The sequence below is a fragment of the Populus alba genome, chromosome 18, assembly GCF_005239225.2.
Source record: "Populus alba chromosome 18, ASM523922v2, whole genome shotgun sequence".
Taxonomy (NCBI): Eukaryota; Viridiplantae; Streptophyta; class Magnoliopsida; order Malpighiales; family Salicaceae; genus Populus; species Populus alba.
In genome coordinates this window covers 12,195,837-12,340,015 of record NC_133301.1, presented here as the reverse complement: position 1 = coordinate 12,340,015, position 144,179 = coordinate 12,195,837, and the positions used below count along the sequence as shown (strand labels likewise).

The 144,179-nt window shown below is 32.4% G+C and overlaps 12 protein-coding genes and 1 long non-coding RNA gene across 18 annotated transcripts in view; 7 read left to right on the top strand and 6 right to left on the bottom strand.

Annotated features, from left to right (window-relative positions):
- Window positions 1–5,606, top strand: part of LOC118034396 (autophagy-related protein 11) — a 7,125-nt gene extending 1,519 nt beyond the window's left edge. The window contains exons 1-5 of the mRNA XM_035039678.2: window positions 1–404; window positions 1,537–3,214; window positions 3,627–3,847; window positions 4,315–4,516; window positions 4,933–5,606. The exon at window positions 1–404 is cut by the window's left edge and continues 1,519 nt beyond it. Coding sequence (XP_034895569.1) covers window positions 1–404; window positions 1,537–3,214; window positions 3,627–3,847; window positions 4,315–4,516; window positions 4,933–5,349 — 2,922 coding nt within the window. The 3' untranslated portion in view covers window positions 5,350–5,606. The remainder of the gene's footprint in view (window positions 405–1,536; window positions 3,215–3,626; window positions 3,848–4,314; window positions 4,517–4,932) is intronic.
- Window positions 5,607–16,565: 10,959 nt separating this feature from the next.
- LOC118034397 (uncharacterized) lies at window positions 16,566–19,921 on the bottom strand. Of its 2 annotated transcripts, none has more exons than XM_035039679.2 (6): window positions 19,611–19,921; window positions 19,098–19,382; window positions 18,819–18,992; window positions 18,617–18,723; window positions 17,891–18,225; window positions 16,566–17,397 (listed from the first exon to the last, which is right to left on the bottom strand). In XM_035039679.2, the coding sequence occupies exons 1-6, from the start codon at window positions 19,776–19,778 to the stop codon at window positions 16,781–16,783; spliced, it is 1,686 nt and encodes a 561-aa protein (XP_034895570.1). In that variant the 5' UTR covers window positions 19,779–19,921; the 3' UTR covers window positions 16,566–16,780. The 2 variants fall into 2 exon arrangements, with proteins under 2 accessions (XP_034895570.1, XP_073262499.1); XM_073406398.1 differs by having other exon boundaries at window positions 19,098–19,360; window positions 19,611–19,753.
- Window positions 19,922–26,018: 6,097 nt separating this feature from the next.
- On the bottom strand, window positions 26,019–29,371 carry LOC118034280 (large ribosomal subunit protein bL35c). Its single transcript, XM_035039521.2, has 3 exons — window positions 29,047–29,371; window positions 28,728–28,844; window positions 26,019–26,340 (listed from the first exon to the last, which is right to left on the bottom strand). The coding sequence occupies exons 1-3, from the start codon at window positions 29,302–29,304 to the stop codon at window positions 26,263–26,265; spliced, it is 453 nt and encodes a 150-aa protein (XP_034895412.1). The 5' UTR covers window positions 29,305–29,371; the 3' UTR covers window positions 26,019–26,262.
- Window positions 29,372–36,864: 7,493 nt separating this feature from the next.
- Window positions 36,865–52,986, top strand: LOC118034214 (protein REDUCED CHLOROPLAST COVERAGE 2). The gene is made up of 23 exons (XM_035039450.2): window positions 36,865–37,593; window positions 38,092–38,153; window positions 38,539–38,631; window positions 42,659–42,731; window positions 42,869–43,189; window positions 43,293–43,357; window positions 43,452–43,583; window positions 43,678–43,719; window positions 43,809–44,333; window positions 44,419–44,576; window positions 44,857–45,379; window positions 45,582–45,644; window positions 45,734–45,835; window positions 45,981–46,301; window positions 46,393–46,485; window positions 46,560–46,661; window positions 46,752–46,856; window positions 48,040–48,173; window positions 48,771–48,954; window positions 49,744–49,875; window positions 49,964–50,076; window positions 50,218–50,296; window positions 50,398–52,986. The coding sequence occupies exons 1-23, from the start codon at window positions 37,524–37,526 to the stop codon at window positions 52,531–52,533; spliced, it is 5,628 nt and encodes a 1,875-aa protein (XP_034895341.1). The 5' UTR covers window positions 36,865–37,523; the 3' UTR covers window positions 52,534–52,986.
- Window positions 52,987–55,001: 2,015 nt separating this feature from the next.
- Window positions 55,002–57,746, bottom strand: LOC118034261 (heptahelical transmembrane protein 2). Its single transcript, XM_035039504.2, has 4 exons — window positions 57,366–57,746; window positions 57,165–57,263; window positions 56,977–57,061; window positions 55,002–55,827 (listed from the first exon to the last, which is right to left on the bottom strand). The coding sequence occupies exons 1-4, from the start codon at window positions 57,614–57,616 to the stop codon at window positions 55,150–55,152; spliced, it is 1,113 nt and encodes a 370-aa protein (XP_034895395.1). The 5' UTR covers window positions 57,617–57,746; the 3' UTR covers window positions 55,002–55,149.
- A 5,147-nt stretch (window positions 57,747–62,893) lies between these two features.
- On the top strand, window positions 62,894–65,133 carry LOC118034231 (AP2-like ethylene-responsive transcription factor At1g16060). Its single transcript, XM_035039466.2, has 2 exons — window positions 62,894–62,906; window positions 64,325–65,133. The coding sequence occupies exons 1-2, from the start codon at window positions 62,894–62,896 to the stop codon at window positions 64,861–64,863; spliced, it is 552 nt and encodes a 183-aa protein (XP_034895357.1). The 3' UTR covers window positions 64,864–65,133.
- A 6,309-nt stretch (window positions 65,134–71,442) lies between these two features.
- On the top strand, window positions 71,443–81,804 carry LOC118034262 (histone-lysine N-methyltransferase ASHR3). Its single transcript, XM_035039505.2, has 11 exons — window positions 71,443–71,962; window positions 73,563–73,709; window positions 74,044–74,208; window positions 75,652–75,678; window positions 77,039–77,156; window positions 77,379–77,472; window positions 78,387–78,480; window positions 78,662–78,740; window positions 79,873–80,044; window positions 80,639–80,719; window positions 81,337–81,804. The coding sequence occupies exons 1-11, from the start codon at window positions 71,546–71,548 to the stop codon at window positions 81,491–81,493; spliced, it is 1,551 nt and encodes a 516-aa protein (XP_034895396.1). The 5' UTR covers window positions 71,443–71,545; the 3' UTR covers window positions 81,494–81,804.
- Window positions 81,805–86,887: 5,083 nt separating this feature from the next.
- On the bottom strand, window positions 86,888–88,435 carry LOC118034263 (gamma-glutamyl peptidase 3). Its single transcript, XM_035039506.2, has 3 exons — window positions 87,919–88,435; window positions 87,405–87,737; window positions 86,888–87,291 (listed from the first exon to the last, which is right to left on the bottom strand). Exons 1-3 carry the CDS (start codon window positions 88,234–88,236, stop codon window positions 87,193–87,195), a joined length of 750 nt encoding a protein of 249 aa, XP_034895397.1. The 5' UTR covers window positions 88,237–88,435; the 3' UTR covers window positions 86,888–87,192.
- A 12,259-nt stretch (window positions 88,436–100,694) lies between these two features.
- On the top strand, window positions 100,695–106,242 carry LOC118034264 (uncharacterized). 3 transcript variants are annotated; one of them, XR_004684996.2, is made up of 4 exons: window positions 100,738–101,239; window positions 101,797–101,865; window positions 105,009–105,626; window positions 105,751–106,242. It is a non-coding gene; the product is annotated as an uncharacterized lncRNA (long non-coding RNA). The 3 variants fall into 3 exon arrangements; XR_004684995.2 differs by lacking the exon at window positions 105,751–106,242 and having other exon boundaries at window positions 100,695–101,239; window positions 104,950–105,510; XR_012168642.1 differs by lacking the exon at window positions 105,751–106,242 and having other exon boundaries at window positions 100,698–101,239; window positions 105,009–105,510.
- Window positions 106,243–109,666: 3,424 nt separating this feature from the next.
- Window positions 109,667–111,071, bottom strand: LOC118034265 (putative GDP-L-fucose synthase 2). Its single transcript, XM_035039508.2, has 2 exons — window positions 110,911–111,071; window positions 109,667–110,795 (listed from the first exon to the last, which is right to left on the bottom strand). Exons 1-2 carry the CDS (start codon window positions 110,927–110,929, stop codon window positions 109,843–109,845), a joined length of 972 nt encoding a protein of 323 aa, XP_034895399.1. The 5' UTR covers window positions 110,930–111,071; the 3' UTR covers window positions 109,667–109,842.
- Window positions 111,072–116,409: 5,338 nt separating this feature from the next.
- LOC118034266 (S-adenosylmethionine decarboxylase proenzyme) lies at window positions 116,410–119,139 on the bottom strand. Its single transcript, XM_035039509.2, has 3 exons — window positions 118,945–119,139; window positions 118,610–118,766; window positions 116,410–118,494 (listed from the first exon to the last, which is right to left on the bottom strand). Exon 3 carries the CDS (start codon window positions 118,302–118,304, stop codon window positions 117,102–117,104), a length of 1,203 nt encoding a protein of 400 aa, XP_034895400.1. The 5' UTR covers window positions 118,305–118,494; window positions 118,610–118,766; window positions 118,945–119,139; the 3' UTR covers window positions 116,410–117,101.
- Window positions 119,140–135,424: 16,285 nt separating this feature from the next.
- LOC118034268 (probable LRR receptor-like serine/threonine-protein kinase At4g30520) lies at window positions 135,425–135,787 on the top strand. Its single transcript, XM_035039510.2, has one exon. It carries the CDS (start codon window positions 135,425–135,427, stop codon window positions 135,785–135,787), a length of 363 nt encoding a protein of 120 aa, XP_034895401.2.
- A 3,524-nt stretch (window positions 135,788–139,311) lies between these two features.
- LOC118034269 (autophagy-related protein 18b) overlaps window positions 139,312–144,179 on the top strand; it is a 5,499-nt gene continuing 631 nt past the window's right edge. For 2 of the 3 annotated variants that reach the window (XR_004684998.2, XM_035039511.2), the window contains exons 1-10: window positions 139,319–139,711; window positions 139,802–139,875; window positions 139,973–140,046; window positions 140,128–140,237; window positions 140,325–140,416; window positions 140,755–140,867; window positions 141,237–141,356; window positions 141,943–142,088; window positions 142,891–143,004; window positions 143,484–143,549. Coding sequence is in view for 1 of the 3 variants with exons in the window: in XM_035039511.2 (XP_034895402.1) it covers window positions 139,632–139,711; window positions 139,802–139,875; window positions 139,973–140,046; window positions 140,128–140,237; window positions 140,325–140,416; window positions 140,755–140,867; window positions 141,237–141,356; window positions 141,943–142,088; window positions 142,891–143,004; window positions 143,484–143,549 (989 nt within the window). In the remaining 2 variants the exon portion in view is untranslated. Of the gene's footprint in view, window positions 139,712–139,801; window positions 139,876–139,972; window positions 140,047–140,127; window positions 140,238–140,324; window positions 140,417–140,754; window positions 140,868–141,236; window positions 141,357–141,942; window positions 142,089–142,890; window positions 143,005–143,469; window positions 143,550–144,179 lie in introns of all 3 variants that reach the window. The other variant, XR_004684999.2, reaches the window with a different exon arrangement.

The following is a 144,179-nucleotide window of genomic DNA, read 5'->3' as shown; positions in this document are numbered from 1 at the left end:
GTGCAACAATTCTATAGAGCAATTCTTCAGAATTACTCAGAGTTCATGAAGCGTTATACACAACAACACAGGATACATTTAGATCTTTTAACTAATTTTGAGAGAGATTTAGAGAAACTGAGGTCGATCAAGCTTCATCCATCATTGCAGTCTGATTCACGCAAATGCTTAGTGGATTTTGTGAAGGAAGATAACTTGAGGAAGGCCGTGGAGAATTGTAGCAATTCACATAGGCAGTTTGAGAAGAAGGTATCGCAGTTCAAGCAAAAATTTAGCGATGCAAAGCGCAAGGTGGAAGAGTTATTTTCTTGTGGAGCAGCATCTTCTATTAGGAATCTAGATCTTACCATCAAGGAGCATCAGCGATTCATCAATGAACAGAATAGCATAATGCAGTCTTTGAGGTTGGTTGATTTCGTTTTCAATAATTTGAACCGCCTTCCCCATTTACAATTATTCTGTATGATTTTTGAGCTTGTTAGAATTTTCTTGATTGATTTAGTATGTTGATTCTTATAAAGCATTGCTGTGATTTATCACTTTCAAGTATTGAGCTTATAGCTTTTCCTATAATTTTTATAATACAGCTGGGTCATTGTTATGCCGAACTTGTATAATTGTTGCACTCGAGGGTGTTTTTTTTTTTTTTTTTTTTTTTTGCATTTGATAAGCGTAGAGGAACGAATGGTGCAATGGCTGCTCAGTGGTGGTTGCATTTGATATGACTCACTCGTCTGTCTTTTTGATAGATAATATTACTTATCCCCCCCCACCCTTTTCTTATGTAGTCTGTCATTTAGATCATCAGACTCTTCTCTCGTAGTCCCTCTACAGCATCCAGGGAATTTAATTGTTTTTCCATTTGATGCATGTGCTGTTGAATATTTTGTTAAAGACGACCTATGACAATATTGTTATCTTAAGGGACCATGAGAGTAGAAGTACAAAATTATGCTTTGGCTCAATGCCACTGGTCTGATAATTTTTGCTGGAAGTAGGAGCTGGACCTGAATGAATAAGAATTCCTGGTCCCAATTCACTTATAGATTTCAGCTTCAGCTTGGTGTGTGTGGTTTGGATATTTTAAAACATTCAAGGGCGTGCAATAACTTGATTAATACCCTGTTTTTTTTTTACTACAAACATTGGGAATTAGGAAAATATACAAAACCTATAACTCACTAAGCTGACCCCTGAAAATCCAAAAGATGTGTTTCATGAATCCATGAGAAACTAGGTTCCTGAAATCCACTAAAACAGAATTCCGAATTCAATTTGTATTCGTGAAGCAGCCATTTAATGCATGAACCCTTAAGATCCCTGATACATTTAAAGAAGCAAACTTCCTACTAAAGTAAAATACCAAATGATATTAATATTTAAGTTCTCAAACTATACAACTATATTCGATAACAATTTACAAGTAAAACCTATATTTTCTATTTTCTTGTCTCATATTAAAAACTCTAGTAGTTAGGCTGTAGGAGGATAATGTACATTCCACTGATTAATGGATGTGAGCTTGTTATTATGCAGCAAAGATGTAAGCACGGTAAAGAACCTTGTGGATGATTGTCTTTCATGCCAATTGTCTTCCTCAATTCGACCTCATGATGCAGTTTCAGCCCTGGGCCCTATGTATGATGTCCATGACAAGAATCATTTGCCCAGGATGCTGGCTTGTGAACATTCAATTTCCAAGCTGCTTGATTTTTGCAATGATAAGAAGAATGAGATGAATGTCTTTGTGCATGATTACCTACAAAAGATCCCCTATGTTACTTACCTCATGAAAGATGTGAAGTTACAGTTTCCTGCTTTTAGAGAGGCAATGTTGCGTCAGGATAATATTTTTAGGGAGCTAAAGCTATTTCGTGGGATCGGTCCTGCATATAGAGCCTGCCTTGCTGAAGTTGTGAGAAGAAAGGCTTCCATGAAACTTTACATGGGTATGGCTGGACAACTGGCTGAGCGGCTTGCTACAAGGAGGGAGGTTGAGGTTAGGAGACGGGAGGAGTTTCTGAAGACAAACAATTTATATATACCAAGAGATATATTAACATCAATGGGGCTATATGATACTCCTAATCAGTGTGATGTCAATATAGCTCCATTTGACACTAATTTGCTTGATATTGACATCTCAGACCTGGACCGTTATGCTCCTGATTATTTGGCTGGGCTTCCTTCAAAAGGTGATAAGACTGCAAGCTTGAAAGGTTCATTTTCTACATCTAATGACTGCTCTCACTCAGCTGAGATGGAAGAGATTGGTGAGGAAGCAGTTGAGAAAGATGGCTCTGAGGAGCCCCTTGAGGACTGTGAGCTGTTAGAGATTGCTGGAACTAGCAAGATGGAAGTTGAGAATGCAAAACTGAAAGCTGAACTAGCTTCTGCAATAGCCCTGATATGTTCCATTTGCCCAGAAATTGAATACGAGTCAATGGATGATAGCACAGTGGATAGTCTATTGAAGAATGCAGATAAGACAAATGAAGCCTTGCGGCTGAAAGATGAGTATGGAAAGCATCTTCAATCTTTGCTTAGGGCAAAGCATGTGCAATGTATGTCGTATGAGAAGCGCATTCAAGAACTAGAGCAGAGATTGTCTGAACAGTATTTACAGGGGCAGAAACTTTCAAATAGTAAAGATGCATCAGACTTTGCTCTTTTAGCTGCAAAGACCAAAGACTGTAAACCAGAAATTTCCTGCGGTGGTGAAGCACACATGCCTTATGCATTGACCTCAGAGCCCATGGACGAGGTTTCTTGCATTTCTAGTTTGAATGTGAAACTGGGGCTTTTCACCAGGCAAACAAGCAAAGGTGGAGAAGGTTTTGATGAAAATATGATGGACTCCTCTGGGATGTTGAATACTCAGTTGGATTCATCAATGGCGGAGCCTCATCGCGAAGAGCTGCAAGTTTGTGATAAAGATGGGAAGGACAAGATGGTGGGACAACTGGGCATGTCACTGACTAACAGTTCCACAGCTGAGAGCATGCCTGAGCCTCTTGATGTTGCACCATCTGATGCAGACGATGAGCCTAAAGTCAGTAGTGACCATGACATTGTGTTAGACCTTCAAACTGCACTTGCTGAAAATTCAAACCAATTGAGTGAAACTGATGCAAAGCTCAAAGCTGCTGTGGAGGAGGTTGCCGTGCTCACAAGGGAGTTAGAAATGAGTCGGAAGCTCCTTGATGAATCTCAGGTACTGGCACATGAACTGCCTTTTGTCCTCTGTGGTTTTCTTGGTGTTTATGTTGCTCTTTTTCGCTCAATTATATTGCTGAGTTGTTCTGGGTGATGTTCCCATTTATCGATATTTAGTATTTGTACCGTATTGCTCAACATTATTGAAATGCTTAGATAATCATTTTTGTTTATGGTTTGATGTGTTGTTTTTTGGTAGATCCCGTGATGGACAAGGCGTATTAGTTATTAGTGGACAACAAATTCCTAGAATTCCTATGAACTAATAATTTTCCCAAATAATCAGCTTCCTTCTGTTACTAAATTATGCCTGGCTTCAATGTTTTTTTCCATGCATAAAAATGTTCAAAATGCATTAATTAACTGTTCTCAACATAGACTGACAATTTCAACTTCTTGCTGTGCAAAAGATGAATTGTGCTCACTTGGAGAACTGCTTGCATGAAGCAAGAGAGGAAGCTCAAACTCATCTTTGCGCGGCTGAGCGAAGGGCTTCGGAATACAATAAACTGCGTGCATCTGCTGTGAAACTCCGTGGCCTTTTTGAAAGGCTTAGGTGCTGTGTACATGCTCCAGGTGGAGTTGCTGGTTTTGCTGATTCTTTGCGTGCTTTAGCTCAATCTTTGGCCAAGTAATTTTCCAGAATCCTCTCTACTTTTTTCTCTCCATACAAACTTCAACTCAGTTGCAAGGCTCAGCTCTGTCTTAGTCCGTTGCTTGTTTTGAATTTGTTCATATCAAATTATCAATGGAACTTTTTCATCATGTTGTTTGTAATTTATTGTCTGTCAATGTCTAGAATGTCAGCTTGAGGCCCTGATCACATTTTTTGTCTAATAGCTTGTCCTACACTATTTTAACGATTAATTTTTCTACACTCAAATATTGTTTGCCATTAGGAGGAATCTTAAATTTAAGGGTTGCAGGAATTTTTAGGGGCTTCTTTCATAATTTCTTTTAGAGTTTATCAGTGGCATTCGAATTTCTTATGGTGATTGCTGATGGAATGAATTGCTATCTTTTTTCTGTAAAACTTCAGTTTTAAGATTTGAAAATGACAATGGCCATGGTTTAATTTTTTAATTTGATCATTTTCAGTTCCAGCATTGACAATGAGGATGAGGGTGCTGCTGAGTTCCAGAAATGCGTACGCGTCCTTGCTGATAAAGTTGGTTTCTTGTCCACACACCTTGATAAGTACCCCAAGCTCGAAGCTGCAAATGAACAACTTGGAAAAGAATTGGAAACGAAGAAGGAGCTGGTTGCAACTTTGTACAAAAAGCATCAACTTGAGAAGCAGGTAGTCTGAACTTGCTAATGGTGTTCATGCTTTATCTATAGAGTAACATTTAATCAGTACTCTTCGTTGCCAAGGATGTTCAATCTCTCTGATTTACTGTTTACAAGCACTGATCCATGCTTTCCTTCTAATTACTATACGTGATCATTTTTTCTCTCATCAATTGCTTGTGATCATTGGTTTTAAACTCAACTCTAATCAGTTCTTGACTTGGTAACTGGCCTTTGTTTCCAGTGGAGCCTTCAAGCAGTGGCTGGTTATCTGGTGCTTTTTTTGGCATGTTAAACTTCGACTGTTTCTGGCCCTGCCAGATTTTAAGTTCTGCCCCTTGACGTGCAGGGATCCCTTTTGCATGGTGCTCTGTGCTTGTCTTCTCACTGCAAAAGCTTGATATCTTTGTTGATGTTTTTCTGCAGGCAAACAAAGAAAGGATATCTTTTAGCCGTTTGGAAGTTCATGAGATCGCTGCATTTGTTCTCAACTCAGCCGGACATTATGAGGCTATCAACCGGAACTCCTCTAACTACTACCTGTCTGCTGAATCTGTGGCCCTGTTCACAGACCATCTCCCAAGCCGACCCAGCTACATTGTTGGGCAGATTGTGCATATTGAACGCCAAGCTGTAAAGCCATCGCATCCTGCCTCAACTAGGCCCGAGCATGGTAGGGCAGATCAACTGGATCTTCTGACCACTGACCAAGGGACTGACCTGTTGAACTTCAATTTGGGATCGACTTCCAACCCATACAATCTTCCTGTGGGGTGTGAATACTTTGTAGTGACAGTAGCCATGTTACCTGATACAACCATTCATTCAGCGCCTCCTTCCTGATCTCCTGCTTCAGGCAGACAAGACGTGATGGAAGAAACTAAGTGTACATATATAATAATATATATATATAAAAAAGATGAGCCTTCATCTGGGAGTTGAACTTCTTTTTTTTCTCTCTGTACAGCTGATTATCCAAATTAAGTTGATTTCCCCTTTGTACATAAATCTTCTGTTTTTAAGCATGTACAGAAACTGTGAATATTCATCCATCTTTCGCGAACTTTAATTGAAATTCCCCATTTATTCTTCTTCCAAAATATGGTTTTGGTTTGTTTTTAGGATCGAGGACCAATCATTTAAACCGAGGGGTATCATTTAGACCAAATGGTTTGACTTGATGCTTAAGGTAGCATGCTTCTCTTTTAGCTTTCTGGGTTTCAGCCTAGGTAAGGCTGCAGAAGTGTAATCGTCATAAATCCATTCATAAAGGCATGGATGCCTACCTAAGACGGAATTGAAGAAGTGTATTTAGCCTCGGTTTTAAGATGTCCTTGGCTGAATGCTACCTCTAAATGGGTGCTGGAGAAATCAACTCTGGTTTATTTTTTTCTTAAAATAATATTATTTTTTTCTTTTAAAATTCTCTGAAATTATCCCATTAACCCGGCAGGTTAATATCAAAACTAGATCAAATTAGAAACTAACTTAAATAAGGTTTCAGGATGTGGGCTTGCCGAGTCAATTGTTTTGCCAAACCAAACTTAATTACTATGCTTGGAAGCCAGATTTCCAAATCCAAAGAGCTAGTAATTTGACAGAGATGTGCAAAACCCCAGATTCTGTCATTGATGATTGTTTAGGAGACCCACCTAATTGAAAATATATACAAAGGCTCGGATGAATTGCATATCGTCCACTCCTTTGTTTCAGAATGTAGAAATCTCATAAAGAAATTTCAATTTTTATTTAGGATGCCTTTATTTCATGAAAAATATTTTCAGAAAAATGATTTATTTTTCATTATTTGGACGTGATAAGAAAAATATTTGAATATAAAATAAATGATTTGATAGTAATAAAATGAGAAAAGTTGCAATATTTGTGATTAAAACAGTGATGGTGGTTGTTATAGTTATGATATTTGTTGTATGTTTGTGGTGTTAGGACAATCATCTTTTTGGACTAGGATCTTTATAGGTGATGAGTGGAAAAAAAATAAGAAGTTCTTGATTTTTATAATGAAAAGGAATTGGAGTCGCCACCTAGTATTTTAATCACTAAAAACACTAAGAAGTCTCAGAGTCTAAATAAAAAGATTCATTATGTAAAGAAAAAAACATATCACTCTTAATACACCATACCTAAGAGAAATTGTATTGTTTATTTGTTTGATATAATTTAAGGTAGTTTTGTATTTTATAACCGTTGATCTGTCTAATAGCTAAAGTTGGCATCGAACCACCTTAGTAGAATGATTCATAGCTTTGTAGGTAAACCATAGCTATGCTAAAGACAAGCAAAATAAATGTACCTTAATATTTGTCGCGTGTGCACGGCTCGGCTGAACGTCGAGGTCAAGGAGCTGTTATCTAATTGTTTGGTTTAGGGTCATTAGAATACCTGGGTGGACTGGTCTTATATGAAATTCTAGCGTAAGGGATTAGTTGTGGTTAGGAAAAGTATTAGCATTCCTAGCATACTTTACATGAGGTAAATTGCATTGTACAATTTAGATGCGACTTAGAGTATGTTTGGTAGTGTGGTAGCGGTTGCTTTTCAAATAACTTTTCGTGTCGAAATACATACCAATGATTTTTTTTATTTTTTAAAAATTATTTTTAACATCAGCACATCAAAACAATCCAAAACATACAAACCATATTAAATTTTAGCAAAAAAAATAAAATAAAATTTTTGGGACCCAAACGGTGTCTTAAAGGTATTGATAGGTTCTTAACCAATGGTCCGTTTATGGCTTAAAATAAAGATTTATGTTCATGAATAAATATCATATTTTGAATTTATTATGGGTTTGTATACTCAAATAAATTCTTGTAGGAAACAAATCTATGTAGGTGCCATGAAATAATTCAACTATCCTGGAAGGCAAAAGGGTTTTCCACAACTCGTATATCATAATGAAAAATATCCTAATTAAAATTGGTGAGTATCCAAAAACATTATGAGAATTTTCTAATCAACTCATGTTATTTAAATATTAACCTACTTGTAGGTCCAATATTTATATCAGAACATTGAGCATTAATTCTCATAAATTATTTTTTAGGGTTTTTGAAATATTGACCAAGTTCTCATGAATTCAATAAACTGATTATTAATTATAAGAAATGCATTTTTTATATTTTTTAAACCAAAATATGACTTATTTTTTTAAGAGACTTGACCATATACACACAAAATAAAATATATTTTTTATTTTATGAAATGAAAAAATATTTAGAAATTTTTGAGATTTCGACGAAAAGCAAGAATTTTAATACCAGACTAACATCTTATAGTATAAGTCTATAACCCGAATATTAAATAAAATTACTGAAAAAAATGTGAAGGACCCATAAATAATTTTAAATTGATCCTTGAATTTTTTGGAATTTATTTAGGGCTTGTTTGCTTAAAAAACCATTTTTATTCAAAATAACATTGTCAAAATAGGTCTAAGGGTGTGTTTGCCGAACAACCCCTTAGGCCAAAAATTCCTCAACCTAAAAAGTAATTAACCAAACAAAGCCTTAGTACTTGACCTAGAACAAAACCAATTGGGTTGACTTGAAAACACTTGTTTAACCCTAAATCGAACCAAAAACCATGGTTTGACCCAAGTCAAAAGCAAAACAAACAATTAAACCAAATACAGATTAAAACTATAAAAACACAAAACATAAAATTTTCTAAAAATAAAACAGATTAAACACCAAGAACACGATGAACATCTAAACCAAAACCCAAAAAACACAAATTACAAACCAAACAAGTTTTCACGCAATCAAGCACAATGTTTTGTTTGTAATCATGTATAGATCAATAATTAAGCATCCATCTTCTTCAACTAACACTCAAAAGCAAAGATTTGATAAAAATATGCTTTGGAAGTTGAAAGAACCCTAGAATCTAAATGTATGATTACATGTTATTGTTGCGTTTTAACCCTAAATTATTTGATATAGGTAAAAAGCTAATATGTATACGCCAACAATTAACCCAAAACAACTAAACAACAAGAGGCTTAAGATAAAGTTCATGCAAAGAACATGAACCTTGAATCTGAAAAATTTCGAGAAATTAAAAAACTAATGCCAAAACCCAAATTTGGCCTTCTAGACCTCTTAACACACTGTTTTTAGTTCTCACAAACCACATTAAGCATAGTTGAATCTATATAACTAACAAATATAACATGCATGGAGTTTCAAAGTTCAAAACTACAAAACTTAAACAACAAACATATTCATACTATTTAAATTCAAAACTTGATATTTTGTAACATTTAAATGCCAAAACATACTTGTATGAATCATTAACTTGCATTAAAAAAAATCAAATTGATCAATATGCTTCCAAAATCTTTAACTTATAAACAAAAGCAACTTACCATTTTATTACAAAATAAATTCAAACACCAATCAAAATATCCCAAATACATCATTAACATGCTATTGGGATAAAAACACAGAATAAAATAAGCATCAAAACCTAGAATCATGCCTTTAGTGCAAGTCTCACAAGCACATTATTAACCAAAATTAGAACAAACTATCATAAAGAAAAATTTAGCAATATAAAACATGCTTAAAACAAGAAAAAGAACAAAACAAACTCTGTTGAAAAACATTAGATTATTCCAACACCAAAATCAATCCAAAAATATAAGATGAGCTCAAACAACATCATAAGAGGTTTAAACATTAAGAAAGCATGAATAGACAGGCCACATGGACTTTACCCTGTGTCTTTTACATGATTATACCTTCTCAAAGCTTGCTGGATATGGACTGATGTTTTCCTTCTCTCTTTTTGTCCCTTCTTTCCTTTTATTATGTTTTATTCCAAACCTTTTTAGACCCTTGATATTAGGCTCTTGAACCTTCACATTAGGGTCTTTGCATTGTGTGTTTCTTCATGTTTTTCATTTATTTTTTCATTATTTTATTTTATTTTTCAAGGGGTATTTATAGGGTTTTGCAAGGGCTTTTGATGGGTTCCAACTTAGATTAATCAAAGCTTAGCTCTTTGATCAAAATGAGAGGGTTCTGGAGTACATTTCACAGTTATGAGCTTAATACCTATTTATCACCCTAGATGAATTGGAAAAAATATTCCACATGTTCTCAAATAATATTGATTGTAAATCATTGCATAAGGTGGAATGAGATTTGAAAAGAATTTCAAATCTTATTCCAAAAATCAATGACTATGGTATTGAGAACAAATATAATTTGACATAGTAGACACACTCCATGTTATATATATATATATATATATATATATATATTGAAATATTATTGATAAAATAATAATAATTACACTGAGAAACTAGTCATTAAAATGATAAGTCAAACCACCTATGAGTTTCCTAATATTTAGGGGATTATGACAAGTTGCTAAAAATTATACTTAATCTTAATATATAAGTCAATTAATTGTTGAATTGATAATAAATTAATTTATTTAATCCTATTTTATTTAGGATTATGATTTATATTTGAACCAACTTATTAAGGAACCTAATGCGTGACACATATAAAGAACCATTGATTAGAAATTAAAATGTGATGATTAATCAAGTATGATTTGATTGTAAATAAATTTTATAAATTGAGTACTATAATGTAATTAAAACAGTGGATTGCAATTCTAAACTATAATGTAATTTTTCCCTTAAATTATATAACATATATTATTTTAGGTTATCCTGATATAATATAAATATAGTAAAAACCTGACCCATTTCCATCCTTTAGTATCAATGGTTGTGTAGTTATGGTGTGGTGGCAATAAATATCAAAAGTTATAAGTTTGGTAGTATTATGAAAAACATTTTTCTTTTTTATTCAGGATTGGCTGGCATATTATTAATTAGAAAAACCCTAATTATTTAGGATTGTTTGCAATAAATATCAAAAGTTATAAGTTTGGTAGTATTAAGTAATTATTATAATTTTTTAGTTTATCTCCAACTCTATCTCTAGAGAAACCCTAATTTCTAGTGGTAACCACTCCGACTCCGAATATATTAAGATAAGCCTTGTAAGTTAACCAAGTCTACGTTTTTAAACTTCAAACGACAACAGAAATCTGATGTTGGTTGTTAACTAGCTAGTACTTCTCTCTTTAAATTTAATTGTTCTCTTCTGCTCCACCAACACAGTTTTTCCTGATCATGAATACTGATATGACTGAGGTGCAGAAGAAACAAAGGGTAAGTTTCTTTGGATTTTCATGTAGTAGCAGTGCGTGAAAATTTAGGGCAAATTACCATAACATCTCATGTTCCTTCAAGTGCTTCTTAATTAACCTATAATCTTGCTATCATTTGTACTTGAATTTAATCTGATTATTTTTCTTCCTTTTAATGTTATGCGCAAGCTAGTTGGTATAGGAAAAGAGGTTGTTCAAACAAAGATCAGACGAATACAATTATGAACAAAAGAAAGCTTACAGAGAATAAGAGAATAGCCGACCAGAGAGACAATAAAATTGGTTTGGTCTTAAGCATCCACCATGCAGAGGGCATAGACGACCCTAGCAACCATCCTTCAGTATTCAACATGAATTATTGTGTGTTGTTTTGGGTTTACCCCGATGATCAACTTATCCATATTCAAATTGAAATAAAGTTGTATTTTTGAAAGAAATATTTTGTTTTTGTTTTTGTTTTTTATGGACGGAAACTAATTTATTTAATACCAAAAAAGCACCTTACATGGAGTTCCCAATTCAAAATTAAATACGAAAGGATACAAAATGTGGGGAACTCAAAATTAATTAGAAAATGATCTTCTAAAAATTTGAAAATTTATGAAAACTCGACTAAGGCCATGTATTACAAAACATAATAATGTGTTTTAATAAAACTATTTTAATCAAGGTATTAACTCCATGCAAATTACTCACCAACTTAATAATCCGACAAACCAACAATCAAACATCAAATCTTATAAGTTTCACTAGTTATATTCAAATCACATACTAATTCAAGCAAATCAACACAAATCTAAACATAATTTATGCATAAACATTTAATGTCCAAATAGCAATCACAACCTAAGAAAAATAAATTAACAATTCAACATAAATTATCAAATCATCTCAAATCCCAACATACATCAAACAAAATAAATAGTGACCAAATAAGTTCAAAATTAAACACAACAACAACATTTTAAGAACTTATCCAATAAATAATTTAAGATTATGAATTAACCTTCTAAGGTGTTTAGTGTCTAAAAGCTACTAGAATTAAGCCAAAGGATCATGGAAAAATGGTGGCGTGTGAATCCACATGCCACAACCACTGCTGAAGGAGCATGAGTTGTAGGATCTGAAGCTATTATGTGTTCTCCTTGCTCCTACACTGGCGTTGAGACAAACAAATGTATGAGGAATGAGATCTTCTTAGTTAAATGTTCGATCCTTTTTTTTTCTTCTCTCTTTCAGTTCTCTCTCTCTATTAGTTCTCAACAGCTTCTTTCACTATTGTTGTTGGTTTTAAGTATGGTTGTTGGCGTTATCTTGTGGGATAAAATGAGTTCATGGTGGCAATGTGGTTATGATGTTGCCACAATCATCCTTGGCTGGTTTTCTTAAAGCTAAAAAGGCCACTGGTTGCTATATATTGTGGATGCTTTTGTTGTATCTATTAGTTGGAAAATAAGTGTTGCTCACCGTGGTTGGTTCCAATGGTGGCTATCGTAGTGGGGAAAGGGAGCTGCTGGTAGGTCAATGAGCGATAATAAAGAAAAATAAAATGAAAAGAGATGAGAGGGATTGTCCACTTGAAAATGAGAGAAAAGGGGATGGGCTATTGATTGTGGTGGAGAGGTTGAAGATGAAGCTTGGATTCTTTTAAAGGAGATGGTGCTTGTTTTAGGAATGAAGGCCATGGTAGGAAGAGATGCAGATTGATGGAGCCAGTGGGATTTCTTTTGTTTACTTTGTATATATGGCTGACAGTTATGAATAAAAATGGGTTTTGGGTTTTTTTGTGTTATATTTTTATGCTCTAACTAATTCTCTCCTCCTTTTGTGTGTGAGATTCTCTTATTACTTATAGACAAAAAAAAATTATATTTTTCCTCCTAATTTCTTGGTCTTGAAGCAAACTTGGTAACCAAGCAACCTAATTATGAAAACATTTTCCTTCATTATTCAGGATTGGCTGAAATATTATTAATTAGAAAAACTCTAATTATTCAGGGTTGGTTGCAATAAATATCAAAAGTTATAAGTTTAGTAGTATTAAGTAATTATTATAACTTTTTAGTTTATCTCCAACTCTATCTCTAGAGAAACCCTAATTTCTAGTGATAACCGTTCCGATTCCGAATATATTAAGATAAGCCTTGTAAGTTAACCAAGTCTATGTTTTTAAACTTCGAACGACAACAGAAATCTGATGTCGGTTGTTAACTAGCTAGAGCTTCTCTCTTTAAATTTAACTGTTCTCTTCTTCTCCACCAACACAGTTTTTCTTGATCATGAATACTGATATGACTGAGGTGCAGAAGAAACAAAGGGTAAGTTTCTTTGGATTTTCATGTAGTAGCAGTGCGTGAAAATTTAGGGCAAACTACCATAACATCTCATGTTTCTTCAAGTGCTTCTTAATTAACCTATAATCTTGCTATCATTTGTACTTTGAATTTAATCTGATTATTTTTCTTCCTTTTAATGTTGTGCGCAGGCTAGTTGGTATAGGAAAAGAGGCCGTTCAAACAAAGATCTGACGAATACAATTATGAACATAAGAAAGCTTATAGAGAACAAGAGAATAGCCGACGAGAGAGACAATAGAATTGGTTTGGTCTTAAGCATCCACCATGCAGAGGGCATAGACGACCCTAGCAACTATCCTTCAATATTCAACATGAATTACTGTGTGTTGTTTTGGGTTTACTCCGATGATCAACTTGCAACAGAATTCGTCTCAGGGTCACCAGATCTTGAATGGAACCAGAAGTATTGTATCGGATTAGACGAGTCCAGGGATTGCAGGTTTTTGCATGTTGAGGTGCTTAGGTGTGGATCCTCGTCCGAGAGCAGCCCAGGAACCTCTAATGGCACGAGACTGGTGGGTAGGGCTAAGATACCTCTACCAGATTTCTCAGGTAAAGCAGAAGGCCGCTATGGACTTGTGAGGCTTGAAGAGGACGGGTATAAAGCTCAAGGACACATTACTCTGTCAATGAAGTTGATCAAGATAGATCAAAGTTAGCTAGGGAAGATTACGTGGTAGAGGTTTCTATGATGAATTTATTTTTTCAAGGATCTTTTTCATTATTACGTACAAGACTAAATCTGATGAGTTCAATCAGTTTTAGATCTAATTTCTAATATAGATTTGTATAGTTTTGCAGCATGGTATTTGTTAATTTATTTATTGTTACTTGATGCATGGATTTTGTTTTTTTCTCTTGTCTAATCAAAGACAAATATACATGTTTAAGATGAAAATTTTTGTAGTAATCAAATTATAACTGTTATTTTTGGGCAACCCTCTCAACAATTAGAATATCCATTCAAAGAACACGGGGACTAGTTGAAGCAATGAGCCCCTCAATCTATGGAGACTCGCTATTTTAATTTAAAATAATGAAATTTTTTTTTTTTTAGTTGGAACTTTAATTAGGTGGTTCTCGAAAAAGATAACAAATCGTTTTTTCCTAGAGTTGATACTAAAAAGAATATATAATTAATGCCGATTCAATCATGGTTTAATTACGATTATAGCTTCCATATTTGTATATTTAGAGGATAAAAAGAAAAGAAGAGAGTCAAAGCAAAGAAAAAGCAGGGATTCAAATCAAGATGTCCCCAGTATCCTTAGTCAAATTACAAAAAGAAAGTAGAGATGAAAAATAAGAAATTAATGTTGTATCTTATTACCTGTAGTTGGATTTTCAAGTCTTTGAGAAATGCTTCAAATTTCACATGAACGTGGATAGAGATATGAGAATAAACAAATTATATCACTTTTCATGAGAATAAAAGTAATAATAATAAAAAAAAGATTTCTTTTTACTAAGAGCATTATAAAAACTCTGTATAAGACTTGTATAAATAAAAGGATATAAATACCAATTGAGATACAAATTCAATAATGCATTCATAAAAACTTTATATCTTAATGATCTATTCCCGTATAAAAAAAAAAAAAAAAGTAAAAAAAACCTTGATAAAGGAGTATTACTTCCTTAATCAATTTTTAAATTCTTAAGTAATAGAAAAATATAGAAATTCATAAATAAAATAATTGAGGTATTATTATTTTCGTGGGGAAGTTATCGTGTGTAGGGAGAGAAAATAAAAAAAAAATAAAATAAAAAAAAGGGCGTAAAAAATAAATGGTAATGGAGAAAGGGAAATATTCATCATCTTTTTAAGGAACCATGTGTAAGACTAAATCACAGGAATTGCAACTAATTGCATTGAAATTTGACTTAAAATAAATCTCTGCCAACCTCTGGTCAACTCAATTTTGTTATCAATAGATATTGTTTTTTATTTTTTTTAATAACTTGGCAATTTTTTATGGGTACTTAATTAGCAATTTTACTGTGTTAAATAAAGCAAAAGGATCAATTGTCCCTGGTTAATTGCATGATGACTACTTGACCATTGAAAAAGATTGAAAACCAATTATTTTTTTTTAAGAAAAGCAAAATAGTAATTATATTGCAGGGATGAATAGTAAATTAAATCTAAGTTCTCACTGAATTTGTCTTCCTATTTAGCCTTTTGTTTTGTTATTATCCATCTTTTCAATCACTTGTGCCGTCATTAGAGGTGATTCTTTGGTGAAAACTTTTACTTTGATATTTTAAAAATATAGTCGTATTTTTTTAAAAAAAATATTTTTTATATTAAAATACATTAAAATAATTATTTTTATTTTTTAAAATTACCGGTACAAATTAATTCACGGTCCCTCAACAGTCAAGATTTTATGAGTTCAAACTTCAAGATTTTGTGGTTCATTAATACATTCTTCCACACACAAAATCCGTTGCTATGGCTTCCATAGCAACGAATTTTATATCCATCACTCTTTTAAATTGTTCTTTGTCGGAATGGTTTCGTTTCGTATAAATATAAATATCTTATAAACTTTGATTTCATATAAATATGATGTCATATGAACATGCAGGGAATTGATCAGGAACCAAAATGTCTGCGTCAAAATTCATTGAGACAGGTATATCTAATTCAAGAAGAGTTGTCCACGTAAGGGATGATAATGGTTACTCGTGGGTTGATTTTTTTAATATTTATATCTTATTTATTATTTTTTGAGTAAAAAATTTAGATATTCATAAGTGTTATATTATTATTTATTAATTAATAAAAAATAAAATAATTAATATATATATTTGAAGTATCTAAATGTATTAATAATTAGGTGAAGAAAAGGACATCCGCTTTGTCTTCAAGAACAAGTCCATCCCGTGCCAAACGGCGGCGCCATCGCCGAAGAAGTTTCTCCCTGGAACATCATATCAAGTGGAAATGGTCTTTCCGAAGGATTTCTTTTGATTTTCTTCACTTGTTGTTTTGGAAATGTACTATGCTGTAAACATCACTTATTTTATCACTTTATTTTACCGAACCCACCAGCATATGCAACAAAAATAAAATATGAATTTATATGAATTTTAAGTAGTATAACTCAATTATTTAAGTTTTAGATTTTTTTTTAAAAAAATTACCAGTTAAAATCCCACAAATATATGGTCTTTAATTTTAGGATCCGTAAAATTAATCGAGATAAATACAAGTTGACTTGAACACCCGTATTAATAAAAAAATAACCGGGTTACAAAGCTCTAGTAGCAAACGCAATGGCATGAAAATCAGCAAGATTCCTACCCTCGAAATAAATTTACCAGTTCTGAGGGCTGATAGCTCTTGCAGTCAGGGGGGATGAAAAATAGGGGAGAAGATCAACGTTATAATAATGTGATTCAAGGGAAATGAACGGTTACAGATAAAGATTATAATGTAATTCACGGGAAATGAATGGAGATGAATACAGCTAAAACTACGTAAGATTTGTACATGTGCTTTTATAATGATTCTTCATTAAACCAGGTTCTGGAACCTCAGTGCTTTCCCGAGGTTCAAACTAATGGTAACATCTGCTTGGACGCATTAGATTAATATTAAACAACACAGCAAATCTCCATTCACAAGTTGAGACAGATCAACTATCTAGCTTGATTTTTACCATTTTCTGATTATTAAACAACACAATTCACTATCTATCTTGACTGTAGCCATCTTCTTCAGAAATATTGAATAAGAACTTTGGAAGAGATGCTATTCGAGGGAGATGAAGTAGCAGGTCCCCGAATGAGTCTTTCCTTGACATTCCTGGTGTCGGCTTGCTGCCAGAAATATCCTTGCTACTGCTACCTTCAGAGCCTATGATATCACCTCTAACTTTATTCTCATGAAATGATTCATTGGTGTGGTTTAGCAGAACACCCTTCCCATTGTTAGACTCTTCAAAGAAACTTTCCCCGTTACCCTGCAAGTTCTGGGTTGAAGCAGGGTCCTTCTGCAGAAGGCAACAGAGAGAGTTGACCCTTGCCATGATCCCTTTCTCATCAGAGGATGTTGTTTGTTGGGTGTCGCTAAGAAGGTACTGTGCGATGTCCTCTAGTATGTCCTGGCATTCTGACCCATCAGCAGAAAAGGGTTGATTTCCAGAGGTCATCTGTTCTGAAATACAGTTCCCAATGTGGTTCATAAGATCAGTCATCGAAATAGAAGGGGGCAACCCTGGAACTTTAATCTGATCCCAGTCCCTTGGTGCTTTAGAATCAACAGCTTCACAAATCCCCCTCCCTTCAATTGCACGACTGTCCATCACTGGTACAAGATGATCAATCAGTGATAGTTTAGATTAGGAGGTAGATATGCACCCGTAATACTTGTAAGCTTTAGAAACAGATCCGAAAACATTCACAAGGCTTTGAACATCATTTCATAGGAAAAAGAATAATGCTAGGATCCTAGCTGCTATAGAAAAAAAAAAAAAAAAAAGAAGATAGAAACAGCAATACACATAGGGATTGGAGGTGATGTGACTGGAGACAAAACATCGTGCACCAAGGTTTTTAACTCTTAAGAGGAGATAGTGTGAAAAACTCCATACATATGAACCACATGACATCAAGCAAGAAGAGATTATGCAAAAAGTTCCAAACCTCTGAATCTTATGTGAAGTTCATTGCAGAAAGCACTTTTGCAACACTCGCACTTGGATATGGCCAGAATTTTTAAAAGGACTACGTTTAAAAAACTACCATAAATGACATCTTTCTTAAAACATATTGAAAGCAAAGTCAAGACTTCATCATACCTGAGCTGGGAGAAGGAGCTTCTCGGGACATAGGGTCTGATGTCGAAGCAGTGGGATCCCCCTTCTCAATCTCTAAGGAAGATGATTGAGCTGCAGATGGTGATGCTAGATCCTGGAAGCCAGAAACAACAGATACCTTAGCCGACTCCACTTGATTAAAATCTTGACTTTTTGAATCATCCAGATCCTCAAAAACAGATGGTCTCTGTTCAAAATATGGTGAATCCAAAATTATCTCTGGCTGTCGACTTAAGTAGTTCAAACGCATGTCACACTGGATCAACTTTTCAAAATGTTTATTTAACAGTCCTTCTGGACATTGCAGAAAATGTTGCCTACAAAACCACATCAACAAAAATTTGAGTATCAATGCCTCGTGGCTAAGAAAATCTCAAAATAAGTGCATCCTCCATGATTATATTATTTAAGAGTGATGTATTCAGAAGATTTGTACTCAATGTATGACATGTTAGCCTCAGTTTTCTGTTTGAATAACTACAAAAATGAAATATGAGGTGAAGAAAGAGAATAGATTAGTAACATTATTTTCTTCCAAATCAATTTACACAGTATGACTTTCTAAATGTGCAATGCAGAAGATTGGGCATTTTCAAAATACCAAAAACAAAAACTGGATAAAAATGGAAAAAAGAAAATCCATCACATGCAGGACACACCTACCAGTCAAAGAGTGAAAAACAGAGTAATATGGTGCAACTATCTTACTTGTGTATGCTAGCCTGTCCGTCAGTAAAATCTGCCGTTGCCTGCCACAAGGTATGTTTTCGGGGCTGTGGATTAGTTTCCCTGAAGAAGAGGGGCTGTCTGGCAAGCTGCATCATACAAAAAAAAAGAGTCCAGATTAGCACAGCCCTAGCCATAAAAACACCCATCGTTAAAAAACCAAACGAAAAAGTCAATACATTACCACAACATTCAATGTCGCAGGTTCATTATCAGGACAGTTTGCCTTGAGAGCCATAATATCAGACCACTGGATTTCAATCTTACTCTTAAGACCACCTTCAAGAACTTCCCAAACCAGCTTATGCTTTGCAAAGTAACACTTGGCCACCAAATCACCTTCATATCTCGATTTATACTGCCAAATTCAAATATATAAAAAAAAAAATCCTCAGCAACCTCTATACAATTAATTCACCACCAAAACAACAACACATACTAACAACAGAAAAACATTCATTACCTCCCAGCTCCCAATCCTCAAAATGGAGGCAGGGAAATTTGAAGCCTTAAGCTTGTCCATGGAGCCAGAAGCAGGTGCACTCTTACTCTCCTTCTTAACATCTAGATTCTGCTTCTCCGTCTCTTGAGTTTCGAGCGCGGAAGCATTATTCCCCTGAGTAAGCCTCATTTGAATCAAATCCAACAATGATGGGCTCTTCCTCAACTGCAATCCAAGCGGACTAGGCTCGTCTAACGGATTATATTCCGCAGCAGAAACCGGTACTGCATTAGCACCCGCACCCCACTGATCATCAAATTACCAACTAAACGCAATTAATAGCAATACAATCTCTATAACCATGCAAAATTAGCCCTAATTAAAACCCAAACAAAAAAAAAAAAACCTTGAATCTCCTAAAGTCTTTATAAGTTGACCCCAAAAATTAAAAAATTCCATTTCCCCTTGTTTTCTTGATTTTCTCAGAAATCAAAAACGAAAAAATAAAATGCTAAAAAAAAATCTAAAAATTACCTGCTGAATGGTTTGTGAAGCTTTGGATTGCTTGTGAAGAGGTCCATATTTTTCCTCTAATGGATCCTCTACGATCTCTAGCTTCACTGCTGCTCTTTTGCCCCGCGACGACGACGACGACGAACTCGACGTCGTTTCACGTTGTCCCTTCAAGTCCCTTGAATTCATCAACCACAAATCTTCCCCTGAGATTTCAAAGAAAAATAAAAATGATTTATTTTCTTCTCGGTTTTTTTTTTTTTTTGTTGAAGATCCCACGCAGGAAATATCGGAGAGATGATTTATAAGTGAAAACCCTAGGCCTAGAGAGAGACTTTTAACGGTGTTTTTTTTTACGGCTATCACCTGTGAGAACCCGTGTGTCACCTGCTTGTCTAGTGAAATTACGGGAGTAGGCTTGGGTTAGGAGAGCGAGTGGAGGTTGAAAGTGGAGGGTGGTTTGGGATTTTAACGTGGATTTAATACGCGCGTTGTAGCCGACACGTAAGAGTAATTGGATAAATTGTGGGGCCTGGTGATTCCTTAAAATGACGGCGGTTGTTGGTTTGGTCGGAAACGTGTCAATTGATCTGGAGGTTGCTTGTGAAGAATGTGTCCTGGAGTTGACACGTAGACTGGTGTGATGATGACAGGGGAGTAATTAGGGTATGGAAGGCTGTATAAGGTAGCTAGCTACATCTGCTCTTTCTAATTATTGTTAAGAGTGTTTAAATTAGTTGATTAAGGCTTGCAGTGTCAAAATTAGTAACCCCTAGGTAATGGGATTAAGTGTCAGAATCTATAGGAAGAGTTTGACAGCAAAGATTGAGTTTCAATGCTATAATTTTAGTAATAATATAAATATATTTAAGACGTTGTAAGGAATCTTCTTTATTTGCCAGCCTAATATGTTGTTAACATGGATGATAAATGAAAGTAAAGTTACCCATTATAGTTAGTTTAAGGGTTAGATTTTTTTTTTTAATAAAATCTCGAATTCAAATCTTATAAATGGAATATATCATTATTAAAAAAAATTTTATTTTTTGGTTAATTGGCCTTGCTCGATTGAATTAGTCAAGATCCAGGGAATTTTCAAATACTAAGATTCAAAAAAATATTAATAAAAATAAAGTTCAGAGGTGACAATGATTTTATTGAGAATTTACAGTCTTTTTAAATTGGTGATTAAGAAACTTTACGATGGGTTTATTTAAAAAAAATTTATTAATTTTTTTCTAAAACATTAAACTTGTAAAAAGTAATATTAAAAAAAAAAAAAAAGTAAAGTTATGGGGTGATAATGATTTTGTGAAGGACTACAAGTCTCTCAAATTGGTGATTAAGAAATTTTACAAGGGCTTATATATTTAGAAAAAAAATATTAATTATTTTTAAAACATTAAACTTGTAAAAAGTAAATTAATAAATGTTGATTGATGTATAAACAAGTGGAAATTATGATGATTGAGGGCGATAAGGTTCGCAAAACTAATAATATTTAATCTGTAAGTGCGGCATAACAATTATATGTTTAGAATAATGCAATAATCTCAGTCAAGATCCCTAGAACACAGAAAGCAGGAGGGCTAGGAGGAGATGCTTTTCTGATACCCATGGAGAATTTATTTTTCCTTAATTCTGTAAGTGGATAAGGTTCGAGTGTTCTGTTTGGAGAATGGAAAAACAGGCAATTAGTGAATGATAATCGCTTGCATGCATGCATGCATGGGAATGGAAATGGGATGGCCGTGTCCAATTAGACTACACAAGTGCGTGCGTGCGTGCGAGCGAGCGAGAGAGACTAGAGAGCATCACCAAGTCATTTGCCTGCCGAAAACGACCTAAAAGGTCATGAAATGGAATCCAAACCTCCTAAGTTGCCTATAAAGTACTCTCTCTCTCTCTCGCTCACTTGTACTACCATTTGTAAGATTCAATCATATCTCTCTTTCTTGCCTAGGCTCCACCACGACTCTTTGGGTTTTTGAGGTGTTGAAGTGTCCAATTTCGATTTTTCTTTATTAATATATATATATATATATATATATATATATTAATAAAATCTAAGGGAATGGGAAAATTATTGTACATGGAAACTCGAATTTTTAGTTTTTATTTTTATTCTTGTTTTTTTTATAAAATTTTTATTTATTTTTAATTTTATTATTAGATTCTAATTTGTTATGTATTGTTTTTTTTTTAATTTGGTATTTATTTTTTTGATTTTTTATTCTTTTCCTTGACCCTTTTATGCAAATTTTATGTCTTCAATTTTATCCTTCAATCTAAATTTATGATATATTTTTTTTTCAATTTGGTTTTTATTCTTTTGATTTCTATTTTTTTTCTTTTTTTATAAACATTTTATTTATTTTCAATTTCATCCTTCAATCTTAATTTATAATCTGTTATTTTTTTTATTCAAGTTTTTTTTTTCATCATTGACATTGTTTTTTTTTAAAAAAAAAATAGGGTTTTATGATTTTCTTTGTTTCCTTTTCTATCGAGTTATCTCAATCTTATTACCTGAGCTACGAGTTTAATGAGTTAACCCAAGTTGACTTTCCCTTTATTACTCAAGTTATCAGTTTGTTATGCTAACTTGATTTGACTCGAACTGATTTTTTATCCCCAATTTATTCCACTCAAATTTAATTGTCTAATTTATGATGTATTTCTATATTTTTTTTGTCGAATTAATTTTTTCAAATTTGATTTTTAAAAAAGGATCATGATCTCTTAATTTGGACAACAAGTATAACTTAGGTTGGCCCGAACCTCTTTATTATATCACCATGTCAAAAAAAAATTAAAAGTTATTTTACATATTTTTTGTTCCTTTAATCTTCCTTTCTTTTTTTTTCAATTTCATCCTTTAGATTTTTTTTCCTGTAATTAGTTATAAAAAAATAAATTTAAAATATATATAAAAAATATAAACCTATTGGATTCCATGACTCAAATTGTATATTCAACAAATTAGGCTATGAAATTTTGGTTGATAAAAGATATTGTCGTCTTAATTTTTTTAATAAAAAAATGTGATACAGAAATATTTTTAATCATTTAATTTATTTTGAATTGATCTTCATTATATATTGTGTTTTGGTTTTTGTTGGATTATTTGGTTTTGATTTTTTTTTTTAAAATCCAACCAAAAAAAAAATCCAAATCATATTATTATTGGTCTTCTAGCTTATTAGGTTTTATAACACTAAAAAAAAAAAACTCTCACAGAACTTAATATTTTATTTATAATTTAAAAAAATAATTTAACCTGCAGCAAAAACACGACTCAACAAGTAGTCCTTGAAAAGAGAATAATAGTTTGGCTGTTATCACTGATCATGATTCAAAAAGTCTATAGCGAAAAAAAAAAAAAAGATTAAAAAAAGTCTTACCGTGTCAAATTTTATGTCAAAGGATACATTTGTAGCGAAACTATTTGGGTCCCTAAAATAAATGTTTTTCAATCGAGTCCCCTATCTATTTAGCATTACGCAATTATTCCTCACCTTACAGTTTTTTTCCTTGAAATCATAAAAGATGTGGACTCGTGTTGCATTAAAGAGATGCCGTTAAAGCCGTTATTCGGATGACAAGGGCTATTTTGGATAGTGCGTGATAGATGGGAAATTGGGAATCCAATTGGATTTTTTTTCTCTCGGGGACAGAATTGAGAATGAAGTGATAGCCAGGGGACCAAAAATGCCATTTTTCCAATAATATATTTACAATAGAACAAGCTTCATCGGTCAAAACCTTTTTCCCAGGAGATGAATTTGGTGTTGCAATATAATTGACCGATAATAATTCAACAGCTTGTTTTTCTCAAAAATAAAAATAAAAATAAAAAAAAAATCAACAACTTGATGCTTTGTACGAAAATTCCATCCACAATAAAAGGATGAATCCGGCAGCCCACGATGCAGTTGCGATTTAATTGATGAAGTCATAATTGGTGGGTTTTGGATTGAGATCGAGACCTAGAAAAGTAAAAGCTCGAGCATCGAATCTTCCACCCTCAAATAAGAAATAAGAAAGGGAATCTTTTATTATTATTATTATTATTTTTAACATTTTTAAATTAAAATGATTTAAAAATATATAAAAAATAATTTTAAGTAAAAATTCAATTTTTTTAAAAATACACTTTCAATCATATTTAATGCTGTCGAAGAATAAAAACCCTATTAATTTTACTAGTTTGTTTCCAATACAATTGCTGATTTAGTCCCACCAGTAGATTGCATTGGTTTCCATTACATCATTACTTTTTTTCTATCAATCTCTTTCACACAATGAAAGATTCTTCTCGTAACACAAGACTTCCAAGTTTACAGAGATCAGGAATGGGAATTTATTTACATAGCTCAAAATTCAATTCTTTCCAAATAAAAAAGAATAGTTAGATTAAGAATCATAGTTGTTAAACTTAGTTTAACTTGTGAGTTGACCTGAAAAATTCATGATCTTAAATCTTATTAACTCTCTAAAATCTAATTGACTTGACTAGATTTTTATTGGTCTAGTTAACTTGGTAAAATTCTATCCAAACTTGACTGGTCAACTTCAAAGAATTTATTTTTAGAAAAAAATGATAGTGTTTTATTGAAAATAATTTATATAAATTGACTCGGTAACTCAATAAATGAGATTCTTTTTTGAAAAAGCCAAGGTAACCCATTTTTTTTTTCCAAAATGAATGGAAAATCTCATAGAAAGTAGGGGGAAAAAAGCAAGAAAACTTTTGGGGTTGAAACAAAAAAGAAGCTGGAAAAAGGATAAAAAACTAAGTAAATTTTGATGAATCTCTCAAACTCGTAACCCGTTAAATTTCATACCAGAGCTCAATTAAAAAGCTTAATTTCTGACCAGTTTAAAGTTGAAGAATGAAATAATTTAATTTAATTTAGTTAAAAAAAAATTTCTTTTAAAAAAGCAAGATTAAACAAAGAAGAAAAAAACCCCTAAGGCAATACTGAATCGATTAATATTGAAGGATGAAATAAATTAATTTAATCTAATAAAAAAAATTCATTTTAAAAAAGCTAGATCTAGCAAAGACAAAAAAAAAAAAAAAAAAAAACCCCAAGAAACCTGTGTTATTCTCAAAATAACTAAAACACCTTGTAGAAAGCTAAAAAAATACTAGAAGATGAAATCGAAAAAAAAAAAACAAGATTAAAAATAAAAACCAAGCAAACCCGAATTAATATCTCAAACTAACAACCCATTAAGCTCTAGATATGGGCTCAATCAAGAAGGTCAACACCTGATAAATTTAATGTCGAATGATGAAATTACAAAAAAAAAAAAATCAAACTAAAAAAATTTTCAAGGTAAAAAACACAATAAAAATAAGGATCAAATTCAACTAGAAAAAAACTAAAAGAGAATGAAATTGAAAAAATAATAATTTAAAAACCATTTTCAATAAAATAAAAAGAATAATAATTAAATTTGATAGATGAAAAAAAAATCATGAAAGATGAAATTAAAAAATAAATTCTAATTTTATAAACTATTTTAAATTAAAAAATACTAACCAAAATAATAAAAATTAAATCTAAAAAAAAAAACTAATTGAAAGGTTGCATTGCATTGTTTTAAACTCAACTTGTTTTTCTAGAATGAAAGAAAAAAAAAGGAGAGAGAAAAAAAGAAATGATCGTTTACAGAGAACCAGAGTTGATGAAGCCACAAGTGTCGTTTGGACAGGTAGTGATCATCAAGAGGATTCTGTTGCTGTTTTGAAAGCCATCGTATGGCCATGAAAAGCCTCTGCAAGTGCCTCCACAACTTTCCTGGAGCTCCGACACATCTCCTTATAAATTATTTAAATAATATTATATCTAATTAAAAAAACACACCGGCCCCTTTGCCAAACCAATTATTAACGAAAAACAAGAAAAATACATAAATACCAATTTCCTTTTTTTTTTTTTTTTTTTTGGATGCTAGGGGCAATTTCAATAATTTACTATACAATTAAACTTGAAAAGATAAAAATACCTCCGAGTGAATGATACATGCCATCCTGCTTTTAAGAGTTAAACAACCATTATACTGTGCAAAAACATATAGATGATCTTTTTAGCTTTTTTAATGTTAGAAAAGAAAGTCACCCTCTAAGCATGTAATCTGTATTAAGTATCAATTTTGTTTGTTTTTTTTTAAGTTTCAAGGCTAAAGATGTGTTATTTCATTTAGGTGTGTAATTTCCGTGATTTCAAGGCTAATTAGATGCATGCATTCAACTTCTCTGTTGACATTTTTTATGGTGTTGTCATAGGTTCATAGCCAGGGATCAGGCCACCTATGCATGGCGAGAAAAAGGAAGCCCAAACGGTGGCTCCCATGGTTCTCTAGTTCTACTGACGATCATTCTACCTGGCAAAAAGCTCAGGATCCTCAAGCTGCATCTGTGAACCGCTCCAATGTCTGGAGCCACTTTATCCTAAGCAAGAACAGTGTAATCTTCTGCATTGATACAGAATTCTGTTTAAAGAAATAGGCATGTAAAGCTAATTTCAATTACAATGCCTTAACTGAATTAACTGGATTGGGTGAACATGGGAATCAAGAGTACTTGTCTGCTGCATAAATGCAAGAAGGAAACCAAAACCGAACCGCTGGGGAATTTCCCATAGAACATGGAGATCATCACTTATGTTGCTTTTCTGTTTACTTTAAGATACGGCAAGGCGCCAATCACATTGTCATAGTCACTCCTACTAACAGGGTGCTGCACATAAATACACCAATGTGAGTGAAAGGATTTTATATTGAAGCCCAAACAGCAATCCAGAAACAAGTACATAAATAAACCTCGACTCATTGGAACTATGATAATATATTTATATGTGCCAAAGTATCGTAGACTCTGTGAAATTGAATCAATGTTCATTCTAGCAACTAAAAGTAAGTCTTTTCCGTTTCCTAAAAACACCCAGCTTAGTAAAATCCTGGCATGTCTTAGGAAAGCTTACTGTAAAATTCTGATAATGGTTCTATTTTTGGCATTTTATTTAACTATTTTAGTGAATATAGTGATGTCTCCATGAAAAACCAACTCAGACATTCAAGAGCCGCAGTGAGCGATTACACATAAAGCAGACATGCCCGCACTTAGAAACACACAATCCCTCACTTGTTGCTAGCAGTACTATACTATTATTGTTGAAAAGCTTTAGAAAAAGAAGGAAAGCAAAAGGGTCATGGCTTTTTGAGTCTTGACAAAGAATCCAAGTATGAAAGTTCTCCCTCAATGGTTAAGTATGATGCCCCAAATCCTCAAATACTATTTTGAAGGTTTCTTTTTAACAGGATTAGAAGAGTAGAAACCACATGATTCAGCAGTAATAAAATAGCATAGCAAGGGAAATGCTACAACACTAGAGGGAAGGCATCAATGGGTCACTCAGGAGTATTAAGCTGCAAATTAGGATTTATATGCCCTTTGATTGAATTAATGCCTGAATATATATAGGACCTTGCTCTCTAATTTCCAGGAGCTTGCAAAGAAGGATGTTAACAAGGAATGAACTTTCTGAATCCCACAGAAGGACAGCTAAAAACCACAGAGAATGTGCATGCAGCTCAGCAAAAACCCTTTTATATCTGATCTCCATTCTCACATAGCCTCCTTGACTGATCTTGAATCTCTACCTCCTTAAAAACCATAAAAATGTATCTCTTGTAAAAACCAGATACATAAGGAGAATATCTTCAAGACCAAATACTTAAGACATACCAACTCTCAAAGTGGTCACCCATCTATCATTCACTGAAGTTATTGATGCTTTCTATGCAAAAAGAAAAGGTGGGGAACACCAATGAAATTCCATGCCAGAGGTAACACAAGAGACTGGAAGTGAAAACTAGATTATGGTTAAAGAGTTACAGTATTCTTCACAATACCCTATCTGGCAGCTAGACCAAGACGACAATTTCGATGTGGAGCCTGAATCCTCCTTACTTGAAACTCAAACCTTCAAGCTGGGCCACAAATAATGCCTTCTAAAACCACCATCTTGTCATAGGCTTTATACCCTCATAAGAACTTGAAAGGGGCTAAGGGAGAGTAGATTCAGAACATCAAAAGAATCAGGATAATATATTTCTCCAATTTCTTTAAGACCTGGACTTCCAGGAAAGAAGAGCCTAGTCCTAAGGTACATAATAAGACACCAAAACTGATTATCTAACAACAAGCAAATAAAGAAGGAAGGACGTCCTCAAGATACCCTCAGATGTAGCATTCTAAATCATGGTTTCTTCCCCAGTACACTTCTGTAACCTAAAGAACTTAATAAATCCATATTCATTTTCTCCAGATTTGTTTGGTCTATGTAACAAGCCTTTAGCTCACATTTTCAGTCTCCCACCAATCATGTTTAAATTAACAAAAAAACCTGCAGTAGTTCACTCCAAAATTTTTTGGAAAGAAGAATCCCTAATAGCATTCTGAAATGAGATAATTCAAAGTTTTTTTTAAAGCTTGTTCTTTCTTCTTACAAGCCCCCTGCCTTCCCTCCAAGTTTCCTTCTTGACACACAAGTGATCCAATGTTATAACAATTTTGACACCATACCAACTTCTGATATAAACATATGCATTTAATCTTCATCTTCATAATGATGACTTTGACATGAAAGATCGGTTTTTTTTTTATTAATGTATCCAGATAACCAGCCAAAATTCTCTCATTTAACTGTATTTTGAAACAATAAGTCATTTTTGATAGCTGAATGACTTTCTAACATAAAATTGAGCAGCATGTCCATAATTATCATCACTCAACTAAAACAAGACAATTATGGATAAAACGTAAACAGTAATATAAAACCCAAATTGACATTTAGAAAGAAAACTAATTTCAGGTGGAAAACGATCCTATACGAAGCTAATGACAAAAACCTATAGGCTAAAACAATTTGAAAGAAAGAGAAAGAAAACAAGAACTCTCTCTCTCTCTCTCTCTCTCTCACACACACACACACACACACACAAAGTAAAAAATAAACACTAATGCATTGCAAGAACGAAAACCAAATTGAACTAGATTATACTTTATCTATTTACACTAGCAAGCGAGGTAAAGCATGAAATAGAATGTTGAAAGAGACAAACCATTTTGGAGAGTCTTAATTTCCTCTTAGTATTCTTCTTTGCTAGTAAATGCTGCTTCCCAGCTCTCCTCCTTACTATTTTCCCTTTACCAGTCACTCTGAATCTCTTTGCCGATGCCTATGAACAACAAAAACCACACATAGTTCAAGACTTTCAAATAAGAAAATCAATTTAGCTAATCATTGCTAGACTTGAAGCATTCCAATTCTTTTCTTTTGGGCCACAAAGTTCGAAAATTTGACTTAAAAAGTAACAGACATTGAAAAACACAGAATGAAAACCACAATTCCAATCCACAGACAGATGAGGAGCGACTGACCTTGTGGGTTTTCATTTTATAGCCTTTAGCAGCGAAAACGGTGAGAGACTGAAACCTTTGAGCGAGTGAGGTGATAGAACATGGCTTTAGAGGAGAAAGTGAGCGCGATCCAGAAATGTTACTGCACGAACTGAGTCTCAACGAGCTGTTAACCTTGTTGAGGGGAGCGAGTTGAGCGGACCCATAAGAGACTCGGGTTCGGAAAGAGTGTAAAGGGCATGACTTCAAATTGAAAGACAGCACCGTTAAAGAAGCCATTGTTTTTGTTGTTGTTGTTGTTTCTTTGTTTCTGCTAACGTTTTGAAGGACGCGTGACGTGATATTGTGTGGATAACAGAAGGACTGAATCGGAGTCCTCAATCTTTTGTTCTATTTACTGCTGAGGACAGTGCCTCAACATGGACTTTGATAGACTTGCATTTGCATACCCATTTTTCTTCACGATTTTTATTTTTATTTTCTTTAAAAGGTCAGAAATGATATAGAAGGATTGATGGTGCTTATGATTTACTTAGAGGGGAATTTATTTTAATAAATTAAAAGGTAAAATTTTTATTTGATTTGCAAATACTATTCAAAATGGTGAGAGCACACAAATAAAACAATAAATAAAATAAATAATCACAGTCATTAACATATTATAATTTTTATGTTTGAAATAAAATAATTAAATTTAATTATATTATTTAAAATACATGTGGAAATTAATTGGATTAAAAATCTTGACTATTTCACCCTTAAATTATTTTTATAGTTACAAAAAATCCTCTTTTTTTTTTGTTACATGGACTTTTATATTTATCATTTTTTTAACTATTATTCTTTGTTGATGATATTTTAAAATTTAAAATATATAAATATAAGATTATTTAGTATTTAAAATAATGGTTCATCAATATATTCAAGTGCTTAGATTTTTTTCTTCTTAATCTAAGAAACTCTAGATTTATGATAATAAATGACTTAAAAGAGCTTAAATTCAAGGAGAACAAAAAATATTTGTTATTGAATTTTAAGTTAATTGATGCTTTAAAATCTATATATCTTTATTTAAGAGATAAAAAGTTCTAATTTTTTACCTAAATGGTTCAAGGGGTATTTATACCCTCTAAACCTTGTTGTTTTTAGAGAAAGGAAAGACCACAAAGTCCTCTGCATTCGGCGATATTTAATGGAAGACAAATATCTTTATATGCTTTGGTTTATATCGATTTAGGCTTGATTATTTTTTGTGATTATCTTTAAGTAGAAGCAACACCATCCATAGTTAGGTTAAATAGAATATATTATCACTCTAAAATATCCTATCTAAGGTAAGTCACATTGTTAATTAATTGTTGTCTTTTATTGCTAAAAGTTTGATGTATACTATTGTCTATTTACCAATGTAACAACGGGCTTACTCTGACAGGTTCAATCCTGGGTTGAAAGTTGAACCTAGCAATTCTATGATTTGATATTTTGCCATTTTTAGTTACCATCTTTGAATAATATTGGAGAATAGACAATTCTTTGGCCACTCTTGATCACAATATATGATTATTTGTCGATCAAGACATGTCAGTAAGTGACCAAAGTCACTTCTAATCATAACTTGTGACTTTTTATTAATAAAGTCATGTTAATAAATTGAACAATTTGATCACTCATGTTCATAACCTATGGCTTATTATCGATAAAGTCATGTTATTGAGTTGAACTAACATGACTTGATCAATAAAAAAAAAAAAGTATGTTCAACCTAACTAGTCGAGACAGACTTTGATTGATAAAAATGATTCTTATTCAAAAACTCTTGTTATTTTCAACATTATTTATTTAAAAGAAATGATTTTTGATTTTTTGGTATGTAGCCCTAAAGATCATTTTATTTGGTTAAGTTTTTAATGAGCCTAGTAAACTTGTTATCTAGCCCAAAAATACATGTAATAACAATGCATATTTTTTTTATAGAAATTCCAAAAACACAAACATTTTTTTTTTACAATGTTAAAACACAAATGATATTTTTTTTTTTGCTAAACATAGTATTTAAAAAAAAATTAAATTATTCAAAAGATATATTTTTTATGATTAAAGAAAAGCTTGGTCATGATGCAAATTTTCTAAGAAAACAAATTTTTATGGTACTTTTTATTTGTTTTTTTATGTTATTTGTTCTAACACATGCTAAATTCCAACTCTCACACACATTACCTTTCACTAATTACTCACAAACTCTACAATTACATTGTCACATGTGATTAATCATAACACATTAAGTCATCCAAGATTTGTAGTAGACCTTTCAAAAGAGGTTGGACAAGATTTGGATTGTAAGGGAAACTGCTGGGATACATTGGATGTGAGGGAACAATAGCTGCTGCTTTTGAAGGTTGGAATCTGGTAGATTTTAAACTCCTTTTCGATTCTCTGGTGTGGTAAACGGATACCTATAAAGGGAGCTTTGCTTTGTTTAAGTTTTAATCTTTTTCCTGTTTTTCAGTCCAAGTCTGCTCTTTCTTTCACTGCTGGTGGTGATGGGTAAACCTCCTACTAAGTCAGAAGGATGGCTTCTATTTTTTTTCTTCACGGCTGGTTGCTACTGCAACTACTTGTAGGGGCTGTTTTGTTATGATTTGAGGGCTGTATTGTGGTGACCTGAAACTGGATTTTTCTGGTATGGAAAGTGGTTGTTTGGACGGTGTTTTAGTAGCTGAAGCTTTTCTGGTTTGGGGGGGCTGTTTTAGGTGTTTTGGTTGGAGTTTTCATGGTTGTTTGGAGGTGGTTTTGTGGGCTGTTTCTGTGCTGATTTCGGGGTTATTACAGGTCTGTTGTGAGGCTGTTTTGTGGAGGTTTGAGGGCTGTCGTGTGGTGGCTGTCACGGGTGAAAGATGGAGCTGCTGAAAATGGTGGAGGATCAAGGAGTTGAAAGAGTTGCCGAGAGGAAGAAAAGGAGTTGAAGTGTTGGAAAAAAATGGGAGAGGCCCTGCGTGAGGGAGCTGAGAGGAGTTAGTCAGAAACATATTTTATTGCCCCTCCTGGTCTGTCCTGCTTTCCTTCCTTTTAAAATTGAATGGATCGGATGGCTTGTCAATTTTCTCCACAATTATTGCGTAAGTTCCCCACCATTGTTTTTCCTCTTCTCATTATTGCTCTGCTTTTTTCTTTTTTTTTCTCCTGTTTTTTTAACATCAATTTGTCCGTTCCTTCATAATCCTACACCTGCCTCCTGATACCTTTTCTTTTTGTCTTTAGCCAGCCACAACACTCAAAAATCTAAGTGGTAGGGTGTAATTTGGCATGGCAAGCTCACTTTCAATTCCTGCTTTTTTTTTTTCTTTGAATTTTTTTATTTACTTTTTAGAGAACTTTGTAAGTATAAAAACAAAAGGCAAAAGGGTTAAAAGTTATGAAATGACTCAAAATTGAAAAAATCATTTTCTTATTTTTTTTCAACTTTTTATATATATTTTTAGAAAAACAGGAGTCCAGTTATCATATAACTCATCCAAATTATATAAATTAGTTATACATGATTTAATTTTATAACATTAAACATATTTCAATTAGCGATAATCTTAAGTAACTCAACAAGTTATCCATTATAACACTTATAAATATTAAATAAAATCAAATTGGATAATTTTCCATACATAATAAACTTTATTTAATACAAAATTTCTTTGAAAAATAATTTTCAAGATTTAATAAGAAAATTAATCATTAAAATTCTTATTAACATCCTCAACTATTTAAAAAAAAAACTATTTTTCTAAATATTATTTAATTAAACTTTTTAGTTAAATCCTAGTCCTATTAGGACCAAAACTCAAAAAAACTTAATTAAAAATCTTAATTCAATCATAATCCTATTAGAAAAACCAATTCTATAATTAATTAAATTTAAGATTTCAATTTTAATATAAAATCAATATTTTATATGTCTAGGGATAAAATTGTAATTATGCCTAAAATACCTTTTGTAATAAGGTGTAAATTACTAGGTAAATTTGTAATTTAAACCCTAAAAACCCAAAAGATTAGGGACATAATCATAATTCTGCCTCTCTCCTTCTTTCTTCTCCATGCTGCCAGCAGTGGGCTAGCAATTGTTACTATTATTGCCATGCCAATGGCAGCCTTCAACTGCGACACCAATGTTGTCATTACACCACTTGCATCTGCAGTATGAAGCAGCTCCCAATCTTGTCTGGAAAGCTGTTGCATAACACTGCCCATGGCGCCATGGCTGTTGGCGCTGCCATGTTCAGTTGTTACTGCTTGCCAACGTTGAGCTGACCACAACCAGGAATACTAGCAGTGCTGGTGGCGTCGTTTATTGAGCTGCAACCATTAAAATAGATTTTTTTTTTTATTTCAATGGTGGATTCTGACTAGATCTAAAACATTCAACCAAATCCAACCGGAACAGTAACCGGAGATCCTTTCTTAAAAGAAATCAAGAGAAAAATTTTAGTAAAAGGACTTTGTGCATGAATTTAAAGCGTAATTAACATCAATAATAACTAAAACATGCAATAAACAACTATAATTGTCTAACAATGACTTTAATACCATTATTGGGTTCTTAAAGCATATACATGTAGTGAGAATGATAAATTAAATATTTTTTTTAGAGTTTCAGGATCATGTTAGACTAATCTAGAGTTATTTAAAATTTATATAAAGATTACCTGAAAATCATATATTTATTTTGATTTTGAATAATTGTTTCAAGACCGGGTTATCGCAAACCACAAGTTGTTCAAGTGTCTGACCTCAATCCATACAAATCACAAGTGAGAAATCTTATAACCCTTTAAGGAGAGATGTATTGTTATGCCTTTAAGTGTTAGCTCTTTTTTTTTTGTGTGTGTTTTTAGGTGTTCTGCACTATATTACATATTAAAACAAAAATAAAAGGTATAACATTTCATTTAGGGAAACTTGAAAACCCAATAAATAACAAAATATCACTTTGCCCTCTAAATAATATCACATGTATTATTTCAGGATAATTTAAAAATTTTATTTAATGAAGTCTCTACTTGATTGATATATATATATATATATATATATATATATATATATAATTGTAATTTTCTGTATAAATTACATTATAGTTTTCAATTTCTAAAACTTATTTACAATTAAGTCACACTTGATTAATCATTCCATTTTAATTTCTAACCAACAGTTCTTATATGTGTAACTCATTAAGTTTCCTATTAAGATGGTCCAAATATAAATCACAATCCTAAATAAAATATGATTAAATAAATTTAAAAAATTAATTTATTATTAATTTAACAATTGATTGATTTATATTTAAAGATCAAGTATAATGTCTAGCAACTTGTCATTATCTCTTAAATATTTGATAACTCATAAATGGTTTGACTTAATCTTTTAGTGACTAATTTCTCACTGTAATTATTATCTCTTTATCAACAATGTTTCGATTTATATATTATAGCATGAAATGTGTCGACTCTGTTAAATCATGTTTGTTCTCAACACCATAGTCATTAATTCTTTGAATAAGATTTGAAACTCTTTTCAAATTTCATTCTACCTTGCGTAAGAATTTACAATCAAAATTATTTAAAAACATACAGAGTATCTTTTCTAATTCACTTAGAGTGATCAATCTTCTCTTAATTACTTAAATACCTTAATATAATTTATATTATACCCAATCTGAAGGAAAAACTAATAAAATGAAGCAATATACATGCTTGAAAAAAAAAAAAGTTACAATCTTGGATGGAAAAGGGAAGAGAAGGAATGAGGATGATGGAGGTATTTACCCAATTTTAGGAAAAACTAATAAAAAGAATCTTCTAAAAAAATACTTTGTTTTATCCAATTTTGGATCACACTAAAACCAGGAAAGTTATGCTTTTTGGATTGAAAACCAAACAAAATGTCCTCATATTGCGAGACCACATCATACAGTTGTTCACCCAACAACACCAACGATGCCACATTCTTTTTCAACTCTACCTACAAAGAAATCATTTTTATTCTTCTTATAAAAGTGACTGGTTGCAAGAACCTACAGTGACAATCAAAAAAGGAAAGAACAAGTGCTTTTTTTCATACATAAAATAATATAATCTCAACAACTTTAATTAATAACCAATCTTAATAGAGTATTGACTAGGAACATTTAGAAACAATGTTTTGATGCAATAAAAATCTCATAATTATAACAACTTTATAATTTCTCTTGCAAAATATTTTTATCTTAAAAACTTTATATTTACTCTAGATTCATTAATCAAATATTTAATAAATATTAAAGATAATAAAGCATTTATTAAAATTAAATATGCTTACATGAATAAAGTTAATGTCACGTGTAACCAACCGATTAACTACATGATAATATTTACAGTAATAACTCAAACATAGAAAATCAACCAAACCACTAAATTTGGCCATCATTTATGATGATGTCGTGAACAAATTTCACATAAAAATTGGATTTTCCAAAGGTTGTGATCATGAACCAAGATGTGTGGGCTTGAATTGGACTTTTATTTTTGGACTTGATTTTTCTTGAAAAATAAATCTATCATGGAACAAGGGACTCTCTGATGCATAAGTCAATAAATGTATAAAAGAAAATAAAAAAAATGTAAGAATAAATTTTTAGATCTGAGAAATTATAAACCTCTTATTTACCCGGCAACTTAAGGTGTTTATGAACTTTGTTCATATTAGTTCATCTTAAGAAGTTGCATGAAAATTGATCGATAGAAATGGTTGGTGTCTATCATTAGTTATAATGTCTGGCATTATTATTGGTGAAATGGTTAATGAATGTTAATAACATAATAGTTAGAAATAACCAATAATAAAGAAATAACCAATGATCAAGAAAGGAAGCTCTTGGTTTGAATAGAACGTTGTGCATTACAACCATTGGTTAGGAATGTGATGCCAACCCTATGTACAAGTGTATGCTTGAAGAGAATTTGTCAATAAAGCATTTAAAATGTTATGGGTATGGACAATGCACGACATCATGTTTTGACTTCTTAGAACTCAAAAACATATCTAGGTGTGTAAAGTATGAGTTGGATAACCCACTACAATGGTAAGAATGTAGTTGTTTGTACCATCATCCAAACAACAACAAAGCAAAATCGTTTGTTCAAAAACCAAAATCATCATAATTTTTTTTTTATAAAAGAACCATCAACTGACTAGTGAGATTTACATCGGAAAGTCTCGTTAAGTTTCTCTGTGTAAGGATTTATAAACGAATTAATTGATATTAATTCAAACCCAAAAACCCAAGTTACTAAATTAGAGATCTGTCATCATAAATAAATTTCTTTTTTTCTGTTTTAACATCGTATACAAATAATTATCACTTATCATTTCTAGAATCCAGCTGTATGTGACAATACAGTCATAAGACCAACACACACACACAAATAATCATGGTAAAACATCTAATGCCTTTCACTAGCTAGAATAGATACGTCCCTTTTCACCTTATCTCTTGCTTGGTCGTAGATAGCTTCAACATGTAGCATACAAATGGTTCTTACACACATGAATACAGCCAATATCGTGCCAGCACGTGAAATCTAGTGCTTAGAATATGACGATATATATATAACCCTACAAAATATTGGTATTTTGTTTCAAACTTTACAGTGACAAACTTGCACATCTAGAAAGATGCAAGAAGAAGGGTAGTGATGATAGGCAGCGAGGGATAGAGGGAAAGGGAAGCGATGAGGGGAGTAATAAGGAAAGAAAAAAATGAGAGGCCTCAAATTATTTGCCTTGTGTTCTTATGTGCTTGTGTACAAGAAAGAGCTTGGCTTACCTTATCCTATCCGCCTCTCAAACACACTTCCACCGTCTCTCTCTCCCCCCCTCTCTCTCTCAATATCCTCTTCCAAAAGCAGTCTCTCTCTCTCTCTCGTTCCCTCATATTCTCCTTAACTCTTGTCTCAAGTTTTCTTTCACTTACAACTATATATTATTATGCTCAACAACAATATCACTACACGAACTTCAATTCACGAAGTCCCTCCCTTTTATCCACTCTGTCCTCACCTTTTCCTCGCCATGTAAAGGCTGTTTCTTTCTTGTACAGTTAACTGGTTACGCATACTACTCGTTATACGAGTCTTTTCTCTCTTTATCCCTCTATTAATTCCAAAAAAAAAAAAAAAAACACTTCAAATGACCTAAAAGTATTTTCATTTTGATATCAAAGATTCTTGCACTGTGCATTATTGTTTTGTTTTCTTGGTGTTTCCTGTGTCTTTGCTCCGCATATATATATTTGCTTCTTGCTTGGTTTTGTTTATAGCAATTCCACGAAAGATTCTGTAAGCTTAATCTACATGCAGAGAAAATTAGTCGATAAATTCAATCTGGGATATAGTTTTTATCGTTAATTGAAGGACTAGTTCGTGTAAACCAATATTCGCAACAGAGTTCTTATCTTTTATTTATTCACAACAATGGCTCCCAGAACTGGAAAGGCCAAGCCTCATAAAGCAAAAGGAGAGAAGAAGAAGAAGGAAGAAAAAGGTCATTTAATTTCTCTCATATTCATTGCATCAATCATTATATTATTTTCTTCTCCTTTTCTATAGTTTCCTTTATATATATAATATTACATATTCTTTTTTTTTATTATTCTTAAAAGTGAATACACAACTATTGTTTGCTTGTCTTTATCTGATTGAGTTTATTAATTGCATTATTAGACCATACAAAAGATCGAAATGTACGGTTCAAATTTTTTCTCTTCCATGTTCTTACCATCCCTGCACCCAATTGGACCCTTCAGTTTGTTTAGATAAAACAAACGTACGTACTGTACACATACTCTTTTGGGGGGGGGGGGACTATACATACAGATATAATACGGGCCCCTCTCTCTCTCTCTCTCTCTCTCTCTCTCTCTCTACGTGTGTGTGTGTGTTTATATGATATGAATGCAAGTAGTAAATTGGTGTAATTTTTTAAATTTTTTTTGCAAGAATGCTGAATTTGGGTCTTGTTGATTTTGTATGAAATGTATAGTTTTGCCTACTGTCATTGAAGCCACCGTTGAAACGCCAGACGAATCTCAAGTAACTCTCAAGGTAATATGTACTGACATAGTATTTGGTATTTGTAATAATATACAGTTATTTTTTATTTTTTTAAAATTTATTTTTTATATAACACATCAAAACAATTTAAAAATACTAAAAAAAATTAATTTAAAATCTAATGCCGCAAAGACAAACGATTAGTAGTCCCTCCGTGTCATTAACCATTTTTATCAAAAGCATAAATTTAATGTTGTTGGTAGGTATTTATTTATTTACTCCTGCATTATATTTTCTTTTTCTTTTTTTCTGTGTGGTTAATTTACTCTCTCTTTTTTCTGGGTAGAAAACTCTACTGTCAGATGATGAGCTACATTTTTATTGGCTTATGTGTGGTGTCCTTGATTTTTTTTTTTTTTTTTGCATGTATTTGTAGGGCATCTCTACGGACAGGATCTTAGATGTAAGAAAGCTTTTGGGGGTGCATGTCGAGACGTGCCATTTGACCAATTTCTCCTTATCTCACGAGGTAACTTAACTGGTCCTTTTTGAACTAGGTTTTTCAGGAATGATCAATGGGTCTCCTTTCTGCACTGGGAGCAACTCAGTGTCTGTTCTGGGCGTGGTCCATTGTACTCGGTCCAGGTTCATTTAAGAGCCTGACGCACGGGAGGTGGGGTTGATAGCTTGGGGGTATGGGAAAATAAAATAATTTTTTTTTAAAAGAAATCACTTTCAAAGTACGTCTAAGAAAATACAATATTAAAAACATTTTACTGGCTTTGTTTTTATAGTTTTGACAAAAAACATCTTGAGAAAAAAGCACCAGAAAAAGAGAAGAAAATGTGAAAGAAAAGCCCCCCACCTTGGTATTTTTGAGTGAGGTGTTCATGTAATTGCTATTTAATTACATATTCAAAATTTAACGTTTGCATTCATTCAGAAATTGTCTCGTATCGTGAGGGTAAATCCAGTTTTATTGTGCCTTTTCTGGACAAGAAAAAATCACTTATTGTCTTCTCTGTTGCTTTGCCAAGAACACAAATGACCTTGTCATTAAATTCATTTGTTTTTATATTTTATAAATATTTTTTAATAAAAGATACTTTAAAAAGTAATACAGCCGAATATTTGAGCATAAGCAGCCACATAAGAACTTCAGTCATCATTTATTCAACACATAAGATATTGCCAGATTGGGAGGCACTGCCTCCCTGAACTGTTGAACCTAACGCCCACCCAACCTGCAGCTTATCATAGTTAGAAACAAAGAGGGCAAAGAAGAAAGAACAAAGCACTTCGAACTGTCCCATTTTTCCTTTCTCAATCTGATATGATGGCAACTCTTCCTTTCCTTTTTGTTTTTGATAGGGTATGATCATTCATTTCTTTCTTTATGAATTTTGCAAGGATATATACTTTCCGTGAGAAAGAATGGGAAAGTAATCAATTAATTAACCTTTTGTTTTGCTTAATTATGAATTATACAAGTAATTAATTAATTAATTGTTGTTGTTTCTATAATTAATATCACACCACCACAAATTCACTCATCTATACTTATATAATTAGAATTATATATTGTTTTAGAGATAAACGATATAGTTAATTAGAACATTTGCATGACAACTAAATCTTAGTTATTTCTAAATATATTTATTTTTCCCATGCACGCCTTCATATATTTTTCATATATATATATATATAGGCTAACTAGCTCGATGCACACTAGACTTTCTTTTACTAGCTAGTAACTAAATAAGTTGACACAACGTACAATGATAGAATTCTTTTATTTTTAAAATTTTACAGCTTTAAATTAAAAGAAAAATATATGATTTTTAAGTTTAAATTACAGTCTGAAACTATGAAAAAACTCTGAGTTCTTAGTCCTGAAAAAAACTTGTGAAACCAATATTATTGTTCTTAATCTTTCTACTCATAAAATAATAATTATATAAAAACTTAAACTAACTCTTTCTAATCAACAAATTTAAATCAAAAAAATCTAAACAGAATAAACTTTCATTCCTAGAAAATAAATTATAATTTAACTATGAAATTCTAACTAGAAAAAAAAAAAATTTCAGACAGCTTATACTTATTATGATCAATCCTGATTTAATAGATATGATCGGTTATGATTAATGATCAAACTTATACATAATTAATTTTTTAAAAAAAAATTTTGTACATGATGAATTAATTTATAATTGAATCTAAATGTTCAAGCACAACCACCTAGATATAAAAAAAATAACTAAAATGAAAAGCAAATTCACATTTTTTTTTTTATTTACTACTGCAGTTAAATGATGCTTTTAATTACATTACATCAAAAAAATCACAAGCTTTTATTTTAGGGGAATTTTAGTCTTTTTATACGATCTATTGATCATTTAATAATTTAACGGAGGTATTTATGTATTTTTAATAATTTTTAAACAATTTAAATTACTTGATTATCTTTAATTTTAAAAAAAAAAATGATTGGCTAAGGATTTTTTTTTTTTTTGGTACAATTAAAAACCATATTTGCCATTGCACCGAAGGAGAGGGTACTTGAGAGTTGAGACCTTTCAAATAGGTTTTATGATGAATCTTAGATGCAGGAGGTAATTTGGTATTTTTTTTCTTGAAATATTATTTTTTTATTCAATAAAATTGTTAAATGTTTTTTAAATTTTATTTTTGTTAAAAAAATTATTTTTAATTTAACCCCTGATCAAGGAATTGTTCATGGCTTCTAACTTCATTTATTTTTTTTCTTACCCTTTATTCTTTTAATTGTTATATTTATTTTAAATCCTTCCATTTAATTGGTTTTTTCTCCTGATTTTACTATTTGACATTTGATTTGATAAGAGTATGACTTCTTAATTTTTTTATATACAATCCTTCCAGTGTGATAACTTGTATCACGGGTTTTTAAATTTATTTATAGCATAGCTTTCAAATTCCCAATCCGGAGGTCAACCTAAAGCAAAATACATGTCACATGTTAAGTTGGTTGACCTGAGTCAATCCTTTTTTTATAAGTATATAAAAAGGAAATCATTTAAAAAAAGATCAAAAGATTTTTAGTAGGTTTCTCCAAGACTAATTAAGTTGCAGGTCAACCCCATTTTTTAACCCCATCAGACCAAGTCAATCCTTTTTTATTTTTGTCAGAACTAGCCTGATCTGAGCCCCGAATCACCTTAATCACAAGTCAAATTATTGATTCAGGTCAAGTTGAGTTTTAAATAGATCATCTCTCAGATTATTTCAATCTCATTACCAAGGCCAAAGGTTTTGAGAGTTAACTCAAGTTTGTTCAACTTTTATTACCTAACTTGCATGCTTATCACGCAGTCTCGGGATTGCTCGAGTTGGTTTTTTTTTTTTATCTTTTTATCAAATTACATGCTTCCTGAAGTTTTTTTTTTGTAAGATTATTGTTGTCATTTTTTATATAAAAAAACTCATTTACCATCATTGTCAATTTTTTTATCACTTATTAAAATAAAACCAACTTATTCAACCCATTCAAGGCTATAATTTGGTGCTCATTATTTTTAGTTCTTTTCCTTTTGTTATTTTTATTTTATTTTATTTTCAAGTTACCCTCCGATCAAAGAATGGCTTCCAACCTCTAATTTATTTTTTTTATTTTAAATTTTCATCCTTATTCTTTTAATTGTTTTTTTAAAAAAACTTTCATGTTATTGATTTTTATTTTTCAATTTCATCATTTGACATTTGATTTGTTGAGGAATGAACTTCTCTGTTTTTTCATGTATGATGCTTCTATTTTAATGACTCGTGTCAGGGGTCTTAAAAGTTATATATCACATACTTTTCAAGCCAAACCTAAGGATCAACCCGCAGCAAGTCCTAGGTCACGAGTTAAGTTGGCTGGTTTGGATTAATCTAGATCAATCATTTTTTTTTTAATTTTATAAAATGTAAGAATAACATTGTTTTTTTCATTAAAAAAAATCAACGAGTTTTGGCTAGATTTTCTCATGGCTAATTGGTTTGTTAAGACTATAACTCGAGTTATTATATTTTTGTTCTTTCTTTAAAACAAACTTGTGGTGTCTAAACATTTTTTAAAAAAAATTAGTTCGGACTTGCAGGTAGCGCAAGCCTTTGTCTAGTTTCTAAAACTAGAAGACATTTCTCTTTCTAACATGTGATAAAATTCTATTGTGTGTTAGATAGTGAAATTGCTTTTGTTTTTAGATAATTTTTAAAAGTGTTTTTCTCTTTAAAAAAATATTAAATTAATATTTTTTAATAATTTTAATGAATTGATGTTAAAAATATAAAAAATAATTATTTTAATATATTCTCAAATAAAAACTACTTTACCAAAATAGCAAAGACACTTTGCATGTATTAGCTTCAGCCTTCATTCATGATGTTCATCACCTACATGTAGCGATAGCATTTCTGTTTCCATTAGTTATAAAATACTACTGCCACTTTTCGAAACAGTAGAGAATAGTGTCATAAGCAATAATTGGAGTGCTAACAGCAGTTTTCCTAAACTTATCGACTCCTACACACAGGTACGGGGACCCAGAGTCAAGGATTCGGTGGACATCATCTCTCTCAAACCCTGCCACCTCACCATTATCGAAGGTAAGCCCTCAAATTAACGGTCAGAAATTCAGCATTCACTCTATCTCGCTATACACCACCAACAGAGAACCTCTACCCAACAACCCCCCAATTTCTTATTTTGTTTTGCTTAACGAGAATTCAAATTTCTGTTGCAGAGGACTACACAGAAGATCTTTCCATAGCTCACATTCGCCGTCTCCTCGACATCGTCGCCTGCACCACCTCATTTGGGGCCTCCTCCACTTTTCCGACCAAACCAGCGGGTCGAATCGGAAATTCAAAGGAGTCCGGTTCAAAAGAGATCTCTTCGACCGAGACAAGAGGAGATAACAAGAAAAGCGTGAACAAGAGCGGGAATGATGATTGTACGGACCCGATGGAGAAAGCCGATACGGAGGTTTCCATGTGTCCGCCGCCGCGGCTTGGCCAGTTTTATGACTTCTTTTCTTTCTCGCACCTCACGCCGCCGGTTCAATGTCAGCTTTCATTTTCATTATAATCAAAATAACTAACTATACTTATTCTGAAAAATTCCGAGTTTTTAATATCATTTTTTTTTGAAAAACTGTTTGCTTTCAGATATCAGGAGATCAAATCGGTCTTTCGTTGAAGATAAAACGGAAGATGATTACTTCCAGATAGACGTGAGAGTTTTTTTTTTTTTTTCATGAACAATTTTATTTTTAGTGGTTTTGGTTTCTTAATCAAGGAATATATTTGGAATTGAAAAAATTGCAGGTTAGGGTTTGCAGTGGGAAGCCAATGACAATTGTGGCTTCGCGAAAAGGATTTTATCCAGCTGGAAAACGCCTTCTTCTTTGCCACTCTTTGGTTAGTTTGTTGCAACAGATTAGCAGAGTTTTTGATGCTGTAAGTTTTGAATCTAAATTGACATGTCGGTTTTTTTTTTTATATAAAAGTCAGTCTCTGGTGATGTTTGTAAAGCTATAATTTTTTGTTGTAGGCATACAAAGCTCTTATGAAAGCTTTCACTGAGCATAATAAAGTAAGCCTTAGCTTCTCTCTAGCCCTTGGCTGTTAGTCTACAAGAGTAGCATGATTGTTAATTGTATATTTTGTATTCGTTTGTTTCAGTTTGGTAATCTTCCTTATGGATTTCGAGCGAACACGTGGGTTGTTCCACCGGTTGTTGCTGATAATCCGTCTGGTTTTCCACCACTTCCTGTGGAGGATGAGAATTGGGGAGGTAATGGAGGAGGACAAGGAAGAGATGGGAAACATGATTACAGGCCATGGGCGAAGCAGTTTGCAATTCTGGCAGCAATGCCTTGTAAAACATCAGAAGAGAGGCAAATCCGGGACAGGAAAGCCTTTCTACTTCATAGTTTATTTGTCGACATTTCTGTTTTCAAAGCTGTTGCAGCAATCAAGCATATCGTTGAAAGTAATCAGTGCTTTTTAAGTGATCTTGGGAAGTCGGTTTTGCACGAGGAGAGAGTTGGAGATTTAATTATTATTATTATGAGAGATGCGTCTGATGCTAGCACCAAGTTGGATTGTAAAAATGATGGGTGTCTGGTTCTTGGAGTGTCACAGGAAGAGCTTGCTCAGAGAAATTTACTTAAGGGCATAACTGCCGATGAAAGTGCAACTGTTCATGTGAGTGAACTAATTGCTGCATTTGCTCATAATATTTTATTGAAGCAGGTGTATGAGTTGCTGAAGTGGACTTTTGATCTTGTAGGATACTCCCACTTTAGGTGTTGTGGTTGTTCAACATTGTGGCTTCACAGCTGTTGTTAAAGTTTCTTCTGAGGTGAACTGGGAGGGGAATCGTATTCCCCAGGACATTTCCATAGAGGATCAGCCTGAAGGAGGCGCCAATGCCTTAAATGTTAATAGGTAAGGTCATTTTAAATGCTTTTTAGCTGATGAGCGAATATGTAGTTATCCATGAAATAGCACTAATGAACTGCTTATTTGTTGAAATCCTCTTAAATCAGATCACATATTCTCTTAACTCTTCTCCGGTTCTTAATAACACTCGCATTTCAGCATGCAATATGCTCAAACAGACACACTATTTAGAGAAATTATCGCATCGGTGGCTTCTAATGTAATACGTTGCTTCATATGGGCATCCTCAGATGTTGATTGTCATTTTCTTTAAATTACTTTGCAGCTTGAGAATGCTATTGCATAATTCACCTACGCCTCAATCATCTAGTACCCCCCAACGACTACAGGGTGGAGATCATGAAAGTTTACGCTCTGCCAGGTCTTTGGTGCGGAAAATACTAGAGGATAGTTTGTTGAAGCTGCAGGAAGAATCCAGTAAATGCACGAAGTCTATCAGATGGGAGCTAGGAGCATGTTGGATTCAACACTTGCAAAATCAGGCTTCAGGGAAAGCTGAGGCTAAGAAAACTGAAGAAACTAAGCCTGAGCCTGCTGTCAAGGGGCTTGGAAAGCAAGGTGCATTACTACGGGAGATAAAGAAGAAAACAGATGTCAGAACCAGCAAAACTGAAGAGGCAAAAGATGTTTCTTCTGGTACCAACCCTGACACGAGCAAGAAATCTGATAGCACTAATCAGGAAGAATCGGAGAAAATGGATGAGAAAATGGAAGTCATGTGGAAAAAGCTGCTTCCTGAAGCAGCATATCTGCGACTTAAAGAATCAGAAACCGGTCTTCATCTGAAGGTTTGTTTGTTACTTTCAAAGAGTCTTGACCTCTCCACATTTTCTTGCTTATACTTGATGCTAAAGATTTCGCATTCATTATCTATAATTAATTCCAGTGATAATTGTTTACTCTATGTTGTAGAGAAGGGAACCCAAGTATACAGAATTTATTATCTGTCATCTTCAGATTCATATTTGCTGTGGTTGTGTTTTTTTGCAGACTCCTGATGAGTTGATTGAAATGGCACATAAATACTATGCTGACATTGCTCTTCCAAAACTGGTTAGTTTTTTTTAAAATCGACATTTGTTTTTTAACCCTAAGACGTTTTGGTGTTAATACATATGGTTTGTGTGACTTCAATGTTTTAGGTGGCAGATTTTGGCTCCCTAGAACTTTCCCCAGTTGATGGAAGAACATTGACAGATTTTATGCATACTCGGGGTTTGCAGATGAGCTCTTTGGGGCGTGTGGTAATTTCTCTGTTGTGAAAGTTGTCTTTCTTGTTATTTTCCAATCCAAAAAAGAGATTTTTTTGTTAATGCTATCAGAGTTAACTGGGATATATAGCTGGATTTGGAAGATTTATTTTTTTTTCCTTTCCTTCTATCACTGTAGGTTGAACTTGCAGACAAGCTCCCTCATGTCCAATCACTCTGTATACATGAAATGATTGTCCGAGCCTTCAAACACATATTACAAGCTGTTGTTGCATCAGTTAACAATGTTGCTGACCTGGCTGCTTGCATTGCATCATGTCTAAATATATTGTTAGGAACGCCTTCAACTGAAAAGGAAGACTCGGATATTATAAATGATGAGAAACTAAAGTGGAAGTGGGTGGAAACCTTCCTTGCAAAGAGGTTTGGGTGGCGGTGGAAGCATGAGAACTGCCAGGATCTAAGAAAGTTTGCCATTCTTCGTGGGCTGTCCCACAAGGTCTGAAAATCTGACCCTTCTGCTACTGCTTGAGAAGCATCACCATGTGTATAATCCATCTAAGTTTACAAGTCAAGTCATCTTTTGTCAGGTTGGCCTTGAGCTTCTTCCTAGGGACTATGATATGGACAATACATCTCCTTTCAAGAAGTCTGATATTATAAGCATGGTCCCTGTATACAAGGTAAAGATACTAGTTATTCAGTCTAAAAATTCCCAATTTTTTTTGTGGTAGCTGACCATATACTTCTCCTACAGCATGTTGCATGTTCATCTGCGGATGGACGTACACTGCTAGAATCATCCAAAACTTCCTTAGATAAGGGTAAATTGGAGGATGCTGTTAATTATGGAACTAAGGTAAAATTTTACTTTTCTTGCAGAGATGACTTCTTACTTGTCAATTTATAAAACCAGTAATGTTAACACATGTCATATTGAATTTTGAAGGCACTGTCAAAACTCGTGTCAGTCTGTGGCCCTTTCCATCGAATGACTGCAGGAGCATATAGTCTTTTGGCTGTAGTACTCTACCATACTGGGGATTTTAATCAGGTATGTGGTTTAATATGATCTAGCATTTCTATACATCTACTGCATGTCGTGCAATAAGTATAGCATGTATCTAGTTGTTTGGACTTCGGAGAAATTCGAGCTAGTGGAATTTATAGTTAATTTTGTTTTTGTGTCTATTTTGAATGATTCGAACAGCAATTTTCTCCTTTTTGAATCTGTTTGGGTTCTTTGTTTGTTGTTGTTGATATTACATGTTTAAGAATGAGCACTATTTTGCTCAAATTTGTTATATGTTGAAGATGATTATCTTGTCAATCAACTTTGCTACAGGTAGCAAGGATATTTAATTTTATTTTCATAACCAAATGGATTAAGATGACAAAAATAATAATAATAATATGAGAATACCAATGAACTCTGAAAAAGAAGAATTTGTTGATAGTTAAGTTTGTTAAGAAACTAAATACATGTTTTGTTATCATAGATGCGTCACTTCATGATGCCTGTCTTAACACAGTATTCTGAGTTCAGATTGAGAAAATGATATGAGAGTTGCTGTGAGTCCTGAAGAGATTAGATATAAAATAGTTTGGATTGTTTAAAGTACGTAAAAGAACTAGACTGCCATTCCATTCCTGAAGATTTGTTAGAATAATTTATGCTTTTTTGGGATTGATGAGTTTCCTTTTTGTTGTCATGAGGTTGGTTTATTTTGTTGTGCAATTACCAAAAACCAAGAACCTGAGTTCTGTCTCTCTGTCTTTTGGTCTGTAATTTTCTATCTATATTTATATACTGGTGTGGTTTGCCATGTTCTTTATTAGGTATTGTTTGTTTTCTGTGAGAGTCGCAATTAGATTAAGGAAGAATTTATTCCCTTTCCTTTTTGCATTGATAATCCCAGCTTCTGTGGGGTGAATTCGAAACAGTAATATAAATACAGCAGACAATTTGCCTCACGTGAATAATATCCAAAAGGAGAAAACAATTCTTGTTCGAAATTCTTTTGTGTCTTAAGTGCAATCTGAATCAGGTTAAGCAGCAGTTTCACATGTGAAGTGAAAGTTGTAAAGGGAGCAGTTCCATACCGAATAGAGCATGCTCTACTTATTTTGAAGGCTTACCTTCAATTTTGAGACGTACCATTATATGTATTCATGTATTTCTGCTTGATCTAATTTCTATAATGATTTTCAGTACTGACCTCCTCCACTTTATTTAGGCTACCATTTATCAACAAAAAGCGTTGGATATTAATGAGAGGGAGCTCGGACTTGATCATCCTGATACAATGAAAAGTTATGGGGATCTAGCTGTCTTCTACTACCGTCTTCAACACACAGAATTAGCCTTGAAGTACGTTTTTATAGTTTCCTAACTAAAATAATTTTCCTACATCATTCCGACCCCACAATGGCTTCCTCTAGTTTTTTCATAGCTTTATATGGTGCTGTGGACTACTTACTATATAGTGTTTTGCGATGAGTATAAACTTTTATGAGGTTCTTAGCTTGTCTAATTCAGGTGTCTCTCACTTTATTCGCTTAGAGGGCAATAGATAAAATACAAGTTAAAAGGCAAGAGGAACTTTTATCTATTTAAATCATGGAATGAAATAATTTTCATCAATTCCTCGATTTTGTTATTTCGGGCTTCCATAGTTCCAGACTAGTTGAAATTAACCTTCTGATTGGAGGTTTCTGAAATGCTCTCATGAAAAGCTAAAACACCACCATTGAGAGTTGAGACAAAAAGCTTAGATTTTCCTGTCCCAAAGGGCATCTTAGAAGGGAATTTTAGGAAATTTTCACAAACTGATGTGGAAAACAAAGAATCTGAAGCCACCCTTATGATAATTAAATTACGGTGCTGGAGTGCGATAGGCAGTTAGTCTATATGAATCAAATACGGCTCATTCTTTCAGGAGTCATAACCAGCATTTTACTGTTCTAGGTATGTCAATCGTGCGCTGTATCTTTTGCATCTAACATGCGGGCCATCTCATCCAAATACTGCTGCCACATATATCAATGTTGCAATGATGGAAGAAGGATTAGGGAACGTGCATGTTGCTCTTAGATATCTTCATGAGGCTCTCAAGTGTAACCAGAGACTCCTTGGAGCGGATCATATACAGGTAAGTTATTTCCTTTCCCCTTCTTTCTATAAGCTAACTTTCACAGTTAGGCTATTCCTACAACCTTCAATCAGAAGTACAAAATAGAAAACAGCAATTATAAACTACTGACTTAGAAATGCATAACCATCCTCTCCATTTTGATGGAGGATGTACTTTACGCACTAGTTTTTGTTGGCAAGTCAGCTAGTATTTATATTAGTTACTTCCTAATATTTGGCTGAATCCGAGTTTCATGGTTTGGTCAAGAAAATATTTGTTTTCTTTATACATCCGTAGATGCACAAGTGACTTCGCTCTTTCTTCGCAGATTCAGAGACAGCTTTCGCAATTTGAAATAATTAAAACCTAGAGAATGAGACAATGTTAAACTGATTCGGTAGTTGTGCTAAAAATGTTTTAAGGCTTTATTAGAGTTAACAATTCCAATAAAATTTATTACCGTAATTGAACTCATTATTCTCTCAGCTTTGATCTCCTTGGTTGATTTAGATATAGCTTTAGATGCAACCAAACTAAACAATAAAAAATTATAGGGCGGGACTACTGGAAGTGCTGATATTGGAGAGGCAGTAGTGGATCTATGACCAAAACTGGTGTACTCGTTTGAAAAACCAATAAATTTCAAAAGGTAGGATTAATTTAGGCATTAAATGTACAAATTCAGAAATCCTGCTTCATGAAGCTCACCACTCGACCTATGTGTGTCTGCATGTATGCACATGCCCACTTTTTATTGAAGGCTATAGCTTCTATCGTCATGTCCTAACACATTTCTGGCTTCTTCAGACTGCTGCCAGCTACCATGCCATAGCAATTGCTCTATCATTGATGGAAGCTTACACCTTAAGTGTTCAGCATGAGCAGACCACACTGCAAATACTGCAGGCCAAACTTGGATCTGAGGATCTACGGACACAGGTACCATGAAGTTTAATATTTCAACAGTGAAATCTCATATATTCCAGTGATTTTTGCTCCTTGGATCTGTAAACTTTGGCTTTTACAGGATGCAGCTGCGTGGCTTGAATATTTTGAGTCAAAGGCTCTGGAGCAGCAAGAAGCTGCACGCAACGGTACTCCAAAGCCAGATGCCTCAATTTCCAGTAAAGGTCATTTAAGGTAACAATCAGCAGGCAGGCATTATGTGGTTTACATTGATCCATGTTAGCAAGTTTTTCTTTACCTTGACTTTGTACCTTGAATTCATTGATATCCTGAGTTAACAATAACTAAATGAAATATTTTCTTGTATTGGGTCAGTGTATCAGACCTTTTGGATTATATAACACCAGATGCAGATATGAAAGCAAGAGAAGCTCAAAAGAAAGCTCGGGCAAAGGTCATAAACTCTTGTGCCTGAACGTTTTCACTTATGCTTCTGGTATTAATTTTTTTTCTCTTTGCTGAAATAATGGCTAAATTTTTCTTTTCATCAAGCAGGTTAAAGGCAAACCAGGCCAGAATGAGGACACGGTCTCAGATGAATACCAAAAGGATGAAATTTTGTCGCCCACTTATCCTGTTGCAGAGAACTCAAGTGATAAAGAAAACAAATCTGAAACACAACTCGTAGAGCCTAGGAATGATAAATCTGATATAGGTCTTCCAGATGAATCATTATTGAAGAGGAGTGATGATATGACACTAGAGGACAACTCAGATGAGGGATGGCAAGAAGCTGTTCCTAAAGGCCGTTCACCTACAAGTCGCAAATCTTCTGGTTCAAGGAGGCCAAGCCTGGCAAAATTAAATACTAACTTTATGAATGTACCCCAGTCATCAAGATTCCGAGGAAAACCTAGCAATTTTACATCCCCTAAAACATCGCCAAATGATCCTGCTGCTTCCACTGCAATGACAGTTCCAGTTCCTAAAAAGTTTGTTAAGAGTGCCAGCTTCGGTCCAAAAGTAAATAACTCGGGCGCCTCAACTGGTGGAGCAGAGAAATCAAGTAATGCTAAATCAGCCCAAGCTACCCCTGCATCAGCTGAGCAAGCTGCCAAAGCAGCTCCAATGGCAAGTCCGATCAGTGTTCTGGCAGCTGGAAAAATGTTTTCCTATAAAGAAGTTGCTTTGGCTCCTCCTGGGACAATTGTGAAGGCAGTAGCAGAACAGTTGCCAAAAGGAAATCCTACAAAGGAACCCAGTCCTCAGGGAAGCCATGAGACAGCTGCAACTGATGTCAAATCAGAAGGGGTGACAACATTAAAAGCTGTAGAGGTAGGAAAACTTCAGAAACCTGAAGGAGAGAGACAGCTTCCAGCTTCAGAGGGAATGAAAAGTCCTGTTGATCAAGAGAGAGAAACAGGAGGGGTTTTGGTGGCGACAGAGAAACTTGAAGAAAGAAAATCTGCTGATGAGGATCACATGGATACAGAAGATGGAGGTGCTGAAATTAAAGTAGTTACTGTTAAAGATACTACCGCAGAAGCTGAAAATATTTCAGACTTGGGTCATGAGAATTTGGATACTTCCAAGGATTCAAATACCATGTCTTCCCCAACTGAAGCGCCTGATACAAGAGCATCAGATGGTTTCCCTGCAGCTTGCCCTGATCTGAAACCTCAATCTACTTCAATTGAAAAGGCTGGTTTGTTGGAAAAAGATGCTTCCAGCACAAATGAAAAGGTAGAAGATGAGAATACTCCAGATCTTTCTAATGACAATACAAATGCTAAGCTATTGTCAACTGGAGGAGGAAAGCAAGATGATGCGGAAACTGTTAAGGAGGCGACCAAGAAACTTTCTGCAGCTGCACCACCATTCAATCCATCCACAATTCCAGTTTTCAGCTCAGTTACTGTCCCAGGATTCAAAGATCACGGAGGACTTCTTCCTCCACCTGTGAATATTCCTCCAATGCTTACTGTCAATCCTGTTCGTAGATCACCTCATCAGTCAGCTACAGCTCGGGTTCCATATGGTCCAAGGTTGTCTGGTGGCTATAACAAATCTGGAAATCGGGTTCCACGTAACAAGCCGAGCTTCCACAACGGTGAGCATACAGGGGATGGGAATCATTTCAGCCCTCCTAGAATCATGAACCCACATGCAGCTGAATTTGTGCCTTGCCAACCTTGGGTTCCCAATGGCTATCCATTGCAACACAATGGCTATATGGCGACCACAAATGGTATGCCAGTATCTCCAAATGGCTATCCCATTTCCCCAACCAGCATTCCTGTGTCACCAAATGGATATCCAGCATCGTTGAATGGTATTGAAGTGACTCAAAATGGGTTTCCAGCCTCTCTGGTCGGTTCAGAAGAAACACCCACGTCGGTTTCTGTTGATGTTGGTGGTGAAAACAAGAGTGAGGTTGCAGCAGAAAATGGTACTGAAAATTCTGAGATTGAAGTAGGATTTGAAAGCCATTCAAGTGATTATGAACATCAAAAAGATCAGGAAGAAAATGTAAATCCTGAAATAGGAGAGAAGCCTGCAGAGGTCGCGGTGACTAGTGATACTGTTGTAGCAAAAGAAACTTGTGATAGCTTGCCAACTGAGGAGAAACCAAGCAAGTGTTGGGCAGATTACAGCGACAACGAAGCCGAGATCGTTGAGGTTGCAAGTTGAAAAAAGTTGTGAACTTTTCAGAGTTGGAAAGTGATCTACTTGATAAGAGGCTGTAGCAATGAAAGAGAGAAGAGAAGCAATAAGCAAGCAACAACTGAATGCCCCTGTAATGAGTGGGAAAGAGCATTGTTGCTGAGTCTGACGTCATAGTCATCTATCTCGGGAATGTGTATATTTTCTGATACCGTTTGGTTTTATTGCAACGAGGGAGGAGAATCGGTGAACCAGCATGCAAAGGACATGCGATGATCGTTGAAGGATCCAAGTTGTTTAGAGGCGAGCTCGTGTCATTTATTTTATTTTATTTTTTGGCTAATTTCCCCGTTATATCTTTTTGTTGTTGTGAAATCCAAACACCATAACCTTGGAGGATTTATACTTTCCAAGCTGTATCCTAGGGATGATACGCTATCAAAGGTAAGCAGAAATAAAGTCAAAAGTAACTTGCATGCATTACAATATCTTATGATTGATCTTACGGTTTGTTATGGCATTATAGTACCTTGCATTTGTACTGTGTAATGTTCCTATATATCCTGCCTGGTTATGAATTGTTCTTGATGCAATGTATGTCTAAAATCTTGCAAATCTAGGCAACATCAACACCAAGTTAGTTTATGAATAAGATATTGAATCATTTGTCAAACATGTAAAGCTTATATATGTAGTTATGTAATCACCATCTTTGGTAAGTGAACATGGCAGATTAAACCTAAAGAAACAGTCCCATTATAATTATTATAATTATAAGAAACTCTAAAATGCATGTCATAACATTGTAGATTTTTAAAGGTCAATTAATTTAAATTTATTTTGATAAAGTGCAAGATGAAAAGAAAGAGGACAGAGTGGAAATTAAAAAAAAAAAAAAAAACAGAGAGAGAGGAGGGAGAAATGGTTATTTCAAAAATTGAATAAAAAATTTCTTTTTATATCTTACTTTACAAATTATAAACTTTTGGCTTCTTAATATTTCTAATTTTTAATTTTGATCTAAGATTTTATTTGTATTTATTTTCAGTTCTTGGTATGAGAAATGAGAGAGAAAATAATAGGATTTCAATAGTACAAAAAGAAACTTTTAGTTGATACCAATTTGAGTCATGAAAAAAAAAAAGATTTTGATATCAAGTGGTTTCCATTCAATAAAATAAGTTTATCCTATGTGTTTTTTTTTCCTTTCTCTTACTTGAGAATGGTAGATCTTAGCTCGAGAAGGTTTTTGAGTTTAGGTTAATTTTGAGTTTTTCAATGGATTTTTGGGTTTTTATGTCATATATGGGTTTATCAAGATGTTTATAATGTTTTTTTATGTATTTTAGATTTAAAAATAGATTTAAAATTAAAATTGTTAACAAAAAACCATAAGGCCTAGTTTTTTTATAACCCTTGATCATTGAAAACTGAGCCACTTGTATAATGTGTCATCAATATTATTTTGTATAAAAGAATTAAAGGGTTGTTAACCTTTTAATATTTTTTTTTCTTTTTAAAGTGCCCTCTAATATTAGGGAAAAAAAGGCTTGGCCCAAAGGCTAGCCCTCTTTCATGGGCCTAGCATTAGGTTTTTTATGAGCCAAACATGTAGACGGACCCAAATACTTGACTTTTTTTTTTTTAATTTATTATATTTTTAACCCTTTAAAACTAATTAAAAAAATATTGTTTTTTTTGCTTTTAAAAGGGTTTTTACTTGAATTTAGAAAAACTATTCTTGTTATCAAACTTTAACAAAATTAGATCTAAACTCAAATTGTAGATTTTACAAATTAATCTGGTTAACTTGGGTATTTTTTTTTTTTTTAGTTGAATATTTGTATTTTCAATTTCTTCATTTAACATTGAATTGATTAAGAATTGAATGTCGTAATTTATTTCAATTTACTTTATATAGAGTTATCGCAGTTTCGTAACCCAAATTTACTTAGGTTGATATAATATGTTATCATCTCAATATATTTATAAAAAAATATCATCCAATATATGTTAGATTTTAAATTCATGATTATTATTGTTATTTCTCTTACAAAACATCTTAACAATGCATGGATTTTTTGTGTTAAAAAAAAATTAATCTAACCCGCTTTCTTTGTATTTTTTTTATTATTATCATTCAATTATGAAAAATTTAATTCCAATAAGTAAAGTTATTCAACACAACCAAATTCATTATCTATAATGCAAGCTTCTATATCTTAAAAGACATTTATCTCTTAATTTTTTGATTTAATTCAATGATTTTTTTTTACCTTTATTATTATATATGATTCTTAATTTATATAATTAAATACATGGAGAGAGTTTTTGGTTTACGATTATAATTTTATCTTGGATTCCAAAAAATATATTGTAAATGATTGGATATTTTTTCTTTTTCTTTTTTTCATTGAAAAAATAATTCTGCATGAAGGAAAGCACAAGCCACATAGCTAATTACGTGCTAAAATCCATCATGATTGCGAAGAATATGAAGGAACTATTCTCTATTTTGAGTCGAACTAAAGATACTTCTTCATAATAATACAATGAAGGTACGTCTTACAACACGAGAGAGAATTCATGAACACATGCTTTCACTGCTGTCAATAAGTAGAGAGCTAAGTGCAAAATGCCTAATTAACATGCACACGCTGGAGATCTCCGGCGAAAATCCATCATAACTAGTGTGGCCGCACAGTGAGAAAGCGCTGCTAGAACAACAAACACGTGAAAAATCTGGTGGCTGTGCCCAGCAATGTCAAATGCACCAGGCTTCAAACGTTCTGGTATTCTAGTGACATAAAAACCAACTCCTGCAGTGTAGAAAATTGCCATAACAAGCTCATATCCGAGGGATACAAATATATGTGGATGCCCCCAGTGGAGGACAACTGCGTGTGCTGCCGGAATCACCCCTGAAAAACCCATGATGAGGAAGAGGGCGGCCCTGAAAGGTCTGAAACGAGGAGTGGAAAAAACAGGCGCAAGGAGGGTGATGATTGCAAGTACACCGATCACAGTTATGGAGGTTAGATAAAAGAACCGTGGATAGGGGTTGCAATAGAAGGCATAATAGATCGGAGCAAAGAATGAACAAACTATCATAAGGGAGATGCCAGCGTAATCCAGGCGCCAGAAGAACAAATTGAAGCGTCTGGAATGGCAAGCAAGGAGGTGGGAGAGGGAGCTGCAGACCAAGCACATCATCGCCCCTGATAGGAAAACAAACCATGGCCATCTAGGAATAACCTTATCAGATCCATCCTGCTTATGGAAGACTGATTGCTGTGAAACGTGCCTCGTTAAGACCGAATCCTGCGCAGAAGCAAATGATTTTTTTCTTATGTATGAAATCTCCTGATAATACATACCTATACAAGATTTATGTTACTAGTGCAAAGATTTTCCACCCCCCTTGCATCTATAATCCATATCCTTCTTAATTTTTCCAGGCAAAAATTTCGATTTTTGTCAGTTTTCGTTCACTGTTCTTGAGTGCAATAACATGACACAAAGCAATCCCTCTCTAAGACAAGCATCTCAAGTCTCAGCAACAATAAAAGCAAAAACATTTGTCATACATGCAAAGATTTGAGAAAAGAGGAGATATGCCAGGTGCTGAGCTGCTTCCCTATTCGTGGTAATGGCGGTAAAGAAATCACGGAAGGAATCTTTCATTTCCTTGTGGAAACTTTTACACGACAAGGATCACACACAGATCGACACCGCCCCCAGTGCTAACTCTTCTTTATCGTAAAGATATGATAAATATAATGTTCTTTTTGACCATTTCAATTCCATATCCCTAGACGCACAGGGATTTCACGTGGTGTACACGCCATCCAATGCACGGGGCGTGGGCGTACGAGATTGATTCTTTTTCTTTCTTTTCTAATTATTTTAATTTGAAAAAAATTAAATTATTTTTTTAATATTTTTATAATTTTAATATATCATATCAAAAATTAAAAAAATATATTTTAACATATTTTTTATAAATAAAAAAATAAAGGCTAATTATTTTTTAAAATATATTTATATTAAAATAATATTTTTTATTGTTTAAAATTTATTCATGATATAAATACATTAAAATAATTCAAAAACATAAAAAAAAATTAATTTAAAAAAAAAAAAAAAATCAAGAATTTTCTAAAACATGGTTTTTCCATAAACCATTTACTATGAAGATTGAAATCTTCAATTACTTATCTTTCAGACCAATTCAAAAAGGTAGAACAGTTCAAAGAGGATAACATCACAAAAGATTTCCTTTTTTAAAAAAGAACAGAGAAATTTAAAATACACCATCAGTGCATCATCACATGGTGTGGCCAAGAGTTATTAATGGAATAAAAAATCACAAGATGCCGTCCCTACCTATCACACAATCATTCCTTATAATCATCATCTTCAAAGAACAGTAGAAAGCTGAAAGACCAAGTGAAAATAAAAAAAACTTACAGGAAACATATGATTATCAGAGACGTTCAAGTCTTGATTCTTCTTCATCATCGTTAGTGTCATCAGCGGTCCAGAAACTTTTTCTCTGTCAGTCCCGCACCAAAAAAAAAAAAATCAACTCAAAAAACCATCCCTCATCGAACCAAAAATGAAAAAGAAAAGAAAAGAAATTACAAAGTAAAAGAAACCTGGAGAAACTGGTGATTAAACCTTCAATATTCTCCGTGCTCTCCTCCGTGAAACTCAAAACCAGCAATCCCAGAAATATTAAGAAACCCCCTAAATGGCTGCAGGCACAAGTAAATTTTCAAGTTTCATTTCACAGTAATTTATATAAAAAACACAGTATTCATGTTATTTGATCTGTAAATGAATAATTAAACACTTACGTCCAGACATTGAGAGTTTCGTTGTGCCAAGAAAATACGCTAAGAAATGCATCCTTTAAAGGCCATTCGCATCGATAGTGATCCAATATATACTCATTATCTTGCAAATAATCTGGCAACTCTTTGTAAGTCAATAATCTCGACCTCTTCTTCATTCTCTGCTTTGAATTTTTCACTTTTTCTGTTTTCTCGTCCATTGAGTACTGATCCATCTTCACTTGCTGGTTCACCTTCTTCGCGTTTTTCCTCATTCTATCCCAGACCACGAAATCTCGCCGGAAAATACCTTTTCCGGCGAGGAATTTCCCGGATATATTTTGGGTTTGTTTCAGGCGGGGATAATTTTATGACAGGACAGCTCTCTGTGGATTTAGGATTCACCATGCTTTGATGGTATAATATTTATAGACATGACTAATTAGCTGTAATGATTAGAAGCGCGTGAGCTGTTCTCGAAAGGAATAATTAGCTGTAATGATCTTAGCTTAGGTTTTACACGTTTCATTAAGTTATTGGTTGGATTTTCTGTTTGCTCATTCTTATTGACATATTATCTTTTGAATCTTGAAATTAAAGATATCATAGTACACACTTTGGTGAGCTAATCTAAAAGTATATCTATGATACTTCATCCGGTACGGTTAAAAAAATTATTGGGTTATTGGATTGGTAGATTAATAGCGAGTAATTTTAAAAAAAAATTATAATATTTTGAATTTTTAGTGTTAAATCGGTACAAGATTAATGAAATTAATTGGATCATTCAAGATTCGATCGAGTTAATTAGGTTTTTATTAAAATAAATTATTTTCCTTGCCAGGGAATCATGGACACGTCAGTGAATAAGAATGGAGTTGAGTGCGGGGGATTATTGCTTTTAGGGTACACTGCCACGTGCGAGGGTAAAGTGTTGTTCTCTCTTATTTAATGTTTGAGTGTGTGAAAAATCAAAATGGGAGGAAGGTGAGAAATGTAATTTAGGTGAGCTGAACCAGGAATTCATCAATTTGTTGTGGCTACTCCCTGATTTAGATTGGAATTAGGCTTTCTATGCTTTGAATCTTTGGTGCTTTATACTTGTTATATGTTCCATTAATGGCGTGTTTACTATTACAGTAAAGTATGTTTTTTAAGAATGTTTTTTTTTTAAAAAAATGTATATTCAAATTCTGTAGTCTAACACAAACAGTAATAGTATATTCAAAATCAATTATATCACATCAACCTAATTTATAATATATATATATATATATATATATTATTTATGTCTAATAAAAACTTGATTTAATATGTAGTCTAACACTAACAGTTATTTTATTTTTTTTAATGATATAGATGTCCGAATCAATTTGCGTATATTTTAACTAATCTTATGATTTTAAAGTTAATAATTATGTAAATTTATAATAACGCTAAAAAGATTTAAACTCATAATCATTAAGAAACAAATTCAAAAACCTTGTCACCATTATGTGTGTGTATTTCAACCAATCAATCTACGAAGAAAGTTACAAGACAGAGTTAGGCAACCAACTTGACTTGTAGAAAACAATGATAGGAGAAATATATGATTGATGGACGACAATCCTCCAAGCATTAAACTAGGTTTGGTTGCTAGATTCACTTTGTTTATTTTTAGCTGGGTTTTTTAAAAATACTGAGTGGAAATTGACCTAAATAAAGTAATATACTTGGTCAAAATTATAACTTAATTTTTTTTCAAAATGATATATTACTTTAATATTTTATATAAATAAAATAAAAATAATATTGTTTTAATTAATTTAAATTAACCCGTGTAACAAAGTAAATTTTATTGCTGAGTTTAATAAACTTATTTTTAAATAGAATCATGATTAAATAAAGTATATTTTGCCCCCTTTTCCATTGCATAAACGTGTGTGTAGGCAATTTTTGCTTTGACAACTTCATTGTGCATGATTGAAATTTAGTTTTTGTGAGTAAAACTAACTTAACATGGAAAAAGTGTTTCCGATAAAAAAACATTTTTAACGAGAGATTGATTGAAAATTAAAATGATATACTAAATTATTATTCTATGATGAGCATGATTGCTTAGATTTCCTTAATCCGGTGTCCTAAACAATGCTATCATTGACTACATCTTAATCAACCTTTAGTTCAAATTAAAAATTAAAAAGATATACTAAATTCACACCACCCAAAATGCGTAGAGACAGCCCACTTGCTAGTACATGCCATGAACACACCATCAAGGCTTTTTTAATAATTAAAATTTATAAAAATATAAACATGCTCTTAATTAACTTGATATTATAAATAACCATGGTAAAAAGATAAAAAAAGCAAGACTAGAACATTCATGATTTAAAGATAATCTATTTTTTTTAGGGTTGAATTAGTAATTTTACTGTGAAAAAAAAAAAATAACTAATATAACCTCGTATAATTTATAAAAGATAATTGTATCATGGTATAAAGATCATTTTGCTCCCAATACTTAGTATAAAGATTTTATAATTAATAAATAATATTGCCATTATATTATTATAAAAAATAGTGATTTGTTTCTACAACTACAATAAAACCCCTTACCTTTAGATTTTTGTTAATTAAACAGCAAGAGGTAAAGTTTCTTTTTCTTTTTATTATTTTATGCTCATAGTAAAGTTGACGCTCCATGCCAAAACGAAGCTTATATTTATTTCAATACTTTCTATCATGTTTAAATAAACAACTTAACAATTCATAATAGTAAAAAAAAATTCATTTTCATCTTAGTTTTTTTTTTTCAATTGTAGTTTTACGCCCAAAATAATAACTAGTTTAATAAAAAAAATTAAGGAAACAAAAATTTTAACAATAGATAACTAAAGTATAAAACAAGAAATCCAACGGAGAATCTCAAACTAACTAGAACACTTTATGTATAATCCACTTGCCTTTTATTTTCTTACTCTGTAATTATTTTAATTTTAATTTAAAATTTTATTTTATTAATATTTTAGTCTCTAGATTAGAAAAATAAAAGAAAAGGTTATTTAAAAACAATGAAGGACAAATAAAGTTGGTGAATAGGCATTTTTAATAATGAAACTCATTATTTTTTGTGTTAACATATTTTAAGTGTGATAGTTGTGATTTTTTTTTTTATAAAACATGCCTAAAAAATTGATCGAAATGCTTTTGAAAAATTATGTTCAATTGATTTTTGTGTTTTAAAGGGGGCGTCATAATAGTGGTCAGATTTCGAGCAATAACTCGATAAGGGATAAGTCGCTTATAATTAAAAGAAACTTATCATCCACTTAATAAAAAAAATAAAATCATTTATTTTTAAGGCAAAAATAAAATAAAAACTAGATCCATCAGTGTCCAACCTCTTTTTTTTTATTATTATTTTTATCCTTTTTCATTAATTATTTCTATTAAGTTAACTTTGTTTTTTAAATGGTGATTGGTTTTTTTACTTTTGTTTTAGGTGCATGATAGTTTAAAGATACTAGTTTGATTTGTTATATAAAAAAAAAAATAAAATAAAAGGATAATTAGTGTAAAACATTTGTATATGTATTTATTTTTAATTTTTACTATAAAGATTAATTTTTTATTTTAATATTTAATCAATGTTAATAATTCTTTTTATTTTTGAAATTTTCCTAAAACAAACACGCACACATATAACACACACACACACAATCACAATCACAATCACTGGCATGGGGTATAGCATCTGCATTCCTCGGCCACTAGACCCATACCTTGATGATAAATACGTAAGAATAAATGCCATGAATTTCTTTTTTCGAATAAATGCTATGACAAGTTGATGTAGCAGATGGGCTCGTTGAGAGAGAGAGAGAGAGAGAGTGCGTGTGTGTGTATTCTCAAACGCTTTGGATTTGATTATATAAGAGATTCTCTTACTTGAATAAGTAAAAGCATGAAAGACATTATAAAAAAAATATACAAGAATGAGAGTTAAATGAGAGAAAATTATAACATGATTTGATTATATAAACATGAAAGTCATGTTTATTTATATCTCGATTATATGAAAATTAACTGATAAAAATATTAATATTTTTACTATTAAAAATGTGAAATATTTTAGTGAATATTAGGCAGAACTAAAATATTCATTACATGCTTGATTGCATGGAAAACAGATAATGTTTGTATTGACGATCACCGGGCTAAAAAATATGATGAAATATTTGTACTTACAAATAATCTATCATAAAATATGTTAGTTAATTATATAAAAAAATATTATACACGTGGCATCTCAATCTAACTTCACATAACTTGAAAAAATACACCATGACTTGTTAAAAGAAAAGGAAGAAAAAAGAAAAAAAAAACAGCTATATTTTAAATGGTAGTGATAAAAGCATAGAATTAAAAGGTTTGTATTTCATGTGATTTTAATTCCGAGTTTTGTGATTATGAATATGATAATTATTGAGAATTTAAATAGTTATTAATTTTAAAATCTATAAAATTAACTAAATATATATAAATTAGCTTGAATAATTATATTAATAATAAAAATAAAAAAGATGAGGGGTGCAAACCTTTTGGGCTTTTGCAGTTCCCTTAATTGAAATGCTACGGCAGCTCAAACGAACCGTCCCTCGTTTTCTTTTAATATATATATATATATTTTCTTGTATCATGAAAAAGAAAAGTCAAAACCTGGAATCCCTAACTACCTGTGGTTTAGATGTTGACAGTCATAGCTCTACGCATGAGTAAGTTCTTACAATTCTCTTATCCGTGCAGTTTTCACTTGTTTTTTCGTGTGATTAATTGTAAAATATAAATATAAAGATTAATTGTTTTTTCGTGTGATTACTTGTTTTAACAGTATGAAGTTTTTTTTCTGTGTGCTATATAATTGTAAAATATAAAGATTGATTAATTTGGGGTAAATTAGCTAGCCAGCCGCAGTCCAGCAATGAATGAAGAGTTGGCTTTACCAACTGTAAACGTCAATTCAATATTTCCTTCTGAAAGTTACGTGAAGTTCGTCTTTTCTATTTACAAGTTGTTGGGATTATTTTTTAAAATATATTAAAATATTATTATTTTTATTTTTTAAAAAATATATTTAATATTAGCGTATTAAAATAATTTAAAAATATTAATTTAAAAAAAATTAATTTTTTTAAAAACACAATTAATCAAGCTTAATTCCATCCAATGACATTGAAGATGAGAGTTTCTTTTAGGAAATTCTATATATACACACACCATTAATTGAGACTAAGCACTTTTATTTATATTTAATTACTGGATATAATAATGCATGACCATAATTTCAATTAAAATGTAAATATGTTTTATTTGATTTTTTTTTTCGAGAAGGCAGATTGGATTCTGAATCGACTTTCGGTTTATTACCACACTATAAAAAAAAAAACATATTTTCGTCTTTTTAGAAGATGCAGGTAAAATCACCGAGAGAACGATGGTATTGATTATGAAGTAATCTATTTTCGACAAGCAAATAAATAAAAAGCATTGGCAAATTATTCCCATGGATGACGGATGATGGTACATTGAAATCTTCGTCTTCAACACTCCAGCTATTCTAATAAGTCCATACGTGTCACCATCTCCACGCGTGGAATTGATTTCTTTGTTTTTTTTAACCCGGAGGTGTCCCGGGTCAGTTTGCGCGCACCACAACTAATCTCCGGGCTCACTGAACATCCTGCAAACCCAGTGAACATGTAAGGCACCGTGAGGATGACAGACGTACACAAGTGGGACTTGAATCCTGGTGTGGAGAAAGGAAACAAGTCCCTTCAATCACTTAGGTCCATAATCCATGTGTACGTAGAATTGATTTCTTACATTTTTTAAAGTTACACTGATTTACGACATTAAGCCTTCGCTTCACCAAACATAACATGATAATGTTGCATTAAAGTGTTAATATATTATGAATAAAAAAAATAATATTTCTTTTCTTTTTTTATACAAACAAAACCCTCGAAATTAAGATATTTTACGAGGAGCAGGAAACTACAACCTCGTTGGCACGAGGGGAAAAAAACAATGTATAGGTAAAGACAAGAGAGAAGAAACCACAAGGGCCGGTTACTGCAGACGGCCTCCAAGACAGTTCACTCACTCGCCGGCCATTTCTTATTATTTGACAGCACACGCTTTTCTAACCCTATTCTTCCCTGTCATTCCTTTAAAAGCCTCCTCATTGGAGAGCTCAGTCATATCTCTCAGATTTTATCCCATTTTAATCTAGCTATTAGACGCGAGCGGCTAAGTTTTCATGGCGAAATTATCACAGCAGAACACAAAAAACACAGCAAGTAACAATAATAACACGACTAATGGCGTCACCAAGGTGAAACGAACAAGGAGAAGTGTTCCAAGAGACTCTCCTCCTCAACGCAGCTCCATTTATCGTGGCGTTACTAGGTTATAAATCATTTGCATGGCTTCATTAATTGTTACTATAAGTTCTTCTGCTTGATCAAATTTATTACTTTTATATATTCTTAATTTTTTTTCTCTTCCTTTCCTAAAAATGATAGTACCATTGTATTACTTATTGTTTCATCAGGCGCACCGGTGGACCGGCCGATATGAATCTATACCTTGGGATTCTCTTTCTGATCTCTTGGGACAAATACCTCTCGAATTAATGCTATCATGCACATTCCAGAGAAATGAACGAGTTCATTAACGACATTACATCGCATGCACAGAAATTCTCAAGCTCCCACCATCCTTTTACATGCAAAATGAATCCCAACATTGATCAACCGATTTTTTTCTTGCGAAGCCATCCACTAATTAATTAACCCTTATATATTAGTAGCCTGCGCGAAGAAAAGTTTTCAAACTGCCGATTCTGCACGCAAACGGATGATCCTAACTTCAATCAATTTATCTTTAATTTAATGGAAGGAAAACCAGCACTGATTATGTCTCATTGATTTTTGCAGCTACTCAAGAAGAAGCTGCCACCGCTTACGGTATGGCGGCTATAGAGTACCGTGGCCTGAATGCTGTTACCAGCTTCGATCTTAGCCGGTACATCAAATGGCTAAAACCCAATCAAAATAACAGTGGTAACAAAAATGATCTAGATCTCCCTAACCCTATCATAGGCACTGATAATTCAACTCATCCTAACCCTAACCAAGATCAGCTTGGAACAACCTTCCTTCAAAACCAGCAAACCTACCAGCCTAGTGAAACTACATTAACTCAACCACGGCCAGCAACGAATCCTTCATCTGCCCTAGGGCTCTTACTTCAATCATCCAAGTTCAAGGAGATGATGGAGATGACAGCAGTGACAGATTGCCCACCAACCCCACCGTCGGGCTTAGACCTGACACCATGTAGCTTCCTTGAAGACGTCCAGACATATTTTGACTGTCACGATTCAAGTAGCTACGGGGATCAAGGAGACGACATGATTTTTGGCGACCTCAACTCGTTTGTGCCACCCATGTTTCAGTGCGATTTCGAGATATAAAGATTAATTAAGGTGATTTTGTCACTACACATTAATTTATATAATTAAATTAGTTTGAAGGTTCTTCGTGAATATGAGACCTGTAATATGCATGGTCTATGGCTTTCCCTCATCAATTGGTGAAGGGTTAAAGTAGTTCCTTAGGGCTGAGATTTATTTGGAGAAGAAATGGAGAAACGAGCTGGCGGAGAAGAGATTTAGATAGCTTGGGATCTGATTTCAGACAGCGAGTTGGCTATTTATTATTCGGTTCATTTGTTTGTAGAGCGATAAGGGCAAATAAACATTGGTATTTTATCATCATTTTTTGTACGAATAAGATGTAATTTTTTTTTTCTATAAATAAAATGTCTATGAAATTGATGTAATTTTCATTTTTCAGCAATAAAATGTCTATATATATGTGTGTGCAAAAAAAGAAAAATTCTCTAAGACGGGACTAAGTTTGGCGTCACCTCCGATGATTTGACCTAAAGCGATATATTATCTCTTCATTTGTACAAATTCTTTTTCAAAAACTAATGCGTCAAAAAAGTTATAATTAAGCATATATAAAAAAAAAGAATTAGTAATTTGATGAAAAAAAACAGAAAAAAGCCAAAAAAATCCGTCTTCCCCCCCGCTCACCAGCACACGCCACACAAAAACAAAAGAAAAGAAAAACACTCATCTCTCCCATCTGTACTACTATCAAGCCTCTCACCAAAACCAGTAGCTCCGGCGAACTCCTCCATTAAAGGTTGATTTTTAAGATTCTAAACGCTAAACTTGAATTAGTTATGCCATTAATTAGTAAGCTTCAATGGCTACATATACTATAGTCCTTACCAATAGACTAATCACAAGGTTACAACAAGGAAATGGACATCATAGAAATAACTGGAGAAAAAAAAAACATATCAAAGTCTACAAAAATATCCCTCTCAGTGAAATCATTTTTGTCCTCAAGGATACTCAATAATGGAAAACAAAAAGCTACTCTTTTAATCCTAATGATATTACTAGAAATTTTATCTAATATAGCACGAATTAACAAAAAGCCATGCTTATTCAATCTATCAATTTTTACTGTCATTTAGATCATTCCCCTGTGATGTCACAAAAAAATAAGAGAGAGGTGTTTAAATCATTATATACGTAGACATATATGACTATGAATTTTCACAATACATTTTGGTTTTTTCTCTTGCTTTGTTTGTTGGAGATATGGTTGAATGCTTACAAAATAATAAATTAACCTAAAATATTAAATTATCAATCACAAACCAATTTACAATAACAATTTAATATTAATAAGAGCTAATTATGCTTTGGAAAAAACTATAGATATAAACTCCTGGATATTGTTTTTTTGAAAGAAGCTGTTATTATTAAGTAATGCAAAATTGTGCAATGCAATCATTACACAGAGAAAAAGTTTGCTGAATTAGCTAGCAAACCTATATAACATAAACCCTACAAACTCAATAAAAACCTTCCACCATCTGGTTCCTGCATAGGAGCCAAAAGAATGCCCCAATCAACATAATCTGCATTGGATTAAACAAAGTACCGATAAATTATCTATGAGGGTCATAACCAAGCCACAAAATCAGATATTCTGTGCACTCCTTGTTTAGCGAGATGATCTGCCATGTGATTGCTTTCCCGGTAAGAATGAGAGTAGGTGATTGAATCAAAACATGAAGCTAGCCTCTGAGCTGAAGAGAAGAGTTTATGATGAATCCAAGGCCTATTATAAGAATTATTCATCCAGCTAATGACATTGGCAGAATCAGATTCGATAATAATATGTTTATGATGTAAGAAGCAGTTAGAGGCTGACAATTCGATAGCTTTGACTACTGCTCTCAGCTCAGCTACATTAGAGTCTAAGATCCCAATCGGCATAGAAAAAATACCTAAAAGTATTCCATGATGATTCCGCAAAACACCACCTATTCCGGAGGGGCCAGGTTTTCCGATAGAGGATCCATCAACATTCCATTTGAATCTATTCGTCATAGGGGGAGACCATATAATACCAATCCTCAACTTTTGAGAATTAGTCCACCGAACCAGACCTTCAGCAGATCGAAGCAAATCTGAGGAGGAGTAGGGAAAATCCGATTCAATAGCCTTTAACCATAAGCAAAGCCGAGTAACAATAATGAAGAACAAAGTATCATAATCTGGGATCTTCTGCTTAAATATTACATCATTGCGAAGAAGCCACATAGACCATGTCGCAGAAAAGAACAACATCACCCATACTTTTTTCTGAAATTTGCCATAAACCAAAGAGTCCCACTGAGAGAAGAGATTTGCCAAGTTCCTTGGACAACACCAAGCTAAGCCCCACCAATTGATGATTTTGGACCAAATGAGCCAGTGCTTGTAGCAATGAATAAAAAGGTGGTCGACCATTTCTTCCTCAGCCAAGCAGATCGGACAGATTGCAGCTGAGATATCCAGTATGCCTCTTTTAACTAACATGCTGCGGGTGTTGATTTTGTTGATGATGGCCATCCAGCAAAAAACCTCTACTTTAGGTGGGACGAGACCTCTCCAAATCCCCTTAAAGGAGAAGACAGTGTTCAATGGAGAACTAGGAGATAAAAGCCCACATAGAGATTTAACCGAGTATCTTCCTGTGTTATTGGCTTTCCAGACAAGCCGATCCTCTGCTTCTTTGTCCAGAGGATATTGCTGTATACTACTCCTGGATATTGTTTAATGGAACATTAGAATGACGATATTGCCATTCTCACAAAAAATCCTTGCACTAGCTATTAGCGGAATGTAGGTTTTTTCATAAGATCTTCTAATCATTACTAAATTAATCATAAATAAATAAGTTTTTTTTTATAATTTTAAATGCAAGTAAAACAATCAAATTATCTTTAGAAATAAAAAAATTAGAACTTGTGCATGAGGAAATTTAGTATACAATGATTTATTTTATTACTATAAATTTAGCTTAGGGGAAATTGGGTATTTAACCAAGTATAAAAAAAATAAAATGCACAATAAAATTATCAAAATATCCTTAAAAATAAAAATAAAATTAAAACTAGTGTCAAAGGAATTTTCATCTTTTTGAAATGGTTTTTTTAGATATTATTAGATGAATTTAGAGGTAGTTTTATATTTTATTAAATATAAAAAATAATAATGAAAAATGTTGGGGCATGTGTGGTGCACTCTTCGACGTCCTCTTTTAGAAGTTGCGATACGTGTGTAGGTGGTAGTGGTTTGTTGTCGGTGGATTTTTTTTCTCTTTCCTCCTTTAAAAATTACATCTTGACACTTTTTTTTGTTGATCTTTCAACTTCTGTTCTTATTTTTTTTATTTTTGATTTTTAATTTTTATTTTTGGCCCTTTTATAAAATATTTGTTTATTTTAATTTCATTTTTCAATCCTAATTTGCCAAATATTATTACTTTTAATTTAGTCCTTGTTATTTTGATTATTGTTTTTGAGTCTTTTGTTAAATTGATTTGTTTTCAATTTCATCTATTAATAAAAAAAATTGTTTTTTTATTTTTTATTTCAATTTTAATCCTTATTTTTTATTTATTTTTTTGTTCCTTTTGTTCAATTAATTTTTCTTTTTCATTTCAGTACCCTTCAATAAAAAATAAAACTTATTTTGTATTTTAATTTTAATTTTATTCTTTTAATTGTTATTTTTTTTATCCTTTTATATAATTAATATTCTTTTTCCAAGTTAATTCTTCAACATCTAATTGAAATTGAACTTTGTCATTTTTCTATATAAGGTTCTTTCAATCTAATATTCAGGGTCACGAGTTCGAAAAGTTATTGCGTGTTTATATTATTTTTTTAACTTAATTTATTTTCAGCTTTATGGTTTTTATATTTTCTTTTCTATCATGTTATCTTCATCTCATGACTCGGGTCGTAAGCTTGACATATTAATTCGAGTTGGCCTATCTTTAATTTGCTCCTTGAGTTACAGATTTGTTATTCTAATTTGGATTGACCCGATGTAGGTTGAGAATTGAATTAAATTATTTGTCTCCTTTTATAAAAATATATTTTCCTATTTTATTGTTATGTATCACCTTTGTTTTAAAAAAATTTAACCCATTTGTTATCATTATCTATTTCTTTATTATCTGATTAAAATAAAACTAGCTAATTTCTCATCGAGTGGTGTGAGTTTATAAGTTTTAAATAGTATTTTAGGTTTTGATGTTTTAACTAGTGGTTTATTTTTCTTATTAAATCAACTAATATATAAAAACAAAACATAACAATTCCTAGTCAAATAATGGTTTATTACTGTGCCAATGCTCTTAATTCCTCACCCAAACTACTCTTAGGCTCCCTTTTGGAATTCTGAAGCCCAACATCCCATGCCACGCCATCTCTGCATCACTGCTACAGTAGCAGTGAATTATAATTCGCTGCTACAGTTGAAACTTCCTTTCTTTAATTTCCTTTCTCAAAGCAGTGATTCCGTTGACTTACTGTTTCAACCAAACATCGAATTCCAGGAATTCGTTTTCCTTGAAACAAACAGAGCATTAATACTCCTCCACATTGTCCTCTCATGCAACTTATCAAATTTATTCATGCCATCAATGAATTTTCTATTCTCAATTTGTGAACACAAAGTCTTAACGAACCTATCTCATCATCCTTATAAGCTAACAAACCCTAGAATCACACCTTCACCTTAATTACCACTCAGAAAACATAGCAACATATTCAAGTTATTTGACCAATATCTTGAAATACGATCCAACCCCTCATGTTTTTTTTATTTAAAGAAAGATAGTTAATTTCATGCCATGCAATTTGAAAGATAGTATTGAATTGTAAGTGCTCACCTACTTTACTCTTCAATTCTCGTGACTTGAAAGTTGCAAGACCATCATGATCTAATTTTAATAAATTTTGCAATTAGATTTAATTAGAAATAATTTATCTAAATTCTGCTTGAGAAGCTCTATTTACTCATCAATTCCTTGAAATCAAACCTTGTGTATTTCAATTGTTTCTCAATGACTAACGTTTGATTGTTTTTCATCAGTTTTCATATACCCACAGTAGTCTGAACCATTATTTTGATACCAAAATTTTAACGTATCATGGAAAATATAGAAATAAAAAGAAGGTTTATGATAGAAAATAAAAATAAAAATTGTAACTGGTTAAAAAAAACTATTCTGAAGTTCGAGTCAATAAATAATTAGTCCCTCAACTATTTGTATTATAATTTGTGGGTGTTAAACATATATTTATTTTTATTGTTCTGTTTGTTTTTAATGATGAGACCCATAACTAAAAGAAAAAAAATATAACAACAATAAATAATTAGTCCCTCAACTATTTGTGTTATAATTTGTGGGTGTAAAATATAAATTTATTGTTTTTAGTTTTATATTTTTTTATTGTGAAAAATTATAAAAAAAAAACAAAAAACATAAAAATAAAAACATCATAGATGAGCACCACTAAGATACTGCTTCTCTCTCATGGTGACATAACCATTATATTTTCTTTCATTCAACATGATGACATAATAATACAAGTCTCTCTCTCTCTTTCTATGTAAGAAATCATGGGCCTAATTTTAAAGGATATAGTTTAATTGATCAGATTCTAAATTTATTTTTTTGAAATTACTTGTTTAAGTCCTACAAATCTCAGAATTATTGAAAGTTTATATAATTATTAACTTTAAAACTCGTGAGATTAGTTGAAATTCACACAAATTAATTCAAAGATTTATATTAATAATAATAAAAAAAAGAAATCATGTGCCTATAAGTATCTCTTCTATCGTGACCGTATAAACGGCCAAACTTACCGCATAAATGAAATCCTAGATGAAAAGATGATATTATTAAACAAAAATAAGTTAAGGATTCAAATCAGAGTAAAAATAGATCAAGGACTAGTTTATAGTTGGCCGAAAGGTAATGATATTTTCTAACCAGTTGGAAATGGTAAAATTCAACAATGCCAGAAGCCACAGTAATTAATAAGGAAGACAAGTCACAGTAGTTTTTAATTTTCACAGACACGCTCCTCCACCTTTGCCGCTTGTTTTTGTGTTCCAGGCGAGTTCGGCAGTCCACTGACAATGTGTTAGTTTAAAATTATTTTTTAAAATTTATTTTGATATGATTAATTTTTAAAATAAAAAAAATATTATTTTAATATATTTTTATTTAAAAATTACTTTAAAATGTGTTATTTACTGTACTCTCAAACATTTTATTTATGTGTATATTAAAATTATGTTTAGCTTTTTAAAAAAAAATTAATATTTTTTTAATTTTTTTTATAGTTTAATGTATTAAAATAAAATATATATTTTTAAAATATTTTAATATATCTTTAAATAAAATATACTTTTAAAAATCACACTTCACTGGAATAAAAAACACGCACTTACCGAAATTGACCCCCACAGTCACGGGGCACATAAGCACGAATGCACGCTATCATTTCACTTGGGCAATCCCGTAAAATCCCGACAACATCAACCCCCGTATAGCCATTTCACAGCTCCCAACGCCACAACCTCAAAACTACAAGCGTCACCTTTTCCCGCCCAAAATACTCATATCAAAAACAAAAAAAAAAAACTCCAAATTACTGCTAGGAAGGATTTATATAAAAAAATTCTCTCCGATAGTGGAGTTGCTAGAGAGAGAATTAAAATGCCAGATCTAGGACTAGGAGGTAACCTCTCTCTCTCCTCTTCTCTTACTCTCACGCGCTGCCCTGCTCTCAAACCCAACTCTCCTCTCCCTCCTCCTCCTGATGCCATTGATCAATCAGATTCAATTACCTCAACGACGGCGACAATAACTTCTGTTTCAGTCAAAACCCTAGTTAAATGGGACCAAAGTGTTCCAGAAGGAGCGGCAGGTTTGTGCAATGGGAGTTCGATTAGGGTTTTGAAGCGGACCAGTGGTGGCCGATTGGGTTGCAAGAAGGGGTTTAATAATAATATTAGTAGTAATAATGGTAAATGCTTGGATGATTACGTTAGGGTTTGGGTTCAGAAGAAGATGGATGCGGGTGTCTCACAATCTCGCTGCCTTCTTCCTTTTCTTGTTGGTGCAAAGAAAATGGTAGATTTTTTAAACTTCTTTTTTTTTTCTTTGAAATTAGAATTTGGGGTGGAAATTTTGAATTTTTGGTTAAATGGTGTAATTAATTGAGGCATTTTTTTTATATGAAAATGCTGCTTCTTAGCTTCTATTTTTTTTTGGGCTTCTTAAAAGTAAAACTTTGGTGCTAGGATTTTCAGTTTTTGGTTACTTGGGGCAGTAAATCGATGGTTTGCGTGAATATTGGAGGCTACTCTAGTGTTTCAATTTTATGTTTTTTTTTTTTTTTTTTTTATGGTAATATCAAGACAGAATTTGTTGCCTTTCTTACTTATTTTTAAGAATCTTGTTGGACTGCATTCTGCTTTTGTGTTAGTTAATAAGTTTGCCGAGGGAGATTGTAATTTCTTGTATATTTGTGCTACTCAATGATTTGGGATGTAAGTGTTGTGATATTATTTATATGTTGGCTCTAGTATAGATTATGGGTGATCTTTGGAAAGCTATTTGTGTAGGGTCTGATGATTCCCCCCCTTTTAATTGCTTCTAAAGATAGGTTTCACAAACTGATCTATTCGGAGATAGACAGAGTTAAAGGTTTTTAATTTAGATTGCAAGAAAGAAAATTATGAATTGATTATAGATGCAATCTTGGTTAAAGTTTTGGAATGGGTCCTTAAGGTGAACATTGTCTGGTGCTTGTTGGGCGAATTATAGCTTGCTTTCATTCCGGGGGACAAATTGTAGAGATTATATAATTCAAAGCACATTATGGATAAATACTAAGTGGATAACAGCTAATCAATTTATTAAATGCTAATTGGATTCTGGGTTGTTCAACCATCTTGAGCTCCATCTTTAAGCAGGTCATAGACTTTCAACCCCTCTGTTTTCTTTGTACGAAATGATTTCTGTAGTGGCAAGCAGCCGAGCCTGCATATTGTGTTATTGGTTTTGGTATGAAGGATGGAAATAAGGTCAATAGGGATGTGAGGGAGCCTGGTGCATTTTCTCTTTAAAGCTAAATATGTCCTTTTACTCATTGTTGAGGTTTGTGGGGATCCATGTAGAGCTTTGGCGGTAGAATTTGTATTCTTTTCATATAGTCAATAAGAACCAGAGCTCAGAAGCCTATGGAAGAAGTTCATGTCTAGAGTGAACAGTTTCTTGTTTGATTCATGTCTGGCTGTGAAGATTTCCAGATTTCACTTACCTTTTTACCAAGTAATAGAGTGTAAAAGTTATCCATGCAAAGAATTTGAAATTTTGAATATTATAGGGAACGTGGTATGTATAAGCATACCAGTTTTTGAAATTAGAAATCAGTGCATGCATGGGTGGAACAAACAGTTTCTTGTTTGATTCATGGCTGGCTTTGAAGATTTTCAGATTTTGCTTATTTTATCACCAAGGAATGGAGTGTAAACATTGGTCATGCAAAAAAGTTTGAAATTTGAAATACTATACTGATTGTACTATGAATATGGGTTCCAGTTTTTGAATTGAGAAATCAGAGCATGCTTGTTCAATCCCTTTTTTGCAGATTTGTAATTGTGAAGCACATTGTGTGCAATTATGGTTTCCTGCGACTGACATCAAAGCCTTCTTGTACCCATTCCAGGTGGAATGTCTCTTTTGCTGTAGATCTATCTACCCCGGGGAGGGAATGCAATGCTCTGTTCGTAATTGTCAGGGAGTTTATCACTTGACATGTGTTGTGGAAGGGCTTGGAGTTTCAAATCTGAGAAAATTCAAGTGCCCTCAGCATGTAAGATCTAGTTAGTCATGATATCATTCTTTGATACATAAGATTTTTCACATTTATATTCAATGCTATTTTCTGTCCATGTAACAATGTTGTGCCTTTTTTACTAAAAGGAGGAAAACAAGGTGAAATAGATGTATAGGAGTTCCCAGGATGAAAGGTCAATTGTGACTGATGTCCTGTCAATTGTGCTCTACAATTGCTTATATATATATATATATATATATATATATATATATATATGAATCATGATTCTTCTTGTCACAAAATATTGCTGACTATTAGCAGCAAGCATTCGTGGTTCTATTGCACATATGTGACATGTCACTCCAAACAGGAATGTTTCACTTGCAAAGGGAAATTTCATTGGCGTTGTGTTCGATGCACAGTAGCATCACATAATCAGTGTGCACCATGGTCTGATGAAGTAGTTTATCTGAAAAACCAACCAGGACGAGCAGTTTGTTGGCGGCATCCAACTAATTGGCGGCTAGATAAGAAGGTCAATCTCTTCTTTCCTTCACTAGCAACTCATTATTGTCCTTTTTAGAATTTTGGTGCATGAAGTTTTCTAATACAGTTATTGCTTTGTCAAAAAATTAGTGAAAGGGTTGAAAAAGTTATAATGTATTCTCAGTATGATAGTTTAATGCAACTGTGTTTATTGTCTCACATGTCTAATGAGTTTTGTGGGATATCATGTGGTTCCACTGCCAAATTCTACAGCTCAAACAAAAATTTTGTTAATTGACTAGATGCGATGTGCAACTTTTGCTCAGGATCTTTCTATTGGGTTGGCAATTAAAAAATATGTTATTCTTTATCATGCTCCATGATGTTTGTTGTTTGACTCTCAAGATTTTAAACCCAGCTATAAAATGTAAAATATGGAGTTCTGGAGTCCAATTCTAGCTACAAGTGGCTAAACTTGTTAAGTAGTTTAAAGATTTGGAGAACTTCATGATGATAGGACCAGTAATTATCCCAGCCATGTAGATAGTACGTTTATATTTCATTTCAATTGCTTGAACATGTTAATTCCACTCATCTTTCTAGCATTTGGTTTATGAGACTGCAAAATACCTTGGGTTTGTCTTATGAGATTTTGAGGATCCCAAAGTTTGGTTTGTAAAGGAATGTTGGATTCCCACCCAAAAAACCTTTTACAAATCAATTTGGTTTAAGTGATTCTCTCTCCTTCTTGAAGTTCTGAACCTGGCTGTTCTTGGCATCACTTTTCCAGCAATTTCATGCTCACATTTCCTTGGCTAATTTTTTACCTAATTTCTTGACTTTGACTTGTTAAAATGGGAAGTGGTAATTGCTAACTACAGGCAATATGCTGATTCTTTTTTTCGACACTTTTGTAGTGGTTCAGGTTGATGCTGATTTGTCCAATGAGAATTAATTACTACCTAAACCTGCATCCTCCCCTATATTCATTTGGATACAATTTGTATTTTTGTCAGTTTTATGCTATTTTGATGCAAATATATTCACTTTCCTCCATTTTATAATCTTCAGGTCCTTGTCATGATCAATTATGACAATTACATGTAGTGTTTTCCACAAATATTTGAGCTTGTGAATCTCTGTAATTCAGCTATGTTACTTGTTTGGTAAATTCATTCATTTTGAGTTCTTATCCAATATGTGATTGCACACAGTACCATAGTCATTTTGTTTTACTGTTAGCGGTCCTTTTTTTGATTTGCAAAACAATCGTTTAACTTGAAATGTTAATAATGCAACACTGATCGATGGTAATCCCTGCGATAAACTGATTACTTTTGTGGTCTGGCAGTTAGAACAAAATGACTTGAGAATAACATAACCAGTTACTTTCATCTTATTGAACACTTATTTTTTGTTGAGATTTTATTTCTTCATTCCTTTTTTTATTGATTAGGCTGGCTGACAGGTCTGATATTTGTTGAATGAGCAGCATGTGGTTCCAGCAACTGATATCGAGGTCAGATTTTTTGCAGTATAATTTGTGGAATTGTTGATCATATTTTACCTTGATAGTTAACACGTCTCAACAGGAAAAAAAAACAGTAAAGACAATGAGAAGAGGCGTTGTAGGGATAAGCATGGCGAGCTTGTTTAGCAATGACCCTGATGAAAGAAACAATCTATATTACTCATACCAGGATAACCTACAACTTACTAATTTCTATCCCTCACGGATACATCCTGCACTTCACAAAACACGCCATTCATTTCAATGTTAGGGCAAAGACATAAAGGACAAGTATTTAGACATAACTGAGACACAAAGGACCAGTATTTAGACAAAACTGAAACTGACTTTTATCTTGATCCATGGGCAGCTTAATTGAACTTGTCCAAATATGCAAGGCCAAGTCAGTAGTGTAGTGTACATCAAGTTATTTAGTGTAATCACTAGTAATGGTTACCTTTTCTTTTCACCCTGGCATCTGAAGTGGAGAGGCAGTCACTAGGTCCTTATTTCATTAGTGGTTGTACTTGCAGTGTCTCTTTTTTTCTTTTCTTAATAATCCGAGATCAGCATGGAGTTGGATGTGAAGCTATACAAGACTGAATGAGAAAGTTAGCACATGCAAAAAAGAGTAGGGTTAACTACAAAATACCCTTCACCTATAGGATCATTATCAATATTTCCCTTCACCAATCAGTTCCCTCAATTTCCCCCTTAATGTTACTAAATGTTTTCAATTGTACCCCAACCTATTCCATCCAAATCAGTTGACATATTCTTTTAAATATCCATGTGGCAACTCCAGAATTTAAAGACTTGTTAAATTTAGAATGAAACAAACAGAATTGATAGTAAAAAATTGGAATACAATGAATTGAAACCTGAAGAATCGTATTTTTTTTATTTTTGATTTTAAATGGGATTCAAATTTTATTAACTTTTAACTTTAAGTTGCTTTATTTTTTAAATTTTGAGTCTACATGAGATCCAATTTTTTCAAAACTTTTAGTTTAAATTGAACTCTTCTTTTTCATCATTATTTTTTATTTATTTATAACATTAAATTTGATTAATCTTTAAATTCTGGAGTTCTCACATGGATTTTAACGATTTATGTTTACAAATTTGGCTGGAAACATAATTGAAAGGGTAGCACTGAAAACCTTTGGTAATGGTAAGGATGAGATTGATGGAAGCGATTGGTGAAAGGCAATATTGATAGCAATCATATGGGAAAGGGGTATTTTTTAGTTTACCCCAAAAAGCATCAATTCAATTTCTTGAATTAAACTACTAGGAATTCACGTGTGGGTTGATCATATGGATTTTTTTTGTAAGCTAACTAATTTTGTTCCATTTTGTATTTTAGGAAATATTTTGTCGTTTGCCTCTACCTTACATTGATGAGGAGTTCAAGACTGATTTAACATGGAAAGACGTGACAGAGAATAAACTAGAGCCACCTCCATATGTGCACATCAGGCGCAGTATCCTATATTATACAGTTACATTAGACTAATCTCATATTTTGAGTAGTTTAGTAATCAAATCACATGCTTTTGGATATGCTGACAATGCCAGCATGTGCTATGCAATCAATGATCTTTTTCCATTTTGTATGTGCTTAGGCACACACGCACACACAGGTGCATTTGGTCACTACAGTTGTGTATTTGATTTAGCATGGGAATGACCTTAATTGACATTAGATGTTTACCTGGTCAAGAAGAAGCGTGATGATTCTGATGGTGATGTTGGATGCACAAATTGCAGCTCTACATGCTGTGAGAATTGCGTGTGCAGGTACGCCTTTATTATTCCATTTTTTTTTCTGCGTACAAACAATAATCAGTTCTTTGATCATCTATATGTGTCAGATCTTATTCTCATTTTCTCCGACAATTCTCATTTTCTCCCACGAGTGCTAATTGGGTCAAGAATGGATGCTTATACAATTCATATTGATAAAGCCCATGAACTGACGTTCTTAAAACAATTTTTTCTTCTGGTATGAAAATCTGTTAAAAGATATTTTGTTGAACTTTTGGCTCTATTTTTATTTGTAAACGCAAGCTATAGAAACATAATTTGTATTTCAACAATAAACATGTAGTGATTCGTTTTTCTGCAACAAAGATGCTTTCCCTTCATATATCATTGAGCTTCCTGTAAATAAATCCAGCTCTAGTTGCTCGTGGCACTCTAAATTAAAGTAGCAGGTTCTTCTGTTTATTATTGTCTTCTCAGCATCATGTATAGCATTCTTTGAATAATGTTGTCATACCATATCCTCTATGACCAAATTTCCTCTTTCTCTTTTTTGAATTTGTCATGTTTGTACAGCTTCTTTGCAAAATTGTCCAATAAACAGAACTTCATATTTTATCTGCATTATATGGTTGAAACATATTTTGTATCAGCTGAACATACCATACATTACTAAGTTTGATTATTTCAACTTTGCAGCTTTGGTTGTTTATATATTAGGATTGTTGTGGCATGTAATAGTGTGTCACTTCAGGTGCTTTTGAAGGTGTTTCTTTAACATAGAAAGAAGTTTCTTTGCTGATTTTAAGCGAGTTGCACTTTATTATCTCAATATTGATTTCTTTTGTTCATAGTTTGGAGGTTGGCTTATTGCCCAAACTTTTGTTGATCTTATATCATCTTTAAACATATATTTAGTTGGATTGTAACCTGAATGTATTGTCTCCTAGGGTTCAATGTATAAGCTGCTCCAAGGCATGCCGCTGCCCTGAAACTTGCACCAACAGGCCATTTCGCAAGGAGAAAAAGATAAAAATTGTCAAGGTGTGAACTTTAACTCATGGAGCCATTGAGTACTTTCACCTGATTTTAGTATTCTGTAAAGAAATTACTTGGTTTTGCTTTGTTACATTTATGAGTTTAATGTATTTCCATGAAAATTAATAGAGGGATCTTGATTTTCATAATTATTCACGTGGTTTTTGTGGTTAATTTTTCTTCTTAGACTGAATTTTGTGGTTGGGGAGTGGAGGCAGCTGAACCACTAAATAAAGGCGATTTTATAATTGAGTATATTGGAGAAGGTAGTTTTTAATTTCTGCACCTTTTTTTTATACAAATAAATTCAAGCATACATTAATTCTCACTTTTCTTTTTATTTTCAAGTTAACTGTTATCATATGGCTCACATTCTTAAGCCCTGGTCCTTTTGCTGTTTTGACATTTGAACCATTGCGCTTTTGACTTTCTGTGTTATCTATGAATAGTTGGTTAGTCTGCAATTTGTTTATTGCCTACTTATATTTAGGACACATGCAAATGAACAGGATTGCAGCTTGCTGCTGTGCTGTAGTTCTTGTATTCCTTTCCTTGGTGTTATGAGGCATGATGGTTAGGGCAGCAGGTCTTGAATTGAAATAAATACATATTGAAATACAGTATCATTTTCTTTGTTTTCTTGACATTTTGGTGTAGGTTTTGAGAACATTTAAAGATTAAATGTATCACAACTAGTTTCAATTTATGAAACTTGAGGATTGCTTGTGTAATTACATAGTGGTTATAGTTTAAAAATTATTTCTGCATGCAAAGTTTGATTAATGAAAAATAACAAGGATTTACAGTCTCTTCTGTGTGCAAATTGATATCTTAAAGGTTTTAAAAGCTAATTGCAGTCTTGAGAGCTCTGCATTGCAGTATTGCTAAGTGGATGCTTTTGTATTTTTTGATTCAGTTACTGGCAATCTGCCGCACAGCTGTGTAGCTTAGTTTTTTGTTGTTTGCTGGGCCTTTGGCCCAGGTTTCTACTGAAAACAAAAAAAATAGAAAAAACAAGAAGAGAAACGGAAAGAAATAAAAGCTCTTCCATGCTAAGTATTTTTCTTCGTCCTGTTTTGCTGTCACAAAATGCCATCACTGGTGATCAATATTTTGCCTTGTACTTGTCTAAATTATGGTCATAAAGTCATGGTATTCTGAATCTGAGAACGCGTCTCTTTACCATTCTATGATGCAATCTGCAAATATGGTGTCTCTTTACCATTCATTGAAGCATGTAATTCATTTTCAAAACTTAACAGTTTACCTTTTTAAAGCTGCAGTATATTGTGTTTTGGTTTAATTATTTTCCCTTTCCTCAGTCTATATTGTAATAAGTTGTGTGCATGTATTTCCCAAGAAATAGAATGAGCTAAATTATTTATCCTTCTGTTTCAGTTATTGATGATAAATTATGCGAACAAAGGCTCTGGGACATGAAATACAAAGGTGTGCAGAACTTCTACATGTGTGAAATTCGAAAGGACTTCACAATTGATGCAACTTTCAAGGGAAATTCATCTCGTTTTTTAAATCATAGTTGCAAACCCAACTGTATCCTAGAAAAGTGGTTAGTACTATTGATATGCTGCTTTTCTGTTATGATCCTGGCAACTTCTCTTCTCTTCTCACACACACACACTTGTCACATGTGCAATACTTCCTCTAGATCTTGTTTATTCTGTCTCAATGAAGTTTGGGAAATGTAACTGTTATTTCATCTAATATGAATTAAATAGCATTCTCCAAAAAATTGCAGGTTGCTTTGCAACCTTAACAATGACGGCCTGCTGGCTTCTGCTATCCTTATTTTCTTTTTAGTTGAAGTCAGTTCCAATCTTGGATTTGTATTTTCTATTCTGTATTATGGTTGGAAGAAAACATTTTTTGCAATTGCTAGTTTAATAAAGGAATGCCCGTCAGTGATAGTCTGTCTAAACTATGGTACATGTGGTAAATATGACTTGAGATGCAAATGTTATAATTCACTGGAGTTTTCTAGGAAAGAGTTTTTGAAGGGCATTGATTTATCACTATTTATTAATAGTAGCTATCTAATGCAGTTATTGAGTAATAAATTGAACGTGTTTCTGTTGAAGAAGGTGGGGATTTTTCAGTTGGGACATGGTCTTAACTTTTAACCTTTGTATATGGGTTTATTTAGGGATGTCGAGGGGGAGACTCGGGTGGGAGTGTTTGCTGCTGGTTCAATAAGAGTTGGAGAACCATTAACATATGACTACAGGTACATATCGAAATCGCATTTTCATTCCTGCCTTCATAGTGTTATTAACTAAGTACTTTTTGCAATAGTCAGTGTTGGAACCTGTGATGTTATAAGATTTCTTTTATAAATGATAATTTATCTTTTTCGTTCTGGTGGTTTAAACTGTCATTCTTGAATTAATTTAAGCTAATCTTGCCAGGCATTTTAAAGGTGCTAGGTTTCTTGTGATAATTATCTTATCTGTTGTAGAACTCTAGTATAAGAACAAACTTGGTATCTATCCTTTTACTTTTCGCCTCATTTGCTGCTGTTTGCCTGTCACAAAAACAACAATTCAACATTTGTAATCAACTTCTAGTGAGTCATCTTTCACATGCGAGCAATCTAGTGAAATCAAGGTTCACTTTGTCACCATCTAGATTGGTAAGCTTATAGTATGCAGTTGCAATTAGCGGACAGGTTACTGGACTATCAAAGTTGATAAAAAATGCAAAGCTAAAGTGGCTGAAATGTCTCAGACATTCACATGGCCTGTTTCTGCATTTTCTTGTCATTTCCTGCCACCTGTAGCATTGATGCCTACCACTGGGAGCAAGAGTAGCATGTAAATTGAAATTATATTTTGACCTTTGTAGGTTTGTTCGATTTGGACCTGAGGTGAAGTGCTATTGTGGGGCTCCAAATTGTCAGGGATATCTTGGAACCAAAAGAAAGATTGCTAAGTTGAACATTGGCTGGGGTGCAAAACGAAAGAGAACATCAACTGCATGTGTAGCCATTATAACCATGTGATTCACTTTTTACACCAGCATCCCATTCCAGCTGGAGGATTGCTGTACATTTCTCCTCGATGAATGGAAACTGAAAGTAAAACTACTCTCTTTATCCTTGCTGTTGTACCATTCAATCTTTGGCATGATTTTTTCCTCTTTAACTTTTTCGTAGCATCCCCTTTCTCGACACACCCTGCAGGACTGCAAGAAAGCATGTAAATTTATTTCCCTTATTGGGATTACCGTGTTGTAATTCTGGACAGATTTCAACTTTTAACCACAAATACACGATTTGGAGGATAAACAGATTCATCTGAGATGCTGATGCTCATCCAGGTTTCTGCTCACATTATTTTCTTTTTGCTTCTTAATCCTTTTAACTTCATAGCTTTCTATTTATATCGTATTTCAAGCAATGCAAGTCCATAGATCTTAAAGATTGTTCCACAGCTTGCTTGTAGCTGCAATCCCTCGTTGAATCATCCTGTAAAATTACATGCCATTGGAGCATTCCGAAGTATTTAAATATCAAATGCAAATCAACTCCATTGTTAATGACCACTCTTTATCATTATCCTATTTATTTTTTCATTGTCTGTTTCCCCTGCTATTAAATTTCATTTCTTCTTTTCCCTTTTTTTTTTCAAAGCTTATTTATTCCATAAATCATGGCTGCCCATTGTTTTTAGTCTTAAAAAAGAAACCCTCACTTGCAAAAAAAAGATCCAGAGAAACAAAATAAAATTATATTGAGTTGTGTTTAAAATCAACGTTACCTTTGCCCTTCTTTAGGCCCATCATCAACCAACAAACTTGATCGATGACATCCTTGAATACCCTCTCCCCGTCCATCGCTTTGTTCTTGCTTTACTTTTTTCCCGTCTCTATTTTCCCTTCTTTCTAAAACTAGATGTCCCTTGCTTTCTAAAACTAAATAGAAGAACCCAGATTGATTTCAAAGGACAAGGAGATAAACCATGAGGATATTAAGAAAGAGAAATCAGAGATACAGAGAAAGAAGGAAAGAGAGCTAGCAAGGGTTTATTTAATCCAAACGTTTTTTTTTTTTTTTAATGAAGATGACTAGAATTCAATTTCCTTTTCTGCCATGTACCGTATTTTCTTCAAGAACATCATAATTTGATCATCTCTCTACTGGATGCAAATTATTCAATATTAATGTTTGTACCGTTACAGTACAAACGGCTAGACTATATATATATATATATATATATATATATATATATATATATATATATATATATATATATATAGATGAACTAAGGGATATTATTAAAACATTATGTGGCAATGCTCATTGCAACATGGATTATTAAAATACAATGATGTTTTTATTCTTTACAGTACAAGTTAAGAAAGTATAAATTAGAATAAAAAGATCCATGAGGTTCAATTAAATTACCAAATTAAATAGAAATAAATCTGTTTTTTTTTATACATATTTTTGACCTTTAAAATAAAAAAATAACAACTAAGAGGCAAAGATATTTTTGACTTTTTGTCTTTTTTGCACAATATACTTCAAAATTTTATTTTATTGAACTTGGATTAAGAGTGTTTTAGTCATTTTATTATGGTTTTTTGTAATTATCAATTAGACTCCAGAGTAATTAAATATTTTAACATATATAAAAAAATATATATATTTTTTTAAAAAATAGATGGCGTGTGTAAAATATGTGCTAACGAATAAAAGGAGTCTGCATCTTTTAGGCAGCTCATGCTCCTCTAGCGGTCAACCACTGCCTTCCATGGCGGCATTAGGAGCGGTACACAAAGATCTTATTGGAGGTGCGGTGCATTTCAACGATGGATTGACAATGTGGCTCCAACAAACTGTTTTCTTCTTCTTTTTTCTTCTTTCTTCTCCTTGATAAAATACACAAAGTTACATTTCATTTATTTTTTTTTATATACAATTTAGTCCTTATTCTTTTGATTGCTACTTATTTTGTTTTGTTTTGTTTTATTTTTTGTAGATTAATTTTTCTCTTCAATTTAATCCCTTATCATTTGATTTTATGTACTTTTTATATCAAATTTGATCATAATTATTTTAATTGATATATATATATATATATATTTTTATCATTTTCTTAATTGAATTTTGTTTTCAATTTCTTTCCTCAAGATTTGATTTTGGATTTTTTTATGTCAAATTTGACCTTATTTCTTTTTATTGCTACTTGTTTTGTTTTTCATCCTTCCCCCCTCCAATGTTAACCTTTGTTATTTGATGATTGAGAATTTTAATTAGTTATTTTTTAGGGTTTATGTTCTATAGGGTTAGTCCTGGGCTCATGACTAGGGTCATGGGTCTTGAATATTAACACATGTTGACTTCAATTTTTTTTAGGTTCTTTACTATTTTTTCCTCCTTTCCAATCTCATATTTCAAAGTTTGATTTATTATAAATTGATTTTTATATTTTTTTTTCTATGAGGTTATCTCAATCTTATGCTTACGATCACGAAGTCAACGAGTTAATTAACTTAGGTTAAGTCAGATTTTTTTTCTATTTCTATTTTTTAAAATTATTTTTAATTTTATCCTTTAACATTAAGTTGTTTGATGATTAAATTTTATTAATTTATTCAATTTTCTTTTCGATGAGGTTATTCGTTACATCAAAGAGAGAGTTTCTTATCATTGTGGCTACATGCTTGATTCAAGTCCATACCTAATGTTATCTAGAGGTTTTGATGGTTGATGTGTGTGTCATTTGGTCATGATTGGCTCGGTTCTACTACATTTAGGGTGTTGAGGACTGGTCGGCCGATCAATTAAGGTTAATTGATAAGTTTAGGGTGTTTTATATTGTATTTGTATTTAGAAATATTCTTTTTAATCCAAAATAGTTACCCAGGGGAAGAGAAAGTGATGTATTTATTGATAAGTTTTGAAGGCAACCATTATTTGGGTATGCTTCGTTTGGAAATTAGAAAAATCCTTGTGTGGAATTAGGATATTAAAATATGGATATTCTAACCCTTACATTTTATTTGTTTCTCTCTCTTTAATTTTCATTTTTTTTTTTTTTTTAAATTCACAACTTTTTTCTCTCTCCACTCTTAGTTAACATATTTTTTATTTATTTACTAACTCAAGCACCAAAATAATAACATGAAAAGTTTGATATATATTTACTTGATAATGACTTCAAAGCTAATGAAAGTGACAAGCATATATACAATTTATTTATTTATTTTTGAATTTATCTTGGATATTATTGGTAGTACTCAATAATATGATTCTTGGTATGAGAATTACTAGACCTTCCAATGATATATTTACTGATCAATCTCACTTCACTTTAGATGGGGATCAGCAGCATGTAAAAATAATAATAAAAAAAGATCAATTATTGCTAAATCCACTCATAAATAGCCTCCTACTTAAAAGAAGAAGAAGAAGAAGAAGAAGAAGAAGAAGAAGAAGAAGAAAAGAAATCTTCTCATTTGTTTTCTTTCTCGATTTGTAACGTTGCTTGAAGTGTTGACTACTTCATCTTATCCTCTACATAATTCTCCTTTTCCCATTCATCTTCCAATACCGACACATTAATTATAATTGCTGATTGTCGTCTGTCTACCTAACCATGGATGAACTCCTGTGCTGTCTAGAGAGAATATATCATTGATCAATCATGTCATTAAGAACTACTTAACCCTATCCCATCAGAGAGAGAGAGAGAGCCTTTTAAGTTCTAGCTCAAATCCTTGTAGATTAATTTATAAACAGATTCTATCTTACCAAGTATATATTGCAACCTTAGGTTAATATGGATTAATATAATAGTCAACCCATTCTATTTAGATGTATGCACATGTTTTTTTTATAGTAAAAAATGCTATTTGTGTAATGTTTCCAACAACGCGGTGGAAATGTATTTTTAACCTCCATGAAAAGATGTATGTGTTACTTGAATAAGATGGATGCTTCCAACATACTGTATAGAGGGCATGAGCGCCTCCAATGCACTGGAAGTGTCGTGCATGCACTTAAGCTTTTTTTATTTAGTAAAATATTAAGTTGCCTCTAAGTTGACCTATAATAATAAAAATCCCACTATGAAATGACGAAAAAGCCTCTCGACTTTAGTTTTAATTTTTTAAGGGTAATTTGGTTATTTTTTTTAATTTTTGTAATTTTTAATATTTAGTTAAATATTAAATTACCCATCAGCTGGCATTTTAATAATAAAAAAAAATATATATTATACAAATACAAAAATACCCTTTGATACTAGTTTAAGGTTTTTTTTTGGCTTTCGATGATATATGGGTCCAATTAAAATAAAAAATTACTTATTTATCCCTAATCAATTTAATAATCATTAATAAGCTCTATAAAAATACTTCAAAGCCTCTCGAAGCTGATATTAAATTTTTTAGATGAAAGAGCAAAATAACCCTTATATTATTACAATGAACAATATTTTTAAATGTATAGCTACTTGGGAAGCATTTGACTTCTTTTAACATTGCAAGCTGAGGGAGAAGAATATTAATAAATACGAAAAGCAGGAGTAACCATGCATTCTGCTTTCGAAATATTCCAAGGTTCCTCTCTGGAATATGTGTCCATTTTAGTTCCTTGAGAACCTGGTTCGTATATTATCTTCGCAATTTGCATCAATCTTGACATTAATACAGTTCTATTGAAAGCACGAGTTTTAACTAATTAGTTGACAAAATTAAGTGGTGTTATATTCACAAAACTTCAGATAATAGATAATCCAAGTATTATTCAAAATCTTTGTATATATAGATTTAGGTAATATTGACAAAAATTCGGATCGTTTGAATAACTGAAATTGTAATTTTTTCTTTTAATTTTTTAATTTATAAAACGAACGAGTCTGCGATTTCTTCCTAGCCTAATCCAGGCTAGTCAAAACTTTTTTTATATATATATATTTATGCGTCTATTTATTTCTCTATTTAAAAATATTTTTATTTTTATTTTATTTTTTTTAAATTAATATTTGTTTGGTGTTTTTAAATCATTTTAATTTGATGATGTTAGAAATAATTTTGATAAAATAAAAAAAAATATTTTGATACATTTCTAAACAAAAACTACTTTAAAAAATAATCACTACTATAATCTCAAATATCTTTAATCTAAGTAGTAGATACTCAGTTCGAAAGGCATCACTTGTGTGCTAGCTAACAACCCTTAAAAAAAAGGAGGAGGAGGAGGAGGAGGAGGAGGAGGAGAGGAGGTGGTCAAGTTGTTTCATGATATACTGGAGCATTTTACTTTTGTATACACTTCAACTATCATTTCTTGACGGTGCATTTTGCTATTAGAGGATATTTTGGATAGTAGGAATGGCCATGGTCCCCTTTGTTAACATAGCTTGGTTTGCCTGATATACATTAAAAAATAAAATTGCCAGACACCCTCCAAGAGAAATTGGCAGCCATAGATGCGAATAAGTATGAATCTTAAACTGCAGCAGACAAATATCTGAAGTTAATCAACTCAAATTTAGTCTTTCCTCACCAAGTTATCTGATTCATTAAAATTATCAAGAGGAGGACATACATTCGACACGCACGTTGATTCACGAGCTAGCTAATCGCTCTCTTTTTAGCTAGTCTTGTGAAAACGATGATAGAACACAAAAAAGCAGAAGAAGAAGAAGAAGAAGAAGAAGAAGTTCACATCAATATACAAAGTTAACCTTTTTATCTACCCTTAAGAAAGTTCTTGCAGATCTTTTCCCAGCATTTTCTGTCTGGTTCAGCTTTCTCCAATCCAAACTTGGCCTTTTCGGCAAAAGCACTCTGCAGTCACCAAATTTTGGAAAACTTTATTTTTTTTTGTCAACTAATTAGAAACAAAAGTTTGTCGATGAAACTGGTTAACAATTAAATCAAGTGATTGATTTCTTAGTTACCTCTATGCAGTTGTTACTCAGAAGGCGATCGATGAGATTATAAAGAATATCCTTGGTGTACTCGGGATGGCCTTGAATGCCCAGAATGTGATCTCCAATGGTGAACATCTCCACACCAGTTTTGTCTGAGAAAGCAACCACTTCAGCTCCTAATGGCACCTCCCACACCTCATCTTGGTGGCACTCGATTATTGACAGCGATGGAGGGATTTCTGTCAGGTCACCGGGGAAGCTGCATGGCGACAGATCCTTCACTATGCTCACTCTCCTTAACCCAATATCCCACCCAGAATATGCTTTTCCAACCTTTCCACCCAGCGCTCTGCACAAAACCTGTAAGCAACTCCGTAACAACAGAAGACACCATTCAGCAAGTACTCAAGTCATAATTATGCATATATTTATCCTGTTAGTTTGGATTTTCTTTTCTTTCCCCTTTTTTTGGGGCTAGTTTGGAGTTAATTTGAGGCTTATAGTTCAAATTAATGACATGGTCAAAAACTAAATCAAGTACCTGATGACCAAAGCAAATTCCAAGGACTTTCTTCCCCATGGCATCTAGAGCTTGCAAGATGAAGCAAAGCTTGAGAACCCAGCAGTCATTTCCGTAGGCATCATAAGGGCTGCCAGTAACTACAAAGCCGTCGTATTTGTGAAGCTCATTCATGTCAGGAAACTCCCCCTCGACAACTCTAAACAGGTCCCATGCTTCTCCCTCTTCAGCAAAAGCTGCAACAAACACATTAAAGTACCCTCCGTACACTTTCTTTACATAGTCAGAGTCCCTTGCTGCTTGCAAAAGAGCATATCTCTTCTCGGATGTAACCTTCATATCTTCAAGCTATCAAGAAATTAAACTCGGATCAAGAAATTAAGACCAAATCGTTTCAAAGTCAACAATTCTGGCAAGCTATGTGGACTTTTGAAGAAGCAGTAAGAAAACGAAGATGGTGATGTGAATTATGAGCAGTTATTAGCGGGAGCGGATGGCTTTTAGAATGAGAAGCTGAAGATGGAATGAGCTGTATATATAGAAGAGACGATAGCTTAGGGACCCAAACGAGTAACCATTTTATATTAAAAAGCAACATGAATAATTTTAGAACGTTTTGGATCAATTAGAAACGTTTTTACACTGTGCATGAGAGAGTGAGAGACAGAGACAACATTTGACATTTTTTATTTTAATTTAAATTACTATATACGACGCGGTTTACTAATTTTCTTGGATAGAAAATGTTCATCGTGAATATAAACGTGCTTGTGAACAGTGGCCGGACAGTGGGGGGAAAATAAAAAGAAAATAAGTTAGTGCTAGATATAATTATGCTAGTTTCAATTTGATTTTTGAAAGTCAAAGTCCAAATTTAAGCACTGCGTAGTGTGTATCATCAAACAATAAATATTTCTCAATTTAATCTATCCATTTCAAGCCTAATTTTAGCTAATATTCAAAGAAATTTCCTCTTAAAAACTATTTTCTGGCACTTTTATCTATTCTTATAAAAAATATATATAAAAAATAAAAATGGTTGGATTCAAGAATCTCTCATATGCATTGTTATACGATAAAGAGTTTAGTTCTGGGAGAAGAACAGGGATTTCATGATTACTTTATGTTACATGCTATAAATACTTTCTAATTATTAAGTAAATAATTCTCAACTAAATTAGTTTCAGCTCTGAATAATTAGAAAGTTTTGGCCTGAGCTGGAAAGGGAAAGCTCCTATCTTGCCTAACTTTCTTTACGCGGCCTGTCACGCTTATATGGCAGATGTTCTGATGACAGTTTCTGTATAGGAAACAAGATCCAATATTACGAGAGCAGATCTCTAAATCAGGACAAATATAAATCAGAAAAGGACAATAGTTTTTTCACACAAAAAAAAAATTAAAAAATTGGTAATGACCATCACAAGCATCTATATTTTAATCATCGATTGCGGGTTTTTTACCCCCTTTTTTTTTTTTTTTTTAATAAACATGCTAGTCTTTTTGGTTTTGAAGTATTGATCCAATTACCTAAACAGATACTCTTATGTGTACATATACTAATCATTTCCACCAAAAAAAAAAAGAAGAAGAAGATGAAGAAGAAGAAAATAAATACATGAAACTAGTTTAATTTACTGCACATGTTTAGGTCATGGGTTGTACACAGATTTTTTAAAATGTAAAAATAATAATCTAAATCTTTGTAAACTTTTTGGTATTATCAATAAATTTGGTTTAATGATTCAAACTTAAAAATTTATAACCCAACTCTTTAATGAATATTCAGTCAGTTTGTTAATCCTGTGATTAGGGTTATAAACTCTATTAGTTCGAATCAATCTTTTTATTTTTTTCATATGAGAAAAAAAAATACAAAAGTTGATTTCTCATCAACGAATACTAAAAGATAAAATCAAATAAAAAACTTGAACTAAATGATAATTTTTTTTTAAAAAAAAACCCACAAAAAAAAATGCCAAAGCTTAGCTGTGTTGGGTTGGGATTGTCCAGAAAAGCCAAGCGTGTTGGCCTATCACCTTGCCCATTAATTTTCTTTTTTTTATAAGATTTTTCTGCCTCTTTTTTTTTTTAAAAAAAGAAAATAATAGAAAACAGGTCGATTGTGTTTGTTTTTAAAAAAATATATGTCTAATAAGCACTCGAAACCTCAAGAATTCCTTGCATGCTTTAACAAATTGAGCTACTACACGAATTTCATACACAATATCTAAAATAATATGTTAACCTACTTCACTTTTCATATAAACAATCAAACTAACCCCATACCTTTTAGTTGGTTTAGTAATTGCTAAGCTCTAATACATTCCATATTAACAAGGTATTGATTGCAATAGCTCTTAATGGTTGCATTTATATATGATTTTGAGTTTTAGGATAGCTAGTGCTAGATAAGTGGTTCGTGCAATACCTCAAAAATTAAGATCGATTTATTGATCCAAATAGGATCAATAAGCTTGATTAGTTTGATGATATGACTATAACAAAAGCCAATGCTAATTAAAAGAAATGAAAATGACTAATAAAAAACAATTGAATACTTATCAATATTATAAAAAGATATTCTCTAAATATTCTTAAAAGGTCTTAACGATTTTATTTGATAACAAATGAAGGAAATGGTTAAAAAAAAATAGCAATAAAAAGAATGAGGACCAACTATAATAAATGAAAAAATTAAAGAAATATGAGATTGAAAAGACATCTAATTTATAAATTATTTTAAATAAAATAAATAGTAATCAAAATAACAAGGACCAAATCCAAAGAAAAACCAAATTGAAGAGTTGGTTTTGCCCTTTAATTTTCACTTCATTGACTGTCAAGTGAACCTTATGAAAGATCATTTTACCACTTAATTTTAACTTCATTGATTGCTATTATGAAGGGCTAAAACATCATTACATTGTAACAATCCACAGTGTAATGAGTCTTGATCCATAGTAAAACACTAATCCATTTTAGTGTTTTTTTTTAATATTTAGAATAACCATGTGAATTTCAAGACCTAATCTTTCAAAAACAATTTAGTGATTGAGATTCAGATTTCACTTAGAAGGTTTTAATTCAGTTTAAATTAGAAGGGTTTAATTAAGTTTAAATTTTAAAGGGACAAAAGTTACTTAGAAAGTGTAGAACATAGCTTTAAAACCCCAACTGATACATGTTGAAGAAAAACTAGAACAAAAAAATACGGCTACAAAAAAAAAATCCAAGAAAATATATTTTGGTTAAAACAACATTATTTTGACTCTTTTTTTTAAAATCTTTTTTGGTCAAAATAATATCATTTTGACTCTTTTAAAAAATATATAATTTTAAGATCAACCGTCTTGACGGACTTGGGTCTTATCTCAAATCAATGAAAACATTATAATAAAAGTGAACCAGTAAATTTTCTATGGACCTACAACCAACATTGTTTGAGTTTTGATGGAGCTTGTCGCATGCCTAAAAGGTAAGGCAACACCAATGATGTTTCATTGTATTTTATAACCCCAACATTAACAAAAGTTAATTGATAGAGATTTTCACTATAACTTGTGAGTGAAATTATTGTTCATTAGAACAATTATTTCACAATTTTCCCTTCTGTCAAAAAAAAAACCTTACATTGGTTATTAGGGGTATTTAGATCATTTGATAAGGTCCATGAGTCATTATCAAATTGACTGGGTATAAATAAGTTTTTTTTCATTTCAAATGCAGAGTAAAGACACCAAAATACATTTGGAAGTAAAAAAAAAAAAAAATGACATTAAGGGGACATTTTATATTTTTATAATGATTTTTATTATTATTATCATATTAGTTCAGCTGAGAGGTAATTTAGTATTTAACAAAATACAAAATACAAAAAATATTGTAAAACAACCAAAATGCCCTTAAAAGAAAAAAAGTTTAAAACTAGTGTCAAAGAGCTTTTTCTTCTTTTTGTAATGGTTTTTTTCATTATTAAAAAATTAGCTAAGGAGCAATTTGATAATTTACCAAATATAAGAAATAAAATAAACAAAAACATTGGGGACCATGTGGCACACCCTCAGCACGTGGGAGGTGTCCTCGCTATTTGTGCGACTCCTCTTGGCATTTAAAACTACCCTTCAATTGTGTCATTTGAAGCACCATCGTGTCCTCTTCCTGGTAGTGTGGTGCATGTCAGTGATCTTGGTCTGGTTTATAGCCGGTGGGCTTTCTTCTTCTTTTCTCTCTCATCTCTTGAAGATTATAGTTTGATCATATTTATAGTTGGTATTTTAATTTTAGTCCTTATTCTTTTGATTTTTAATTTTTATTCTTGGCCCATTTATAGAAGTTTTATTTTTTTTCAATTTCATTCTTTAACCTCAATTTACCATATATATATTTTTTTTCATTTTGACTCTCATTCTTTTGATTATTTTATTTGGGCTTTTTAAAAATGATTTTTCTTTTCAATTTCATCCTTCAATAAAAAATAAGATTTATTTTGTATTTCAATTTTAATCCTTATTCTTTTAATTTTCATCTTTTGTTTTGGATCCTTTTGTGGTATTGATATTCTTTTTACAAGTTAATCCTTCAACATTTAATTGGTTCAGAATTGAGTTTCGTGATTTTTCTAGATATGGTGTTTTTGATCTAATATTCTGGATCACGGGTTGAAAAGTTAATGTATATTGATATTTTTTAAAACTTATTTTCTTTTCCCTTTCACTTTTCAATAAAAAATAGAATTTATTTTGAATTTCAATTTGAATCCTCTTACTTTTAATTGTCATCTTTTGTTTTGGACCCTTTGTGGTATTGATAATTTTTTCAAGTTAATCCTTTAATATTTAATTGGTTAAGAATTAAACCTCGTGGTTTTTGTAAATTGATTGTTGCTGGTCTAATGCCCCATATCAACTTTTTTTTTAACTTATTTTCTAAATTGAGTTTGAAAAGTTAACTTGGATTAACATTTTTTAACTTATTTTCTTTTCAACTTTGTGGTTGTTTTATGTTTTATTTTCTAACAAATTATCATAATCTGATGACTTGGCCTACGGGTTTGACAGACTAACTCGGGTTGGTTCACCAATTTTCTTTTACAATTTTTTTTTCCAAGTTATCATTATTACTTTTTTATTTAAAAAAAAAAAATTGGTCCATTTATTGTCGCTACTAACTTAAGCATCCGAGAGTCTCCAAATCTACCAAAAAAAAAAAATTTAGGTCCCAAGAGTCTTTCGTATAGATATCATCTTCCTTAGTTATGAAGAGTGAATTTAATTGAATTATGAACACTTAATCAACTCATAATCTAACTAGGAAAAAACTATATTTCTAATGTCTTGGATTTTAAAACATCATTATTTTTCTTCTTCTTCTATTTTTTTAGAGAAATATTATATTGCATAGGAATGTTATTTAAGTGAAGACAATGAATATTTGAACTTATTTTGTTAGTACAAAATATCAAAATTTCTCCGCAGACTAATAGAAAGTCTAAAAGTAAATGGAATCCGAAACCAAGGGCTCTTTGGTATCTTCCTTGAGAGTTCTTAAATACAAAGGTTGCTTATAACATCGAACAATATTGAAAGCAATATTGATATTTTGCGTATTCTTCCATGTGAATGGCATTTTCTCAAATTCTTGTTCTCTGATTTAAAAACTATTTGATGGAATATAATAAACTATTTCACCCATCACAAACAGCTGCTTAATAAAAGGATGATAATCACGACAAAGAAGGTGGCTGAAGGTGCAAGGCTGGATGATTAATGAAGAAATATTATAATAATTGTGAGAAAGTAAGAGGCAGAGAGGGTGAAAAGCTAGATGTAGAAGGCTATTGAGGTGAGTGTTTAATTATGAATATATTACACAATAAAAGGATTAAAAAAAAAACGGATAGATATGAAATGAAAGGCAGTAACATATTTTCATTTTTATTTCACTTAAGTCCTTTTTCTCTTACCATTACAATCTAAATACATAAATTTCAAAAAATATATTCCAAAATTTGGTGCAGTTAAATCGAAGACTACATTGGATATGATATAGATAACTCATCTTCAAATTTCTTTCCGCTTAAGCTCTTTGTAGCTTTACTATTATAATATAATCCATAAATTCAACCATTTTAATATATATATATATATATATATAACATAAAAATAATTATAACTTTTGGGATCTGATACCAATTACAAGATCATTAGCTAAGGTGATATTTGTATCTTGGAAATGGTGCATGCATTTTGGTGGAATTGGGTTGCATAAACAGAAGATGAACTTGCAAAGGTAGATCAACATGTTTTTAGGCATACTTGCTCCCAATGATCATCCAAGATTTCTTGAAGCATGAAAATTCCATGTCTCCTTCATCCACCACAGCCATGGCGACACATCAAGTTGTGATTAATTTCTCCCCAAAATCCCACTGGATATATACTTATAGAAGTCTTAATTTTACTCGCCATCCAAAAGGGTGACAAGTCATCGCTCTCTTGACAATGGAGATTTAATGGCGTGGTCCCGTCGCCGGATCAGCAATGAGTCATGACGTCTTAGCCTGCACAGTAGGATTTGTGTTTTCAACCTAGTTGGAAACGGATTCTGTTATTCTCTCCTCCTCCATGCCATAAAATGGAAGATGAAATCCATTTCTTGTCATGATCCTAAGCGACCAATGAAGATGGTAATATTGCTTTTGCACCAAATTTGAAATTCTCGAAGTATAAGGTTCTGATTCTTTTTTAAATTTGGGGTGCATCATCGCATCTTCTAGACTTGTATCATATGAAGAAAATTGATCCTTCTTGCAAATTGATTCATTTGATATTTATTTCTTTTATTGATCTAGATTTAAAGGATTGTTATACCTATACAAAAAGTATTCTTTGTAAGATAATTTTAATATGCCAAATATGTAACACGACAGAAAATTAATAGGATACATATTTTCTACTATAATTAATTAAGTGTTAATGTAATTATTCAAAAATCTTTGTATTATCAAAAATAAAGAGTCTTCTAATCCATACCAAACTTTATAATTATTTTATGTGGATGGAAGATGCATAACTTTTTTGACTTAGATCAGAGCTCCTTTATATATTATCTAACTTTTACCTATTCATTTATTATAGATATGCTTGGCCCATTACTAGAGTCCTAGTAGACTCCAAGTCTTAATTATCACTTAATTTAAAATCTACATGACATATGGGCTATCTTAAGAATATCTTTCTAAGATTCTCTCACTTGGATATATAACATCACCTGTAAAATGATAATATCTTTATAGAGTTTAAAATATCTAGTAAATGAAAACACTCACACTTAAATCAAGAATAGCATAGCGGTCATACTTTATAATCAAGTACTTTCTTGCATATATAAGAATATATTGCATCCTAAAAAAATAAGTACTTAATAAACAAATAAACTTTATGAATGAGCTTCCAATAAGTCATTTGAATCCACCTTTATATATCCTAATAGATATAGAAAATATTACTTTATATACATATAACATCACTTTAGTATGTAAGAATAACATAAAGAAAAATATCTAAACTATAAACTAGAAGTAAGTGAAGTCAAGCATCAAATGGGTTAGCTTTGTGCTAATATGCTCAATAAGAACTTCATGTTCATTCATTTCTCTCTCACAATGAGATATTTTATGTCGATATGCTTGTTTTGGCTTCCATTCTTGTTATTCCTTAGAGGGGGGAAAAAAAAAACATAGTTGAACTATCACAATATATCTTTTTTTGTGTTGATATAGAATCGACAACTTTAAGACCAAGATCGATTGTGTCGTTGCTTCATAGCATGCAATGAATAATGCTTCCATAGTAGATGAAGCAACAATAATTTTCTTAGTACTTCTCCAAGATATAACTCCTCCAGCAAGAAGCAAAATGTATTATGAAGTAGACTTTCTTGTGTCTACACAACAAGCAAAATCCAAGTTTACATAACCAATCACCTCAAGATGGTTAGTGTGTCTGTAAGTTAACTTGTAATCCTTGATTCATTGTAGGTACCTAATGATTTTTTTAGTAGCTTTCCAATAGTCCATTCCTAGATTACTTTGGAGCATTCCCAACATTCCTATTGCAAAGGTCAAGTCAGGTCTTGTATAGACTTATGCTTAAATCAAACTGCCAACTACAAATGTATTGGGAATGTTACACGTCTACTTCTTTTCTAATGTATTTTATAGGCATTGATTCTAATTGAATTTATCCCATTTGATAATAAGTTTTACTAAAGGTGCACAACTTGACATCCATAATCTTTCCAAAATCTTTGAGATCTCTCTATATGAATATTTGTGCCAATGACATAAAGAACTACACCTAAATCCTTCATATCAATATTGTGAGAAAGAAATTGTTTTGTATCATATAGCAAACCCAAGTCACTACTTGTAAACAGAATATCATTTATATATAGGTTAAGAAAGATATATTTGTTCCCACAAACCGCAAGGTATATATATTGATTAACAATATTCTCAATAAAATCATATAAGACTATAACATTGTGAAATTTAATACACCACTATCGGGAGACTTGTTTTAATATATATTTCTTTACCTTATAAACTAATTAGCTATTTTTGTCATCGCAAAAGCCTTCAAGCTGATTTATATATACATCTTCATCCAAATTTTCATATAAAAATTTTATTTTCACATATGATGTAGCTCTAAATCAAAATGAGTTATTAATGTCATTATTATTCCAAATGAATCATTCTTAGAAACTAGAGAGAAGGTTTTATTATAGTATATGCCTTCCTTTTTTTTTTTTCTTTTTTTAATAACCCTTAGCTACAAGTTTAGCTTTATATTGCTCCATATTACCATAAACATCTTTTTGGTTTTATAAACCCTTTTTACAACCAATGACTTTAAACTCTATTTATAATTTTACTCAAAATCCTTATTCATTTTAAGCCGGTTTTGTTGCATCGCTTCAACAAATATTGCCTTCATTGAATTAATCACCATCATGTTCTCCTATGTTTACCATCATATTCTTCTATGTGCATAAACTGATTTAAAAAAAAAAAAAAAACACTTTAGGGAAATACTCATCAAAACTCCTCGATAATTGAATATTGAAATTCTCAGCAAAGAGGGACATGTTTAGTGTTTATAAAATCAAATTAACATTAATCAATATAGAAAGAAATGAGCTATAATACCATATATATAAGATAATTTTACTATGCCAAGCATATAAATACATAAAAAAATTAATATGATACATACATATTTTTCTAGATTGATTAAGTATTGAAATAATTGTCTAGAATCATTAAGTGTTGAAACATGTAGGAAATATATTTTTCTAACATTCTTGGCTTAGGATTCATGTTCATTTCTGGTTACAACTAAATTCCTAATGTAAAGCATTCTGCTTTCGAAGACCAACTAAATTCTTTGTTATAAAGCTCAATAATGGTTCCCTTCTTGGCATGATCTCGTGGGATTCCTTGCGATCGGATTCCAAGGTGGCGCCGAGAAACATATATATTGTTGTGTCTCCCATTGGTCAAGTCATGGAATGAAAGGTAAATGGAATTCAATCTTGATAGCTCATTGAGATGATTATTAGTCGTTTCAAGTTATTCTAATTAATTAATGTTTATCTTAAAAGTTGCTGATTCCTAAGTGAATTTACTTCTTATCCCGTGAACCATGATATGCGTGAGTGTGTGTATAACTCTAAGTTTGGATATTAAGATTGTAATTTTTCATGAATTCCAAATCTCCTTTTCTCTAGCGGACAAGGGCTCAAGTGTGAACAATTGCTGGATAATAAAACTTGAAGGGTATAACTCAATTGATCAGATTTTAGATTTGCTTTTTAGAGATCACCAGTTTGAATTTTACAAACTTTAGAACCACCAGAGGCTTACATGATCGTTAACTTCAAGATCCGTGGGAATAATCAAGATACGCGTAAACTAATCCGGACACCTACGTTAATCTAATAAAAAAATTGCTAAATAATGCTATATGTGATGATTTTTTTGACAACTTAGAAAATTAAATTAAACAGGTTACAGTTTCACGACAAGTAAATAAACTCGAGAGTGAATTTTAGAAAATGAGATCCACCGTTCAATTTGCTGCCTAAAGTTTCTAACCAAGCACAACATTTGGATGAATGGAGTATTATTTGATCAGTGTATAGCACCAAAGTTGGGAAGAATCATATCCCGAACTCAGTGTTCTTCCACAGCAAATATGGACCCCGGATAAAAAGATACGGGCATAAGAACGCTGGCCATTAAAGGATGCTAAAGACTTGGACGGGAATGGTGTTCGAATAAGATTCAAAACGAGCAGAATTTTACACAGATCATGTGAAGATGAAATGATCTCAGCAAAGATGACTCCCCCCCAAGTTTTAATGGATGACATCATGTTGTTATTTCATAGGTTGTTTTTGGTGTGGAATGCTTTGATAGAAAACATTAACTGATATTCTTGGTGTTTTTTTTTATTTTTGTTTTCTTGACAATTAATGGAAATTGCAAGCCTGCTGAATTATAAATCTACTGATTATCAACCTCCTATTTAGAAGCCTAGGAATTAATAGGCAGTGCTATCAACTTTATATTTTCCAAGATAATTTTACATCATCTCTCCGTGTCGAATTCATCTTCTTATCAAATAATAATTTTAATTTAATAACTTAAACTGTTTGATAAAATTTCAGGATATGATTTATATTATTTTTAATACATCCTCTTAAATAAAAGCCTTTAGAGTTTGAAACTTGCACAGATCCATATTACATTGTGCTTAATTTTTATTAAATAAATGGAGATGGTGAGATTCAAATTTGAGACCACTTGATCATCAAGGTTATGATACATGTTAAAGAATCATCTCAATCCAATAACTTAAGCTGTTATGTGAGATTTCAGGATATAATTTATTATTATTCTCTAATTTTTTGTGTTAATTTTAATTTTAAACACTCTTTTTTTCCTCTTTATTACCTAGTAGAAGTTTCCTCAATTTATTTATGAGATGAGCTTTTTAGTGAGTTTTCATCAATTTATTTTAAAAAAAATAGTTTAAAAGTTTAATCAATTATAAAATAGCATAAGAAAAAACCTAAATATCAAAGTCAAATAATACAATAAATAAATACAAACAATCAAATTTAGCAATCAAGTTAAGAAAAAAAAAGGAAAAATAATTGAAGGATTTAACTAATAGGGTGTAGTTTTATATATGATGTTTAGTGTTAGGTTACATATATGTACTAATATCATTATATATTAAATTGTGTAAATAATATTTATCTTATTTTGGTTGAATTTTAAATACTAATTCAAATCACAAAATTAAATTAAATTTGGTTTGATTTTTATAATTAAAAAAAAAATTAAACTAAAATCTTCAATTTAGTTTGGTTATTCAGCTCCGTAACTCCGCTATTAATTTTAAATCATGTTTCTAATATTATTTTTTTTAAATAATTTATGTTCAAAATAAGATCATCTATAATTAGCAATTTAAACTTTAAAAAATCCAAGTTTTATTTGTAGTAAAGTTTTGAATCAATGGTAAAAAAATAACTTAACTTCTTATTGAAGTTAAAAACTATTTTTAATCAAATATAATTAATAAGAGGATTAAATGGAAAATAAAATTAATTTACAAAAACTATCAGTCAAATCTTATTCTTGACAGTCTCCATGCAGCCTTTAAACAGAAATCCTGATCGATCTGTGGCTATTGAGCACTTTGAGAATTTGGAGACAAGAACGGCCAAATGCCATTGGCTCACAAATTTAGGCATCACCGTCACAAGACTTGGTCAAATAGGAAACTGACACGTCAATGAAAAATTGTAAAGGTTGCCTCTGCCATTCGAGTAAGCACTGTGGAGGTTGCAAGGTGGTCCAACTAGCTAGGGCTTTCTCCTAAGCTTTTAACGCTGTCCCCTTTTCTCTTTCTCCTCTTTCTGGTCCCTTCCCTCGGCTTTCTTTTCTTTTTTTCTTACTTTAATGCATTGTGATCATCCTGCAGCTTGAACTTTGAAGAACAGATCATAACACAGCCCCAAACTTGAAAAGAAATTGCCCAGAAACATGACCGCGCAACCTGATGGAGGGAAGCCAGTCCTTAATAATTAACAATCCAGTTCGAGAAAGAACAGCTGTCCAGAAACATATCGCTAAATTTATCAGAGGGCTAAGAATTTAGCTCAGACATTGCTGTCAAATTAGAAACAACAGTTGACAGTGGAAAAAAAAATCAAGAAGAAAAGGAAGAACGAGCTCATTTTATTCTTATAATCTAGCCTTCGTTTGTACTCCTTTGAGACAGGTTTTATTACTTTATATCTCAGGGGATCATTCTCAAATCCAAGATATCTTATAAAAAAACAAGTTGTCATGTGGAGTCAAATTTCATTTTTTTTTATATTTAATCTTCTTAATAATTCTGATCTGGGTTTGAGCTTTTTTCACATGAAGGCATTTCCATCATAACAATATGTGGAGAACCACCTTTTGTATTTAGGGACAAATTGAGAGAAGAGTGTTTTTATTTTTTTTTTTGTTTTAAAATTAATTTTTAAATATAAAAAAATATTAAATTAATATATTTATTATAAAAAACACTTCAAAAATTTTTTTACTAGTAAAACAATAGTGGGCCTGAAAGCCCATCACTCAAAATGATGAGAAAAAAAAGCTTAGCCGAGTTCAATTAAAACGAATTAATGAAGTGTCTTCACGATCATCTCTCAGATGAAGCAATCATAATGTATGATTCAGAATTACATACAGCAACAGACATGTTGGCACTCTTTATGGTTAGAGCCTGAAAAAGGGTCCTGGATTTTTCTTGCAATCAAGTCTTAGTGTGTTTTGTCTCAAAAATCATGGGTAGCTAGAAAAAAGGATAGCGGCACCTGCTGCTTTTCTCATTTAAAGGCTATAAAACTTGCCCCATTGATGATTCTGCATTTTATAATCATCACCTGCAGTACTCCATCGCTTTATTAGAGGCAGGAAAAGGAAGAATGCTGATATCAAAAAGCTTCTCTTGAGATTTTAAGAAATGGGGTTGCTACTGTAAAGAGCAGACCTTTTGCTTTTGTAGGACTGCATGTAGCCTCTCATTTTATTGCTGTCAATTTTCTTTACCACGAAAAAGAAACATTACTGTTCTTTTGTATGACTAAAACACACTCTTGAAACCTTTTTCTGGCTAAACTTCATCTCTGGTTTGTTTCAGCGGTAATAGATCAAGAATCTGGTCTCTTGAAGCACAATTTGCTCGCATTCATCAGCAAACAACAGGTACTAAATCACCCCTCTCTCTCTCTCTCTCTCAAAAGAGAGCAAGGATGTGTCGTATGTTGTCATTACCAAGCTACTGAAACAATTTGGTAAATTTAAGCTGTTTCGGTTTCTGTAAAGCTTGGATACAGTAGTAAGGCCAGGAAAAGAAGTACTAGCATGATGTGTGAATATCTTGGTTGAAAACGATTGATATCTTAGCTCCTCTTTTATCTTCTTGACCAGCAGATCAGAACTGGGATATTTCTAATTCTTGTGTTCTTTTTCAAGCCTTTTTCCTTAGTGCTGGCACAGAAAAGCTTCAAAACATACAGTACCTTCTTTGGAAAGAGACAACCCAAAAACTAAATCACCATTTTTGCATGAGAGATCTCACTCGCACCGTTTTGAATTATCAGACCCTTCATTTATATTCCTATTCTTGCTTTACCTTCCTTCTTTTATCTGCTTTTGCTTTTCTTTTTTTTTGTTTGTGTTGTGACAATTTCTAATTGCTAAAAAAAGGGTTATATTTTCAGATTTGTTGTTCTCATTTGGTTGTATTTTTCTTTAATCAGGACCGTATGATCATAGATTCCTGATCAAGCCCTGTCTTGGTTTAAGAGCTGCCCCTCCTTTCTCTTGAGGTACCACTCTCTCAATTTTCCTTGAAAAATCCGTTCCTCTTTCTCTGATGCCTGACTTTACCTCAGGCATTCTGTCTCTTGCTGCTGATCCTGTAATATGATAGTTTAGAGCCTGGATTTGGACACCAAAGCACTCAATGTTCCATTAGAAGGTGTGCATTGGACTTCTGGTGCACCCTAATCCCATCACCATACACGTATTCAAATCCAACATTTTGATCGATCCTCGACAGCCCAGATTCCTATGCTGTACTGTCGTGTATGAACTGTGTCCTACGATTCTCCCATCATTCAACAGTTGACAGGCTTGAAGGGGAATCTTGTCCCTCCAAATTCTACTTGAATTATAGTTATAAGGCTTAACATGACCCAGTAGGTCCATCCAATGATCCATTAATTTAGGATTTGGCTTGGACCAAACTAATAGAAAAACCCTGTTTTTTTTTTTTTTTTTTTTTAATGTAGAAGGTTAAGTTGACTCTGATAAATTTAGGATGAACATTTTAACTTGTCATCCAGATCTTGAATCCAGTAGGTTTTTAACAATGATTATAATTATTAAAACAGCACTAAAGTTTCTTTTAAAAAAAAAAAAACTGTGTCATAGTTTATATAGTTGGTTGTGGTGCCGATTCTTAGAATGCACCAAAACAAGCTTGGTTGAGGTTTCTTACTATTCTTTCCTGCTATTCTCTGCTAAATTAGCTTAGCAGGTTAACTCAATTTATTTTTGAATTAGGTTATGTATTTAATTGGGTTGAAAATTAACCTAATTAAACTTAAACAAGACTAATTTGAATATATTTTTTTTCAAAATCATAATTGTTTAAATTAATTTAGATTGATTTGGACGTAGATTAATTCGCTAAATCGAGGACACAAAACTTAAACAAAAGTTATAGGCGACCAGGCTAGATTTTATAACTATTCTAGAAAGCGAACTCCATAAAGGGCAATTCGCATCACATGACACTTTCTTTCTGATAGCATGGATACGTAAAGTCAGGGGTATTTTTACCCTTCTTGGACAGATTGACCATAGCACCCCCATCTGGTTTTCGCAAGATAGCTACAAGGGGGAGAGGGTTGGCAAGGGCCACCTGCTCTGTCTTCTCTTCCACCATGAAAAACGGACCTCACGACGGAGTTCTTGAGGAGGAGCGGTACTTGACCAGTGGGTCAAAGCTGAAAGCCCCATTCATCTGTAAATTGATTGGATATGGCCCCATCTATCTAGGCACTAGAGAAGAGAAGCTGCTTAAGGTATACAAACTCCTCAGTCCCTTGAATCCACAAACGAATGTTAGGCCACGAAGCACCGTTGTGTAGGGTTTTGGTGGCTGTTTCGAGAAATTTAACCTCGACCCCGATGCCCGTTTTGTCAGGAGAGCCAGACCTCTTAGTTTTAAAAAGAAATCACACAGCACCAAGATTATTTTTTAAAAAAAAAATAGCATTATTTAAAACAAAATTTACAGATTAACACAGTTTATAATTTTTTTTTCTTGAAATAATATAGGTTGTATATGTTGTGATTGAGAAGTTCTAAATTTAAAGTTGTCAGCTAGTTAGAAACAATACATTGCAAAAGGTAAAAATCAAATGACAAATTACAATAAAGAAAAATAAGAGAAAAAAACTAAAAAAAAAACTATGAAGAAGTACCAAAACTCTAGTTATTACACTATTAATATCTTTAAAAAAATCTCAACAAGAAAAAAATATAACACCATCAAAGTCATTATCAGTGACGGAAATGGATCATACTCTCCGTTCAAAGATAAATAAGCAATTACAATGAAAAGAGAAAAGTCAAAAATTAAAAAAATTAAAAAAAAAACTATAAAAATACACCAAAGTTCCAAGTATAGCACCTTCTATATCTTCACAAGGATCTTCGCAAGAAGATCACAAAGAAAATATAACAATATCAAGGAAATGTCACTAATTATTATCAAAATGAATCATACATGTTGCTTTAATAAAAAATGAGCCACTCGGGGAGTATAAGGCTACTTTGATTATTGTTAGTTATTTTTTTTATATAATTAAATTTATCTCGTTAAGATTTTTTTTGATAATATTAATATTATCTTAGTTAAAGCTTTGTATCATTAAATTTATCTTTTCAAAATCAAGATTTTTCAAATAATACTAGAATTATCTTAGTTAAAGTTTCAATGTATGTCCATAATTTTTTCAATCTTTCTCTTCTCTTCATTATTATTTGTGCCATATCTTTTGAAACTTTTTTTGAAATGTCGCATTTTCAAGTAACAACGACTTTAAAACTTGTGTTTTTCTGTGTAGAAGCTTTGTCATTTCTTCAAAAAAATAATTTGAATTATGTTATTTTATTTTATTTATTTATTGAAATGGTGCTGGTAAAAAAATAAAACCCAGCATCAATAATAAACCAGAGGGGGGGGGGCGTTAAAAAATAATTACTTTGCTCAAGTCGTGAATACCAACATGGAGAAAGGGTAATAGTGGAATCTTGGAAAATAATAAAGAGGAGGCTTGGAAAAGGAAGAGAGAGGACAGAGATTTCTTGCGCAAATCTAGCTCATCTGGGCTCCTGGTACAAGCAAGTGAAGTGAAGTAAATGGGAGCTTGAAGGCAAACGAGTGCATACCGCATCCTACAATCAAGAATCCCATGTTCATTGCCGTATAAAAAACACACCACTCTCTTCCCTTCTTGCCCACATTTAGCTTGGCCTCATTATGTTTTAGGCAAGGCTCTCACCATTGCAGCCTGTAAGTGGATGTGCTCACAAGCCAAAGCCCCCATGTCCTCTGCTTCTTTGCACCATCGTTTCCACCCCCTCCCCATGTCCTCTGCTTCTTTGCATCATCGTTTCCACCCTCTCCATCTTCTTAAGATAGGACAAGGGAACCCATCAAGGGCTTATCTCAGAGGAAATAAGAAATCAGCAGAGAAAACGTACAGACATCCAATCCCAAGTCTATGTTCACTCTTCTCTGATTTCATCTTCATTTTGGCCGTTTTCACCCACTCACTTATTGTTTTTCTTGCTTTACTCTCTTTGTTTGATTTCTTTTCTTTCTTTCTATTTTGTAGTGGTGGAGTTTTAAGTATCAAACCTTCGCTCATTGGTTTTGCGCTTCATGTAATGATAGGGTTCTCCGGCCGCTGCTGCTGCTGCTGGAACATGGTGAGACATGTGGGTGCTGTTACTTGGGGCATTGAGGCATGTGTGGCCTTTGTCATGAGAATATTTGTCAAGCAAATCGGAGTTTTAGGCTTGAGTGGCGGCATGTCTGGATACACAAGAAACCACATTTCTTTTATCCAATCATTGCAAAAAGCTCACTTCTTCTTCTTCCTCTTCTTCTGCTTCCCTGGCTTCTGGTAAATGGTGGTGGGGCATGGTGGTGATATTGGCTAGACGGCTCAATCTCTTTATTATGATATAGGACTACTTACTAATCTTTTGCTTTACTTTTGTTACTAGCTTTCCTATTTTTTCCCTTTCGTTTCCTTTTTTTTTGGCTGATAGTTTTGTTGATATGTAATTGGCATCCAAATGTTCATGTGGAAGTGCAACAAAAGGTTGGCATGGCACCTTTGATTCTTGTTTCTTTCACTGTAATACTAATTAACTTGCTGTTTGGTGTTCTAGTTTTGTGCCTTGACTCCTGTTCAAGCATAGAACAAATTTACCCCTTAGAGGAAGTCAGAAAGAGGTAGAGGATTTAATTGCAGCAAATGGGGGCACCTACCTTCCATGTAGTTCGGTGAGTAAAAGCTTTAAAATATTGGGGTCCCCTAAAGCGTACAGACTTCAATGTTTCAGCTCTGTTTCGCTGTCAGTCTTTGCTTCTGTCCCTTTTGTTAATTAATTTTTCTTGGGAAATGTAGGGGCTTGATAGTTGATAGTATGTGCTCAAATCCTCAAGGAATTATTATGTCACCTTCATCCATATCAATTATGTTTTGAGATTTTTTCTTGAAATTTCCCCTTGTATGATACGCGGCCTGTTTAATTTACTTCGAATGGTGTGTTTTTAAGGGTGTGCATTATGAAGTGACAATGCATCATTTCTAGGGCCAGGGAAACACTGAAACTGCTTGTCTAAGGCCTCTAGAGCTAGGCCTTGCTCTAGAGGCCTGTGTGTGTGACTGTATGAATAAAAAACTGAGCAAGAAAAACAAAGGCAAGGACAAAAAAGTGTGAGATGTGATCTACGACAGATCAGAGAGGCCCTCTTATTTCGTGGAAATGTCACTTTGTGTTTCCTTTCTTTAGGTTTTGGTTTGCATGTGGAAGGAGCTTTGTTTAATAGCCCCGCAGTTTATTTTACAGGATTTTATGTCTTGAATAAAGGGGAGGGAATGATGGTGGGTTTCCTGGAAAGAAGAGTTTGAATAGAAAAAAAAACAAGTGAATTAGCCCTCGGCATTTCTCATAAACGACGCAATTTTTCTCCTCTTTTTTATACAAGACCCTTGATTTCTTGTTTTATCCCTTCTCAACAATCTCCAGTGAGGGGGGCGGTTTCTGGGCTGGAATCAACTTTACTTGAAGATTAAAAATAAATAGAGGGAAAAAACAAGACTGGGAGACAGAAGTTTTTTACTCCCATCTGCCCCGTGTATAGTTCCTTTTACTGTTTCTGATTAACCCGTGAACATTTGTTGCCAAGGTAAGACAACAAATTTCAACAGTAATTTATTTCAGAGATTTACTTTAGTAGTAATAGAACATGATCATAATCGATACCGACTAAATCAGAGTTCAGTGTTATGAACATCAACAACGACAACAATAATAACTGAATTGTAGTTATCTGAATGTTGTCTTGAACCTCATGGAGAAGAACAGTCAGTTTCCTGTAGAGGGGTCACCGCTCCGCTGTGGGTGGGTCGTCCACTTCAAGTATATTTTCCTAAAACCGGTAGCATCCAGCGTTCTCTGGTTTGTTTGCAAAGCCTAAACAAAGATCAAACATTACCACTTTTACAAGGCAAAACGTTTCCTTGCCTGCCTTGAAATGGATATCTTGTTCTCTTGTTTGGCCAACAGAGACTCCAAATAACTCTCCGAGCTAGCTAGATACCAGCAAACAAGGGCAATCAAGACTGGCCCCGTCCCATCCAATGGATGATGCAGCATCGGGTGCCTTTGTTTTCCTCGTACCTTCAAATCTTTCAAATCACAGGGACCGGATAAAGTGCACGGCAGCTAGCTAGCATCCGTGCTCTTTAGATGCATGTTACACGTTAAATTAGTTCTCGAAGTTTAAAAAAAAAAAGGTTAAATAATAGGTTCAACTTCATTTAAGTATTATGGTGTTAAACCAAAGTCTAGGCCAACGAGGACAGACTTGACAAGGGGCTGAACTAAGTGGATAAAGAAAATTGGATTAAGAAGAGGCAAGATATAAAATAGATAAAGACGTGATACAGAACTGTAATGACTTGAATTGTGTTCAAATTTTAAGCTCAAGAAGAAGCTTAGAGCACATAAGATGAACAATCTTATAAAAAGATTCACATTTTTTATTTGATGTTTGAATCATGTTTAAATTTTTTATAAGATTATCTATTAATTTTTTATTAGTTATAACTAGTCAAGGTCTAGAAGACCTCCAAGTTAGGCCTGGAAGATATTGTTATGGCTAGTTTTGTTAAAAAAAATTATTTTTTGAATTTCATAATTGGTTTAGATTAATTTTTAAATTTATTTCAAAAAGCTGTAAAACCGATTCAAATTACTTAAATGAGAAAATATTTAGTAATAAATTTCAAAATAAAGTTGTGTTTTTTATGCATGCGTCACATGGTGTACCCCAATCATTCCTGCCCTCATCATCCCGGTCCTCGTTTTTAAGCCATGAAACTTGGTCATCAAAATTTAGAACTGCTGTGACTCCATTGAGGTTTCTTCATTCTCACGACCAGCTGACTAACAGCAGGAGGTATTTGACGAGCATCTAAACCTCTCGTTAACATTAATTTCTATATTATCTTAATGAAATAATGCCCACGAGTGGAAAATCATGATCATGAATTCCAGATTCAGCAATGGGGTATGGCTTTAGCTTAGGGCGACTGCAACAATGATTTGAAGTCATGGTTGTTTGTTTACCAGTGGTCTCCTCTGTTAACCAGAAAAATCAACACACTGCTACCCTTTCCTCAGTCCTTCTACAGGTCAACTAGGCTCCTCTCAAGGAAACAAAAATAATTCTCGATTTCTTTTCTCAATTATGCATTATTGCACCTAACCATGTCCTCTGGGAGTAAATGTTTGAGTGGAGTTATTACAAACATCCTCCCCCTGTTATCCAAGCAGGCTGGAATTCCACAAAATCCTTCAAACTGTCGTTCTTTTGTGCATCTAACAGCATGATATGGTATGGGAACAGTCCATAAATACCCAAAACAGAACAAGAGCTAAACTCTTCCTGACATTGGATGAAACCTCGTAGCTGCTGTCACCTGTCCACAGGTTTCCATTATGTCTGCACGGATACCGGTCATACACAAACCACGGTTATGTTTTCCAGCGCGAGAGGTTTCTCACTCTATCTAAAAATTATGCTTCAATCATGTCATGTGAATAAGAAAAATAATGCATTTGGATATCTAAACGAAATCTACAAACTTGTTTTTTCTGTCATTTTCTACTTGCAGATGCCAATGTCCAAACTCCATCAGCAAAAAACATTTTAGATCGCCAAGGATTGAGTACTTGTGGATCCTGATCCCGCAATTCAAAACATATCTTGAACCATAGTAGAAAGAGAGAATCTGTGCATCTGATTGTATCTACCATTTTCTTCATCATGCCTGAAGGTTACAATTCAGAAATTGATGCATGATCACATTGTTACATGAACATAAATGCTTACACCCGACTTCTGATAACCAGCATGACCAATTAAAATAGCATAATTTCATCCATGGTTCATGTAATTGACTTTTGAGAAGGTAACCACACCAACCCTAGCACTCTAGGTTCCAGATTCTAAAAGATAAAGATCCCATATCATTGTCTTCATTTTTGGTCCTGAAGAATGCAAAATCAAGAAGAATTTGAACACGAACTAAGCAAGATCAAGAATGTCGTTTAGTGTCCCTTTGTTACCTTAGGCTCAAATATGTTCCATACTGTCATATTGGTCTCCCCTGTCCTATGATTCTACTACCTCTACTGCCTACTATTTGCGGAGTAATCCTATTGGAACTGACAGCAAAAGTTTTGCTTGAAGTGATCAACCTTCAGATGATATAAAGACAATGAACTCGTCGTTAATACCAGGGCTTAGATGCTCCTGATGTTGGATGAAATAATTTTGCACGAGAACTCATAACTAACAAGTATATGTAATGAAGAAACTGTGTGGCCATTGGGCAACGAGGCTAAACGAGAATGGGATGATTCTAGCTTCTAAACCAATTGAGACCATCATCCATTTCGCAAGGTTGTGTACAGAAAAACAGCGGGAAATATAAATGTATAATGCGGGGAAACCACAATAAAGATCAGTGAAAAAAATGGAAGAGCATAAAACTCAGGCAGGAGAGGTGTCTATAACAAAATAATCACAAAATAAACCTAATCTGAACACCAGATTTCTAAAAAAAGCTGGGTAATTAATGGTAGGAACTATCACCAATTGAGGCAGGCATTAGAAACAAGAAAGCATATAGCATGTTGCCTAAACAGTTGCCCATTGCTTGCTGCACTATCTATAATCGCCTATATTGCAATCGAAAGAAAAATCAATGGCGAATCAAATAACGCTTGTGATAGAGCTGGGACAAAATATCAAGACAAGCAAGAGTTTTGATTATTGATGTTATGCATACACTCCAGTCCAGTGTAACGAGTACACGATGATTACTGGAATTATTGAAATGAAAGCATAAAATATAAAGCAATAATTCAAATGATTACCAAAAATATCCACTGAAACAGATTAGAATTAGTAGCAATGAACTGCATCATTGCTTTACCACATTCTCCACATACCACTTATAAGTATCAACTAGCCCATCCTTCAGCGAAATCTTTGGCATCCAACCCAATCCCAACAACTTAGAACTATCCATTAGCTTCCTTGGAGTCCCATCGGGCTTTGATGTATCCCAAACAAGCTCCCCTTCAAAGCCAACAGCCTCCTTCACCAACTCTGCCAACTCCTTTATAGTAACCTCCTTCCCACTCCCCACATTTAAATGCTCCAATCCACTATACTTGTCCATCAAAAACACCACCGCATCCGCCAAATCATCAACGTGCAAAAACTCCCTCAACGGACTCCCAGTTCCCCAAACAACCACTTCTTTGGCCTTATTCACCTTCGCCTCATGAAACCTCCTCATCAATGCCGGCAAAACATGAGAATTTTCTGGATGAAAATTATCATTCGGCCCGTATAAATTCGTGGGCATTCCAGAAATAGCATCCCAATTATACTGAATCCTGTAAGCCTGACACATTTTAATCCCAGATATCTTCGCAATCGCGTACCACTCATTCGTTGGCTCTAAAGGCCCAGTAAGCAGTGCATTTTCAGGAATCGGCTGCGGTGCTAGCTTAGGGTAAATACAAGAGGATCCCAAAAACAACAGTTTCTTAACTCCATGTCGAAAAGAGGAGTCGATTACATTAGTTTGGATCTGGAGATTTATTGCAATGAAATCGGCAGGATATGTATTGTTAGCGTGTATTCCGCCAACTTTAGCGGCGGCTAGGATAACATATTGGGGCTTTTCAGCGGCGAAGAAGGAGTCCACATCGGATTGGCGCGTGAGGTCGAGCTCGGAGTGGGAACGCAGAACGAGATTGGTCAAGCCGAGGGATTGGAGCTTGCGGACAATTGCGGAGCCGACTAGACCACGGTGTCCAGCCACGAAGATTTTTGCAGATTTGTCGGTGAGGAAATCGGAGGAATCTGCAGAGAAATGTTAGAGATTAGTATTTGATTCATAAAAAAAAAAAAGCGGAGAGAAGATCTGAGAGAAGAGTGATTGGCAGAAGAGAAATGTGTGAGAATTGAGATGGTTTACCGTGGGTGGGGCCGCCCATTTGGAGGAGGTGGTTCTGGGGATTAGAGCGGAGGGAGATGGAGCTTCGCTTGCCGACAGGAAACCAGTTCAGAAGGAAGAAGTCTTCCAGTATCAACCGCAATACTTGAAAATTGAAATAGATAGGAGGTAAATGCGGGTTGGGCTACTCTATATTATGGGGTATAACCTATATTCATGGGCCGGGTTGCTTGGCATTTTTCAATATCTGCGCCTAAAAAGCATATCTATAATGGTCGGTGAGTTAAAATAATCAATGGAATCGGGTCAACTTTTAAAATACTCAGAAGAAAAAAAAAAAAAAAAAAAACCAGCTTTAAATAAAATAAGGCTTCAAATCAATTAGTTAGGCTAGATATGGATTTTTTTAAAAATATTTTTCATGTTAAAATATATTAAAATGATATATTTTTTTATTTTTTAAAAATTATTTTTGAAATTAGTATATCAAAACAATCTAAAATATAAAAAAAAAATTAATTTTTTTAAAAACACATATTCCGAGCATTTTCTTAATCATTGACACTAATTTTAGTTTAAAAACCATGCAAAAAAAAACACTTAAATTTAGTTATAAATTCTTGGACTATAGGAAATTGCTTTTGTCAATTAAGGGGAATGGAAACTTCATAGGAAATTGCTTTTGATTCCATATTTGTCTGATTTTTGGACCTAAGCACATAGATATGAAGATTATGTGGTTAGGTCCAACTCAATGAATAAGCCTTTGAAAAAGGGTGAAATATAAATAATAATATATCAAAATCAAGGTTAGTGCCAGAGGAGAGAACTAGTACAAATCAAGAAACTCGACCCCGTTTTCCAAGAAGGAAAGCAAGATTTTATTTTTCAAAAAAGAAAAACAAGAGGGTATCAAACACTCAAAGCAAAACGAGTAAAAAAGAATTGTTGAGATATTGTCAAGGATTCGTGCTCATAATAAGTGGGCTAGCCATGTCGAGTAGCAAAATGATAAAACATGTCAAGATATTATTGACAAGTGTTCAGATGACGGAATAGAAACTCAGAGATGAGATACAATCCAATTTGTGTTGAAGGAATCAATTTGTTCAGCAATTTGTTGCTAACATAACCTAGGCTAATTCATTCTTGTTTTCAGAAGCCATCTTGTATTTTATGGATCACATGTTTCGGAGAGATTCTATCATATTAAAATATAATATAAATAAAATCTTGAGATTTTATCTAATAATTTAAATTATTAAAATGAAATGATTTTTTGTTATAGTATCAAAGGCTTGATTATCAAGTGATCACAAGTTCGAATCTCTCATTCCTATTTATTTGATAAAAACTAAGTGTATGATAGCGTGGGTCTATTTAAGTTTTAAATCTAAAAAGCTTTCACTTGAGAGAGGTGTTAAAGAATAATATAAATTATATCTTATGATATAACCTAACAGTTTAAATTATTGAGTTGAAATGGTTTTTGTCACAACCCATTAATTCTAACATAAATTCAATTGTTGAAAATATTGTCCAAAAATCACAAGATAAATGATTAAACAATTATATTTAGTTTATAACATGTAAACTTATAATTCAAAAAATATTTAAGATTACTAGGCTATCATGTGGAGTTGTTGACTGAATCCATTTCTTAATCAATATATTTTTTTATAAAACAATCTTAAGGCCTAAGGTTTCACTCGGATCATGGTTAAAAACATAATTTATTAAATGTTAAAGAGAGGTACTGAAAGCCAGTGGGAAACCAGTAAAACGCAAAAAACTATCAAGGCGCCTTTTTCTTTCCTTCCACCTCTTTCCATGAACATTTCAGCATAGACTTGTTAGGTGAAGTCAATTAATCAAAGAATTTGCGAAAGGCAATGGCGACTGAAAGTAAGTAAAAGCTCGCTTCTTTACGCTCTGATTGGAGGGAACTGTTCTTGACAGCGATCTTCTTCTATAAATGGGGACCTAGAAAGATCTTGTTTTGCACCACAGAATTAAGACCTTAAAGGAGGAAGAAATGGGGTTTAACATTGGATCAGCTCTTATAATGGTAGGCATTGTATCGTGCCTTGTATCTGTTGCAGATGCTGCTGAAGGAATCGCCGTTTTCTACAAACTTCCTTATGCTCATAAGCTATAAATTTCATGACTCCCTGAATCTCTGAACTCTGTTTTCATCTATTTAACGTCATATATTCATATCTGAGGTGCTAATTAATACAAGAGTTAATCTGTCTTCGTTTATCACTGCTAGTTATTTTCTTCACAGTACAGTATATGTTTCTTACACAAGTCCTCGATGATGAGCTAGCTGGTCTGGTGGCAAAAATTGTGGTCTTGGTTCGACCATTTACAAATCAATTTTCTACGTGCGTAATCTTTGAATATTTGTAGCCTCCAAATGCAATGGAAACAGCAATGATGGAGTTATGATTGCTGGGGTGAGTGATGCCCTGTGGAATGGTGGAGCAGCATGTGGGACAAAATACAGAGTGTCATACGTACGAGGAGCAAATCAAGCTCCAAGACCTTGCAGAGAAGGTAGTGTAGTTGTCACAGTGGTCGATTTTTGTAGCAAAGGATGTAATGGAATCATCAATCTCTCTCTAGATGCTTTCTCCCGAATTGCTGATCCTGATGCTGGCAAAGTTGTAGTTCGATACGATCAGTAAGTGTAACTATATATACTTGTTCATAGCTATCTATACCATAACATATCTTGTTCTTTAACAGTAGCTAAAAACTATTATTTGTTGACTTTCCCCCCTCGATTTGCAGGGCTTGAGGGTTGAATCATGGGAGAAAGCTGATCTTGTTGGTGTTCAATAAAATGGCTCGCTATGGAACGAACTAGTCTGTTTCATCGATGATGTACGCCTTATGTAGAATCAATCAATCAAGTTTTTTATGTGAAATATATGAACTGAACTGCAGTTTGTGCTCCGGCCGGGGAATTCCGTATCAGAAAAATGGATGAACGCGCGCCCACTGTATTAATTTACCATTAAATTAACTAAGTTATCCATCTAACACGAGCATGACAGTGCGTTAATCCTCTTAACTGTTTGGTTAATTAGTTTACAACAATTATTCCTTCTTAAAATGAAAATCCCTTTTGGATTATCTCGAAGTCGGAGAGGAGTTGTGTCTGTGTTAAGCAGGCAGATTCACTGTAAATTCTCTTTTCTTAGCTACAAAAACGAAAAAACACAGTATTTTCGTTGACCAAGGGAGCATCCAAAGAATACAATAAAAATGCAAGATTTAGAGCAATGAAAGCTGTATTAATCAAGTATTTTCTATACGAGGACGTGAGAAAACATGATTCAAGATTGTATAAACCTTAATTTTGTTTGAAAGTATAATTATGGTTATTTTTTAAAATATTTTTTATTTAGAAATATATTTAAATAATATTTTTTTATTTTTAAAAAATTATTTTTTATATTAGTATATCAAAATATTCTGAAAACACTAAAAAATTATTTATTTAAAAAAATAATACTTTTTAAAATAATATTTTTAAAATATAAAAACAACTAAAACTTCAGTAAGTTTCCATGCTAGAAATGACGTGGTTGCTTCTCCCGTATATTCCCAGTCTACATAAAAGCGTAGAAGTTAAGAGTACAAGAACTCAACCTAATTGGGCCCAGACTCTTGAATTTGGGCCAACCTGCATCAAAAAAGGAAAACGAGGCCGAGCCCAGTTGACTTGCAAACGAAGGCAAACTTCCAACGAGTCCTTCTCCAAGATTCTTAACAACGATGTCCGTCTCCAATCCTTTTGAATTTGATTTAAAAGTTGCAGAAATTCTTCAATTAATCTATACATTAAATGAAACTAAATTGTTTTTTTTTTTAGTAAGTCTTTTTACTTTTTGTTCTCAATATTAGGTTATTGGATCTTTAATTTCAAGAGTTCTAAGATTATTTTTTTATATAAATTTATCTTGATCTTATATTTTAGATATAGCTTCTTTTTTTTATAGAATTATTTTAATTTTATATTCTAAATCATGAGTTAGTTAAATTATCCTAGGTTATTTTGAGATTTTTTTTTAGTTTATCTTTTAACATTTAGTTTGCTTGAGAGTTTATCTCCATTGTTTTATTTAATTTTTTTTATATAAGATTATCATGATCTCATAATCGAGTTATGAATTTAACATGTTAACTCGAGTCAAGCTTTTTAGTCCTTTTTAAATAAATTTAATTTGCCCTCCAACATTTGATTTACTAGTAATTAAGCTTCAAATCTTTTTATATATATATAAAGTTATCCAATTATCATTTAATTTTTATTTATTATCAAATAAGGTTGAGCTTTTAAGAATATTTAAATAGTATCTTTTCATAATCAAGTTTATTTTTTATTATTATAAATTTTTTATATAATCATATTATAAAATCAACAAAACTTATAAACCAATTCAAATACCCTCACAATATTTTTCTCTTCTAGAAACACTGCCATCAACTAAATATTTTTTTTATATTAGACAAAACTTAACCAGAACAGCGAAGCAGCGCGAGCAGCGCATCAGTTAAATTCTACTTCCGATAAACCTCTTCGGCTATATCCCATTGACCAGCCTTTTGACAACTATCTATTCCCTCCTCATACGATGACGATGACGATGACGATGACGATGACCTCGTAATCTTTGCAGCTTTTGTCTGTTCAAGTTCCTAGCGGTCTCAACGCTGCTTCTTTAAACCTTCTGCTTCCTAGTTACACTCTCCAAACTTCCGATTAACGGTGTCCATGGCTGGTTACACAATCTGTATAATTAAAAACTAATTTATCGATGATCTTTTTATTTGGTTTCTCCTTCCTATTTGCAGGGTTTGAAGATATATACATGATCATAGAAGGATCTGTCAAGTCTAAGCTTGTGTTCGTGTTAAAATAAAACTGCAGAAGATGAAAAGTTTTTTCATAAATTTACTCTACAACGACCCTCATCCAGCCCAAGGAACTTCTCTTTCGTGTATTTTATTCGCAGTTCGGCTCTATCTCTTCGGATTAATTCAGCCCAGCATATATGAAACAATTTGCTGACTGGCATGGTCTCCTCTCGTAATTGATTTTTCTCCATGGAAATAATTTGCTGGTTGATTGAATTGGAATCTTATTTAGGACTGCTTAAAATCATGATTAGTGTTTTTGTTAAAGAGACTAGAGTTGCATGGATAAAGTGCGAAATCTCGGGATATTTGACAGTTAAATCTTTTTTTTTCAATTGTTATATATAATTATTTTAATATATTTTCAAAAAAATATATATCTTAAAGCATAACCTCTGCTACTCTAAACAAATTTAGAAATCTAGTGTTAAAAACTTAAGATAATTCGAAATTATTTATTTTTATATTTCAAAAATATTTTAAAAATATTTTATTTTATTTTATTTTTATTTTTTAAAATTATTTTTTTCTTAATTTTAGATTGTTACGTAAATTCATATCAAAAATAAATTTAAAAAAAAAAAACTCAACTACAATACAAAAACAACTATCAGTCTATCAACGGCAACGGCAACGGCGAAAGAACCTAACAGAATCAAGGAATCCTGGCCTCGTGCCACAATCTACGACCATACATTCGTGTCTTTTACTGCATAAAAGCCTCTATTATTTTAAGACTTTATGACCTGATACTTGTCTTTTCTTGTACAAAAGCACCTGTTACTGGCCCATCAATCAATCATGTCAAAACAGTTTTGATCTTCCGGTAGTAAAAGAGTGGCCAATCGCATCTCAGGACGCCACCATTCATCATTGTGATCCACAGTTGCCGGTGCCCTCCACCCAGAAATATGAAATTGAAACTTGGAATGCAAGTCTTCAGCAATATTGCAGGTACTGGGCAAAGGCAAATGTTTTATAGGAGAGATTAGACTTCAGCAATAAATCTTCAGGGATTATCAAGAATTAAATGGCCAAAGGTAGCAGACATAGTTCAATCCATGGTTATAACTCAGAAATCCGAATCATACAAGGAGAAATAAAAACAGCTTCAATTCAACGCCAAACAGGTTTGGGAGCCAGGTAAAGAAAGACCTCCACGGCCGAGCAAGCCCCTTTATTCCAAAGTCACCAGAGACTAAAGACTTGTTCGTAAGAGTAACAAAGACAGACCCGTACAAACATCAAAACAGAGAATAAATAATCGTCCACCCACAAGTTAATCAGTCTACGGCGTGGAATGACGAAATATAAGGCCAGGTCATCATGCCACCACCACCACCACCACCACAAAGCCCCAACACCACCTCCTCCTCCTCCGCCACATCCTTCCAGCACGGCATGTTCATCATCTTAGCAGGTGTGCACCCTTTGGACTCTTTCACCTCATGATAAGTCATGTAAACCAAACACCCACCACCTGGCAACTCCTGCCTCACCACACTGTCACACAAGTACCCCTCCACGTCAGCACACTCAGTTGCCCACCACTGGATCCCAACACCACCACCACCATGGCACGTGACAGCAACAGAGAAGTCACGTGGTCCAAAACACTTGAGCACCCTCTGCACCAAACCCCTCAACTTCACCTCACCGCAGTCGAACCCCGTAGCCTCGTAGCTAGCATAACTGAACCCATCCTCTGGGGTCACATGCACTGTAGACAATGCTGTACCATCAATCCCATTCATAGAATACCCACAGGGGTCAAAGTCAAAGTCACAAATCACGTGACTAGGCATGATCTCATTAATCCCGGAGATTTTAGTCATCTCAGCAGCCGCATAATCAGCCGATTTTTTATAAAATACAGCCGCTTTCATCCTATCCAAGCCAGTCATGCACATCTCTAGAGTAACTGCAGACGTGTGATCTTTGCTCAACGGCAGTGATTTAGAATCCTTAGATGCCACATAGATATGCCAATTACGGTTAGCAGAGGTGGGATGGCCAATAACATAGGCATTAGCATTCAAATTCACAAAATACCCATTCAGAGCAGTGACTTCTTCTGCAAAGCTACGGTGAGGGGCAGGCTGGTAATCAGGGAAGATGAAGCTGCCACGTGAGTAAGTCACGTGACATACATCAAGAGAGAGTGACTCAGCTAGTTTCAGAATGGGGTCTACAGATAAAAGCAGCTTCGTGGTACCGCAGGTTTTGAGGATAATTTTTAGTGGGTAAATGAACAAGCTAGACTCGGAGAGAACGTAAGAGTCGAACTCAGTGTTGGAGAGCTGAGATACTATAGTACAACAAGCAGGTTCGAGGATTGAATCGATTTGAGATCGAGTTAGGGCACGTAGTCCCAGCCCATTTGGGTCATTGAACAAGGATGGCTCAGAGAAAGTGATTTCGAGGCGCTTTTCAAAGCCTTCGAACCCGATAGGAGAAGGAGGTGGTGGTGGTGAATCAAAGAACATGGTTTCGAGACTAAATTTTGAAAGCTCAAATATTGCTGAAAGAAGAAACTGATGTGCTTTTCTTGGTATTCTTTTTGTTTATTGGAAATTTAAAGGAGAGGAAAAACAGAAAATGAGAAAGTTTACTCTACTGAAGGTGCCATATATATGTTTTTGTGCTCGGGTCGTATCAGGATGGCATCCTCACGCACTGCAACAAACCCACAAAAGAAGAAAACGAATTACAAATTTATCAAAAGAAAAAAACTTCAAACAAAATATTTAAGTGCGTGATATTTAGGTTGAGAGTTGTGAATGATACATACGTTGGAGTAAGCAGCAGATCGGAACTTTTCAATGCCACCGTTTGGACGAACGTCTTCAATGCTGTAACCAAGAGGGACTTCGTATTGAACTGAAGTACTGCTACTACTACTAGACTTCTTTTTGCCTCCTTTTGTCTCCATCACAACATTCACGCCTCTGCAAAAACCCAGAATTATAATTCCAAATTCAGATCACAAAATATATCTACAAATAACAGAAAAAACCTTCACGTATTACGAAATCAAAAACCCAGTACGTAAAATAAGAGAACAGCAGGAGTTACATGTATAACAAGCAAAGAGAAATATTAGAAACCCTAGATTCAGAGACTTACGTATCTTATATTTGATATTAAACTTTGAGTATTCTAGAGGGTGGGTACGTATTGCCTTAGCAAAATACCAAAACAGAGACTTAAATTTGGGAAGGGAATGAGAGATGCGAGCAAACTGAAAGAGAGCCGGAAAGGCGTTTTTTTGTGATATAGAGACGCACCAGAGGGTTTTGTGTGAGAGCAAGATGAAAAGAGAGAATTTATAGAGGAACCACAGAAGAAACTAGAGGACTCCACGCGGCGGATTTGAATTAAACCCTAGGCACGCTGGCCTCTTACTTGCCTCTAATTTACTGGGGAATAACATTGTTGTTTAATTTCACTTTCAAACATAGAAAGTGTCTTGCACGCTCCAATGAGATAAAGATAAATCCTCTTTTTTTGCGAGTTCCGGAATCATGCCCAGGATAATGGCAATTTGGCCTCTCACTGTGCGTAGCAATTAGCATGTGCATGGGAGGTTGAGTACACTATATACAAAGCGCGTGGGAATATTTTATTAGACTGAGTTAAGTTAATATCCATTATAGACGCATATATTTTACGTGCAACTGCGCTGCTGTGTAGCTCATTGGATAACATGTGGCAACTGTTGAACACATGTACCAAGATTATCAAAAAAATCCTTTTTTGACACGACATAAAAGGTAAATACAGGAAAATCAGTTGAATAATGTTTTGGAAGGAAATCAATACAAATCATGGCTTAAATGACTGTCATTAGAAATGAATTTGAAGATGGATCTCACAATCAAAGGAATAATGAAACGAACATGAAGCCAATAAAAAGTTATATATAATTAGACCCACAACAATCTTAACATGTCCAATAAATTATTCTATTGATTTTAAGGTCTCTTAAAATAAAAAAAATAAAAAAATAAAAAACAGAAGAAGAAGAAGGGCAAAAAAAGAAATAGCCCATGCTTTTTGGTTTTTGTATTGGCTGTTTAGGTTTTTTAGAATTTTTTATGTTTTGCTAATTTTTCAAAATTTACCCTTTAATATGATATTTTTATTTTTTTGGGTTTTTGGCTCTTTTTATTATATATTTTTTAATTTTATTTTTTAATATGATTTTTTTTTAATTCTATCTTTAGTATTTGATTGATAGTAAATTGATTTTTATATTTTTTATTATATAATAAAAATTTTTGATTATTTTTAATTTTATCATTTAATATGTATTTAATTTTATTTCTATCGGGTCTTTTGACCCTATTTTTTTATCTTTTTTTTTTTAGTTATATATTTTAATATGATATTTTTGTTTAATTTTAATTTTTAGTATTGAGTTGATTTTTTTAAAACTTACCTGATAAACAATATCTTGTTAAAATAATTTTTATATAATTTAATTTAAAATTTAGATTTAAAAAATACTTTGCTCGACAGTTTATCATTTAATATGTATTTAATTTTATTTCTATCGGGTCTTTAGACCCTATTTTTTTATCTTTTTTTTTGTTTTAGTTATATATTTTAATATGATATTTTTATTTAATTTTAATTTTTAGTATTGAGTTGATTTTTTTAAAACTTACCTGATAAACAATATCTTGTTAAAATAATTTTTATATAATTTAATTTAAAATTTAGGTTTAAAAAATACTTTGCTCGACAGTCGATACTTTTTAAGTTTGAATGGTTATTACTGGTTTTATAACAATATCAAAAAATTTATAACATTCTAGATATTATTTTTTTTACATTAAAAATTTATTTAATCCAAATTGCAGCGAAAATGAGGTTAATAAACTAGTGGTAATGTGGTAGCGCGGGACATTTTTAATAGTAAACCCCTTCCTGGATTCTTAACCCCCCAATGTTCCTGATCAATGCCACTAATTGGGCTGGCAACGTTGGTTTGTCAATTGTTTTGATATGTAAATTATCAGGCGATATTTATTTGCAGTGTGAGAACATTTAAAACAACCAGGTTGGTGGCTAGCGAGATACCGGGGTTGAATTAAAAGAAAATTAAGAGATTCCATAGCTGGATTAAATCTTGATAAACTTAATAATATAAAAAAAAAAAATAATAATAAGGCAGCGAGAACAGAAAACAAAATTTTAAAAAATATTACAATAAACAAAGTTGAGTTAATATATAAAACTCATGATCTGAACAAGAAATATATTTAAATTATATGTCTATTATGTGTTCTAGATAGAGAAATCGGGATAATTCGATGAAAAAAAAATTAACAAAAAATTATGAAAGAATCATGAAAAGGTAGAAAAATATAAATCTAGATATTTAATAATGCAATACTGAATTTACCTCATCGTGTTTAATGAATTTATTAATTAAAATCATTATGTAATAGAAATTGATACATATAAGATTCCTCTTACCTAATAGAATCCAATCCATGCCACAAAATCAAACCGGAGAAAATATTTCATCCTTGATGAAGATTTTTTTTTTTAGGCTACAGTGAGACTTAAAAATAATCACCATAAAACGTTTCTCACATCAACACCAGTTTTAACTTTTCTTATGATAAAAAATGTGTCAAAGATGAGCTTGTTTTTTTCTATAGTGGAATCCAACGAGTTGTTTTTTTACAAAAAAAAATATGAAATAAAAAAAATAAAATTTGGTTTCAAAATGAGAATTTTAAAATTTAAAGGACAAATTAACTGAAGAATAAAAAAGGTGGGGATAACAATAAACTTTCAGGACAAATTTCAAGGTCATCGTCTATTTCACATATTTTTTTCTACTTTAGTCATTTATTTCTCAACTCAACCTTTCCGCCCAAAAAAAATACGTAAGTGGATTCTAATTTAGATTCAAAAGAACTGGTTTATGTAAAGTAAAGCATCAAAGATTAAATTAAAAAATTTTTAAAAATTCATTCTTCCAATCCATGGTGATATTGAAGATAATGAACTATATTTGTGTTAAAAAAAAAAAAAAAAAAGGAGCTCTTTACGTATATATTAATACTAAATTTATCATGAAAAAAAAGAGAGAGATATTAAAATATTAACTTTAGTCAAAGTGAAACGAGTTGTGATGTATAAATAAAGTCGAAAAGGAATAATTAAAACGAAGTTAATTGTTTTATTTTTCTAATATTAAGACAGGCTGGTCCACTGAGAATGCAACGTTATTGATTAGCAGTCTTGAATGCAATCCCAATTTGATTCGATGAAGAGACGTCCATTTCCATGACTAATAATAAGAATTATTATTGGGAGCATTGACGTTACATTGTGCTAATATTAAATTGTAAATGTTGTTCACTTTCCATCAAAGTGATTTCCTGTCCTCAAGATAAGCATTAGCATTAACATGAAAATAAAAGGGACAAGAATGCAGAAGTAGTTAATCTTTTTTATCATTATTTTTGTTATATATATATATATATATATATATATATATATATAATTGTTAGAGAATAATATAAAGGACCTCACCTAACAGTTGAAATTATTGGGTTAAGATGTTTCTTCGATCTTCGGTATAAAAGTTTTGATAACTAAGTAGTCACAAATTTAAATATTAGCATTTCAATTTATTAGATAAAAATTAAGCAAAATGTAGTATAAACTTATACAAGTTTTAAGTTTAAAAAGCTTTAATTTAAGGAGACATGTTAAAAAATAATATAAATAATATTCGGTGACCTCACCTAACAATTTAAACTATTAGATTGAATTTTTTTTTTAATAACAACAACAACATGGGAAGGCATGCATATTGGGTAGAATAGTTGTGAGAAATGAATCTCATACGGGGTTAGTAAATATGAGCCTCATGCAAATTCATTTGAAAAATTAGATTTAAGAGTATAGTGTTTTCAACCTCACGTTGGATATAACTAATAAAATTAATATACAGTCAATTTTTTCTTAGAAATTATATATTTTGTGTTATATGAAGAATTTAAAAATATAAATATATTTTATTTTAAAATTCATGAAGAAAATTAAGTTTATAAGATTTATATAGACATGTCAAAAGTTCATGTCCTAAATTTAAACGAGCCAAAGCTTGAATATACCGAAGCTCAACTTGGGTGGACTATTTACAGTCTTAGTTGGTCGTTGAAGGAAAACACCTGAGAGTTGAGACTATACGCTTTAGTGGCTGTTTGGTAGTGTGACTGAGGATGAGATTTACCTGCAATCATATATTGTGATGTTTGGTAAACCAAGCAAAATCAGTTTTGCTTGGTAGGGCCCATATCATTTCTGTTGGCCAGCCGCAAAAATTAAGAAGCATCATTTTGCTGCTTCTCGTGCGTATTAACAGTGGAGCATGGCTCCACTGGTCAGTGAATAGTGGAGCATGCTCCACTGTCACCATGTCTTTTTTTTTAAAAAAAAATTAATAAGAAAAGTTTTTTTTTTATTTATTTTGAAAAACCAGTGAGCAAAATTTATTTTTTCCCCCTAAAAAAACCAGTGCAATTAATCGTGAACAATACTTTTTTTTTTTTTAAAAAAATTAATTTAAGGTGAATTAAATTTACTTGTACTGTAATCTCAATTTTATTCATGATAATATTTTACCTAATTTTAGTGCACGCTCAAAAAATCATGGAAACTGTAGTTTTCGTCGAATAACTTTTGTACGTAATGAAATTGTATTTTTAAAAAAAAAATTGTGTTTTACTCGAAAAACTAGTATTTAATAATTATTTAATAACACTACATAAATTAGAAAGATATCGCATGATGACATAGCATTTATGGAATTTGATCGCAATTCCAATAATAAATATATCACAATCTTTATTATTTAATAACATTACATAAATTAAAAAAATCAGTTTTTGTTGTTGCACGCTTAAGAAACCATGAAAAATATAGTTCTTTATTTGATAGATTTCGTATGTAATGACATTACATATAGTTTAATGAAATAATAAAAAATATTTGATATTAATATTATTTATTTCATGATGTAATAACAGTAGTTAAATCTACAATATTTAAATTAAAAATCATTAATATATATATATATATATTAATTATATTATAACCTCAATTTGAAAAGCATTTTTTTTAACCAAACACATTAAATTACTTTTTGTTCAACCTCAATTTCAACTACAGTTTTAACCAAACAATATATTTTTTTAAACAACCTCAACTAAAAGTACTTTTTATAAAATAATTTTTTTAAAACCACAACATCAATCACAATACCATGTTTTAAAAAAAATTAGACGCGGTTCGGGATGCGTCTAATTTTTTTTTAAAAAAATATTTTTTCAAAATTTCAAAATTATTTTATCATATTAATGTTAAAAATAATTTTTTTTAAAATAATAATAAAAATATTATTTTAATATATTTATAAGCAAAAAATAATTAAAAAAATTTCTATCACATTTTTAAATACTCTTTTAAAAATTTTGTCTATGTTGTAGAAAGTAATTTATTGATCTTTTAGAAATGCGATTATACCCGTGTTTTAAAAAAAATATTTATTTATTTACTAAAATTTAATATTTTTATGTGTTTTGGATCGTTTTGATATACTGATTTTAAAAATTATTTTTAAAAATAAAAAAATATAATTTTAATATATTTTAATATAAAAAAACATTTTAAAAAACAACTATATTCTCAACCACCAGACTACAAGAAGGTCATGTAATAAAATTAATTTTACTTCTTATACGGACTTAAAAGAGTCACATAATAATTGTTTTTCTACCATGAGACTTATTATTTAAAAAACAAACGCGATCTTGAATGATTTTATCAAGGTGAAAAAATATTAACTTTTCCTTGAGGATAAAAGCTTTCTTGTAGTTGAAGTGATTTCTGTCCTCAATCTCTTTGGAGTCACAACCTCTTGGTTTCATTTGCCACATAGTTTATATCCTCGTTTTGTTTGTATTAGGCTGTTAATGTATTGGGATTTGTTCCATATTCTCGTCCCTACTGAGAAGAGAGATTTTGTGCCGTTAACTCAGGAAATTTATTTTTAAAAAAAATAATAATAATACGGCTGTGAAAGATTTTAGTAAAATTAGCAGTTTCGAAAAAAAAATAAAAATATATATATATATATATAGAAATTATGATAAAAAAACATGGTATTATATAAATATTATTTTTATTTAATATTATATCTTCGTATCTTGATTACCCACAATAACCAACAAAATATATGACTAAAAAATTTCCCAACAGCTAAATCTCTATTTTTATATAGTAAACCATACAAAATATACTTTTTTGAAGGGATCTTGTAATTTTTATCATTAATTACATAATAATAATATTTTTTATCCTATTTTTGTAATTAATTTTTATAGTAAAAAATTCTTATGAATTTAAAGTGAATTTTATAATCACTTAATCTTACCTTGTAGCATCTCATTCTTGAACACACAATAACTTATTTGAAAATGCTTTTCAATCATAAATACATTAAAATGATATATTTTTTTTTAAAAAAATATTTTTGATATCAGCGTATCAAAATATCTAGAAAAATTAAAAAATATTAAATTAAAATAAAAAAATAAAATTAATATTTTTTAAAAATATTTTTAAAACATAAAAACAAACAAAATATTTCCAAAAACACTTGAGACTGCGCTTTTTAAAGAAATTGTTTTGGCTGTAAAGAGTTAAAAAGGAGACTATAATATAGTGTCTTTTTAAATTAAATTAAAAGGAGAGAGGCTACACATACAGAAATAATAGAGTCACATCGTATTTCTCTTCAACCATAAGACTCCTTGTTTAGAATGCAAACACAATCTTAATTGATTTTATCAAGGTAAAATAATACACCAGTGCTTTAACTTTTCTATATTGATCACGAGGATAAAGCTTCCTTGTAGTTGAAGTGATTCTAAGTAATCTCTTTTGGGTTGTAATTTTTAGCCTGTTTATTTTTATATTTTAAAAAATTTATTTTTTTATTTTAAATTAATATATTTTTTATATTTTTAAATTATTTTGATGCGCTAATATCAAAAATAATTTTTTTAAAAAAATATTATTTTAATATATTTCTAAATAAAAAATATTTTAAAAATTAACAATCACAACTATATTTCCAAATACATTCACATTAAATCCTCCTTTTTGTTTGTTTTGCGACTTGGTGTCCTGAAATTTGATCCAATTTCTTGTAATAATTAGATATGTTAGCTTGATTAAAATTTTAATTGAAGTATTCGATGTTTTTGGAGATAATATTAATTTTTAATGTGTTAAAGTGGAATGTATACCCTTGAAACCTTTCAAATTAAAAAAATTATCTTGGATTATCCTAGAGAAAGAGAGAGTAATTCAGTCATTCGACGATAATTAACATAGAAACTCATCCAAATATATTTCTTGCGTCTAACTGTACAGAGAGAGGGGGGGTCCAATCTTTTGAAGAGAAAACACAGGGCAACCAACCATTGGCGGATGCATTGTTTTAAAATTGCTAGGAAAGAAATTTCGAGCGCCCTTCCTGCCTAGCTAGGTCCATTAAGGCCAAATTGCTCTCGTGATTTGTGATCGTGTTCCTCAGATTTAGGCTACCATATATTAAAAAAAAAAAAAAAAAAAAATTCGTGGAGATGGTCGGCGCACGATATATAGAAAACGGAAGGTACAGTTAATCTATGATTCTCCACAACAAAGGCCTTTGGTTAATTTATGATTTTTTAGCCGAGCAGCACATGGAGCACTGCTGAGTGATGCTTGCCCTTATTATTTACTTGCTATTAAATTGGAATACGCTATGCTAGGGTTGGATAAAATTAATGTTTAAGGTTTAAAAAATTATTTGATGTTGTTATTAAATTAATTTATTAATTTTTTTTTATTTTAAAATTTAAAATATATAAAAGTTATTCTTAAAGTGACCTAATAGATTCGACGTATTTAAATGTAACTTGAACTATCAGTAAAAAAATATGATTTAATTTTTAAAAAATAATTCAAAATAACACCTTTTTTTTTTTAGTATTGAGACGGTGAAATATTAGATTGACTCAAGATTTATGGTTTAATCCGTCAAACCGTAATCTTGATCATAAACTTCATTGAGTTTAATAACTTTTTCAAAACTATTTTTACTTAATTATATGATAATAAGAATAAATATTTATAAAATCAAGCATAAATCAAATATTGTAATATTTGTTTGAGATTCGTAATAATTTTATAGAAATTAAATCAAAACAAGTTATAAAATTCAATTCAAAATTAATTAGATATTAAAAAAAAATTAAAAAAAATACAAACTTAATACTAAATAATAAAATAGAAAAAAAAACCTTCTCAACTTTTAATAAGAATAATGAAAAAAGAATCATGAGGGGTAACTCAATTGATTAGATTTTAGATTTGTTTTTCTAATAGTCACAAGTTTAAATCCTTTCACAACCATTAAATATTTATATTATTATTAATTTTAAAATTTATAAAATTAATTAAAATACATATAAGTTAACTCAAGTATCTATATTGAATAATAAAAAAACACAGTAAAGAAAGTGTCATGGGGCACTTCGTCTAGGTGCAGGGTAGAAAGGTTCTAGTTAGGGCATTTTTTATTTAACTAGGAGCCATTTTTAATTTATAGGACGGTTTAGCTAGGGGCAATACAGACTTTTGAGAAATGCTATTCTAGAAATCTTTGGAAAGTAATTTACTTTTTTATAAAATAATTAATAAATGTATTTGTCAAGCATATTTATAGCTAAACTTGATATCTTTATTTGATAAAGCAATAAACATGTAAAAAAAAAATTAAAGGAAAAAACAAGACAAAAAAAAAAAAAAAAAAAAACTGTGAACCATTTGATAATGTGATCCCGTGCTCTAATATATATATTTTTCGGATCATGATGTATTAATATAAAAAATACAATTTTAAAAATAAAAATAAATATTATTATAATGTATTTTAAATATAAAAACAATTTTAAAAATAATTATTACCGCATTTTAACGTCTCTATCAAAAGTAGAATCAAGGCCGCCGGCGGCGGGGTTTTCGGTATTAAATGTAGATATGATTAATACCTTAACACAATGACTTTTCTCACGAAATCTGCAACAATTTAGGGATAGGAAGCACCTTTCGATCCTCAAACCTCCTGCTCAGTGCTCAGAGGAGGAAATACAAAATACAGCGGTAGATTTTGGACTCGCTTGAATAAAACAATGGGTGCCATAGCTGTCCTATATCCTCTCATCATTATTAAACTCCTCCTCTTCCTAATGAGTCAAATGCCTAGTGTGGTCCTCATGCAAATCCAAGCATAAAAAATTAAAACAATATTAAATCACAGCTTAATTATTCAAATTAAGAGCTCCAAAATCTGTATCTACCCTGTTTTGTCTGCTCTAATCCTCTTAGGCACGGACGCAGCACCCACTAATCACATATTTAACAAGCAAAAGTACAAATATCTGAGAAATGGCTAATATATGTTTGCCACTATGTGGTTGGTGAACATAGCCATGCAAATCATCCCCATTCATTGGTTCTCATACATTTTCAAAATACCCAATTTTACTTCCCCTACCACTTTGTTTCATGTTCCATTACTAAACCCTGCTGAGATTCAATCGAGTTCTCTGTCTTAAAAAATTATAATTTGTATTTAGTATATTTGTTTCTGTATTTTAAAAATATTTAAAAAAAAAATATTATTAACATGTATTTTACTACAAAAAATTATTTGAAAAGTAACTGCAACCATACTGTCAAATAAGCTTCTAATTAACTTGTTATCTCATTTAAGGTGGTCAAAATTATTAGATTTAAAAAAAATAAAAAAAAATATTATTTTAATTATACTTTGATTTGAGTTAGTTTATTTAGTCATAACTCAGGTTTTATATCAAATAAACTCGAGCTGGCTTTAATAATTATGGTTTAAATTTGTAAAGGGCTTGTTAATAATTGAATAAAAAAAGAAGTGCCTTTTTGGGCTTGTTGCCGATTAACGAAAAGAAAGGATTTGGATTCGGAGAAAAAGGTTAGTGGCGCGTGCATAGGTTAAAAGGCCAATGGCTAGTGCCTTCCTCTATGAGTAGTGGTGAGGCTACTAGCAAGAAAATGGAGTAGGTACAATTGTACATATTACAATTTTAAATGATGAAGATATTCAATAAATGCTCAATTATATAGTTGGAGCTCCGCATGCTAAATAAAATTTGAACTTAAATTTCTATATTCTTAATTAATTACACAAAAATCAGACTTGGCTCGATTCTCATAATCTAATAATCGAAGAAAGTTAATGCCAGTTGGATGGATAAGAGGATCAATCAATCCATTCTCTGAATCATTGCCAGGAAAATCCTTATTTCCCGTTCTTCATCTCCAACGAAGAGAGAACATTATCACTCTATCATATTTCCTGTCTACAGGAATCTCATTGATTCGATCGATCGATCGTATTTCATCAGAAAGAAGGTTTCCCTGTTCAAGGACCTGATGGGTTCTTCTGGCCGCCGGGAACCTCACCGATGATTCCCAGTAACATCTCGACGAAAGATTGGGTCATTTAAATACGATTTAGAAACGATTCCCAGCAACCTCACCGATGATTCCCGGGACACTAAGAGTTCCGTCGTGGGCTAAAATCTTACCTGATGTCTTTTCATCCAGCTGCAAACCATGATCCCCCATAAAAACTAAGCTCTCCACGTTTCTGAATCTAGAAACGATTCCCACAGACACCATAAAATAGCTGAAACAAGTTGCCAATTTATCATCGGCTTGGTCTTCTCAAGCTTTGTTTTGTTCGCTGGTGATGCTGATTGACAGGCGACCTCCAAGTTGTCTAACTTCTCGAAATTGCTATTCGCAGAATCGGATTGAATTGACCGACCGATCAAGAAAAAAGCTCATACAGTACAAAATTTCTGGCCCAGCCTGCTTGATTGAGTCCCCACTGCTTCAAGCTTTGATGTATTTTATCAAGAGAAAAAAAAAAATGTTATTTGATGTATTTGTCTAAATGATGTATTCTTCTGGGCATTAATAGCTATCAAGTAGTTTAGCTGTTGCAATTGGAAAACACAATATTTCAAAAAAAAAAACATTTTATTTTGTTTAATTTTTTAAATTTTCAATGAAATATTTTGTACCTCACTTTTTAGATCATGGTTCAAAAACCCATTTGACCTTTTTAAAGTTCTAATTTGATTTCAAGTTTAAATTTTGTTTTGTTTTTTCTATTAGTGTCATGAGATTTATTGGGTTTTGAATATATGGATTGATATATGTTTTAACACTTGAATTATGTGATAATTTGATTGAATCATGACAAAAAGAAGCTCTTGAATTTGTGCTGTAAATAAGGTCAAGACTATCGAAATTCTCCCAGCAATTTACTGATGGAGGTTGAAGATGCTATACTTACGATTTAATCTTTTGTAGTTTCAGCTGTGTAAAATTTAATTTAATACTTATAGTTGAATATACATGGAATAATTAATTAATTTTGAATATATTAATTTTCTAATTTAAAAGCATATTCTGAAACCACACAAAATGAATATGTTTTTTTGATTTTTTAATAAATAATGAAAAATAAAAATGGAATAGATAAAATATTTTTCATTTCTTAACGTATATCTAATTAGAAATACTATGCAAACCATGTTTCTTTAAATTTTAAATTTTTTTATTAAAATTTATTTTTCTATATTTTCATATCGTTTTGATATTTTGATATCAAAATAATTTTTTTTAAAAATAAAAATATATTTCTAAATAAAAAATACTTTAAATTATAAACATTATTATAATCTAAAACATTTTAAGCTGTAATTATCTTCAATATCATATGAACTAAGAAGATGCGAACAAGGCCCATCTACATGGAGGCCCACAGCTATTAGGCCTTGGACCTAAATGATTAGGTATGTCTTTTGGTTTTGGCACTAAAGCTCATCTTGTTGGAAAAATAGCGTCCCTTTTGCCTGGTATCTTCACAGCAACGTTGTGGAATTTCATGCTAGATGCTTGCAGGCCTCTCACTGAGATTTTGATTACTGATTCAAATCTGCTAAACAGAAAAGGAAAAGGAAAAGGAAAAGGAAGAAGAGTACAATGCAATGGCAACTTGGCATGGCCTGAATATGATCTTTTTCTGGGACATTGACGGAAAAAGAAAAGGAAAGAACTTTAGGTGCAGACTTAATTATTGATGGACCCTTTTTGTATTAGACTATGATAACCATGTTCGCAGGACAAAATATGTTATGATTTCAGTGTGATCTCTCGGTCAAGAGAGCTAAATTATTGATTATTGTCAAGATTTGGCCGGAATTTTGAAGAACTAAACGCCAAAAAAAAAAAAAAAACAGAGACACTTAACATGATTTGAATATGATTGAGGGATCTTGAATTCTTGTTATTGGATTATACAGTTCCAGGGTAATTCTACAGCAAGATGGGATTCAAAGATGCATTTGGTATGATTTGCATGCAACTTTAAAATCTTTATGAATCTTGGGCCAAAGTACTCCTGGCTTGTTCCTTTCTGTTTACCGTATTACGTGAAAGTACAAACAGGGGAAAAAACCTTTCGATGTTGACAACTGAAGAACAACAGTCAATGTTGATGTAGAAAACTCTAGCCGGACGCATGAATTTATAGAGGATTGCAGCAGACATTAATAATATCACACAAGTAGAGAAACTACCACTGGTGATTGCAGAGCAGAAATCTATGGCATAAAAGGCACTCTCTCTGTTTTATTGCCCCCCAGAAAATATCATACATCCCAGCAGCATCTTCATGTCCAGAGGCAAGCAAACAAAAGAAGAAAAAAGGAGGAGAAACGAGCAGAAATAAATTTGACACCCATAGTAATTCAGACTTCGTATAATCGACAACGTATTTTCAAATCAAAACACATCCACTTTTGCTTCTTTTTCTTTGTTTTTTTCTACGTATGTCACCATGATTTTGGATCACCATGAACGCATGTTAACGTCTCCCAGTGTAAAAATCTTGAGAGAAACCAAGCTTGGACAGGATGCAAGTCCCATCAATGCTCATGCATCTTTTCCTTGGACGTATAGATTTCACTAAGGCAAAACGGAATTACGAAATTAAAAAAACAAAGCACAAAATAATAAATTACTCCGTATCTTTTTATCAATGTGAATTGAGTTTTTTTTTTTCCACCGTAGTTTTTGTATATATATTTTCCTTTTTCTAGCAATCTACAGTCAACTTGCTTTTGATTCTTAATGGCCAGGATATTCTTCAACTGGCTATTCATACAAAACTGAATATTAAACTAACCATATATATTTAAATTACTTAGTTCATAAGATAGACAAACTGAATAAAATTATAAAACAATTTCATATTGAAAAATAAAATTTAAATTTAGAAAAAAAACAATGAAAAAAAAATCTAAGTCAACCCAAGTTAACTTTCTAATCTCCATACCATTAAATTTTTTTTAATAAAAATAATAATAAAAAAGATCCAATTCAACCCAAATTAACCTTCTAACCCCAAAACCATCGAATATAAAATTAAAAAAAAATTAAAAACAATAAACTAGATAAAAAATCAAAGTCAACACATGTTAACTTTTAAGACTCGTGATCCTAGTCAAATGCTATAAACTAATCTCATAGAAAGCAAATCATGAAAAACTAACAAAGTAAAATTCCAAATCATCAAACAAAAAAAGAATGAAATTAGAAAATGCAATAAAAAAGGATCAAAAACAAAAGAAATAATAATTAAAAGAATAAGAACTAAATTTGATATAAAAATAATTTGAAATTAAAGACTTGGGGATGAAATTGAAAATAAAATTCAATTGGAAAAAATGATTAAAAATAAATAACCAACAAAGAATGAGGATCAAATTTGATATAAGATTAAATAAAATTAAATAACAAGAGGTGAAATTAAAGAAGAAAATCAATAATAATAATAATAATAATAATAATAGTAATAATAATAATAAAAGCAATTAAAAGCATCAGAACCAAAAAACAAATTAAATGACACCTTTATATTTTAGTAAGGGAAAGAGAGAGGAAAATAAATAAATTCACTAGAACCCAACCACTACGTCATCATACGCATACACAACATGAAAAAAGGGGTGGTGAGGCCCTTCCAACACTACTATGAAAAAACAATGTTTGAATTGATCATCATAATGGATGCGCCACCTAAAAGGCGCAAGTGTGTCAATAATAATTTTTTAATAATATTTATATTAATAAAAAGACTAAGTTGTCTGATAACTTTTATATTAAAAAAAAAACCTTTGATGTAAGTTTAACAATTTGTGCTGTAAGGGTAATATAGTTCAAAATAATAAATTATCTCCATAAATCTCATAATAATAAATGTATCTTGAAAGAAAATGATCATTTCACCCGATCTTTTTAAGGATAAAATGATAATTACAATGAATAATAATCTATATCTAAAAACAAGGCGAATACTCAATGAATTTTTTTTTTCCTTAAAAACATTAATGGACATGGACATGCAACACAAGTATTATATGATACCATAATACCGCAACAAAAAAGATTTGATAGCTACGGTTTTAAATTAAGGATCTCTGCTATTTTAAGAGTAGACAATTGCCCTTACAATAGCATGGCCTGTAGCTAATCTTATAAATAGTCGGTTCATGTCATTGATAAAGAAATTAAAGGAAATGCATAAGACAAATAATATTAATGCCACTAAGAAATAAAAAAACTTTTTGTAAAAGCATTATTATTATTATTATTATGAGAACCCAAAGAAAAGATTCCGAACATTATTTTTGTTATAATATGCATCATTTAGCATATATTTCATATAAACACGCCTCGATAAAATAGCATCATGAATTTGTGACCAATTGATTTTAAAAAGTGGTTAAATCTTGTGAATTTATTGAATTATAACGCGTAAGACTTGTAATTGAAATTTACAAATTTAGCCTCGGACATATCCAAAATTACACACAACGCAAGCTACGCATGGTTGGTAAGAAGGCTACCAATTGTAGGGCCAAGGGGGGGCACAAGCGTCACCTTTTGCCCTTTCCCATTCTCAAGCTTTAGCACTTTTTGGGCAAATTGCACTGAAAAACAACACCAGCCTATCTCGGGAAGAATCAATCCACCCTCAGCTCGCATGGAAGAATAGGCGCACTCCAACGAAGATTTGATCTTGAGCTTTCTCCCTCTCCCTGTATTATTATTTTACTTCTTATTATATATATAGTATGATCACCTTTATATATTCATATCCAAGATGTTCTTATCACACACTTTTCTATAAAATTTAGTGTATAGTTTAATAAGTTTGGTTTGGATTTCGAAATAAAAGCTTCTCCACGACTCGTGTTTTTTGTTTTCCTTTTCATCTTTTCTTTTTCAGTGCTGTTCTTTTGCTTCTTTATGGGGATGGGTGGATTTTTTTCCATGAAAGCCAGGATGATGTCTGTGTTGCTCTTGCAATTAATTCACTAGCCACAACAATTGAAAGAAAATGGTTGCTCAGTTATGAAATATTAAAGTCAAAAGTATTTATAAAATAAAGTTTTTTAGTAGTTGAATCATAGATTGATTAAGTGTCTTTTTAAATAGCTTTTTCTTTGATATTAAGGTATATATTTTTTTTATGAATGCCTCTGAATACCTGCGAAAAGTTCTCTTTTAGGGTGTGTGAGGATCCTCTAATGATAAAGTCAACAACTTTGTAGGGAAAATAAGTGATAAATACACTTAAAGAGCTTTAAATTCTAATGTTTAGGTTGTTCTTTTGTTGAATCTAAAACATAAATGAACATTAATGGAGAAAAATATCTCTTACATAAGCATTAATCGGGGGAAAATAAAAAAAGGATCTAAAACATGTTTTTAAATTTAAAAAGTAGGCCATGACACATTTTTTGGGGGTTAGGCTTGGATGGTGTGTCCAAGCCCACAAAAAGGTATCGGGAATGATCAACACCCAGGCTCGGGCTAGCGCTTATTACTTGAATGAGAGATCTTGAATTTGGAAAAACTGTTAATAAAAAAGGAGCTATGCTTGAATGGGTAAGTCTCATCTGCTGCTACTATAATCTTGAACTGCTTCAACAGATGGCTTATTACTGTCATTGTGTGTACCATAAACCATGATCATGTCAATTATAGTTAGGTTCTAGATTTTGCTTAAATCCAAACAGCTTCAATAGGATTCTGGATCGCCTAAAGCACTCCTAATTACCGTAAAGCATTTGAAAAGGACATATCATTGATGTGTTTGTGTGGATAATTGTATAGGATTAGTCCCTATCCATGTGGGACATTTCATTTTGTTGAGCCCTGCATGCTAATATCTGTAAACATGATTTGTTTTGTTTGTTTTTAGGCTTTTTATGCTTTACATTGTTGCAACTGAGTTAAGAGATTTCAAATTCATATTCACAAATAACAACAATTGGTAAAAAAAAAAAAAAAAAAACGTGTATGACAATGGTGACAGGTGAAGAAGGTACAACAAGAGAAGAAAATGGAAGAGTTGGTGGACAAAGAGCTGGGGAGCAACTTCTGTCGCATTGAGGTGGGGGAGATGTTACAAGTGGCGCTTTTATGCACTCAATTCCTGCCAGCTCACTGTCTTAAAATGTCTAAAGTGGTCTGGATGCTTAAAGGTGATGGTCTCGCCGAGAAATGGGCTACAACACACAGTCATTGTAATTCCACAATGAGCCTCTCCCATCCTAGCAACAATAACAAAAGCACTACCTCTACTTCAAAACATGATGAAAGTGGTCTTAATCGTTCCAGCAGCATGTTTGGAACTACAATGGATGAGGATGATGACGAGCACTTTTTGGATTCCTATGCAATGGAACTCTCTAGTCCAAGATAAACAGGAAAGAATTAAGAAACGTGAAATTTGAACAAACAGGAAAATGATTTTTTTCTTCTTTAAGTAATTCTTTACAACTAGAAGATGTCTTTTGTTCAAGAAATATATAGGTTTACTTTCTCTCTGTTAACTGTCTGTTTTGAGTTTTTTTAGCTTCATGGAAATGTAATGTACATATCCCTTTTCATTTCTAGCCAAACTGAAAGAATCTCTTTATATGGGTCGTGGTCCAATAGTATTTACGAAAGAAAGAAAGGCTGGCTTGCGAATGTGTGTTGATAAGTGAAAGCATCGTGACATACCCTGCCGCGTCCAAGGGCGAGACAATGCAAACATGGATGATATTAATGGTTTTGACTAGGAGATTATTTTCTGATATAGTGTCTTTTAGCTGATGAAACTGTGCAAGTGAGGTGTTGTCAAATGTCAAAGTATGAGTTGTTAATGGTCGTTTTCTTTGGTAGCTTTTGCAGGGTCACGCGACTCTTTAGTGCTCAATGTTCTATCTTTTTTTTGTCTTTCAGTCCTTTTAGCTCCTTTTATCTTGCTCTCCAGCCAGGCAATTACCACCTATCTTTTCTTTTTTCACCCTTGCTTTCTTACGTATGGTCAAGAACATGCTTCCTCTCATAAGAAATGTTTCAAAAAGATTGGTCTTGTAATTTGTGCAATTGCAAGCAACAAAAAGGTTGGTGAGGCCGAGGTAACGAAGATATTGACTTCCAAGTGTTTGGATTTGGACTAGGAGTTGATTCATTTTGGTCTGGAAAATAATATAGCATTGTCGGTTGTTTGACATTAAATCATATACCATCTGGGTTTTCAAGATTTTCGGCTTTGATTTTAGATTAAATTTCCGACCCTAAGCAATCAGGCCCATCCCAATTCATGATCCAAAAAAGAACTTAGTTGGGGTTTGTTTTTCCTTGCCCCCTTCATGTTGCCTGGGGAAAAAAGGAACATGCGGTGAATTGTTGGTTTGTGAAATTTTGTTAACAATAGATTGTGTTTGGATGATGAACATAATGAAATAGATCAGTCTCCCGTCCTGTATCGTGTGCTGGTCAATTTTTTTTAACGCAAAAAAAAAATATACTCAAGTTATGTTAATGTCTTTAAAAAAACAAGAAAAACTTGATAATTGGATCATTAACATGACTATATCCATTAAGATTAGATAATTTTTATAATCTGATTTAAAATACAAGCAATGATAGAAGATGAATAGTAAGAACATTTACAACAATTAACAAAAAAAAATGAGTAGCTGATTTTATATTCGGAAGGAGAAAAACAAAAGATAGCTAGAGATTCATTATCACTCCACCATGAATATCGGTCATCACAGAAAGAGTTTGCTAAGACGGTTTAAACCCCGTTACAAAGGGTTACACGACACTATCAAAAGAAGCAACATAGGCTGTTAGAGCAACGCCTGCTAGAGCAACGCTTACATGACACTATCGAAAGAAGCAATATAGGCCGCTAGAGCAACGCCTCAGAAAAGCAAATCGGGCAGAACATGATGAAGTGAACATCCACCTATATTTACTAAATCCATTCTATTTAATTAAATAATAAATTTTATTTTTACAAAAATAAATTTAACAAAGAACAACAAATTAAAAAAACCTGAGATAACCTAATGAAATTAAAAAAAAAAGGACGTAGAAAAACCGATAAAAAAAAAATAGAGTTCAATCTCCAATTGATTAAATGTTGAGGGATAAAATAATAAAAAAATTATTAGTTTGAAAAAATGATAAAACAAAACCAAAGCAATCATGGACAAACCTTCTAAAGTTGGGTTAATTTTCCAAACTTACAACCCGTCAAATCTTAGACACGGGCTAACCTAAAAGCTCAAATTTAAACCAATTTAATATTGAAGAAAGAAATTGGATGAAAAAAACCAATCTAAATTGGTAAAGGGAAAAAAAATCAAAAGAATGAAAATAAAATCGAATAGGAAAAATAATGAAGGGTGAAATCGCAAAAAAAAATCATTTTTAGAAATGATTTCATATTACATAATTAGCAATTAAAAAAATAAAAACCAAATTTGATAAAGAAAATAATAAATGAGGATGAAATCAAAACAAAATCCAAACCTCATAAATCACTTCATATAAAACAAATAATAATAAAAAAAAAACTGGGACTAATTGAATGGAAAGAGAAGTTGAGGGGTTATTATGAAAAATTACAAGGTAGGGCACAAATACCAATAAATAAAGATAGAGAAAAAAGTGGTTGTCGGTGCCAAACCAGAGCCTTTTCTAGTGCACACGTCACTGGTTCATGGAGGAAACCTTGAGGCCTAATCGAGGCTTATAAGCTTGATTGAGTCGAGGCCTAACCAAACCTCTTATGACTCAGCCTTTGCTCGACTCACCACCTTTTCTCTCTTTCCTTTCTCTTTCCTTTTATTTTTCTCACACATCTTTTTGTTTTTAGGCTACCATGTCAAGTTGACATGTTATAACTTTATCTACATTTCAACTAGAATTGTCACTTATTATAAGTGACATGAGCAAGCTATCCTGTGATAAAGTAAGCTATATAGTAGAGCTGACACCTTGGCAAGTAAATAGCTTTGGATTTTTTTTTCTAAAATAAGCTATTTACTACCAAGTTTAGAGGAGAATAAAAGGATATTTTTTCTCATTTTTCAACATAGAAGAAAATATATAAATCTCATTTTTCCCTTTTCTTAGATGATATCTACCTGGAAAAAAACTTATATTAACTTCAACATCGAAGGGTTCTTCTACAAGTAACACCCACCATCCAACTTGTTATTATCCATGAAGAAAGCCTACATCTAGTGAACTTGTTCTAGCTTAATCAAAGGCATCGTCTATAAGAACGTAAATAAAAACCTTATTTGTTTCCTTTTTATTACTCCTTTGTATCCTCCACATAAAATTTAAAACACTAAATCAAAAACAAATAAAATTTAGAAATAAGAAAAATAAGAATTGAAATAGAAATACCAAAAATAAAAAGGACAAAGTTGTGTTTTTTAAGGGAGGAGAGATAAAATTAAAAAAAAAAAAAACTTGTTAGCGATAAACCATTGCACCTCCGCTCACTAGGAGAAAAAGAACACAATGACATAGTGAAAGCATGGGTTTGGCCGGTGAAAAGTAAAACAAGTGATGCTCAAATTGCATGGATGCCTCCTGTACATTAATGCATATACAATACATGTCAACAACTTTTTTTAATTTTTATATTAATTAATTAATTTAAAGGGACTAAACTACTCCGGATGATCATGAAATTAATGATAAAACCATACTAAAAGATTAAAAGGTTCCATGTTTTTTTTTAAAAAAATATATATTATTTTAATATATTACAAAAGAAAAATCTTAAAACAAAAAAAACAACAGCTGTAATCTGGAAACAATCATTAGCACTTGTAAATCTTTAGAAGGAATAAACGGTTGTTGATCTTAAAATACTAGGAAATGAATTAAGAAAGACTTGTAGTAATCCCAACAGCATGGACGGTGGAGATGATGCACCATAGGAATAGATGATTGGCCCAACCAAGAAACCGCAGCGGCAGCCGCAGCCGCAACAACTTCAACTTGACTTGCCTTGTATTGTACTCCTCTTTTCCAACTCCAAAGTTGTCATCATGTCTCTTCACAACTCCTCCTGTCTTCTGTATCATTATAATCCAAGAACACATGTACATACATGTCTGTATGAGCAAGAGAAGAGAGAGTTCTTTCTCACTTATTAATAAAAAATATAAAGAATTAAACAACCCAGCACCCGTTAATACATCTTTGAAGCACAGCCAAGCCAACTGTAATCAATAAATTCAGTAATGAGTAGTGGTAGCCAGTCCTCCTCCTCCTCCTCCTCACAATATCCAATCCTCTGCGCTTCTTTTAATCAAGACAACAGGTAATCAACATCTTTTTATTCTCCATACACCTTCCCTTTTCTCTTCTTTTTATTTAATACTTCCTTTTCTTTTCTATTGAGTCTTCGCAGTGGCTTTGCGATAAGCACCAGAGATGGTTTCAAGATCTTCGATTCTAATACGGGACGTCTCTGTTATGAACGAGGCAAGCTACCCATTTTTCCTTTTCCTTTTCTTTTCGTTTTTTTATAAATGAAAGCGAATATTTCTTGAATAATACTGTATTTATTATTTTTTGTTAGCTTCTGGAGCTTTTGTTGTTGTGGAAATGCTATATAGTTCAAGCCTCCTTGCCATTGTTGGCGGCGGTGAACAGGTGCTTCCTTATTTCTTTTTCTTTTTGTTAGTTTACTACTCTCTAAAGCATTAATTTTGTTTTTTTTCCCCCCTGAAACAGCCATCTCTATCTCCCCGGCGACTCTGTTTGTTCAATACTACAACCGGAACTGCTCTTCGCGAATTGAACTTCTTAACTTCAGTCCTCGCCGTCCGATTGAATAAAAAGAGGCAAAACACTCACTCTTCTATCTTTTTCAAAATTTTCCTTAATTGGATTTGATGGAAGAATTATTCTGTTGTTGTTGATCATTGCAGGCTTGTTGTTGTTTTGCAAGAAAAGACTTATATCTATGATTCAAATACGCTGGCAATATTGGATGCCATCGATACAGTTCCTAATGTAAAAGGTGAGACAGAAGATCCTCGTTATGTGGGTTTTCGAGGTAGCCTTCACGACTGCTTTTATAGCTATCTATGTTTTATTACTAAATTGATCTTTAAACAGAAGTTCTTGCAGAATGAATTCAAACAGTTGTGAGTCAAAGGTTTGTTGTGGCTAATTGCATGATCTTGCACATTCTAGAGATGGGTTATTGTATTTCTTGTCATGCCAATCTGTGCTTGTAAAAGAAAAGACAAGTGATGAGTGCTGAGTTTATATGGTTCTACGAGGATGAGAGAAAGACTAATTAATCAAATCATATTTGCCATTAATTGTCTTGTCATTTGTTTATCTTTTCCACAGGACTTTGTGCATTCTCTCCTAGTTTGGATGGCTGCTTCTTGGCTCTTCCTTCTAGCACGACCAAAGGATCTGTTTTGGTGTACAATGTCATGGAGCTTCATTCACATTGCGAGGTTGCGGAAAAAATCTTTTAAAATTGATTGATAAGCATAACATGTGATTAAAAATTTCGTATCTTCTAGGAATTCTTGTTTCTTCTCTCTTTAATGCTCCCGCTCCCAAAAAAGAAGTTAAAATCTTGGATACAAGTTCATTAGAAGGAAAAAAAAAAGGAAGGAATCTTAGATACCAGCTTTGGTATGAATTTCTCAAGGAGGGGGTGTTTCTTCATCTCATTTCACTAACATTATTCTAACCCACTACCCAGCAGAATCTCATACTTTTCGCTTTCCTTTATGGTGATTAGATAAGAAAGAATCCTTTTCTTGCTCACTCGTGTGCATCCTCAGGTTCACTTATATATTTATTGAATTCAATGACAGATAGATGCTCACTGTTCGCCATTGGCTGCAATTGCCATGTCTTTCAATGGGATGTACATTGCAACAGCATCTGAGCAGGGGACCATAATCAGAGTTCATCTGGTATCAGAAGCAACTAAGGTGAGAAACAATACACCATTTATTTGATGATGAACTTATGGAAGTCTGGACTTGTCAGCAAGATAACAAACACAGTTTCCATCTGTGCAGCACGGGCAAATGGAGAGTGGACCTACTGCCTTTTCTGTCTGTGCTATAAAAATTATCTGGCAAATTTCCCTGCATGACCATTTACATGGTTCTAACTGACTTTCAATGAATACAAAGAAATGAGAAACTGTGGATGAAATAGGAATTATGAAACCCAAATTATATGTGCTTACAAATGAGGTGTATTTAGAGATTTGCAACCTCTGCAGAGCTTAGCAATACTCACAAGCCAAAAACAAGTGCTAATTGTCTAAAGGGATTAATTAATGAAAAAAATACCATTCTGATTATTATTATTGTTATTGATACTGTTACTTCAACTGCTTTTCGGTGTGGAGTGGGTGTTGATAATCAGTTTGATAGCCATATTGTCCCTTTCATTATTTATGATGCGCAGCCATCCATTTTTTGTATTTCCACCTTTTTTTTTTAACTCATTAAAGAGTAGATTCCAATGGGTCTTATAGCATTTCTCTGTTAATGGATTCTTGAGCAGTCATATAGTTTTCGAAGGGGGAGATACCCATCAACAATATTTTCCATGTCATTTGGACCATCAACGCAACTTCCAGATATTCTTGTAGCCCTGAGTAGTTCAGGTTCCATTCATGTCTTCTCACTGGGTCTTGCCATAAATCAGAGGTGAGAAACTACATGAACTATGTAGTTTGGATATGTTGATTTAGCTGAGGAATGATATTTTGTTGCAAAACATATATTCTTGTTGATGCTTTCAATAATAAAGTCACATAGCTGCTGTTCATTCACCTCTTTATGGAATGCAGCATTGCCCCATGGTTACCATAATGTTATAAAATCACCGGTAAAATACATTCTTCTAATATGTACATATCAGTTATTTTCTCCTTCACTCTGTGGCATGTTTCACATAAATGACATTTGCTTGTTTATTGATCTTTATTGTTTTTTCCTCTTGTAAAATCATGTGTTTTTGGTTAGGTTTTCAAATCCAACAGTATTTTGTTCTGTTGATTTGTATTGATCCTGCTCTTTCTATGTTTTCATTTTAAGAACACATGAATGCAGCACATGACTGGTCAAAGGTTTTACCATGTGCTTCATAATGTTAGAAAGGCTGCCTCTGATTTCTCCAAAACTGTTGCATGTCTCCCTTCTCGTGCACTTTCCAAGCTGATATTGCATTAGTTACTTCCAGAAGGACAATTTTGCCCCCCCCCAAAAAAAAAAAAAAAAAGGGTATCACTTTGTATTTTTTCTAATACTATCATGGGGTTTTATTCATACCTGATATGGATCCTGTTTCTCTTTGGATGTTAGTAATTGATAAGATCAGCACTGACAATTTTTTTGCAGTTGAGAGGCCTTACAAAGCTCTACTACATAACGTGTCAAATGTGTTTGATTTTATGAAGTATTTGCCAAGTCATGTGATCTTTCTTGCTTAATTTTTTATGCCCAACAGAGGCAGAAGATCAAGCAGTTTTCTTGGATCATTATTACCTGATTCTGTAAATGATGCATTTGATCCAGCTCATCACCCTGTGCTTCATAATGTTGTTCCGGCTGGAGTTAAAAGGTGAAATAGTTTGTAAATTAACTCCTGACTCATTTCTAATTTTAAAGGATCCTTCTCTGGCAACCTATTGCGAGGCCTACTCTTGGCATTTCAATTGAACTTCTGTTGGAATGGAAAGATTGTGTGACAGAACTTCATAGGTTAACCTAATTCTTTTAATTATGACTTAAATTCTACCATCTACAGGATGGATTTGCTTTGTTGTCTTTTTTCTGTTTCTTTTTTAATACCAAAAGAATGGAGAGTATGCATAATCAATAGAAGAAAAAAAATTTGTTCCTTGTTCTAAACAACAAAATCTGCTCTGTGTGATTTTTTTCTTCTAACCCCAAAAAAGATGTGCATGCGTGATCTGAGCTAGCATCTTCAGGGTGTAGATGTATTTTAGTTTACAGTTCATATTCGATATGAAATGCCTGCTCTCACATTTGTTATTTTCTTTAAGCTCGTTGATTTACTAATCAGGTGACATAATGCAGCAATGTGGTCGTGCGCAAGGTAGACAAGATTGCTGACACAAGCTTATCTGAATCTGTAGCTTCTAGGTAAGTTCCCTGTATTATGGCAGGCTTTTTTGTTTCTATCTCATCTCATCAGTTTCCATTCCTCCGTGTTTTTATTTTCCTTTCTTTGTATCCCACTGGCAGAGCTTCAAACTTGTCTTTCTTAGGGGGCAGGGGCAAAATATTACTAGTATCCAGAACACGGGGGGATTTTATATACAACAATATACACCTATAAATAAAGAAAGTCTTCTGGAGTTAGGGGGTGGCAGTGCCGCTTTGGGGTTGTTTATTACCCATTTCCTCTTCCTTTCACCTTCTCTATTTTCAGCTTCTAGAAACTGGATAGCTTCTGTCTACCTTGATTTAGTTTTTGGTAAAACAACTGGACACATCAGATCTCCGCCTACTGCATCTCTTCTTCAGAGAAATCAATTTCTGTTTTTTCAATTGGCATCCTTGTATGCCAAAAATATTTTCTAGTCTCAATTTCATCAATGAGCTTCATTATATTATTTGTTAATCACTCATTCCTATTTCAGAAGCATAAAAAATGAGCTTGGATGATTTCCCTTGTGCAATTTATTCATGTACATATATTTATTGTCATTTATATTAATTTGTCCCGGATGTGTTTTCATTTGCTTGTTGTCTTCTTGTTTCTGAACTCTT

Coding starts and splice junctions, on each gene's coding strand:
- LOC118034214 (XM_035039450.2), top strand. CDS start 37,524: ATGGCTCCCAGAACTGGAAAGGCCAAGCCTCATAAAGCAAAAGGAGAG. Junction 46,857..48,039: donor ATACTGGGGATTTTAATCAG/GTATGTGGTTTA, acceptor CACTTTATTTAG/GCTACCATTTATCAACAAAA. Junction 48,174..48,770: donor CACACAGAATTAGCCTTGAA/GTACGTTTTTAT, acceptor TTACTGTTCTAG/GTATGTCAATCGTGCGCTGT.
- LOC118034397 (XM_035039679.2), bottom strand. CDS start 19,778: ATGAATTCAAGGGACTTGAAGGGACAACGTGAAACGACGTCGAGTTCG. Junction 19,383..19,610: donor CTTCACAAACCATTCAGCAG/GTAATTTTTAGA, acceptor TTTGATGATCAG/TGGGGTGCGGGTGCTAATGC. Junction 18,993..19,097: donor TGAGGATTGGGAGCTGGGAG/GTAATGAATGTT, acceptor TGAATTTGGCAG/TATAAATCGAGATATGAAGG.
- LOC118034268 (XM_035039510.2), top strand. CDS start 135,425: ATGGAAGAGTTGGTGGACAAAGAGCTGGGGAGCAACTTCTGTCGCATT.
- LOC118034263 (XM_035039506.2), bottom strand. CDS start 88,236: ATGAAGGTTACATCCGAGAAGAGATATGCTCTTTTGCAAGCAGCAAGG. Junction 87,738..87,918: donor GAATTTGCTTTGGTCATCAG/GTACTTGATTTA, acceptor AGTTGCTTACAG/GTTTTGTGCAGAGCGCTGGG. Junction 87,292..87,404: donor TGAGTAACAACTGCATAGAG/GTAACTAAGAAA, acceptor TGGTGACTGCAG/AGTGCTTTTGCCGAAAAGGC.
- LOC118034262 (XM_035039505.2), top strand. CDS start 71,546: ATGCCAGATCTAGGACTAGGAGGTAACCTCTCTCTCTCCTCTTCTCTT. Junction 74,209..75,651: donor ATTGGCGGCTAGATAAGAAG/GTCAATCTCTTC, acceptor TTGAATGAGCAG/CATGTGGTTCCAGCAACTGA. Junction 78,741..79,872: donor AATTGAGTATATTGGAGAAG/GTAGTTTTTAAT, acceptor CTTCTGTTTCAG/TTATTGATGATAAATTATGC.
- LOC118034280 (XM_035039521.2), bottom strand. CDS start 29,304: ATGGCTTCTTTAACGGTGCTGTCTTTCAATTTGAAGTCATGCCCTTTA. Junction 28,845..29,046: donor ATAAAATGAAAACCCACAAG/GTCAGTCGCTCC, acceptor TGTTGTTCATAG/GCATCGGCAAAGAGATTCAG. Junction 26,341..28,727: donor AATTAAGACTCTCCAAAATG/GTTTGTCTCTTT, acceptor ATTTATGTGCAG/CACCCTGTTAGTAGGAGTGA.
- LOC118034261 (XM_035039504.2), bottom strand. CDS start 57,616: ATGAGGAAAAACGCGAAGAAGGTGAACCAGCAAGTGAAGATGGATCAG. Junction 57,264..57,365: donor GAAACTCTCAATGTCTGGAC/GTAAGTGTTTAA, acceptor TTGTGCCTGCAG/CCATTTAGGGGGTTTCTTAA. Junction 57,062..57,164: donor TTAATCACCAGTTTCTCCAG/GTTTCTTTTACT, acceptor CGGGACTGACAG/AGAAAAAGTTTCTGGACCGC.
- LOC118034266 (XM_035039509.2), bottom strand. CDS start 118,304: ATGTTCTTTGATTCACCACCACCACCTCCTTCTCCTATCGGGTTCGAA.